The sequence below is a fragment of the Delphinus delphis genome, chromosome 8 (assembly GCF_949987515.2).
Source record: "Delphinus delphis chromosome 8, mDelDel1.2, whole genome shotgun sequence".
In the NCBI taxonomy this organism is placed as follows: domain Eukaryota; kingdom Metazoa; phylum Chordata; class Mammalia; order Artiodactyla; family Delphinidae; genus Delphinus; species Delphinus delphis.
In genome coordinates, this window is record NC_082690.1 from 107,904,730 (window position 1) to 108,038,685 (window position 133,956).

At 53.9% G+C, this 133,956-nt stretch overlaps 3 protein-coding genes and 1 long non-coding RNA gene across 6 annotated transcripts; 3 read left to right on the plus strand and 1 right to left on the minus strand.

Annotated features, from left to right (window-relative positions):
* Positions 1 to 37,983: 37,983 nt before the first annotated feature.
* Positions 37,984 to 56,426, minus strand: DHCR7 (7-dehydrocholesterol reductase). Of its 3 annotated transcripts, none has more exons than XM_060019475.1 (9): positions 56,357 to 56,426; positions 51,298 to 51,413; positions 48,824 to 48,921; positions 48,026 to 48,248; positions 46,483 to 46,573; positions 45,513 to 45,726; positions 43,544 to 43,748; positions 43,245 to 43,376; positions 37,984 to 40,291 (listed from the first exon to the last, which is right to left on the minus strand). In XM_060019475.1, the coding sequence occupies exons 3-9, from the start codon at positions 48,913 to 48,915 to the stop codon at positions 39,827 to 39,829; spliced, it is 1,422 nt and encodes a 473-aa protein (XP_059875458.1). In that variant the 5' UTR covers positions 48,916 to 48,921; positions 51,298 to 51,413; positions 56,357 to 56,426; the 3' UTR covers positions 37,984 to 39,826. The 3 variants fall into 3 exon arrangements, with proteins under 3 accessions (XP_059875458.1, XP_059875456.1, XP_059875457.1); XM_060019473.1 differs by having other exon boundaries at positions 37,985 to 40,291; positions 51,284 to 51,413; XM_060019474.1 differs by lacking the exon at positions 56,357 to 56,426 and adding an exon at positions 56,070 to 56,204 and having other exon boundaries at positions 37,985 to 40,291; positions 51,284 to 51,413.
* Positions 56,427 to 60,373: 3,947 nt separating this feature from the next.
* NADSYN1 (NAD synthetase 1) lies at positions 60,374 to 95,648 on the plus strand. The gene is made up of 21 exons (XM_060019476.1): positions 60,374 to 60,619; positions 61,702 to 61,762; positions 63,740 to 63,856; positions 69,124 to 69,177; positions 69,598 to 69,687; positions 78,777 to 78,828; positions 81,653 to 81,741; positions 81,911 to 82,028; positions 82,787 to 82,918; positions 85,890 to 85,964; positions 86,818 to 86,942; positions 87,370 to 87,418; positions 87,884 to 87,986; positions 88,410 to 88,578; positions 89,453 to 89,588; positions 90,271 to 90,377; positions 91,942 to 92,073; positions 92,452 to 92,521; positions 92,828 to 92,956; positions 93,567 to 93,743; positions 94,906 to 95,648. Exons 1-21 carry the CDS (start codon positions 60,535 to 60,537, stop codon positions 94,987 to 94,989), a joined length of 2,154 nt encoding a protein of 717 aa, XP_059875459.1. The 5' UTR covers positions 60,374 to 60,534; the 3' UTR covers positions 94,990 to 95,648.
* A 7,185-nt stretch (positions 95,649 to 102,833) lies between these two features.
* LOC132429313 (uncharacterized) lies at positions 102,834 to 104,407 on the plus strand. The gene is made up of 3 exons (XR_009520327.1): positions 102,834 to 102,932; positions 103,779 to 103,838; positions 104,331 to 104,407. It is a non-coding gene; the product is annotated as an uncharacterized lncRNA (long non-coding RNA).
* Positions 104,408 to 107,878: 3,471 nt separating this feature from the next.
* LOC132430348 (mas-related G-protein coupled receptor member G) lies at positions 107,879 to 109,024 on the plus strand. Its single transcript, XM_060019733.1, has one exon. The coding sequence runs from the start codon at positions 107,879 to 107,881 to the stop codon at positions 109,022 to 109,024; it is 1,146 nt and encodes a 381-aa protein (XP_059875716.1).
* Positions 109,025 to 133,956: the final 24,932 nt, after the last annotated feature.

The window sequence follows — 133,956 nt, forward strand, 5'->3', positions numbered from 1 at the left end:
ATGAATAGGTAGGTGGAGGGAGGGGTGGGTGGAGGGATGGACAGATGAATGTAATATTTGATTCAAAGTCTTTCTCCCTCTATGTCCCCCTCTGGCTGCCTCAGCCCTAACTTCTGCCAGGGGAGCAGCTGAGTGAGGAGAGTTAAAGAGTCAGTTTCTCTCGTGCTCCACCCTCTTTGCTGCGCTGGGTGCTCAGTGTGGGTGGGGAGGAGGGAGGCAGAAGAGACGGCTCCTCACCTGACTGTCCAGGGTGAGGGAGCCGTCTCTTCCCTGGTCTGGGTGGCTGCTGTGGCTGGCCTGGCTGTGGGCAAGTGTGAATTCCATGGATTCTTCCCCCACCCCCACCCCCACCTCCAGGCTCCCATCCAGGCATCTCCCCTGGGAAAGGAGGCCCTAGGGAGACTCCACATTCCATCACCCCTCGTTCCCAGGCCAGGGGAATCCTTCCTCTGGGCCCCCTCGGGCCCCCGGGTTCAGGCGTGCTGCCCCATCTGCCCACGTGGGGTACCGAGGCAGGCTGTACCCGACAGCCCCGAGCACAGCATCAGGCGGGGGCAGAGCAATACCCAAGTGGAGGATGAACTGCCCCTCTGCCCTTTCGGAGCACGTGGGAGTTTGGGGTGCCGGGGTCCCTGGCCTCGGGGAGGGGAGGTGCCCCCTGTCCATGGTGCTGAGAGGGGCCGTGGCTTCTCCGGATGCACACGGAGCTCCTGGACGGACAAGCCCACCTGCTTCCCAGCTGCGCATGCTTGGCGGTGGGCGGGGTGGGGGGGGGAGGGTGGTATCAGTCTGTCCCTGAGCACCCCCTCCCTACGGTGGCCCAGCAGCCTGGGGTCCTCTGAGCTCGGAGAACACAGCTCTTTCCTTCTCAGTCACCCCCAGTTCAGGCCCGAGGCCCCCAACGCCATCCTGTTACATTCAGAGGAGCCATTGTCTGGACACTCCTCTGGGGTAGAATCTCCCACTGCCCTGCTGACCGCCTAGAAGGTTCCGGGAGCGCCACCCGGAGTTACGCTGGGAAGAGCTCTTCAGAGCACCGGGGTGGGAAGGACTCCACAGCCTCTCTGGGGCAGGTGGAGCTGGGGATTCCCAGGGGAGGGCTTCCGGGGCTGCCCCGGGCTCTTCAGAGCTCTGTCCACACCTGCCTTTACTCCTGTGTGTACTTCCTGTCCTGGCATGGCCACTCAGAAAGCAGCCTCCGTTCAGGCTTGGTGAGGGGCTTTGAGGTTGTAACAGGAAGGGAAGAATGTCTGGGGACCTCGACCACACTAAGACTCCTGACCGGCGAAGGGCAGGGTCAGAGACGGACGGTCGTGTCGGGGGGAGGGGCGGGGTGGCCTGCACTGGACAGAGACAAGCCCGTGTCCGCAGCCCCGGGCGTCGGCCCCTCCTGCCACCTGGCTGTGTGGACACCTGCCCCGGGGAAGGCTGACCACTGGCTGACGAGGCACCTGACAGATGCCCCCTTTCTGAACAGCAAGTCTTAGTCGGGGGAGACCAGAGAGAAGGCTCAGGAGACCCTCTGCCAGCCCGGCTCCTGAATGTGTGTGGACCTCGCCCCTCTTGATGCCCGGTGATCCTGCTTCTCCTGGAATTCCAGAAGGATCTATTTCTATTTTAAATTTGCCTGGGCCCCCACTCCACTGAATGGGTTTTTCACCCCTCCAGTGAGACACGCCCTCTGTATGCATCTGCAGCGTGGATTTCTCTTCTGCCACGTGGAACACAAGGTGGGAATCTTCTCTCTGAGCCTCTCACCAGCATCCCTTCCACTGGAAGCCTCTCTTAGATATTTGGGGAGTTTGGGGAGCAGGGTCAATGCTTTTCGTCTCTATCCTGAGCGTTCAGCACGGCACCCACTACAAGCTGCTTGCTGGATGACGGGGTGAACAGAGGCAAGAAAGAGACCCAGGGAAGGGAGGCCGCTCCTTTAGTCACAGCCTGTGGCTTGTTCTGGTGGCTGAGACGTGGGGACTGGATAGAGAGCCGCTGGAGGCCTTCTGCTGCCGGGTGGCTTCATCGCCGGAGAGCCAGCCTGGGTTCACGGTGCTGGCAGCGATGATGTCAAGACAGCAAGGGCTACCAGCTCCGGGCAGATGCACGGGGCTCTTCCTTAGGAAAATAGAGCCTCACAAAACCTGCCAGCTGCATGGCAGGGGACCTTCTGACTTCAGCCCCTGGTAGAAAGGGGCTTTTTGGTGACTGAGAAAATGAGGGAGTGGCTAATACATCCCCGGGAGGAGACCTGTTCTGAAGCCGGGTATTTGGAAAAGATTATCCAAGTCTAAACCCCAATGCAAAATTCTGTCCCAAATACACTGACAAGAAAAAGGTTTTTATTTATTTTTATCTATTTATCCAGAAGCCCTGAGATTGGGTCCCAGACCTCCTCTGCTTTAAAGAATCATCTTTAAGTACAAACTAGATTAAAGAAAAGTGGAATTTACTGGCTTCGCAAACGATGAGTCCGTGATCGAATTCAGGCTTGGTTGGTTAAAGCCGTGCTGTGAGGAATCAGAATCTCTTTCTCCTTTTCCCTTTCTTTTTCTTTCTCTGTCTCTCTCCCTCCCTCTCTTCCTCCCCTCCCCACTCCTGGGGGTTCTCCTGCAATGGCTTAGTTCTCATGCAGGTTCCCCATTGTGGAAGCTTGAGAGTTGCCAGCAGCTTCAGACTTCTGTCTAAGAGGGTAGCTCCCTCACAGGAGCTGCTACCCAACAGCCAGCATCCTGGAGTTGAGCCTCACTGGCCTGGCTTGGGTAACATCCCACTGGGACGGGTCAGCCAGACTTTGGGCACATGCCCGCACCTGCATGAGAGGGTGGTTATAAACCTCATCCAAACCAACACCAAAGGGAGATCCAGAAGGGAGAAAGAGCGCTGAACCATAAAGGTATCACTCCTGACATGCTGTGCCCCGGATCCTGGCGCCCTCGACCTGCCAGGGCCACGTCCTAGGGCGCTGGGAAGTGGCTCTCTGAGGGACACCTGAGACTCAGGTGCAGCTGGGCCCCGCGGCCTGGGTGTGCTGCTGGCTGCTGTGAAAGGGGGCTGCTCTGGACACCCCAAGGGCTTGTTGGGGCTGTTCTTGGTATTTTGTGTATATTCTCTTCCAAATGAACCTTGAATCGTCTCGTCAAATTCCACTCAGGTCTCATTGGGTTGTGGTTAGGGTTGCACTGAATTTCTAGGTGAACGGGGGAGAGCTGACGTTCTATATATTGTCTCTCATCCTTGAGCATGTTATTTTCTCCCTTTATCTGAGTCTTCTTTAGCAAGTCAATAGAGGTTTATGGTTTTCTTAATGTTAAGTCTTGTACATTTCTTGTTAGTCTACTTTTCTTCTCTAGGTATTTTATAGCATTTGTTGCCTTTTCCCAATTTTATTTTCTAATTGGTTATTGTAGATTGCATCACGTATAGGTATTTTGGCTCCCAAGTGATAAAGAAAAACTCAATTCAAACATTTATAACAAAAAAGGAGTGTGTGATTTATTATCTTATTAAAATGAAAAATCGAGGTCTGGCTGGCTTCAGGTCTCAAAGGATGAAAGCCCAGTTTATTCCTTCTCCCCCAACTTGCACGCCTCACGTATACATCAGTTAAAACACCAGCGGCTTTAACAGAAAACCCTCAGTCTCAGCAGCTTAACCCAACACAAGTCTGTTTATTGAGCATCTAACAGCCTCAGTGCCTCTTCTCTGAGGAGGGGATTCCAGGACCCAGGCTCCATCTGCAACCCAGAGCTCCCAAGGTCAGCTGAAGGTCGACTCCAATCTAGGCAGCAGGGAGGGAGGGGGTGTGTGGGGGTGGTGCTTATGGGTCTACCCGGAAGTGGTGAGCATCAAAGATGAGTGAATAAACAAAAGGTGGTCCAGCCGTACAATGGGATATCATTCAGCAATAAAAAGGCATGAATTACTGACGCACGCTCCAACACAGATGTACCTTGAAAACACACAAAAGACCATGTATTGTGTGTTTCCATTTTTATGAAACGTCCTGAATAAGGAAATCCACAGGGACAGAAGGTAGATGAGCGGCTGCCAGGGGCTGGGGGAGGGGAGGAAGGGGAAGGACTGCTAAGGGATACAGGGTTTCCTTTAGGGTTGATGAAAATGCTCTAAACTTACATTGCAGTGGTGGTTGCACGATTCTGTAAATTTACTAAAAACACTGAATTACCTTCTGTAAGTGGATGAATTTTTATGCCATGTGGATTATACGTCAAAGATTTTTTCAAAGTGTGAGCAAAACGTAGACATTCTCAGATAGGCATGAGTTTGCCACCAGCATACCCTCGCTAAGAGGACTTCTAAAGGAACAAACAACCCAAGACAGAAATAAAATAGAGGAGGAGAGACTGGAACACAGGTGTTCTGCAATCTCTCCATAGGTAGAGGTAGGAACGAATTCATCCCCAACTTTACGTTTAGCAAGCCTGTAAAGATTTTATGGTAACCACAAAAGAAAAGAGATAACATACATAACTCCCAAATCAGTTGGGGAATGAAGAAAATTAAGTCAGTTCAGTAGAAGAACTGTAAATGTAAAAAATGTAAAAAGAAAAGCATTCAAAAGAGCAGTATAAAAATAAATAAATGTATCCAGCATCATAAGTAACGTAAATGGATTGATTTACATCGTCAAGGGCAGCTGTCGCTCTACAAAGGCAAAGTTGAGTCGTTGCGACAGACACTGTGTAGTGAAAATATTTACTATCTGGCCCTTTGCAGGAAGTTTCCTAGAATAGTTTGACTCTTTAAACTATGTGCATATATAACTTTATACAAATAGAAAGTAGATCTCTTGAGCTGTAGATTTCCATTTTTGCTTTAAAAAATTCAACAGAGATTTTTAAGATAGAGCATCTTAAAATCTCCTATGTATAATTCATTGCTTTTAACCATCACATAGAAATAGAGGATTTGTATGGACCAAGCGTTATATATTGATTCCCCCGGTCTGTCCCCATGTCCACCTGCAGTGCTCAAGGCTCCGTTGGCACGTGCAACACTGCAGGGAGTCTGGCAGGAATGTCCCCTCACAGGTGGGGTGGGGGTGAAGATTATGGCTGTGCCTGGGCTCCAGGGCGCCTCTCCCCACGAGCTTCCTCTGTACGTGGTACCTGGCTACTTAACAGGTGTCAAGCAGTATCTCACTCCCATCATTGTTTTTCTTAGCTTGTAGAATTTCTTTTTTTTTTTTTTTTTTTTTTTGCGGTACGCGGGCCTCTCACTGTTGTGGCCTCTCCCGTCGCGGAGCACAGGCTCCGGACACGCAGGCTCAGCGGCCATGGCTCACGGGCCCAGCCGCTCTGCGGCATGTGGGATCTTCCCGGACCGGGGCACGAACCCGCGTCCCCTGCATCGGCAGGCGGACTCTCAACCACTGCGCCACCAGGGAAGCCCTGTAGAATTTCTAATTCCACCAAATCCAAAGAAATCCATCAGTGCGTTGGAGCATTGATTCATAATTTTATCATCTACTTGTTCTCTGCTGGGCATCGCCAATCCCTGTAGTTTGCCCACTTTCTATAAGTTTTCTTTATCTTTTGTCCATTTCTTTCATTCACTCACTCATTTGTTCAACAGATACGTGTTGAACAACCATGGTGGACCGACATGCCGGGATTCAGCTGTGAGCAAACACACACAGTCCCTGCTTTCGAGGGCCTGGCATCCCAGCTGGAGGGCAGACGACACACAGAAGCAAAGGAAAACTCTGCAGAGAGATCAGAGCCGTGAAAAGCACACAGAGCAGGACACAGACAGAGTGGTGTGGGCGGGACAAGGCTCTCTGCTAAAGAGAGTTTCCCCAAAGACCTGAACACAGTGAGGGAGTGAGTCATGCCAGGAGCTCTCTGGGGCCACTGTGTCGGGGCAGCAGAGGCCCTGTGGTGGGAGTGGGTCTGAGCAGAGCAGCTCACAGGCAGGTGTGACCAGAGTGGGTGAGTGACGGGAAGCATGGGGGGGGGTGACGTCACAGAGTTGGCAGCAGGGCGGGTCACACAGGCAGAGACTCAAGTAAAGCCTGTACATTTCCTTCTGGGATGAGAGCCCATTGGGAGTTTTCAAAATTTTTACTATGGTAAAATAGACATAAAGTAAAATCGACCATTTTAACCATTTTTAAGTGGAGAGCTCAGTGGCATCAGGGACATTCACAGTGTCGTACAACCATCTCCACCGTCCATCTCCAGAGCTTTTCTTCTCATCTTGCAAAACTGAAATTCAGTTCCCCATTAAACCAATCTCCCCATCCCCTCCCCCAGCCCCTGGCCCCCACCACCCTGCTGTCTGTCTCTGTGAATATGACTCCTCTAGGGACCTCCTACGAGTGGAATCAGACAGCATCCGTCCTTTTTGTGACTTTTTTTCACTCAGCCTCACGTCCTCAGGGTTTATCCATGTGGCAGCATTTGTCAGGATTTCCTTCCTTTTTATGGCTGAATAAAACCCATTTATGGATGGACCACATTTTGTGTAAGTACGCGTTTATCGATGCACACGGGGAGTGTTTCCACCTTTTGGCTGTTGGGAATAATGTTGCTATGAATATCGCTGTACACATACGGTTTAGGTCCCTACTTTCAATTCTTTGGGGTATATATTCAGAAGTGGAATTGCTGGATCACACGGTAATTCTACGTTAAGATTTTGGAGGAACCTCTAAACTGTGTTCCATCGTAGCTGTACCCCTTTACGTTCCCACCAGCAATGCACAAGGTTCCAATTTTCCACATCCTCGACAACATTTGCTGTCTGTTTTCTTGATTATAACCACCCAGCTGGGCGCGAAGCGCTGGCTCATCGGGCTTGCACGGAGGGCTCTATGCAGAAGGATGCTGTGACCTCATCTGTGTGTTTCAAAGGTCACTCTGGCTGTTGGGCAGAAGCAGGAACTTCAGGCAGGAGGCTGCTGGAAATTCCAGGCGAGAGGGGACAGTGACAAAGCCTCAGGGAGAGGAGGAGCACAGTGAGAAATGATTGGATTCTGCATAGCGTTTGGAGGTAGAATCATTAAGATTTGCTATACTTTATGTGGGCCATGAAAGAGAAAAGACAAGAATTACTTTAAAGATTCTGAGTGGCGCTATTCCTTACTTGGACAGAACTGAGGGGTTTGACTGGGGCACGCTAATTCTGACGGAGTTCTCAGCACTTTCTAGGCACTATACCCTTTGCCTGATGTACTTGGAAGCTAAATGCACCTAAAAAGGTGAGAAGATTCATGACTTATATTTTCACTTTCCTTTGTAATTTCATGTTACACGAGTCCCATTCATTGCTACTTTCCCCCGGGTTTCCCTTAAGCTAGTCAAAACAGTTGTTGAAAGTTGAACGCAGATAGTACAAAATTCAGAATATTATAAATGGGAATTCGTTTAGATTCCATTGTCCACTTACAAGTCATTAAAAGCGTTACTTGAAGGTTTACTACCATAAAGGTATCCTGATCTATTCGTTCAACTACCATCATTCTGGTAGTTGTGACCTTGCCTGGACTACGTGCCTGCTTGTGAGCTGCCGCCAGCAAGTCTGGCGGCACTTAAGATAAAGAAGGGAGAGGCTTCCCTGGTGGCGCAGTGGTAAGAATCCACCTGCCAAGGCAGGGGACACGGGTTTGAACCCTGGTCCGGGAAGATCCCACATGCCACGGAGCTACTAAGCCCGTGTGCCACAACTACTGAGTCTGCGCTCTAGAGCCCGCGAGCCACAACTACTGAGCGCATGTGCTGCAACTACTGAAGCCCACACGCCTAGAGCCTGTGCTCTGCAACAAGAGAAGCCACCGCAATGAGAAGCCCGCGCACCGCAACGAAGAGCAGCCCCTGCTCGCCGCAACTAGAGAAAGCCCGTGTGCAGCAACAAAGACCCAACACAGCCGAAAATAAATAAATAAAATTAACTTTTAAAACTTTAAAAAAAAAGAAAAAGAAGGGAGTGGATCGTGGAATTTCTTGAGCCTCGTGGACCTGGTCATTTCCTGGGGGTCTAGAAATTCGCACGATACACAAAATGAGATAAACAGCACTGCTGAGGAAACCGAGAGCTGTGTATTTGCACGCAATGGATGATATCAGTTAGCGGCCTGGTATTATAAGCGGCAGTCCCCTAAACTGCAGTTTGAAGTCTCACCCACGGGGTGGACGCACTGCCTGGGACCTTTCCCAGCTGGGACTCCAGATCGCTGTTTTCAGGACTCCCCAGCGCCGAGTCTGGGTGTAGGTGTCGCCCAATCTGGTGATGTACGTGCTTTTACTTTTCTATCCCTTCTCATTTCTATTTCTTCCTTTCTAATGATTTTCTATTAAAGTTAAATTGAAATTGTCTATTTGTGTGACGAGTGGTGTCTTTTTGCTAACAAACCCTTCGAACCTAAAACAAAAGTAAAACTTTTGGCAAAACAGCACGTCAGAACATAAAATCGACCACTGTAAGCTTGTTTTAAGTGTACAGTTCAGTGGCATTAAGTATATTCACATTGTTGTTCAACCGTCACCACCATCCATCTCCAGAGACTTCCCATCTCCCCAGACTGACACTCCGTCCCCATTAAACACTCATTCTCCAACCCCTCCCAGCCCCTGGCCCCCACTAGCCTACTTTCTGTTTCTAAGAACTTGATGACCCTAGGTCCTCATGGAAGTGAAATGATACATTGTTTGTCCCTTTGTGACTGCCCTGTTTCACTTAGCATTATGTCCTCAGGGTTCATCCACATTGTAGCCTATGTCAGAATCTCCTTCCCTTTTAAGCCAACGATATTCCATTTTAGGGACGGGCAACATTGCGCTCATCCAATCATCTGCTGAAGGACACTTGGGTCATTTTACCTTTTAGCTGTTGTGAATCACGTTGCTATGAGCATGCGTGTACAAATCTCTCTTCCTGTCCTTGCTTCCAGTTCTTTGGGGATTCACTCAGAAGGAGGATTGCTGGACCATACAGTGCTTCTAGCTTAATGTTTGAGGACCCACCATCCTGTTCTCCATAGAGGCTGCACCGTTTTACATTCCCGCCAGCAGTGTTTCAGAGTCTCAGTTTTCTAATCCCTCCTTCGCACCAACCTTTGTTATTTTCTTGGGGCGGGGCGTGGGCGTTGTTTGTTGGTTGGTTTTCTAAGGAACAGCCATCCTAATAGGTGTGGAGTGGATTCAGGATTTTTTATCCACCGTCCGCTTTAATCCTGACAACAGCACTGTGTGATAGGAAAAGTTATACCCCTTTCTTACAGATTAGGAAACTGAGGACCAGGGAGCCAAGTTGCTGGTCCAAAATGACGCAGATCAGCAATGGTGGAGGCAGAATTCAGGCCCAGGTCTCTGACTCTAGCATCGATGAGGTTAGTACCGTTGTGTAGTGTCTCCAGGGACCCAGAGCCAGGAAGCGCCGGGAGAGCCCCAGATGCTGGTGGTTCATCCCTTCCTAGGTGCCAGGCAGCGGGGCTGCCATTCGGCATCGATGGAGGCCCTGGGAGCGGGTCCCACCCGACAGCAGCTGCAGCCTACCTTTTCCATGTTGTGCCAGCTGGTGATGGGATATTTCAGGTTGAGTTTCCCTCGATTTTTCTGAACTTCATTTCCGATGAACCAGTCTTCTTCTTCCTTTCCCACCAACAGCTTCTGAAAGACATAGGCCAGGCCAGATCTGCCCTCAGGAGCAACTCGCCTCACTGGGTTCTCGTGTGTCAGTGCACAGTGAATGGCGGGGAACCCCGACGTGCCACTGGGGATGGCTCTGGGTCACAGCACCGCCATCGATGGCCTTCTCAGACCCGTGCACTGTGTCAAAATGCCACTAAGGGGTTTCAGCAAATGACCTGCAGGGAAGAAGTGTACCCGAGGAACCCCTGCTGGGACACGCTGTTGCCCACTTTGTAGGTGAGGACACTAAGGCCACAAAGAGGGAGGCGGGGGAGGAAAGAACCATGGGGTGAGGGACACACTGGCTTCTACATTTGCTTTGGAAAGTGAGTGGGGGAAAGCGTGCGATTTAAGTTAATTTCTGTTATTTTTTAGGAAGATAAATCTATCTACTTTCATGCGGATTAAACCGTTCGTTCTATCATTCGGAAACGATCTGAGAGTCGGCTGTGTGTTAATCTGGGTCCACCAAGAACCAGACACCAAGAGATGAAAGGTATGAGGATTTTATTAGGGAGCACGCCAGACAAGGCGAGGAGAGACACTGGGCCGTTGTGCAGGTTTGAGGCTCGGTGCAGGACGGAGGGCTGGGTGGGTGCTCTGGGGCACCGCGCCTGCGGCGGTGAAGAAGAAGCAGGGTCATCCTGGTTCGACATGGACGGTGCTCAGGTCTGCCGACCGCTCTGGTTACAGTGGGCGGGGTGACTCCGAGCTGAGCCTCGTCCTGCCTCTCTGTAGCTGCAGGTCCCCCACGAGGGGTCTCACTGCCAACCTGCTGCTACACCGAAGTGCCCAGGAGGAGTCATGGCGCTTGGATGGAAATGAGTCCACGCAGAGCATCCTGTTACATGCCGACCCCTCTTGGAGACAGACACTTCCTTCCTGCCACCCAGGGGCTTGCCCGAAGCCTGGGAGGATGCAGGCGAGGTGTCTCACGGAAAACAAAGACAGACGGCCCGGTCGGCTGCGGTCCTGATAGATGGTTTGCTGCCTGATCATTCGTCTCGGTCACACGTTGCTACTTCGGTGAGGAATTTGGGGTTTTTTTGCTGTGATCTTATGCTTCCCCAGGTATGTAACCTACTTTATATACACTCCGTTTCCTATTGTGCCTCTTTGTAGAGATAACAAGTATTTTTTCCTCCCCTGTGGCTGTGGAATATTTTCCATGGGGCAACGTTAAGTTGTTATTTGGAATTTTTTGGTTTTTTTTTTTTTTACTTTTTGTAGTATTTAGTTTGTTTTTTTTTACATTATTTTTCAATATTCTAAACCATAATGGAAAAGAATGCAACTTTAAGTTTTGACCTTGCAGGACAAATTATTATACGTGTCGGGGCAAGAGATGTGCCACACCAGGGATTTCAAACAGAGGGATTGAATACAAGGAGGTGGTCACACAGCATCAGGGGTTCGAAAGCACAAACGGGGCAGAGAGTAGAACCACCCGACACTGCTTGGCTGCAGGGAGAACCGGGCAGTGGGTTTGCAAAACAAGGGCTCAGAGGAGGCCCCACAGGGCTGGGAGGGGCTCTGCCCTGCCATTCTTTCATGGCCACTGGGCGCTGTGTGGATGGAGCCGGAGGATGCAGGAAATCGCTGTTGCTGGCGGGAGGCTGAACGGGGCAGGAGAACGGGAAGACTGTCCCCTCCCGCCGCCTTCTATTTGCAGAACCTCTCAGGGAGCAGTAGCTAGAGGAGCCCCAGTCCCGGCATGGGCACCGCAGAGCAGAGCAGAGGCAGAAACCAGCTGCAGCGTGTTGACTGGTGGCCCCCAAGGTAGGTCCACGGGCCGCCCCCAGAACCTGTGTTGGTGTGACCTTATTTGGAAATAGGGTCTTTGCAGATGGGATTCATTTAGGGATCTGGAGATGAGATCATGCTGGATTTAGGGTGGGCCTGAGATCCAATGACAAGTGTCCTTATGAGAGAGAAGGGAGGGGAGATTTGGGACAGAGAAGGGAATAGGGGAGAGAGAAGCCCCGTGATGATGGAGACAGACCAGGCCCACGAATGCCTGCACCCACCAGAAGCTGGTAGAGGCCGGGGAAGATCCTCCCCTGGACCCTCAGAGCGTGTGGCCCTGAAACACCGCAGATGAAGAAGGTCGCCTGTCATATCAGTAAACAAAGGGTGTCGCGGCCATCAAGCCGTCAGTCACTGCAGCCGCCCGACTGTGCACCCCGAGGGTGGAGAAAAGCGGAATACTGGCCCGAGATAGCTGAGGTGCACATCAAAGGAACGATTCCAGTGAGCCTAGACGCTTGCATCTTCCCATACATAGAAAAGCGCTAAATTCGTTCATTTGAGATATGTGTTTTTCCTTAATTAGCAATAATCTTTTGACATACCGACGACCTGGTGTTTGTTGCGAAACCCCTATATATCCTGGCTTCTCCCCTGCCTCTTCAGAGCAGTTCTTCAGAGCTGTCTGAGAGCCTGTCTTCCGGGCTCGAGTCCTCAGCAAGTCTGCCAAGTAAAACATATTTCTCAGCTTTTAGCCTGTGCGGGGTTTTTTTGTTTGTTTGTTTGTTTATTTTTTTCAGTTGACGACACCTTGATTCTGGACTTGGGGCTCCAGAACCGGGAGAGTCTAAATGTCTGTTGTTTCACCACCAGGACAGCAGCCCTTGGTCACGGCCGCCCCAGGGCACTAACCCAGCAGCAGTTACAACAGGGGAAGTATAAGCCCCCCACTGCCTGCCCCCTGCCCCCCAATTTATTCTCACTCCCCCTCTCCAAACTACTGAGTAGTTAAACCCCTAAAAGTGGGGTGGGAGAGGTGGGAAGTAAATGCATTCTGTCCTGTTAGTGGGGAATTATTCAGAGAGAATTCGGTTTCTGAGAGAGCAGATAGCAGACGAGGCTCAGAGACCGCGAAGCTTTGGGAGGAAGGATCGAGGGGCGGCCAGATGCAGCGGGGCATGCGCAGGGGCTTTCAGAACGTCCCGCTCCCCCTGCTGCAGTGGCTGGCAGCTGTCCCGGTGGATACAGCTCAGTCTATAGCTGTGCGTCGGCAGGGGCTTGGAGGGGTGTCGAGGCCCCTCTCTCACTCAGCTCAGCCATGGTCAGCAGATGAAGGAAGGTTCTCCAGGCCTTTTCTTATCTCCAGCATTCATGCTGCTGCAGACTCCAGAGCCTACGGGACTGGAAGCCAGCGGCCACCGCTAGCAACAAGAGCTTCATCTGGGGAGTTTGGGCGGCCCTTCTCGGAAGTCTAACGGCTCAGTCTCCAAGGAAATTAACACACCCAACTGTTCTCCTGGGTGTGCAAACACTGGTCTAAGTGTTGCTGAGAAGGTGAGATTAACATTGACATCAGTCAACTTTGAGTAAAGGGGATCGCCCTCCACCATGTGGGTGGGCCTCAGCCAATCAATTGAAGGCTTTCAGAGAAAGGACGGAGGTCCCCCAAGAGGAAGGAATTCTGCTCCCGGTCAGTCGTGGGACTCAAGACAGCAGCACCACCTCCTCCCGAGGTCCCCAGCCTGCCAGCCCACACTGAGGATTTTGCGGTATGCAGGACTTTCATTGTTGTGGTCTCTCCCGTTGCGGAGCACAGGCTCCAGACGCGCAGGCTCAGCGGCCATGGCTCACGGGCCCAGCCGCTCCGCGGCATGTGGGATTTTCCCGGACCGGGGCACGAACCCGTGTCCCCTGCATCGGCAGGCGGACTCTCAACCACTGCGCCACCAGGGAAGCCCTTGCGTTTCTTGATTACAGGAAATAGGCTTCATTCGGCCTCCATGACCTTCCCTGAGTTCCAACAAGCAGGTTCAACCAGTTGTTAATTAGGGAAGGGAGTGGATGCAGAGACAAGGGAGAAGCAGTTAGGAGAAACAATAGCGCAGCCTCGGGTCAGGGTCCTGGTTCCCCATCAAGGGATACAAACAACAATATCTTTGAGCTGTTCTGCAGATACTGAAGCCCCCTCCAGGTGGGAGAAGTTAACTGCCTGCTGCCCACCAGCACACAGACCCCAGACCAGTTGGAACCAGAAGGTTGATGATGCCTTCCCGACTACCTCACCACCAACCAATCAGAAGAATGTCCGTGAGCTGACCACGCCCTCTTTGAACCATCGCTATAAAACTCCTCACTACCCCCTCCAGGGTGGGACACACAGCCTTGAGGGCATTAGCCCGCTGTGGTCTCCTTTGCCTGGCAAAGCAATGAAGTGAATCTTTTCTACTTTACCGCAAACTCTGTCTCTGAGAATCAATTCAGTGTCGGGGTACAGAGGCTGCATTAGGCTTCAATTTCTCGAGGTCGCTGTAGTCGGCTGAGTGGTGTCCCCAGAAGATGTGTCCACTCGGAACCCGTGAGTGTGACCTTATTTGGAAAAAGGCTGTTTTCAGATGTAATTAAGGTAAGGATCTCAAGATGAGATCACCCCGATTTCCCAGGAGGTAATGGTTAGAAACTTCCTACTGGCCAGAAACTGTGTTAATCATACATTCACCATCTTGTTTAACCTTCAGGCCAAATGTATGTGTGTATATACTTTTGTTAACCCTGTTACGTGACAGAGAAATCTGTCACCACACGTGCCGTGTGGTCCCACTTAGGTGAGGTCCTTAGAGGAGTTCAATCCATAGAGACAGAAAGTAGGCGGTGGGACCAGGGCTGGGGAAGGGAGATGGGGAGTGAGTGTTTCATGGGGACAGAGTGTCCATTTGGGAAGATGAAAATTTTCTGGAGGTGGATGGGGGTGACGGTTGCACAATGACTTAATGCCATTGAATTGCATGCTTAAAAAAAGTTCAAATGGTAACTTTCATGTTATATATATTTTTTATCACAATAAAAAACCCTGAATTTCTAAATTCTCTTGAAGAGCAGGAAAATCTGGCAATACTGGGCCTGCTTTCTTGCATGTCAACAGGCAGCAAAGATGCCCTTTCAGGCAGAGCCTTGGCCTCAGTCCCCACCCATCCCTATTGTCCTCCTGTCATGGAGGCTGAGTGTCAGTTGTCACCTAGTACTAGTGGACTGACGTTTTTCCTAAAGGTGGAGAACTCCTTCCCCTCTCAGAAGTGGGAAAATCAAACAGTAAATAGATGGGCATGATTATTTTTGACAACTGTCTGCTCTTCTATCATATGTAATCGGCCTGTTCTTTCTAAGTCTGTGGTTCTCAAAGTGTGGCCCCGGGCCAGCAGCCTCTGCATCCCCTGAGAAGTGGCGGGAAGTACAAACCCTGAGCCTCTCCCCTAGACCCGCTGAAGCAGAAGCTCTGGGCGGGCCTGGCCCCCTGCCTTTTGCCAAGCCAAGCGCCCCGTGAGTCTGATGCACGTTCGCCACAGCCACCCTGCTCTACGGACCTGACGTGGCCGGCCTGTGTGGGGGAGGAGCTGCGGCCCCCAGGGAGGACACCCGGCACTCCCATCCTGACAAAGTTTCCCGAGGACGGTTGGGAACACAGCCAGGGGCGCTTCGGTCCCCGCGAAGCCCACCTTGCTGACGCCCAAGCCGCAGTCGCAGATGAGGGGCACATTCATTGTGCTGCACGTGACCTAGATGTGGCTGCAGGGAGAGACAGAAGATGCGGTTATTTGTGCCATTCGCAAGGCTCTCACCTGCGGGGTAGGTGAGGTGCCAGGTACGATCTTGGCTCCGCGCACCCAGAGCTGGGCACGCCTGGGGGGCGAGCCACCATCTGGCTGCTCTGGGCAGTTTGCTGGCGCGGCCAGGCTCTCAGATGACCACCTACATGTGGCTGCACTGGGCTAAGGCTTTTTCTCCTACCTGGTGTGGCCCGTGACTTGCTTCACTGGGGTCCCCTGAAGCAGCCCCTTCACCATTCACCCAGCCGGGGACTTTGGGCAGGGGGACCCTGGTAGGCACCGTGGTCTTGGTGGTCTGCCTGCTGGTGTCCTGGCCAGGCCCCCAAGTTCAGCACCCATACTGCCTCTCCCGGGAGACCTCTCCCACCTCCCGGCCCAGGGTCGAGATGAATCCCCCCCTCCACTTGGCTTCTAGACAACTTCTTCCACGTTTTTACAAGTTTGGAAAACATGAGAAAGTATAAAGAAGGAAATCCCTATCTCCCAGAGTCCTACCACCCACCACTGCCCTGTTCTATTTTGATATTTGTTTCAACTTTGCTTGTATACATGATTAAAAAAAATTAATTACCCTCAAAATAAATGAATCCATTTTCCCTTTTGAATATTGCATTTTAACTAAACCTTTACTGTAACAAATGTTTTTTTCATTTTGAAAGTGATTTTAATTCTTTTCCAGTTAAAGACAACATGTTCACTAGAGAAAAGTATGGGGGGACATAAAAGTCTCCCCAAATCCTACTAGTCATAGACAGCCTTTGTTAACAGTGGGCATCTACCCTTTCGACTCCTACATATAGCATAGAGGTCACTGGGGTCATTTTCTGTCTGGTGCCTTGTGAACAGCCATGTGCGGTACGATTCCCGGGGGCAGTGGTATGTGGTGTAGCTATGTGTTTATCGTGTGCATGCATTGCGTAGGAAATATCATATATATTTATGCACCCAAATGTTCTGCAGCGCTATTTACAATAGCCAAGACATGGAAGCAACTTAAATGTCCATCAACAGATGAATGGATAAAGAAGATGTGAGATATATATATATATAATGAAATATTACTCAGCCATAAAAAAGAATGAAATAATGCCATTTGCAGCAACATGGATGGATCTGGAGAGTATCATACTAAGTGAGGTCAGACAGAAAGACAAATAACGTATGATAACTCATATATGGAATCTAAAAAAAGATACAAATGAACTTATTTACAAAACAGAAACAGACCCACAGACTTAGAAAACAAACTTATGGTTACCAAAGGAGAAGTGGGGGGAGGGATAAAAAGGGAGTTTGGAACTGACATATACACACTAGTATATTTAAGATAGATAACCAACAAGGACCTACTGTATAGCACAGGGAACTCTGCTCAATATTCTGTAATAACCTAAATGGGAAATAAATTTTAAAAAGAATAGATACATGTATATGTATAGCTGAATCACTTTGCTGTACACCTGAAACTAACACAACATTGTTAATCAACTCTACTCCAATATAAAATAAAAATTAAAAAATAAAATATTACGTATATGTAAAATATTGTCTATATCTATAGCTATTACCTGCTCATCCCTTTAACTGACCGCTATCGTGGAAGGTTTAGACCCAATCTTTCTGGTTTTTATAAATAACCTTGTGATGAGCCTCCTTATTCCTCTTGCTTTGTCCTGAACCCTGGACCAACTCTTGATCCTGTACGTCCTTAGAATGACCGGTGGGAAGACCAAGAATTTTGAAAGGCTCCATAAACATGTTGGCAAATTGCCGTCCAGAAACATCGGCTGATTTGCTGCTGCCACGTCGAGGCCCGTTCCACCCCGTCCACCACCTCCACCTGCCCCGGTCTCCCTGACGGGTCACGAGCTCCTCCGGGCAGAGCTCACGTCTGCGCCCAAGCACCTGTCGCTCCACCGGATGCCCAGCTACTGTTTGTTGATTTGCTTTGGAATTCTGGTCTGTCCTTTACGGAGGACTTTGGGCATTTTCGTGGGTGTCCTGTATGTCTGGTTGCTGGCTGCGTATCTTCATGTAGCTTCTTTTTTCTTTAATAAATTTATTTATTTGGCTGCGTTGGGTCTTCGTTGCTGCACGAAGGCTTTCTGTAGTTGCGGCGAGCGCGGGCTACTCTTTGTTGTGGAGCGCGGGCTTCTCACTGCGATGGCTTCTCTTGTTTGCGGAGCGCGGGCTCTAGGCACGCGGGCATCAGTAGCTGTGGCGCACGGGCTTCGTTGCTCTGCGGCATGTGGGATCTTCCCAGACCAGGGCTCGAACCCGTGGTCCCCTGCATTGGCAGGCGGATTCTTAACCACTGTGCCACCAGGGAAGCCCCTTTCCTTGGTTTTCTAAAAATCATCTGATGCTGCCTTCCATGTCCATTTACTCAGCAAAAGGAGGAAAATTAGGCCACGAGTGATTGCGCAGCTCTTTCCAAGCCTGAACGTTTTCATCTAGGTGTCTTGAGTGGAATATAACTGGTTCAGAGCAGGGAGGGGATTTGCCTCCAACGGGCTGACTCCCAGAGCTTGCCGGTCACTGGAAAGGAGGGCAGGGCCGCTGGGCCCAGAATGCAACATTCCACGAAGGGGTGTTTTCCTGCTCTGCTCCAAATCCTTATGGAGCTGGGACTCCCTTGTAAGTCCAAATAGTCATATCAACACACAGAAACAGAAGTCTAAGGGAGGGTGTGATGGAAATGGGAAGGGAAACGTTCAGCTTACCCACAGGATGGACATGCAAAAGGAAGGGGAAGACTGAATTGCTCCCAAACTTCAGGAAATATACTAAAAGCACACGGCTAGCACCAGTGAGAACTGGAGACAAGAAGGTCCAGAGATGTAAAGGGGGAGCCCACCTGTAGCCCAGGTGGCGTCCCTCTGTGGCGTTGCTTCTCATGAAGCCACTGGTATGTGATTGGCAGAGACGGCATCTTCTTGACTCAGTTAGTCTTCTCCAAGTTCTCTAAGAGCCTTTGCTTCTCTCTTGCCATCAAATCCCCCTTCTTGCGGTTTGGATGACTCTGGTCCCAGAGGTGATCACGCCACTTGTCAACAGCGCTGCTATGAACACTCATGTACAGGTTTTTATGTGGACATATATTTTAATGTCTCTCGGGTAGTTGCGGGGTCATATGGTAGCTCTATGATTAAAATTCTTAAGGGACTGCCAGACTGCACCATCGTCATTTCTATTAGCACCGTTTGAGGGCTCCGGTTTCTGCCCATCCCTAACCACACACCTGTCATTGTCTTTTTTTACAGTCATCCTAGTGGGTGTGAAGTGACATTTTGTGGTGGTTTTAATTTGTATTTCCCTGATGGTTAAGTATGTTGATCATCTTTTCACGTGCATATTTGTATATCTCCCATTCACATACCTTCTTTGGATAAATCTCTCCTCACATAGTCTGCCCAAACAAATTGCTCTGTTTGCCTTTATTTTTAAATTAATTTTATTGAAATACTGTTGATTTACAATGTTGTGTTAATTTCTGCTGTACAGCAAAGTGACTCAGTTATATATATATATATATATATAGAGAGAGAGAGAGAGAGAGAGAGAGAGAGAGAGAGAGAGAGAGAGAGAGATACATACTTTTTCATATTCCTTTCCATTCGGGTTTATCACAGGATATTAGACATGGTTCCTTGTGCTATGCAGTAGGACCTTGTTGTTTATCCATTCTAAATGAAATACCTTGCATCTGCTAGTCCCAAACTCCCAGTCCTTCCCTCCCCTACCCCTCCTCCCCCTTGGCAACCACAAGTCTGTTCTCTATGTCTGTGAGTCTGCTTCTGTTTCCTAGATAGGTTCATTTGTGTCCTATTTTAGATTCCACATATAAGTGATATCATATGATATTTATCTTTCTCTTTCTGACTTACTTCACTTAGTATGATAATCTCCAGTTGCTGCAAAGGGCATTATTTCACTCTTTTTTATGGCTGAGTAATATTCTATTGTGTATGTATTCCATTCCATCGTCTTTATTCATTCATCTGTCAGTGGACACCTAGGCTGCTCCCATGTCTTCTTTGCCTTTATTTTTGAGTTATGAGAGATCTTCATACATTCCAGACACTAGACCCTTGTCAGAGGTAGGATTTGCCACCATTTTTTTTACATCGTTCAAAGCTTTTGATGATGTACAATTCTCAGGGATGGCCTGTCAATCTTGCCGAAAGTATTCACGTCCCCTGAGTACACAGATCACATCCCTACCTTTGGTCCTCTATTCCTCTCCTGTGAGATTCCCTTCCTGCATCTCCTCCCCATCTTGAGCTCCTTGAATCCAGAGCCCTGTAGGTCTGCATCAGAACTGAAGTGGGCTGCCTGGGACCACCTGCCCTGCCTGAACATTGAGCTGCGACTGTAGTGTGCAAACATCACAGGATAACTTCGTCACGCAGAGGGAGCGTGCTGCATACTCTTCTCCAAAGCAAGTTAGGTGGGCCCGTCAGCTCTGAACGGGTGAGTGTGTAGAACGAGGGTTCCCAGCTCTGGCATGATTGGCATTTTGGTCTGGATAATTCTTTGCTACGAGGGCCATTCTGGGCATCGTAAAGTGTTGAGCATCATCCTGGCTTCTACCCACTAGAGGCCAGTAGCACCTCCCACTTGTGATACCCAAAAATGTCTCCAGACACCACCAGATGTTCCTGGGGAGAGGGAGGTGGACAGAATAGCTGTGGCTGAAAAACCCTGGTGGAGGGGAGGACCTTCATGACGGAGACCTATGAAAGCATGTGGGAAGACAATTCCAAGCTCTGAAGCAGTTAGAACCAGGTGTCCCAGGTCCCGGATCACCCAGATCACAAAAGATTCGAGTGATCGTTTTACTCCCTTTTACGCAAAACAATTTCCTCCAAACCAGCTCCATCACGAGGAGGAATGCAAAAATCAGAATGACCGAGTTGTGTAGGTTATTCCCAGGACATTTTCTTGTTCTTTTCACTGTCAGGTGCATCAATGCCCACCCCCGTCTACCAAGGATGGAAGAGAGGAGGTTCTTCCCACCTGTGATCTTGGTGTGCCTGACGGGTCCTGTGTCTGTGTGAGTGGTGGAGCTACGGAGGAGAGCATTAGTGTAAAGCCTCGTGTTTATAAACCATAAATGCTGTGACACCTAAGGAGCGGATGATTTAAAAACAAGGGTTTATCCTTATGATAGTTTGAGAAATTTGAATTTCCCAAATGGGAGAGGTTGGGATGAGTGAGAGAGTGTGTGTGTGTGTATGTGTGTGTGTGTGTGCGTGTGTGTGTGTGTTTGTGAAGGGGATGTTGGAGTTGCATAGAATTGGAAGATAAGTCTGTGGGCTAAAGTATTTGTAAAGAGTTTGTTGAGCCCCGGGATGAATGGATGGATGGATTAGATAGATGATAGATAGACATATATATAATCATTTCTAGCCTTTCATCTCTTATACCTCTCAAAGTTCAGACAACCATATCTCCACCTAGTCCATTTGTTAAAAAGAAATCCATCTCCAAAAGGGAATCCTCTTCCACTGTTGGTGGGAACGGAAATTGGTGCAGCCACTATGAAAAACAGTATGGAGGTTCCTTAAAAAACTAAAAATGGAGTTGCCATGTGAGCCAGCAATCCCACTCCTGGGCATACATCTGGAAAACTCAAATTTGCAAAGGTATGTGCAACTCCATGCTCATAGCACATTTACAATAGCAAAGACATGGAAGCAACCCAAGTGCCCATCGACAGATGAATGGATAAAGAAGATGTGGTACATACATACAATGGAATATTACTCAGCCATGAAAAAGAAGGAAGTATGGCCATTTGCAGCAACATGGATGGACCTAGAGATTATCATGCTAAGTGAAGTAAGACAGAGAAAGACAAATATTATATGCTATCACTTATATGTGGAATTTTAAAATAATACAAATGAAGCAATATACAAAATAGAAACAGACTCACAGACATAGGAAACAAACTTATGGGAAAGGGACGGGGGTAGGGATAAATTAGCAGTATGGGATTAACACATACAAGCTACTAAAATAGATAAGCAACAAGCATTTACTGTATAGCAGAGGGAACTGTATTCAACATCTTGTAATAACCTATAATGGAAAATTATATATATATATATATATCTGAATTGCTTTGCTGTAGACCTGAAACTGACACAATATTGTATATCAACTATACTTCAATTAAGAATAAATAAAACAAAGTAAAGAAATCCATCTCAAAATGGTCCTTGCCGGAGGAGAAATGATGTATCTTTCTGCTGCCTCTGCAAAATTCCTACAGTCTTGGTTCTCTTCTATAATAAAACCATTTAATCCCACAAACATGTGCGGAATACTGACTCGTGTGTTGCTTTAGCAAGCTCCTGGGTCTAAGTGGAGAAAGAGACTCCTTCCTCCCAGCCGCCCCCGCCCCCCACATTGAGCTGGACCATCCCTGATGCCTCAGAACGGGATTTGTTCTTCTCACAGGAAACACAGAGGATCCACGGAATGTGGCTACTGTTTGTTTTTCTTAAGAAAATTACCCAAACTCCATGCGGTGGTGTCCCCGTAAAGAGACCGCATTCAGCTGAAGGGGAGCAGGACAGGCAGGGTTTACACACTTCCTGTTACAGGTCCTTCCTTTAGTGGGAAAAGACCCTGGCTGGCTTTCAATGTTTTTAATAGGCAATGGGGAGAAACATACCCCACATGATTTAAAGGGGTTGTGATTGGATGATCTCAAAGACACTACTGCAGGCTCTGAGTAAGACACTGGTTCTGCACTCAGGGAGTTCCCAGCTTACAGGAGAAACACACTTGTTTTCTAAAGTCACTGTAATCCAGTGTGATAAGGGCTGTAAACAGGAGGCAATGTTATGAATTGGCCTTGGAAAACTTGCACAGATTCCAGACAGGGGAGCAGAGAAGCAAAAGCCTGGCGTCCAGGGTGGGTGGGGCAGTCCTTGAAAGATGAAAGGACACTCCATATGGCCTTGGGTCTTCCGTTCCTTGTGTCCCCACTGCTGTCACAAGTGTGGGGCTTCACGTAGACATGAATGACAGCCACCATGTGGAGAGGACTTTCTCGTGCGAGACACGGTTCTAAGTTAACTCATTTAAGCCTCCCAGCAATGGTGTGGGCCTGGGGAGCACCAGCCTCAATGTCCTGAGGAGGAGACAGGCACAGGGGAATAAAGTAAGAGCTCCAGCTGGTGAGAGGTGGAAAGGAAACTCAGTCTCAGGGAGCTTGACTCCCTACGCAGCTCTCAGTCTGAGCTGTCAGGGGAAGCAGCTTCCCCTATTACTAAGGGAGGGGGCCTATTGTCCCACTGTCAAATCTGGGAGGGACTTGTGACTCTTTGACCAGTGACATTGATGGAGATGACATCATGTTAGTAGTCATCCATCCAGAGGAACTGTGACCCCCTCTCTTGCTCCGATAAGACTACTGGGTAAAAGAGCCTGAGCTAGCCTCTTGGAGGAGGAGAGGCCACTGGGAAGAGAACCCCAGGTGCCCAACCAATAGCCAACCACCTGCTAGACATGTGAAGGAGGCCATCCTCAATCATCCAGCACCAGAGGGTCTGCTAGGTGGCCCCAGATACATGAGAGAGCCCATCAGAGACCAAACCAGCTCGGACCAGAATAATCACGCAGCTGACCCATAGACTGATGACTAAAAATAAGATGGTGGTTGTCACAAGCCACTAAGTCTTAGCATGGTTGTTACGCAGCAAAGGCTGACTGATACACTCTGCTACTCTGCCTTTGTATTTTTAATAAATGGCCCTTCCCGCGACCCTCGCGGCCTGCTGTCAATGGGGTCAAAGTCATCTGCTCACCAATACACAGGGATAGAGAACACAGAGAAGCTCAATATTTTATCAAAAGTCACAAACCAGGGGTTGGCAAACTACAGCCCATGAGCTGAAACTGGCCCACTGACTGCTTTTGTAAATAAAGTTTTATTGGGACACAGACACGTCCATTTATCTTTTACATATTGCCTTTGGCTGCTTGGGGAGGGGGGGCTACCATGGCAGAGCTGAGTAGTTGAGACCAGGTGGCCACAAAGCCTGAATGAATTATTTACTATGTGACCCTTTATAGAAAACGTTTGACACCCCCTAGTCCATACTTAATGCCCTTAACACTACGACAATAGTTCTCAAAATGTGGCCCCCAGGCCAGCAGAGTTAACTTCACTAGTTAGAAATGCAGTCCTATGTCCTTACCCCAGATTGACACCATCAGACATGCTCTTGTTTAAGAAGCCCTCCCAGTGATTCTGATCTCCATGGTTTCAAGATCAGACAACACAACCATCTTTGACGACAGAAATCTGGTATAATGCTTGCTTCCCCAGTTTAAAAAGCATTTTCTTTCCCACTCCCAGCTTTTGGAAGAGGAATAATTGCCCTGAATCCTTATTTGACTAGTTGAATCTGCCCCCAGCACCAGCTCACAGTCACCCACCAAAACACTTGCCGTCCCCCCCAGTGCCATGACTGAGCCGAAGGTGTAGAAGGAGTTGTTTGGGGGCAGTGGAGGATAAAGTCAAACCTTCCTTCCTGCCCCCCTCCAAAATAAATCTGGCGTTTACGAAAGGCATGCAGGAGGTCTGGAGTGCTTTCACGGCATGAAATCAATTGGAACAAAACCAAGCCTTACTGATCCGTGTGGGGTGACACCTCACTGTAGTTTTGATTTGCATTTCTCTAATGATTAGTGATGTTGAGCATCCTTTCATGTGTTCGTTGGCCATCTGTGTATCTTCTTTGGAGAAACGTCTATTTAGGTCTTCTGCCCAGTTTTGGATGGGGTTGTTTGTTTTTTTGATATTGAGTTGCATGAGGTGCTTGTATATTTTGGAGATTAATCCTTTGTCAGTTGCTTCGTTTGCAAATATTTTCTCCCATTCTGAGGGTGTCTTTTCATCTTGTTTATGGTTTCCTTTGCTGTGCAAAAGCTTTGAAGTTTCATCCAGGGGGGTGGGATAGGGAGGGTGGGAGGGAGACGCAAGAGGGAAGGGATATGGGGAGATATGTATACGTACAGCTGATTCACTTTGTTATACAGCAGAAACTAACACAACATTGTAAAGCAATTATACTCCAATAAAGATGAAAAAAAAAACCAAGCCTTATATCTAAGTTACAAAGTCCGGGCGGAATCACCAGCTCGTCTTGGTTTGTCCAGATTTTCCCAGCTTTAACGTTGAAAGAACCATGTCCCTGGAAACACCCCAGTCCTGGGAAGACTGGGACAACTGGTCCCTCCAGTTGGGATTTAAAAGATAATGGGATTTAAAAGACAATGTTTCCTGCAGCCTAGAAAAGCCCAGCATGTGCAGGCTGATGACATTTACTGATGCTAAGTGCCTGTGCTGGGGGAGGAGTTGACAGGTGGGGCCCTGGGGCTTGGGAGCTGAGGGAGTGCTCAGAGGCAGCCAAAGGCAGTTACCCCCACTGTGCAGAAACTCTAGTTTCCACTGGACTGGGGACCTGGGAGCCGTGGGGACCCACAGGGGCATCCGGGCCAGCCACTGTGCTCCTGGACCCAGCATCCCTGGCATTGAGGCTGTCACCTGTCACATCTCCCATTCGACCACGAAGCCGGGTCTTCACACGAGGTGCAGGTCTTCTTCAGGCTGAGACGAGAATTAGCAGTGCATCCCCTACAGCTTCTAGGAAAGCACACTGCAACCCCTAATGGTCAGAAATTGAGGGGTCCCAGCTCTACACTATTCCCTTCCCCCAGGGAGCTGTGCCCTGAGATACAAACAGGGAAGGGGTGAGTATTCTTCTTTTTTGTACTAGTTTATGATGATGCGTTATACAAATCCATGTAACGTATATGCACGTTTTAGCAACGACTACTTATTTTAATAAATAAGTTAATAGCTCACCACCTAGCGCGAGGCATCTATATCATCCAAACCTCTGCGTAGCCCTCCACTCCGGCCTCCCTCCTAGAGGCAACCATCACCCTGAAGTTTGTGTTAATAATTCTCTTGCTTCCTGTCTCAGTCTTGCCACACCTGGATCTGTCCCTGAAGAAGGTATTCTTTGGTTTTGCCTGCTTTTGAACTTATGCAGGGAATGATCACCCTGGATGTTTCAGGGCCTTGCTTGTTTTGTTCAGTCTTTGGAGATCTCCCCACATTGGTGATATGACTGTGGTTCATTTTTCACCACTGTAGAGTATTCCCTATTCCACTGTGTGGATACATGCTCATCTGAGCCAAGGGGTGTGTTTGAATGCCAGCAGGTGGCTGACAACCTGTGGCACGAGGAAGAGCATGCCCCCTTTCTCTGGAGGACGTGAGGAGGTGCAGGTCGGAGACAGAGCTGAATCTGGGGGAGATCCAGGTGAGGCTTAGCCCCGCCATGTACCCCTCATAGCACTTGACCTCTCCCCTAAACAAATGTTCAGGTCAGTTATTTAAATAATGTGGCCGGAAGGGGTCTCGGCTTGCTCTCCTAGGATGTCACGCTTCTTGGTCTAGTCCAGAGGACATCACACGTTCATATTTACAATCAAGTATTTATTTGCACGAGTAATACACGTCAGCAAACCTTCCACAGAGTGTGGCAATGGAAGAACGCTTCTGGCTCAGAGTTTCCCATCCCAGATTCCAAGCCCTGCGCCTCAAGAGCGCACACAACGCGACCTGGGACGGTACACCCCTTCCAGACTCGATTCCGCTTTCTGTTTCTTCCTGCAAAGCAGCTCAGTTTCCTGTGTGCCCGGGGTGTCCCCTGGTGGCCACTCACTAGACCACAATGCTCATGGACCCGGCTCTCAAATCCACGTCCAGGAAGGAAACATGGAGCAAAGAAAGGTTTTCAGCCTTTCAACTTACCCCTAACGCAATACACAGTAATTTGACAACATGAAAAAGAAATTTTATGTACAATAGTGAAAGGAAGAGGCAGAGGCAGGTTTTTTTTTCTTTTTCTCCTTTTTTAAAATTGATATGTAGTTAATTTACAGTGTTGTGTTAACTTCTGCTGTACAGCAAAGTGATTCAGTTATACTTATAGATACATTCTTTTTCATATGCTTTTCCATTATGGTTCATTCCAGGATATTGAACATAGTTCCCTATACAGTAGGATCTCATGATTTATCCATTCTATATATACTAGTTTGCATCTGCTAATCCCAAACTCCCAATCCATCCCTCCTGCACCCTCCTTCCCCCCTTGGCAACCACAAGTCTGTTCTCTATGTCTGTGAGTCTGTTTCTGGTTTGTAAATAAGTTCATTTGTGTCATATTTTAGATTCCACATATAAATGCTATCATATAGTATGTGTCTTTCTCTGTCTGACTGACTTCACTTAGTACGATAATCTCTAGTTCCATCCATGTAGCTGCAAATGGCATTATTTCATTCTTTTTTATTGGCAGAGGAATATTCTATGGTATATATGTACAACATCCTTTTTATCCACTCATCTGCTGATAGACATTTAGGTTGTGTCCATACCTTGGCTATTGTGAATAGTGCTGCTATGAACACTGGGGTGCGTGTATCTTTTTGAATTATGGTTTTCTCCAGATGTACGCCCAGGAGTCGGACTGCTGGATCATATGGTAGCTCTATTTTTAGTTTTTTGAGGAACCTCCATCCTGTTTTCCATAGTGGCTGCACCAGGTTACATTCCCACCAACAGTGTAGGAGGGTTCTCTTTGGGAGAGGTAGTTTTAATACATTGTATTTAACTAAAATATCCAGTTCTGGGTCCTGAGAGGATACAAAGGTGCCATCTCTGTCCTGTAGAACCGATGAGTCCATCTAGTGCAGGGGACTGCACACATGACCCATGGGCCACATCCGGCCCCCTGTGTGTTTTTGTAAATAAAGTTTTATTGGAACACAGCCAAGCCCATTTGTCTACATATTGTCTGTGTGCTTTCTCACTACAGCAGCAGAGTTGAATCGTTGTGGCAGAGGCTGTCTGGCCCACAAAGCCTAAAGTATTTCCTCCTTGGCATTTTCTGGAAAACGTTTGCCCACTCCTGGGTGAGTGGGTTCACGGAGGCACCTATAAAATGGGCTATTGTTAGCCTGGAAAGAAGCTTCCTCTGTGGATTTGATTTTTCACCAATTCATTCCAAAAATTGTTGCAGACCTACTGTGTGCCAGACATTATTTCTGGCCAGAAAAGATTCTTGATGTTTTCAAACTTGGAGAGCTCCAGTATTTTTCAGTTTGGACAATAGTCATACCAGTTACCAGCATTTTCCACCCAAAACATCTCACTTTTTTTGGCTTCTACCACCGAACCCACCATCTAGACCAAAGTTTCACCCTTTCAGCACGGACACCTCCTCTTTGCTGGACTGAAATTTATATAGGCGCCATCTCCACATTCACCTGTTTCTCCTGATAATGCTGGAAGCCAAATTTTGTCTTCTGTGGAGCATATAAAAAATGATGTGTCGGGCTTCCCTGGTGGCGCAGTTGTAGACAGGGGACATGGGTTCGTGCCCCGGTCCGGGAGGATCCCACATGCCGCGGAGCGGCTGGGCCCATGAGCCATGACCGCTGAGCCTGCACGTCCGGAGCCTGTGCTCCACAACGGGAGAGGCCACAACAGTGAGAGGCCCGCATACCGCAAAAAAATTAAATAAATAAAAAAAAATTTTTTAAATGATGTGTCGATTCCAGCCTGGCCAGGGTCCACAGGAGGGGAGAAGAAAGGGCATTTTGGCAAAACCTGGGTCTGGCTACATGCCTGTTGTTAAATCAAGGCTCTGCTCCCTCAAGGCTTTAGAGATCTTTTAGGGATTTCCTCACTTGTATTACCCTGGCTTGTGTCACTGGTGAGAAATGCAAATGCTTGTGAATTTCTAATACATATTTGGAAGAAAACTCCAACATATTTCATTTACTCGTGGCCATAAGCAGCCCAAGGTGGACCCTTCTCCTTAATAGAATCTTAATTTAAATGTGGATGTTCCGGGCTGTGATTAGACATATGAACAGAAACCCAGGCTACTTTGCTATGTATTCTGCCAGGAGCCCCTGACTCTGGGGCCCACAAGCCTGCCCATGTGTCCAGACCCACAGAAATTAGGGAATTCCCGACACCTTTAGAATTGAATTCCAGACACTTTTAGAAGTAAGTTGGTTCAATCCCTACCTAAAAAGTCTTTATTAATAGCTGGAGGAAGAAGATAAAAGAAGCACCTAGGGCTGCCCTGGTGGCGCAGTGGTTGAGGGTCCGCCTGCCGATGCAGGGGACACGGGTTCGTGCCCCGGTCCGGGAAGATCCCACATGCCGCGGAGCGGCTGGGCCCGTGAGTCATGGCCGCTGAGCCTGCGCGTCCGGAGCCTGTGCTCCGCAACGGGAGAGGCCACAATGGTGAGAGGCCCGCGTACCGCAAAAAAAAAAAAAAAGCATCAAGAGAAAACATGAAACCATTCATTTTTACACGTAAGAAATTTGAAATTCCCGAAGCACACTTTCCTACCTGGAAAGCAACTGCCCCGCTCTCACCTGTAAGTTCCCCGAGGAAGAGATGTGGCACCTGCAGGCCTGATTCTCAAGGGGGTTTGCGTTTATTCAGCAACCGTGGGTCTTGCTCAGCGACATCCCTCTTCCTATTAAAAGAAGATTTCAGGGATTTCCCTGGTGGTCCAGTGGTTAGGGCTCTGTACTTCCACTGCAGGGGGCACGGGGTCCATCCCTGGTTGTAGAACTAAGATCCTGCATGTGGCGCGGCGTGGCCAAAAAAAGATTTCGAAAGCCTCTAATTAAACAGTGAAAGTGGGACTTCCCTGGTGGCGCAGCGCTTAAGAATCCGCCTGCCAATGCAGGGGACACGGGTTTAGATCCCTGGTCCGGGAAGATCCCACATGCCAGAAAGCAACTAAGCCCGTGAGCCACAACTACTGAGCCTGCAATCTAGAGCCCGCGAGCCACAACTACTGAACCCCGCGCGCCTAGAGCCCGTGTTCCGCAACAAGAGAAGCCACTGCAATGAGAAGCCCGCGCACCGCAACGAAGAGTAGCCCCCGCTCACCGCAACTAAAGAAAGCCCGCGTGCAGCAAAGAAGACCCAACGCAGCCAAAAATAAATTAAAAATAAACCAAATATATAAATCAAAAAAAAAATAACAGCGAAAGCATCTAGGCCAAACCAGAGCTACTGAAACAAAGAGCTGAATGCACATGACGGACAAGACAACCCACTAACAACTTCCCCAACCCCGTCCACCGGGGAAAGGCAGTTCTGTACAACTGAGCTACCCGGACCACTGAAACCTCAGGAACGCGACGTTTTTAAACACGCGAGACTCTCAAGGAAATGACAAACCTCTCTGCCTGCTTTACCAAGAGTGCTGGGTGTGGGATGACCTTGTCTTGGTGGCCTGCGGCCATCATGATGTAGAACAAGTGCGCTGTGCTGTGACACAGCTGTGACCTCAGGGCTCTGCCCCTGATATCAGAGTCAGCCTGCCAGGGCCCGGCATGTCCTCTAGTCTTTATTACCTCCTTTCTACTTTTGCTATATCCACTCTGACACTTGTTTTGGCGCATGGGGTCCTCCAGGAATCAGTCCTGCTGCTGAGACCCAGGCCCCAGCCAGAACACTGAGGCCTTCCCCTTGGATGGGAAGCCTCGGGCACCGGAGGAGACTTGACCATTGGGCAGAGCTGCCCTCAGCCCTGGGCAGGGAAGGTCCAGGCTGGAGGAGAGCCCACATGTCCTGGCCTGGACAAGGCAGGGACAGAAGCGATGGAGTTCTCCTCTGTGGGCAGAACATGTAGCACCTTCATTGAAACGATGGGGAAAAAAAAAAAAAGGGACTTCCCTTGTGGTCCAGTGGTTAAGATTCTGCGCTCCCAATGCAGGGGGCGTGGGTTCGATCCCTGGTCGGAGAACTGAGATCCCACATGCCAGGCTAACAAGAGGTGACGGGGACTCCTGGATCCCACCCACTCGGAGCACCATGGCATTGCCTCTGCCAGTCATGATGCCAACCTGGGGACCCCGATGGGGTAGTTAAACTGTAACAGACTTGCTTCCCTGGGTCCAGAACCAAGATTCTAACGCCATCTCCATGAACGCCTCCGAACGGCCGCCTGGACGCACAGGTCCATCTGGTAGGGTCGGGTGAGGGGGGAGCGAGTGGCTGCAGGGGATGGACTTGACGTGTATGTGCGTGGTGAATGCTTTCACAATTTAGCCCCTGGGCTTTGTGACTTTGTACAGATAATGAAGTTCGTGCCCTTACGGGCACACCGGGAGGACTTTGACATTCGCTGCCCTTGTGTAACGGGATGGAGCTGCAGGTGTTTCTGGTTCCTGGGACAGCTGCCCTGCCCCCGCCACATCGGTCACCCACTCCTAGAGGTAACCGTCCTCTGTCTCCTGGTGCCATCGTGCAGCTGGCCTGACCTTGGAATTCCGAGAGTGTTTGCTCCTGGGTCCGGCTTCCTCCGCTCACCAGCGTGCACGGGACTCTCCCGTGCGCTGTAGCCCCCGCGGCGGGGGGTTTGCCGTGTGCTGTACCTTGGTCACCCACTCTACTGCGGACTGACTTTCGGGTTCTTTCACTGTTTATGAGCAATGCCGCTGTGAACACTCTTGTGAGTACAGACGCTTTGTCCCTGGCAGTCCAACCCGGCCAAGGGGAGCTGCGTCCAGGGGATGCAGACGCTCGGCTTTAAGAGATGCTACCAGACTCTTTCCCCCAAGGGGCCGTTCTAACCTGCACCCCCATCCCAGGGGCGGAAGTGCCAGGGGCTGCACACTCACCACCAGGTGGGCTTCTGAGCCCGTTTACCTTTGCCATCCAGGGGGAAGTGGTTTCATCTGCATTTTCCTGACCACTAAGGATGCTGAGCACATTTTCATATGGTTATTGGTCGTTTTGTTCAAGTCTCTTCCTCCTTGATACAAATCAGCTTGCCAATCACCATCTTAGTGATTTGTAGGAGTCCCTTATATATTCTGTCCATGAGTCCTCCAGTGGGAGCAGCATCGTTGCAAATACCTTTTCCCTCCTTGTGAATTGCCTTTTCACTCTCTGAATGCTCCCTTTTGATGAAAAGAAGCTCTTTTTCTTTTTTTTAGCATCTTTATTGGAGTATAGTTGCTTTACAATGGTGTGTTAGTTTCTGCTGTATCACAAAGTGAATCAGTTACACATATACATATGTTCCCATATCTCTTCCCTCTTGCGTCTCCCTCCCTCCCACCCTGCCCATCCCACCCCTCTAGGCGGTCACAAAGCACCGAGCTGATCTCCCTGTGCTATGCGGCTGCTTCCCACTATCTACCTTACGTTTGGTAGTGTATATATGTCCATGCCGCTCTCTCGCTTTGTCACAGCTTACCCTTCCCCCTCCCCGTGTCCTCAAGTCCGTTCTCTAGTAGGTCTGTGTCTTTATTCCTGTCTTGCCCCTAGGTTCTTCATGACCTTTTTTTTTTTTAGATTCCATATATATGTGTTAGCATACGGTATTTGTTTTTCTCTTTCTGACTTACTTCACTCTGTATGACAGACTCTAGGTCCATCCACCTCGCTACAAATAACACAATTTCGTTTCTTTTTATGGCTGAGTAATATTAAAAGAAGCTCTTAATTTCACTGAAATCCAGTTTCTTTTCTTTTTTTGTGGTTAGTGCTTCACTGTCCTTTTTTTTTCCTATTTCTATATTTTTTAAAAATTTATTTTATTGAAGTATAGTTGATTTACAGTGTTGTATAATTTCTGCTGTACAGCAAAGTGGTTCAGTTATACATATATATGCATTCCTTTTTATATTCTTTTCCATTATGGTTTATCACAGGATATTGAATATAGTTCCTTATGCTATACAGTAGGACCTTATTGTTTCACTGTCCTTTTTAAGAAATCTTTGCCTAACCAAGATGATTCTCTTTTATTTTTAAAGAAGATTTTATTGGTTTACCTTTTACATCTCAGTTTTGTTTTGTTTTGTATGATGTGAGCTGGAGTCAAGATTCATTTTTCTCCATTTGGGTATTCATCTGACCCAAAAGTCTGCATTTATTAATTCTTAATTTAAAAAATTTTTATTGATAATGGCCTGTTTGTGCCTTCAAACGGTGGAGGAGTAAGACGTGGAGCTCACCTTCCTCCCCACAAATACATCAAAACTACATCTACATGTGGAACAGCTCCTACAGAACACCTACTGAACGCTGGCAGAAGACCTCAGGCTTCCCAAAAGACGCCCTCAGGTGATCTACATGCAGAGGCGGGGCCGATACAAAGCTGAACCCCGGGAGCTGTGCGAACAGAGAAGAGAAAGGGAAATCTCTCCCGGCAGCCTCAGAAGCAGCGGATTAAATCTCCACAATCAACTTGATGTACCTGCATCTGTGGAATACCTGAACAGACAACAAATCATCCCAAAATTGAGGGGGTGGACTTTGGGAGCAACCGTACACTTGGGGTTTGCTTTCTGCATCTAATTTGTTTCTGGTTTTATGTTTATCTTAGTTTAGTATTTAGAGCTTATTATCATTGGTAGATTTATTGATTTGGTCACTCTCTTCCTTTTTTTATTTTATAAATATTTTTTTCTTTTTTTTCCTTTTTCTCCTCCTGTGAGTGTGTATGTGTGTGTGCTTCTTTGTGTGATTTTGCCTGTAGAGCTTTGCTTTTGCCATTTGTCCTAGGGTTCTGACTGTCCATCTTTTGGTTTTTGTTTTTTGGGTTTTTTTAGTATAGTTTTTAGCGCCTGTTAGCATTGGAGGATTTGTGTTTTGGTTTGTTTGCTCTCTTCTTTCTTTCTCTCTTTCTTTTTTTTTTATTACTTTTTTATTTTTAATAATTTTTTTCTATTTTAATAACTTTATTTTATTCATTTATTTATTTTTCTTTCTTTTTCTCCCTTTTCTTCTGAGCCGTGTGGCTGACAGTGTCTTGGTGCTCCAGCCGGGTGTCAGGCCTGAGCCTCTGAGGTGGGAGAGCCAAGTTCAGGACATTGGTCCACCAGAGACCTCCAGGCTCCATGTAATATCAAACAGTGAAAGCTCTCCCAGAGAACTCCATCTCAACGCTAAAACCCAGCTCCACTCAAGGACCAGCAAGCTACAGTGCTGGACACCCTATGCCAAACAACTAGCAAGACAGGAACGCAACCCCACCCATTAGCAGAGAGGCTGCCTAAAATCATACTAAGTTCAGATACACCCCAAAACACGCCACCAGATGTGGACCTGCCCACGAGAAAGACAAGATCCAGCCTCATCCACCAGAACACAGGCACCAGTCCCCTCCACCAGGAATCCTACACAACCCACTGAACCAACCTTACCCACTGGGAGCAGACACCAAAAACAACGGGAGCTATGAACCCGCAGCCTGTGAAATGGAGACCCCAAACACAGTAAGTTAAGCAAAATGAGAAGACAGAGAAATACACAGCAGATGAAGGAGCAAAGTAAAAACCCACCAGACCAAACAAATGAAAAGGAAATAGGCAGTCTACCTGAAAAGGAATTCAGAGTAATGATAGTAAAGATGATCCAAAATCTTGGAAATAGAATGGGGAAAATACAGAGACATTTAACAAGGAACTAGAAGAACTAAAGAGCAAACAAACAATGATGAACAATGCAATAAATGAAATTAAAAATTCTCTAGAAGAAATCAATAGCAGAATAACTGAGGCAGAAAAAATGAATAAGTGACCTGGAAGATAAAATAGTGGCAATAACTACTGCAGAGCAGAATAAAGAAAAAAGAATGAAAAGAATGGAGGACAATCTCAGCGGTTGTGGTGCGCGGGTTCCAGAGCACGTAGGCTCTGTGGTTTGCGGCACACGGGCTCTAGTTGAGGCGCGTAAGCTCAGTAGGTGTGGCACACAGGCTTAGTCGCCCCGTGGCCTGTGGGATCATAGTTCCCTGACCAGGAATGGAACCTGTGTCCCCTGCATTGCAAGGCAGATTCTTCACCACTAGACCACCAGCGAAGTCCCCGGCCTCCCATGTTCTTAGCTGAACCTGCCATATTCTCATCCTCGTCTTTGCATCAAGTTCATCAAGCAATGGGTGTTGAGAACAACCTAGGTGCTGGGCCAGAAAGCAGAGCCAGGCGGGAGCTACACACCACGAGGAGCCCTGGACCTCAGTGGGAAGGTGCAGCCTGGGGAAGCTGACGAGGTCCACGCTCTTGCCTGAGTGGAACTCTGCCACCCATCAGACATGCCACCGTCAGTGAGGCACCCCTCTCCAGGGACTTTTGCAGGTTCCTTTATTGTCAAGTCACCTATGGCAGGCAGCCTCTGAGATGCACCCCTGGCTGTTGGTAGCCCCTGTGTAGCCCCCTCCCGTGTTGAAAGGTGCTGACTTGTGTAACCAATGGAATAGCTCAGAAGTGGGGGAGCAGGACTTGCGAGGTTCGGCATAAAGGACATTGTGTGTCTGGGATCAGACCGTGGGGGCCGCCGTGTTGTGTGGATATTCAAGCAGCCTGTGGAGAGGCCCACGTGGTGAGGAGCTGAGGCCTCCAGCCAACAGCCGGCACCAGTTGCCAAATACACGAGGAGCTGCCTTGGGAGAAAGTCCTCCAGCCTCAGTCGAGCCTTCGGGTGATGCAGCCTTAGCCAACGCCCTGCCTGCAACACCATGAGAGACGCTGAGCCAGGACCCCCTGCTAAGCCGCCTCTGGATTCCTAAGCCTCACAAACTGCATGAGATGATGTTTATTGTTGGTTTAAGCCACTCAATTTAGGGGTCACTCATAACATGGAGACAGATAATACATAACCCTGGGGATGACCTGATGACCCATGAGTGGGTCGCAACCCAAAGTCCTTGAAAGCACTGGCGGAAAGCTTGCCTCTGGCCCAGCCCTGCTTCAAGACACAGGCTTTCTAGTTATTTAACAAGTAGGGCAAGAGGAGATGAAGCTCTAGGGGAGGTGGTAATGAGCACAGACTCTGGCGCCAGAGGGAGTTTGAGGTCCAGCTCTGCAACGTATCAGCATGGAACCCTGGGCAGGTCCCACGGTCCATCTGTGCCTCGGTTTCACCACCTATAAAATGGGGGTGATGACGATAGTATTTAGTAGCTGGGTTATTGTGAGGGTCAGAGAGTATCTGTAAGGTTCTCACAGCGGTGGTGGGTGTACCGTAGAAGCTGGAAGAGTCAGCTGCTGACACAGGGCAGACGGCGTTCTGGGGCTGCGGATACATCTGGGAACAAAATAATCAGAAATTTACCCTCAGTGATCTTGTGTTCTTGTGGGGGAGACAGATGAGCAAGATAAATTGGTAACTTATAATCTGTAACTGGAGAGTAGGGTCTATGAAGAAAAGCCAAGCAGAGTCCTGGGACGCGTGTGTGAGGAAGGCTTCCCTGTGAAGGTGATATTTAAGACACGTCTAGGAGGTTGTTGAGGGACCAGACGGATGCCAGGGGAAGAGTGTTCCAGGCAAAGGAAACAGCCTGTGCAAAAGCCCTGCGGTGGAAGAGTCCTGGGGCCTTGGAGGGCCAGCGAGGCGGCCGGCATGGCTGTCGCTGGGCAAATGTGGGAGAAGGAGCGAGGCAAACCTTAGGTTCTGGAAATGACGTTGGTGTTTATTGTGAGTGACAGGAGGCCTTGAGGAGTTCCGAGCAGAGCGGTGACATGCTCTGACTCTCACACCTTAACAGGACAAGTCTGACTGTTGTGCTGTGCTAAGAACAGGCTGGGGCCGAGAGGCCAGAGGCCACGAAACCAGTGCTGGGGCTCCTCTTGCTGTCGAGAGAGGGCGGGGCTGGGACAGGCTCAGCACAGAGACGGTAGGGAGTGGTCGGATGCCGGATGCCTTCTGCAGGAGAGCCTGTACTCTCCTGCAGAAGGCTCTCCTGCAGAAGAGGAGTACAGGCCGGTTGGGTGAGAGAGGGATAATTCCACGAGCGGGTCTGGACTTGCCATCACCTGAGAGCAACTTCTGGGGGAGACGTGGGAGTTGCTGATCCGTGAAGTTTTGAGAAGGCTTTAAGACCCTAACCATAACCCTAACCCACCTAACCATAGCCCTAACTCTAACCCGCCAAACTATAACCGTAACCTTAACCCTAAACCCACGTAATCCTAACCCTAACCCTAACCCTAACCCACACAAGTGAGACAGGGAGGAGGCATCTGGACACATGGATGGGACTCAGGCCAGAGAGGCATCGGAGGGGGACCTCTGTAGTCGCCGGTGCTTATGGAGGTATTTAAGGTCCCAAGGCAGGTGAGCTTCCCTGGTTACCTGCCTCTCACCGAGAGCTCTCTTCACATCCCTGTTTGTCCAGGTGAGTGAGCTTCCCTGGTTACCTGCCTCTTACCGAGAGCTCTCTTCACATCCCTGTTTGTCCAGGTGAGTGAGCTGGCCCTACACCAATCTCCAAGGCCTGCCTGTATTCCCAGGACAAGGAACTGGCGGCCTGAGCAGGTCTGTGTGTGGGTCACTGGTGGACAGCCACACGTGGGGCACTGAATTTCTGGCGCCCACTGAAGCCATCCCGTCCCTGCCTCCTAATCACGTCTGCCCACGTGACACTCCAGGGCATGCTTTCGACATCTTTCCCAATAGATGTGGAGATCTGAGTCTGGTGAGGGGCAGAGTGTGGTTGTGCAGTGTGAGAACGACCTGCCCTTTCTAGAAAAGAAGCGTGCGGTGTGGACTTACATCTTGATCTTGCATATTCTATTCAACTCAGCCTCTCACCCAGAGAACCTGGCTGGGTCACTGCCTGGCCTGCCTTCTCATGATCGAAACAACACCCACATCCAGGTAGGAGAGCGCCAAGAACTGGAGGAACACCCCCAGGCCTCTGTCCCTCCTGGGATAGCTCTCCCTGAAGACAGCAGTGAAGCCAAGCCCATCGCCGTGGGCAGCACGTCTCCGGTGTGGACCATCCTTTCCCCCCACCACCTACGCCAAACTCACCATGCACAAAGGTGGAGCTCCGGGCTCCCCAGTGCTTGCCCGGAGAGGGGGCACCGGGCTTCATCCACATGCAGAGGAGGTGAGGGAGGGCAGATAAACCTACCCTATGGCACGGGGCGCCCTGCCTCACTGTGTTAGCTGAGCACGCGGAACAAAACAGGTCAAAGCGCAGCCCAGCTCCAAGACGCTAACACGCGAACGAAACTTGGCAAACTGAGGGGCAGATCCAAGGTTCAAACCCAGAGCTGTCCCAGGAAATCTGGCTGAGGAACCTCACACAAGGCAAGAAGACAATCATCGCCCTTAGTTTTCAAACAAGGACAACAAAGCACAGAGAGGGAAATTGCCTGGCCGTGGTCACACAGCTGTTGAATAGGGAAGCCAGGGTCTGAGCTCACAGCCACCACCATCCAGCCTCCTTAAAATGAATTCACACAGTGACTGGGAGGAAACGGCGGGGCCCACCGTACTCAGCGCCATCCCGTGGGAGTTCACTGCTCTGGCCCTGGTACTCAAACCACTTGTGTGGCTGGTGACAATACAAACACCTGGGACCCCCTTTGACCCATGAGCTCCACGGGCAGGGGTGGGGCACCAGCATTGGAAAATCACGGCTCTTAAGTCGGCCCAGGTGGGCCCCAAGCTCCGGTCCCCTCCTGGCTGCGCAGGAGGCCGCCTGTCTTTGCTCAACCAGTTGTAGACTGAGCAGGGGAGGCATTGCCCTGCACCTGCCCTCCCTGCCCAGGGAGCGGGGCCCCCAGCACACTCCAGTCCTCGGTTCCTCCAGGTGTGAAGCAAGCCTAGCACCGCCATCTTTGTGGCTTCTCCGCTCTCTTGTGGGGGGCAGGCGGCCAGACTGGAATTTCTTCCTTTGGCAAACGGAATGGATTCTCACACCCAGCACAAGAGTGGCCCCAACAGAGGGCCAACGGTGGGGAAAGTGTGGAGCCCTCCCCTGAATCCCGTGATCGGTACCCAAAGCTCTGAGGCAGGACCCAAGCATCTGACCCGAAGTTCCCCGGGCATCGCCTCTACACACCAGAAATCGAGCCCTTGTCTATGTCCAGGCCCCACTGGGAGACAAACCACAAAGAAGTCTGAACAGGGAAAGGTTAAAACAGGCACATCTACTTCGTCGTGCTTCGCAGATAATCACGCTTTTTACAGACTGAAGGTTTCTGGTGACCCTGCATCCAGCAAGTCTACCGGTGCCACTTTTCCAATAGCATTTGCTCACTTTGCGTCTCTGTGTCACATCCTGGCATTTCTGGCAGTACTTCAAACTTTTCTTTCTGTTTGTTAACGGTGATCTGTGATCAGTGACCTGTGATGTTACCATGGTCACCGCTTTGGCATTTTTTAGCAATAAAGCTTTTTAAAATCAAGGTGTATACACTGTCTTTTAAGACAATGCTATTTCATACTTAAAAGAGTACAGAATCATGTAAACCTAACTTTTCTCCGCACTGGGAAGCCAAAACACTTGTGTGATTCGCTTTATTGTGATAATCGCTTTATTGGGGAGGTCTGGAACCAAACCTGCAATACGTCCCAGATACACCTGAATAAAGAATTATTAACTCGACTAGGGCATAACGTCTAAAGAGAGCTGTCAAGAATACCTGTGGGGACTTCCCTGGTGGCGCAGTCGTTAAGAATCCACCTGCCAATGCAGGGGACATGGGTTTGAGCCCTGGTCCGGTAAGATCCCACGTGTCATGGAGCAACTAAGCCCGTGCGCCACAACTACCGAGCCTGCACTCTAGAGCCCACAAGCCACCACTACTGAAGCCCGCGTGCCACAACTACTGAAGCCTGTGCGCCTAGAACCCGTGCTCCGCAACAAGAGAAGCCACTGCGGTGAGAAGCCCGTGCTCTGCAATGAAGAGTAGCCCCCACTCGCCGCAACTAGAGAAAGCCCGCGTGCAGCAATGAAGACCCAACACAGCCAAAGATAAATAAGTAAATTGAAAAAAAAAAAAAAACAGAATACCTACGGGTCAAGGAGTGTGCCCAAGGTAAGAAAACACGTGAAGGGTGTCCCGTCCCCGAGGCTGGGGTTCAGGTCTCTTTGGGGAAGGCTTGGGTGAGGCCCCCGGATGGTGTGGCCAAGTTCTCTGGGTTGCCTGGGCCAAGTCTGTACAAGAACCAGAACCGGAAGATGCCCCTACTCGTGCAGCATCCCTTAGCGCCCTCTACAGACAAATGTAACGAGGTGCACGTGCGAAGGAGAGAAGTCTGAAGGGCACAGCTCGCTACCGCAGAGCAGGTGATGCCGGGCTGCACCTGGGGCCGAGAGGCCGTCAATTGATAACTGCCACAGCTTACGTGTCCACTTCTACTTTATTTAGCAAGAGTAAGGGCAGGACTGACCACGGGGGCTGGAAGACATCCCGTTCAGTGTCGGACTCCTGCTGTCTGGGCGGCGGGCAGCTCAGACCCCAGGGAAGAAACAGCGTCATCTGCGAGCCAGCCAGGTCATCCTCCCACCCTGGGGACACTGCACGGAGAAAGCTGGTCACTTCTGCTGGCGAGAAGGCAGTCGGTGTAAGCCCCCGGAATTCCACTCAGGACAAGTGCCGGGCTGTTTGCATCTTACAGGTGAGGACGCAGAGGCTCCTGGAGTGCGGCGCAGAGACCCTGCTGCCCCAGCGGACCTGACTCCAGCTCTCCTCCCTGCCCTGCTGGGGGCTCCTCCTGGGGCGGCCCTTTAGAAGATTCCGGGCAGCAGGCGGTAAGGCACGGCGGCCGTGTAGCGCTCCCAGTCGCGGCCGTACTTGTTAGCGCAGCGGTGCTCATCCCGCAGGCAGCGGTGGGTAAGCAGGATGGCCATGTAGATGATGTAGAAGTAGGGCAGGAGGTGGCCGCCGCCGCAGGCCAGGCAGTACGCCAGGCTGCCCATCAGGTCGCCGGTGTAGTTGAAGTGGCGGGCCACACCCCAGAAGCCGGACACCAGCAGCTTGCTGTGGTGCTTCTGCTCATCGGCCGACGTGAAGGAGCACTCGATGACCCTGGGCTTCCTGCCCCAGATCAGGCAGCGCCCGTCCGTGCGGCGGAAAAGGTCCTTCTGATGGTTGGCCATCCGGAAGATGTAGTAGCCCAGCAGGCCCAGCAGCAGGACGCCCAGGGAGTAGCGGGTGGGCAGCTGCACGGGGTGGTACACCAGGTACAGACCCTGCAGGGCGAGCGGGAGAGGTCAGCAGGCTGAGCGGGACAGCGGGCTCGGGAGCACGGCCTGGGTTCAAAGCCCTGCTGCGCACCTGACCGGCTGCCCCCGTGCCCTGCCTCGGTTTCCTCTCCTGTAAATAGAAGCGCCCGCCCCGGAGGGTTGCCGTGGGATCAGACAGGTAACTATGCAAATCTGCACGTCCACCTACCTACCCACCTAGCTGCCTTCCTATCTGTCTGTCTATCTACACGTACATACATACACATGTGTATCATATATAGTATACATATTATATAACAATATTACAAGCATTATTTGAATATAGTATCGTGATGGTTAATTTAATGTGTCACATTGGCTAGGCCACGGGACCCAGACACTTGGTCAAACGTTAGTTGTTACGAAGGTTTTTTTTTTTTTTTTTGCGGTACGCGGGCCTCTCACCGCTGTGGCCTCTCCCGTTGCGGAGCACAGGCTCTGGACGCACAGGCTCAGCGGCCACGGCTCACGGGCCCAGCCGCTCCGCGGCATGTGGGATCCTCCCGGACCGGGGCACGAACCCGCATCCCCTGCATCAGCAGGCGGACTCCCAACCACTGCGCCACCAGGCAAGCCCCACGAGGGTATGTTTTAGATGGGATTAATGTTTCCAATTAGACTGAATGAAGCGGACCACCCTCCGCAATGCAGGTGGGCCTCGTCTAATCGGCGGAAGGCCCTAAGAATGAAAGAATCCCTGGAATAAGAGCGAATTCCACCAGCGGACGGCCTGCAGACCCAGCTGCAGTACCAACTCTTCCCTGGACCTCCAGCCTGCTGGCTGCCCTGAAGATTCTGGACTTGAACGCACCAGAGTCACATAATCAAATAAACACACATACACGTGTGTGTGTGTGTGTGTGTGTGTGTGTGTGTGCTACTGCTAATGCTTTGCGTGCTTGGAAAATGGTGTTCACAAAATCAGGGAACCAGTGAGCCTGCAACCAGCCAAGCAGAGGAATGAGTCCAGAGGGTCCGTCCAGAGGATCCAGCGTGGGGACCAGAGTCCAGAACTTGTGGCCCCCAGCCCAGGGCTCTCTCCCCTCAGGCCTGCTCACTCTGCTGTGATTTTCCTCCTCTCCCAGTGATCCTGTTTCACGCTGCTGCACAGGGTAGTCAGCCAGGTACCACGGCCCCCGTTATCACCGCCTGCAGGACTGGCTGCAACCACTCACCACCTGCCCACGCACATCCGGGCCAGCCGACAAGGTCTGTTAGCATTGGTCCTCTCCACTCCTGCACGTCCTGTTTAAGGCAGGCCACCGCTAACCACTCAAGTGCCCTAGAACCTGCTCTTTCCCCACCGCCACACCTCTTCATACCTGCTCACAGAACGGGCAGGTGGGCATCTGGCCAGGCCTCTGAAGCAGCCACCCTACACAGGAGCCCGCGTGCCATGCAGAGGAAAGCAGGGCTGTCCTCTGTGAGCTGGGAGGGGTGCGGGGGGGTTCACGATGAGGCCTCGCCCCTATTCCCCAACAGCCTCAGAACACGGCGGGCGCAGGAACGAGGATGCCCAGCCCTAACAGAGGTGATGTCCGCCCTGCTTTTTCAGAGATGCTCAGGGACGAGTTCAAGGCCCCCTCCCCCGGCTGGCAGCCCTACAGAGGTGCAAACCCAGGTCCCTCAGGCTCCCCGGTCAAGGTTTCTACCCTCGACTCTGCAGCGTGTGCTGAGGCTCTCCTGGGGACCCGGCCTGATTCATTACTCGTGGGAACTTTTCCCAGAGCCTGTGCCCCCCAACCCCCAGCATCCTCTTCTCACCTGAAACACTCCCCTCTTGTAGGCCTCCCACCCGGTGCTGGCCTCTGATCCTCCAGCCTCCAATTGGGCAAGGCTTCCTGCCACCCCCATGTCCTGTGTCCCAGCCACGCTGAACTGTCTCGTGCCTTAAATTTCCCCCTCTGCCCTCCCCCCCACCCTGATGTATTCCCCACTCCGCCTTTCTGGAATGTTCTTACCCTCAGACTCATCATTCTGCTCTCAGCCTGGCTGTGACCCCCACCTGCTGGCTGGGGGCTCCTCCTTGGCCCTCTCTCAGGGGTCAGCACCCCACTTCCTGTCCAGCTCCCCCTCCCCGCACTGCACTGCCTGTGTCAGGGACTTTCCCTCCCAGCTGTGAGCTCCGAGAGCGCAGGGCCCCCTACATCTCCTCCACTCTTGCGTGTACATACTCAAAGCTTAAATGCAAATGACGGAAGGAAAGAAGGCCTCTCATCCTTTCAGCCTTGAGATTTGAACACACGTGAATACAAATACCCACCTCCATCCACCCAGATCCCCCAAAGCATTACTTTTGACCCAAAGTTTACTCCGTATCATCATCTTCTCTCAGTCTATGGGCTGAGCTGTGTCCCCCAGTCCTGACACCCAGCATCCCAGAATGTGACCGTCTTTGGAGTTGCATGTCTTTCTTTCAAGAGTAAAATGCGGCCACTAGGGTGGGTCCTGATCCCACAGGACTGGTGTTCTTATAAGAGGAGGTCAGGACACAGACACACACAGAGGGACGACCCTGTGAGGACACAGGGAGGAGACGGCCGTCTACACGCCGAGGAGAGAGGCCTCAGGAGGACCAGCCCTGCCCACACCTGGTCTCGGATTCCAGCCTCCAGACGAGGAGACAATGAACCCTGTTGTTTAAGCCGCCTGGTCCGTGGCATTTGTTACAGTGGCCTGTGCTGACTCGTACACTAAGCCTTCTCTTCTTCCTAAGACAGGGGAGCAGCCTCCCTTCTCCAGGTTCTGGCGCCACCCCACACCCCCAAAAAAAACACACACTTGGGTGACGACAAGGCTCGGCATGTGCTCAGCTGTGCCTGCTCCGAGGGCAGCGCTGGGGGTGCCCGGGGACCTTATAGCTCAGTGTGCTGCTGTGCTGGGCATGCGTCACGGGGGGCTCCCTGCCCCTGCTTCTCACCTGCAACGTGTAGAGGTACGGCAGCCAGACGCAGTCCCCCCAGCCCAGGTACCACCCAAAGTGGTCGTGGCAGATGTCAATGGTTTTCAGGTACCAGGTTTCGTTCCAAAAGAAGTCCAGCACATAGATGGCCTGCAACACAGGAGCGGCCGTGTACTGACCAGAGACACATGGGAGGGGGGCCGACCCCCACGTAAAGGCGGCAGATTACGGTCTTTTGAAAACCATCTGGCTTTCAGGCTTCCCCAGCGCCCACCGGGTGTCAGAGCTCCCACCCCCCTGGGCCACAGAGAGGCTACCTGCAGGACGTTGACCAAGACCATGGAGTTGGTCACGTGGCCATAGAGCTCCTGCTGCTTGGCTGCGAAGGACAGGTTGATGAGGGTCCAGGCGACGATCCCGGGGCGTCCATTGAAGAAGAGCTTGAAGTCAAACCACTCCCCGATTCGGGGGTTAAACTCAACGCCCATCATGTAGTTGTAAAGGAAATTGCCTGTGAATTTGCTTTAAAATACAAAGAACAGATGCGTGTCGTCAACGAGCGCATCTCACAAGTGGCCTACGCGGCTGGCACGGACACAGGTGCCCAGCCCAGCCTGGGTACGGCAGGCCCAAGAGAGACGACCTGGGGGGAGACCTGCCGTGAACTGCGGGGATGCGGCAGGCAGAGGTCGCGTCAGCCTCCCTCCCTCCCCGCAGACTCAGAGCTTCACTCCACGTTCACCTCTGGCCCTTGAGTTGCTCGCTCTGCTCCAGGGAAGGTGGGGCGATTGTATCTGTGCACCTCCCTTGGGCCAGCACCCAGGGTCCTCCCTCCCCACTCCAGGCTCCCTGGAGGCACAGCACAGCTGAGCTGCCCAACTGGCTCGACCGGACAGAGATTTTATTCTGAAAGACTCACAGGGCATTCGGGTCTCCCGTGGGCCAGTGGAGTTATAAGTGATGCCGAGGTAGATGTGGAAGAAAGCGTGCTGCTCAGAGCCGGGCGCCTGGCTCCAGGGCCCACACCCATCCCTTGCTGGGCAAGTTGAATGTTTCGTTACCTTGGTTACCTGACCTATAGCCCTCTCCAGGAGCGATCAGAGAATCAGCCATAGTAACCCTTGTGGAGACCTTCATTGAGTATAACTTGCTGTACATACACAGGGATTTCTGTGCTAGTCAGAGAAACATATTTTCGTGTCCATTTCCCTCAGGTAGGGTAAGTAGAAAGAAGCCAAATATACAAAGTCTACAATAGGGGATGTGATTATAAAGCAGAGAAAATGATTTCCATGAGTCCTAGAAGACCAGCCTCACTATTTGATAAAAAAAATCACACAAGCTCAAAGTACCACCAACCAAACACATTTCCTAAGAGTTTAGGTGTAACAGTTAAAGGAAACATACTTTATTTTCATTTGGACCCCCAAACTAAAATGTAAGCACCCCGAGAATAAGAATCTTGTTTACACCTAAAGCCCCACTGCCTACACCTGTCTACAGGAGGAACCCAACAAACATCTCTTGATGAATGGACGGATGGAAGGAGGTGGGGAGGGAGGGATGGGGGGAAGAGTGGATGGATGGATAAATGGGCTGGATGAATGGGTGCATGGGTGAATGGATGGATACAGGGAGACAGGAAGGGAGGGGTGGAGGGAGGGGTGGAGGAAGGGATGGGGGATGGATGGATGAATGGATGGGTGGATGGGTGCATGGGTAGGTGGATGGATGGATGAGTTGGATGGGTGGATGGATGGACAGATGGGTGGATGGGTGGGTGGATGAATGGACGAAGAACTGGATAGATGGATAGATGAAGGAGAGATGGATGCATGGTTGATAACTATCCAACCCAGGGCCCCATGAGAATGGACACCCATCAGTAAGGCTCTCCCTGGGAAGTTCTTACATTAAAGCCACTGAGAAAACAGGACTCCTCACTAAGACTGTTTCAGGCCACACTGACGTTCCAGAAAAAGAGGTGATGGACTGTCTTTGCCACCCAACCAGAATATGCCTTTTCCACCCCCCTGCTCCCTGACAGCCCTACACGACACAGCTCGGCCACCAGAGATGGACTCGGCCGTCTTCAACTGCATCCTCCCTAAGGCAGGAGAAGCCACCCAGACATTTGGAAAGGATGCTTCCCAGAGTCCATCAGGTTCCCTTAAGCTCCTCCTTCAAGGATTCTCAGTCCTCAGGGCTCTGCAACCTCCCAGCCCAAGGTAACAGAAAAAGGCACCTGCTCTCCATCTTGGGCTCGACCGGCCGCTGAGGACATACCAGTCTCGGGCATCGGTGGGGAAGAAGTAGCCCTTGATCATGGCGAAGGTGGAGACGGCGTAGCCCAGAATGTTGGCACACCAGAGCAGCGGGATCCAGTTGTCAAAGATGATGGTGGGAGAGAAGCAGGCGAGGAGGTAGGAATTAAGAAACCAGAGGAGATGCGTGATGAGCCAGGCTTGCAGGCCGTTGATCTCATACTTGTTGACGATTCCTGCGGAGGGAAGAGGGAAGATCGGAGGCGTTCCCCCAGCTGCAACAGCTCCTGGCTCCGGCCCTGCCGCCTTTCTGGGCCTCAGCTGCCGGGGTCCCCAGACCCCAGGCTTGACAGCCAGTCAGCTGCTGCTGCCATTCGGGCCCCTAGGGTCAAAATGCCCGCGGCACACCTCACGCTGTGAGCTGGGGACTAACCACTCCTGCTTGCCGAGTTCCTGGAAGGGTGAGAGGGTGCGGAATGTCTGGAACCAGCCAGAGGCTGAGTCACCAGCCTGCAGTTTGCCGGAGGCTGGGGCTGAGCTACAGCAGAAGCGGACGAGCGTCCCCTAGGGTACCTGGCGGGGGACCCAGCAGCCTCCCTGAGAGACCAGGTGTTCTCTGTGTGCTGGGGTGGGGTCTCAGTGACTGCGGGGAATGAATGGGCCAGGCAGCCCCAAGGACCCCTTAAGAAAAGCCCCGTCCCACCAGGTGCCCCTGGGGGACTCGAAGCGTCGCCGCCGGGGAGAAGCTCCATGAGCCCGGCTACACAGCCAGTGTGGGGCAGGGCGCATTCCGTTCCGACTGAGAAGGTGACTTCCCACCTCGAATCTGGGGCGGTCCCGGGGTGTGGAAATTCCCAAGCAAAGTTTTTACTTTGTCCGGGGGCAGCCTTTGGGACGGAAGGTGCACGGGGGCGGGGGTGGGGGGAGGCCCCGTGAGATGAAGGGCGGGCAGAGCTGCCACAGGTGGGCAGCAGGGGCGGGGCCCAGCTCACCTGCAGGAGTCATGGCGCCCTCCTGAACGCCCCCCACGTAGCCCGGCAGAAACTTGTGGCAGAAGTCAGGAAGCAGCACGTACAGAAGCACCTGAGACACAGAGATTTTCCGCTGAATCCCCTGCGAGCTGGGGGCCTGCTGTGCTTCGACACAGCCTTGCTTTATTAACCGAGATGATAAACGGGGAGGCGCCGAAGGAACGGGAGAGAGCCTACTCATAGCCAGTTATTCCTTCCAGGAGAGTCTATAGCTCCGGGAGCGCTGGCTGCAGGCTGACTGCGGGCTTTGAAGGGGGCCCTGAACAGGAAACTCATCACTACTCAGAGCGCCCAAGCCGTCTGCCCACGGGACTCGGCCACTCCCCTCGGGAGAACCCACTAGTTCACATTCTGGACGACTCGCCCTTTGGAAGTGTTCGCCGGAAGTGTTCAGTGCGCTCCCAAGCTCGTGCAGCCCTCCCCAATGTCTAATTAGAGAACGGTTTCACCCCCTCCAAAGGGAACCCCACACCCACAAGCAGTCACTCCCCTCGGGCCCTGCCCACCAGCCCCTGACAACCACTAACCCACTCTCTGTCCCTATGGATTTGCCCATCCTGGACTTTTCACATAAACAGAATCAGACAGGATGTATCCCTTTGTTGCTAATTTCTTTCACCGAGCATCGTGTTCTGAAGGTCCGTCCACGCTGTGGCCTGGGTCAGACCTTCATTCCTTCTTATGGCAGAATACCATGCCACCACGTGGATGGATCACACTGTGTGTGTCCAGAACTGTCGATGGACACGTGGGCTGTTCCTGCCTTTAGGCTACTGTGCCTCTCGCTGCTCTGAATCACCTTTTACCCAAAGGGACCAAGAGACCTGAAATGAGAGGGAATCTGAAGCTCGAAAGCTGGGAATGTGGGGAGAAACAGCTAGTAGTGGTCAAAGTCTTCCTTTAGAACAGGAAACCCCAGGGCGGGGAGGGGGTGGCATCTCACAGCACCGTTTCCCTGGAAACCTCCTGGGTTCAGATAGTAAACACCACCTGCTCACCAAGTTCATGGTGCAGACAGCCTTCTGATGAACTCCTCCTGGTTGGGAGGCCAGTGGGGTCACAGCAGAGCCAAGGCTGTCCTTGGACAGGTCTGTGCAACCACCTGCTGGGGACACAGCCTTGGCTTTGCTGAGACCGAGAGCGGCCCTTTAGGATAAGCTCCCCATGGTGCATGGGGCTTCCCTGGTGGGCCACGCCCTCACGCTTTGCCACGGGGTCCTGCTTCCTGCTCGGCAGGTCCCCGCAGGGCTGGGCACAGCCCTGAACCTCGAGGAGGCTCAGCGGAAAGCGAGTCGGACACTGAAATGCCACCAGGTGCCCTTGATCTGAAGACAGAGCTAAGTCCCTCGGGCTGCAGGTGATTCCCTGCTGGGTCCCGGGAATGAGGGCGCCAGTGTGAGCCAGGACTCCACCCCTGACAAGGGGCCAGGACTGTCCCAGCAGGAGGGGACGCTCTGCAGAGGCGGAGCCCCGCCCATGGTGGCCGGTGGCCGGGAGTGCTGACCTGGAACGTGACCCATGCCACGTAGATCTGGGCCGCTTTCATCGTCACAGGTGGCGTCTTGGCCCAGATGTCTGAGAGTCGAGCCTGCCCAGTGGCGATGTCCACCAAGGGGGCCGTCAGGGAGCAGCTGTACTGGTCGCAGGCCATGATGAAATAGTACACGATGAAGGGTGCAAACAGCAGCAGGAAGGTGACGCTTGCCAGGGAAAACCAGTCCACCTCCCTGTGGGGCGGACAGACGGTAGGAGGTCACGTGGCGCCCTCCCGACCCTCCGACCCGACACACGGGATGCTCTGCTCCACGTGCAAACCCGCCAGCGCTTCCCAAGAGAAGGCTGTCAGCTCGCAGCGCAAAGGCCCCCACTGCCTGGGGAAGGCACCCCACCTGCATGCTCCACTGTAAGCAGTCTGAAGGCCGACAGACCCGTGGGCACCCCCAGAAAGCCCAGGGCCCAGGGCACGAAAGGCAGAAGGCCTTTCACAACCCAGGTGGCCAGAGGCTTCCCGTTCTGGGCCATGGGGGACATTCATGAAGTCCCCAGCACTCTATGGCTCGACAACCATGACCCCCATGCGCTGCACAGTGAGGGCGGTACAAGGGCGCCAGCTGTCCTTGGAATCAGTTTTTAGTTTCTTCTTCTTGTAATTCCTCACTCTCTAAAAGGGGAAACTGCTACTAATGATAGTCTTGCTGATAAAAAGAATTTTTTAAATAGGTTCATGAAATCCCAAAGGCTGGCAACCTCTCACTGAGATTCCACTTTACTTTCTAGCTGGGAAGATGGGTGAGAGCCTTACCAGGCACGGCCCCACTGCCCATGGGTCGCGGCCTTGCTGATGCTGCCAGGACTCTTGGTTTTGGGGTCGTTGGACTGTGACTTTGCAGCCATTGGGCCCTGAGGGAAGGAGACACTGCGTTCAGATCGTCCCGTGACAAACGGACACTGCACCTCCCTGCCACTGTTCACAGGCCCCACAGGGCTGGCCTCCTTCATTCACCTATTCTTTATCTTGTCCTAGATGGGAGATTCCAGGCAGGGAAGAGATCAGTGCATCTTAGACTCACTCCTGGAACCCGCAATAACCTCCCACATGGCCCTACTTCTGCTCTTGCCTGTCTCCATTCATTTTCCAACGACAGCAGAACATCCTTCTTACTACGTGAACCCAGACACCTGTGGCTCAGAACCCTCCCACAATGTGCTCCTTCCTCCCCTCGTCCCCACTCTCCCTTCATACCCTCTGCTCCAGGCACAAGGAGGTCTCTACCAATCCTTTTTTTAAAAATTTTATTTATTTATGTGTTATAAGCAGGTTCTTATTAGTTATCTACTTTATACATATTAGTGTATACATGTGAATCCCAATCTCCCACTTCATCACTCCACCACCACTACCCCCACCTCCCCGGCCACTTTCCCCCCTTGGTGTCCGTACGTTTGTTCTCTACATCTGTGTCTCTATTGCTGCCTTGCAAACCAGTTCATCTGTACCATTTTTCTAGATTTCCCTACCAATCCTTAAATGTGGTTTATCTTGTTCATGACACCCGCTACTTCTCAGCTTAGAAGGTCTCCTCATTCAGGTCTCCTATAAAATGTCCCCTCCTCAGTATATGACTTTTTATTTTTCCTGGAGTTAATGGTTGCCTCACTTTTTCCATTTTCTAAGGTTCCCATGCATCTATCACTAACTTTTTTTTCTGAATGCTCTAACAGAGCTATCATACATATTAATAATTTTTCTACATACTCCCAACACAATTTATCATTTCCATTCCTCTCTCCCACCCATAGCCACTCATCTTGTACCAACATACAAGCCAACCAGTGGTCATAATATGGGGGAAGCAGTGACGTCTCCACGTCTAGAACAAGTTCACAATTGTCAAGGTTCCAAATATCAGGCATTAAAAAAAAGATGATCTTAAAAGCTTTCAGAAAAAATCCAGGATTAAGAGTCACACCAGCAGCAGGCTGGATTCTAGAAAACAAGGGTGGAAAACTCAAAATTCTGACGGAAACTTATTTCAACCTACAGTTCTATTCCCAGGTTAACTATTATTCAGAGAAGACACAGGATCCAAGAAAGCTGCTAAAGAAATGCCCAGTGAAAGGACAGGAGGAAGTCCCAAGAGAACAGCTGTGCAGTGGACCAGACAGTAACCGGTCCACACCGGCACAAGACGAACGGCTACAGGGGTGAGGAGGAAAGGAAATGACACATTTTGTTGTGTTCGAGTGTGTAGAACAATCGTTGATATGTACGATGGCTCTGTTAAAACATGCAGAAAAAAAATTAGTGATAGATACACAGAAACCTGAGTGTATGGAAAAAGGGAGGCGACCATTGACTCCAGAAAGATTAAAAAGCCATACAAAGGGGGAAAAACACCCAAACCATATGATAGTACATTACTTAGCTTAACAGCAAATAATAATAACTTTGCCAGAACCATGTAAACTCTGATGACTGACTGACTACTAGATGTATAGAAGGAAACGTGTAAAGCTGGGAGCGCTGAAAGGAAATGGTTTAGAGAGAAGCAGGTGAAAACCACACAAAAGTAGCTAAGGGAATGAAAAGTATTCGCTTCTGGGAAGTGAGGCTATGAGATGAGTCACGGAACTGTTCACTTTATATATAAGCCTCTTAACACTGATTTTATTTCAAATGGGAACATGAATTACTTTAATACAACTGTGTATTCATTTACAGTTTTTCAGTAATGAAAACTGCAGCCACATCACTTAAGTTAATTTACACAGGTTAGTTTGTGGAGCATCTGCGATGTACAAGGCAGGCTGAAGAGTTCTTTATAGGCGGGGACCACCCATCTTTACAGCCCCAAAACACAGAACACCGAGCCTGGTACACAGCAGCTACTCTGATCTAACGTGCTGGAAAGTTGCAAAAGGGCCAGAAATGTACAGGCTGTGAACTAAATGTGGAAAGCCGAAAGGAAGAAGCGTCTCTTCTAGGGATTAAAACAAGCCCAGATAATTATTCTGAGCTTATAATAGCGTTCATTCACCCCTCTGTCATAAGCACTGAATTTTTAATAAAGGTGTAAGTAACATCCTTGGCAGGAGATGGCTGAAAATAGGGCACAGGGTGGCATTCTGGATGTAATTTATTGTTTTGCTAAGAGTCAGACGAGAATTGATACCAGGAGCTGAGGGACCAGCTGCCTTTACTTTTCCAAAGCTGAAAAGTCCCTGCCTTTGCCCAGGAGCAGCAGTGCTGAGATGGGCTTACCTCCAACCTCTTACCAAGCGGTTTCATGGCAGAACGCAGGTTTTCCTTCTCGAACTGCCCCCTTTCAAGTCGCTAGATTCCCACGCTCCACAAGGCCCGCTTGATCCTTTTCAACCCGCTGAACAAAGTCCTGCAGGGGACACGAAGAGACTCAGGGGAACAAAGGGAGACAAGGACCCAGATGGTATTTTCTCGAGGCCCGCCGCTGGGACCAAGTGAAAGGCGCAAGCTCAGCGCCTAGGGGTTCTAAAGCACAAGAGGCCCCCGCGGGTGGGGATCCCCCAGGAGAAGGCAATCTCATCACGCAGCTTCTCTGCCTGGCACCCACACCGCCTGCCGAAGAGTAAGCACTGATCAACAACGGGCAGAGCTGGATGGAGGGCTTCAGGGAGGAGTTGTCTTGCAGACGAGCCTTAACACGGCAGACACAGCTGGTGAACAGCAACGAGCCAAAGCTGGCTTCTTTGCAGAGTCACGCCAGGCAGCGCACGTGCCTCTGAACCGTTTCTACAAGCCATTTGTGCCACTGACCCGGATCACGCCCCGCTAGAGCCTGCACGTTCCCACCGCACGTTCTAGGAGCCAGTTTGCTCCCAAGAACACAGGGCACCGCTGACAGTAATCTGGGCTCGGAGGCTGGTTCTCAGCAGACGTACCGGACCTGGGACCTTCCTGAGTGTCTTGGGGCATCAAAGCCCCCCCCCCCACACACACACGAGGTTCTGCGCTTGTTGTTAAGGCTGGATAAAGGAGGTTTCGTGTCCACACCCGGGAAGGAGCCAGGGAAATGCCGGGGGGCACCCTGCTCAGCTCCCTGGGCCGGATTTTGAGTTCCACAGGCCAAAGATAAAGGGATGTTTCTCCTGAGGGTTTGGGATGATGTAGTGTGAGTGCCTGACAGTAAGCGTCCATTTCAAAAGCCCTCCACCTTGAATGAACACATAGCCACCAGCAGGACCGCCAGAGAAGGACCGAGGCGTCCCCCAACCCACGAAGGGCCCTCACTCAGGAAGTCCGGGGTGACCTAGCGACTGACAGCTTGAGTGACCGCGCTGCTCCCTTCCCACACCCTAATTCCTGTTCCTATGCTTTAAAGTCACCAATAAAGAGTGACCCCGTGAAGCCCTAGACACCCCGCCCTCAGGCCCTCATAAAGGCAGAGCCCAGCCCCACACCCGCACCCTCTTTCTACCCACAAGCTGGCTGCGTGTACCCACAGGACCCGTGAGCAATAAATCTCGTTCCTCAACGTTCCATGGTGGTTTTTGCTGAAGGCGTCCTGCAATCATGGTGAGAACCTCAAGGGCCAGTCTGGCCACTACATGGCCCCGGCGGGGGAGACGTCTGTGGGCTCCTCACAGCAAAGCAGTCCAGGCGAGTGCCTCCAATGTTCTATAGCTGAGAACATCACCATCGACAGCCCGGGGTGCACACAACAGAAGGCTTAAGCCCCGTGGCAGTTCTTTCGGCATCTCGAGGGTCTGGTATTTGGAGATGCATGGCAGGGATGGGATGGCATGGTGAACCCCCAGGAGGCCCAGATGTCACCCTCAAGGCTGCAAGTTCTCTGCTGGCTTGGTTTCCTCATCCGCAAAGTAACTTACTCTGTCGGGTAAATGAGGTCACGGGGCCAAGTGCTCAGAGCCCCACCCAAGCCCCATCAGAGTCCGCCCCAGAGAGTCGGCTACTGCTGACACCGCCACCAGCACCACCCAGGCCTCAGGAAGGCTCAGTGGGGCTCACACAGGGCATCGGGGTGACGTCTGGCCTGTCAGAGGTCTAAGGGGGATGCACCTGCAAGGCCCGACCCCAGAGGGTTCTGTTACCCACTGCACAGCTCATCACTCCTCAACGTAGTGGTTTAAAACAACAATCTACCAGGACTTCCCTGGCAGTCCAGCGGTTAGGACTCCATGCTTTCACTGCTAAGGGCACAGGTTCAATCCCCAGTCGGGGAACTAAGATCCCACAAGCTGAGGGGTACGGTCAAAACAAAACAAACAGTCTTTCATCCTTTGTTCCCGTGGGTTGGGAACCTGGGGAGGCTGGCTAAGTAGCTATGGCCTGGGGTATCCCGGAGCGGCGGCTCATCACGTGCTCGCTCGGTGTGGGCTAGCTTGGGCTTCCTCACAGCATGGCGGACTCAAGGCAGTGGGAGGAGGTGCCCGAGCTGCCTTTTCTGCCCCGCGTCAGCCCAGCACATTCATCTGGCTACACTGAGTCACAAGCCCACCAGCTTTCAAGGGGAGGGGAAGCAGGCTCTGACTCCTGATGGGGAAGCCACAGGGTATTAAAAGAACGTGAGATCCTGGATGATACAACCTATCATAGGTGACGACTATTTATTGAGCATCTACCAAGCTCCAAGCACCCATCAGCTCATAGAATTCCCACCCCAATCCTGGAGAGTTGCCATCATTAGGCCCACTTTACAGATGAGGGGGTTGAGGCGAGGAAAGCGGAACAAGTTGTTAGCACAGACCTACAGGGACAGAGCTGGGTCTGCGTGCACGCCACCCTCTGTGACACACTTGGGAGACTGTGGAGTAAAATTCAGAGTAGTGATGACAAGAGCCAACCTTTCTGAGTCCTGCATCAGGTACTATCCTAACATACATACAGAAACATTTAGTTGGAATGTTATCGGAACAGCAGGGGTTCTGTTTTGGAAATTTGTTAGTCCAAGGAGTGGTAGACACTGAAAATTACAGACATGCCCCAACTTGGACTTAAAGGAATGATACAATTCAGAACCGGTGAGGGTTGGGCAGCTGCTCTCCTGGTGGGAGAACAATTTCGGAGGCCAGGTAGACCTTCAGGTTGACCCAGCATTTACTTGTACGAATTTATCCTGGGACACACACAGATGGCTGTGTAAACCCACAGGTGAGAGAAACACTGACACACCGGTGCAGGGGAATACTCAGCAACTGTTAAAAAGAATGAGCTTAACGTGGCAGAAAGTTCCCTGGTATGTTACAGCACAAGGGCAAGCCGCAAGACGGTCTATCACTAAAAAGCTATTCAAAAAGCCGTATACCCAAACCCTCAGTAGTGTGGGACATCCACGTGGGCTTCCCCCCCCCCGCCCCGCCTTTTCCTAGTTTGTCTAGTGGACACTTGTATAATAAAAGAATTTAACAACGATGAAATGAGTTGTTGGTACAGCTCTTGGAGTTCTTAGAGCCACAATTCTGGGAACATCTGTGGCTCTCTCCGGGGTCAGGGAGGTCATCTGCTCTCAAGGCATAGGGGAGTGATTTCGGGGGTCATTCTTGGGTTTACCTGCAGCTTTTTTGCATCCCCCCCCCCCCAGCCCTCTGCCGATGGTGTGGTCAAATGCAGAGGCTGCTCTTGGCACTGGACAGCTCTGGCCTGGCTTCTCTGGGGAGGGTTGAGGTCCTGGCTGGGGCATGGCAACCCGCTCCTGGGGCGCTTCTGAGGCCTCCAGAAATACATGTGAGCCCTGGAAGGAAATTCCAGAAACGATGACCTCTGATTCGAAAGGGTAAACTGCAGCTTTGACTGCAGGTACAGGGTTTCTGTTTTTTGAAAGTTGCAAAATATACACTCACTGTAACACCATCGCTGCAACAGAAGTTTGAAAGTCAGACAACAAATCCCCTCAATCCAGCCCCTGGGGTCACTGAATTTTGCTGTGTATTCTCCGGATTGTCTCACGAGCTACTTGTCACACGATACACACCCACCCTCCCTCCTTTTTCTCCCCCAAAATTCGTTCACCTCTAAATTCTTTTGTAAGTTTGCTTCTTCACTTTCTCTGATCTTAGCAGCTTTCTACTAGGTAGATCTTCTACATGAATAGGTAGATCTGCTGCATAAATCTGCCACTTTTTTTTTTTAGCAGCAGTAGTTACATAAAAGGATTTTGTGGGAAGTTTTCCAAGAATTAATTGTGCATGGTTGTTTCTGCCTGGCAAACCGTCCTGGTTTTTGAGTGGCGAGTGTCCTGCAGGTGGGGTAACTCCATCCTCCTCAGGCCTGTTCCTGCCGCCTTCCTGGGGACCTTCAAGGTGCCTGGGGCTGCTCAACCACCACCTGGCCTCTGCAAACCCCAAGCTTCTCAGCTTCTCATCCCCACCCCCACCCCCCTACTAAATGCAGGCATTGCCGACGGGGCTCTTCCCCCCAAACCAAAGTCATGTAGCCGGTATCTCTGGGTTTGAACCCCGGCTCTGCCGCTAAGTACACGACTCTACACGTCACTTCACCTCTCGGGAGCCTCAGTCTCCTCATCTGTAAGATGAGGGCGATGCCAAGTACACAGGTTGTTCTGAGAATTAAGGTCAAAGCACCCAGCCCAGTGCCGGACACTCAGGAAACACCCAGTAAGTAACAGGTCTCACACACCACTTTTGATAAACACGATTCCTCATTTCCAACTTTCCTGTCTCCTTTCTTTACCTTTTGTCGGGAATCTCACCAGAGCAATCCCTACCCTTAAAACCCTTTTTCATAAAATTATAAAATGTCCAGGAAAGAGGCAATACATCATTATTTAAGTTAGTCGGGAAAGCTGGAAAAGAAAAGAGGGAGCGTTTGGTCTTTTGTGAGCACTCCCTGCCCTGCCCGCCGTGCATCGACCCCCCCTCACCCCCCCCCATTAATCTATTCCTAGTAAAGCAATTCAGAGTCTCCTGCTACCTGCTCCCACCTTCTCGGTGAGCAAAGACAGATTATCCGCGTTTCCTCAACAGAAAACTGCATCCGCTCACGCGGGGCACCCGAGGAAGGAACCGGCCCACCCGGCGCAGGAAGCACCCACCTGGCTCCGCCCCGGCTCCTCCGGGATCTCCCGACCACCGGGGGACGGAGCATCTCCGAAAGGCCGTCTTCGGGTGGCCAACCTGCGCCCCTAGATCTCCGGCCTCTGCTCACCTGCACGCACGCACCCCTGCCCACCTGAGCACGCATCTCCTCCTCGCCAGAGCACTAGCCCCCCTCCACGCTCCTGCGCGCACCCATCCCACCCCTGACCTGCGCACGCCCCCGGACCTGCTCGCCCCCCGCTCCCCTGCGCGCGTCTCACACTTGCGCAGCTGGCCCGCTTACCTGAGCGCCAGTCTCCGCGCCCGGCTCCCCACCCGCTCCTACTCGCGCGCTCCAGGCCGGTCGTCCCAAGATGTGGCGTAATGGCAGGTGACCAATCGGAGACGGGCCCTCTGAGGCCCGGCGCCGTCGCGCCCCGCGATTGGCCGCGGCGCCTCGCCCCACCCCCTGGGCTGACTCCGGGCCACCGCGCGCTCCATTCGGCAGCCGCTGGGCGCGAGATTGACAGCTGAGGACCAGTCCCGCGCACAGCCTCCCTAAGGGCCGGGGAGCCCTGCCCAGGCTGGGGGCTGGGGAGGGGGGGGTTCGTCCCCACCGGTGGTGGTGGGCAAGCGGCTTAGATCCCCAGCCTCAGTTTCCTCTTCTGCCAATGGGGCTTCAAAGGCGCGCAGCCCACGCTGAGCCTGTGGTGTACAGATTGCCGGGTCCACAACAACCCACAAAACAGACCAAAATCCCTGCTCTTGGGGCGCACGCGCGGTAGTGGTGGTGCGTAATCAATAAACAATCGGGCAGGCAAATAGGGTGTCAGATGGTGGAAAGTGGTGTGGAGAAGATCAAAACAGGGTGTGTGGGTAGCAGCTTTATTCAGGGGTGTCGGGGAGAGCCCGCCGCTAGGAGGCCACCCCAGGCCTTCCCCAGGAAGGGACCGGGAGGTGGAGTTTAGGGTGCGCTCACAGTGTGCAGGGCTGGGTGGAGAGAGAAGCTGAGTGGAGATGCGAGCAGCAGCTTAGGTCAACCACGTGGGGAAGCCCCCTAATAAGACAGCCCCTCAGAGTTGTCCCCTGGGCAGTGACAAGAGAAATGTTCACAGGTCAAGGTGTGAGGGGGTCATTCCGGCTCGTACGCGTTTCACCCTGAACTCCAGGCTCACCAAAACAGCCTGTTTGTGGCCTATTAAACGTGCGGTGTACATCTGCTTTAACCATTCAAGAAAAGAATGCGTTTAAAAATCAAAAGGGAGTGACTATGGTTCAGGCATTTGAAATGGATCTGGGTGGCCTTTGTGGACATGGTTTCAGGCAAGTTCCTACATCACTGAGAACTTGAATTTTCTGGACTGTGTCAGCCTCAAGGACACCACCAGCTGTTCTCAGAACAATAGCTGCTGGCTGCCCGCTGTAACCTTGAAAGGCTCGAGGTCTCCTCTTGTAACTATGCAACCATGTTGGACCCCAACCAATCCTTGCTTAACAAGCGCTCTTACTTCTTGCCAACTGCAATTTCAATTCTTAACAAACAACTTTTCTCATTTTGGGGGGTTTTGCCTTTAGAAGCTTCTCCCATTTTATAGTTTTAATCGCTTCTTTTTTTTTTTTTTGCGGTACGCGGGCCTCTCACTGTTGTGGCCTCCACCGTTGCGGAGCACAGGCTCCGGACGCGCAGGCTCAGCGGCCACGGCTGACGGGCCCAGCCGCTCCGCAGCATGTGGGATCTTCCCAGACCGGGGCACGAACCTGTGTCCCCTGCATCGGCAGGCGGACTCTCAACCACTGCGCCACCAGGGAAGCCCTTAATCGCTTCTTGAATCAGCGTCTCCTGGGCTCTAATCCTCAGTTTGCCTCAAATAAAACTCTTCTATTCCTCTTATAGGTTGGTTTATTGATTATTTCTGTGGACGGCAGGAATGGCCAAGCCTCCTTCATATACCCCTGCCCTAGCAAGGGCATGACCTTGGGTTGGACAGCTGTGCAACCCAGGCAGCCCCTGGAGGGGAGGGGAGCTGAAGGTGTCTGCTGCTGACCCCAACTTCCAACATCTGGGGCATCGGTTTACTGGCAGAGGGATCTGGATGGCCATCTCTGTGTCCCTCACAGAGACATGTTTTTCCCCTGTAGTCTTTTATTTTGAAAATGTCCAACATGCAAACCAGTTGAATAAATAGTAAAGTGAACACCCACATACTTAGATTCAGCAGCCGTCAACAGTTTGCCATATTTAATTTCTCTCTCTCTCTCTCTCTCTCTCTCTCTCTCTCTCTCGCTCGCTCTGTAGGTGTGTGTATCCCCTCCTTTCCCCCCCCCTCCCCGAACCACTAATTAGCTACAGATGATACCTCCCTCCTGAATATTTCAGTATCCATCTCCTAAAAACAAGGACATTCTTCTACTTTACCAAAATAGAATGAGCACACGCTGGAAATCTAACATCCATTCCATGCTATTGTCTAATATATTACCCATATTCAGCTTCCTGCAGTTGTCCCAGTCATGTTGTTTGTTGCTCATTAAAAAAAATCCAGGATCCGATCGGGGAACCACACTGTGCATTGAGCTCGTCAGCCTGCCTTCATCTACACCACTGCCCCAGCAGTACTTTCTAGTTCGTTTTATTGTTTCTTTTCCGTCCTTGACAATTTTGAAGAGTCAAGGCTGGCTTTTCACAGCAAGTCTCTTGATTGGGTTTGGCTGTTGTCCTTGCTTTTAGGTTATGCATTATGGGGCAGGATGATATGCTACCCAGATGTCGTATCTTCACGCATCCTAGCAGGAGGCAACATGATGTCACTTTGTCCCTTTGTTGATGGTAAGTTTGATCGTGTGGTTCAGGTGGTATCCGCCAAAAGTCTCCATTTTTCCTTTCACGATTAACGCGTAAGCTGTGGAGTGATACTTTGAGGCTGTAAATACACTGCTCACAAATAACCCTCGGTCCAATTATCTAGCATTTAATGATGACTCTTGCCTGAACCAAACTACTTGATGTAAAAAGGGTGATCTAACTTCCTCAACCTTTCAATATTTATTTGTTGGCATTTTTCTGTAAAGAATTTGCCTCTCTTAATTTTTTGTCAGAATGGACGAATAGATTTTTTGCTCATTGAGTTACGATCCTGTACTGTCATTTACTTTTTTTTAAAGTTCCCATATTGTCCCATACTTGGCCAGTGGGAACCCCTCCAAACTGATTCTTCCTTTTCAAATAACATGTTCCCATCATTTTTGGAGAACGTCCTTATTTTCTGCTCCAACCAGACATTGGAGGATTTGCTCCTTCCCTGCCCAAGGCCTAGAACCAGCCATGGTTGGCAGGAGATATTTGAGCATACTGGAAAGAACTGAGGTATTTCTAGCAATGAAAACTGCCCCAAAGGGTCGAAGTGAGGATTAAATGAATGAACATATAAACATTTTTGTGGTTTTCTGAAATTTCCAAATGGAAGCTCATGAACAAGCATTACTTTATAAACAGGATACACGTTTGTCTGAAATGTGAGAACGTGTACAGTACGTATGACAGAGGCAGCATTGCAAACCAGTGGAAAAGGATGGCCTGTTCCATCAACGATGGTCAGCCAGCTACTTATTCACAAGGGGAAAAAAATGAATTCCTACCCTAAGGGGACTAAAGGGTGAAATGTGAAAACAAAACCTGAAAAACTGCTGGTAGTGAATAGGTTCAAAGGCTTCAGAGAGGAAATTGGGTAACATTTAGTAAAGTTGCACGTATGCATATCCTACGCCTGGCGAGCGAGGCGCAGGTAAGTGCAGCTCCAGGGGAAACTGGCAACGGTAGGCGGCGTAGAGAAACTAGTTGCCCTCACACGGGATGCATTACAGGAATGAAAATAGCAGTGCGCCTGTGTGCTGGCACAGCGCTGCTAACTTAAATGAACGGATAAAGTGGGCTTTACTCCTACAGTGCAGTGACAAATGCAGAAATAACCAAAAGAACGTAATTAATATCACGGGGGAAAATAAAGTTGCACAAGCGTATTAAGATGCAGTTTGCGGGGAGGTATGGGGGCACGCGGGCGGGCCGGCCCCTCTCCACCTGCGCTCCAGGACTTGGCGACCGTCCCACCTGCCCGGTCAGAGTCGGGGCGGCGCGGGCGGGGGTAGCGCGCTGGCACCCTTGCCGAGCACTCGCGGCTCCGCGGGCCTCCCTCCTGCGCAGGCGCGGCGGAGAGCTCGGCGGGCTGGGCGGGGCGGGCTGGGCTGGGCGGGGCGGGGCGAGGGCTGGGCTGGGCGGGGCGAGGGCGGGGCGGGGCGGGGCGGGGCGGGGCGAGGGCGGGGAGATCGCGGCGGGGCCTGACGCTGGGGCTCTGCTGTCCTGTCCCTTCAGGGCCTGGCGGGACGGGACGGGGCAACCCGGAAGGACACAAGCCGCGGCCGCCTGTCTCCCTAGGACAGAAAGACCCACCGTCCGGCCGGCCTTTTGCCCAGGCGACTGCAGCCAGGATGGGCCGGAAGGTGACCGTGGCCACCTGCGCGCTCAACCAGTGGGCCCTGGACTTCGAGGGCAATTTGCAAAGGATTTTAAAGAGTGAGTCTAGGGGCGGCGTGGGGCAGAGGGGCGAAGGTCCATTCTGGCCGCCAGACTTGCTGTGACGCACACGCAGCCTTGCTCTGGAGAAACTCGTGGCCGTTGGCATGGGGACAGATAAGATAAGCTATCTTATGACCACGCCTTTGCCCGTAAGTGCCCAGGTCCTCCTCATGAATGGGAGTGCGGAGTGGGTTACAGTGCCTGGGGACACGTGGTCTGTACGCGTGGTAAGAAAAGTCTGGCCGTGGAGGTGGAGATGGGAGGGCTGGGGTGAACCTGTCCTCAAATATCTTTGGGGTCGCATGTGACATTTCTAGAGCTGAAACCGACCCAAAGAGGGAAGTGGAATAGGGGTGAGCTCCCCAGCTTAGAGACTAGGTGTGGTCGTTGTGTGTGTGTGACGGGGGTCCCCATACAGTTGTCATCTGCACCAGCTCACCTTTGAAAGCGCAAGTTTGCACTGTTGACATCTACACCTGAAGTGGGGCTGCCCTGGGCGACCCTACAGGCTCGGCCGCTTCAGACTGGCTGTCCTCAGCTGGTTACTGCAGCAGAGTTGCCAACCGCAGTAAAAACAGAATGATTCAGGTGAGGGCATCTTAGCAGCCATGTGCCTCGGACCTTCATCCTTTTTGTTTTTTTCGATCTTAACCTGCTTTCATCTCATCAGAGCTCAGAGCAAATCTAGTTGGAGTGAAGAGAGGCAGTCTCGGTGGCCAGGGCTGAGTCTCCACTTGGCCAGCCTTTCCTCCCGGCCTGCTGCTCAAACCCAGAGGCGGCTGGTACCTGCTGCTGGTGCCTTTGGGTCCCGTCTTCTCCCTACACAGGGTCTTCCGCATCTGCTGGTTAATAAACTACCAGTGTGTGACTCCCCGCTCGCCCCGCTCTGCTCCTTCTTGGTGCTGAGGGTCAGCCCTGCAGGCCCTGCCTGTGTCTCTCATTTCCTGCAGGTGTCAGCAGGGTCTGGGAGATGCCCTTTTGTTTTTTACGACACCTATGGCAGCGAGAGAGTTGGATCTGCCTTTGGACCAGTTGTGGGTGCTGAAATTGCCCCTCTTTCTCTCTCTCTGTACATGTAGGTATTGAAATTGCCAAGCACAAAGGAGCAAGATACAGGCTTGGACCAGAACTGGAAATATGGTGAGAGCAGAACACACAGACACCCCAGGGTGGGCAGGTAGAGGCGTCTATATCAGCTCCCCTCAGCCGAAAGTGCAAGGAAGGAGGTGGCGGGCATTGAGAACTGCGGACATGCAGGCCCATTTAGGAGACCATCAGAAGCCCGTGAATGTGCGTGCTTGGCACACTTGAACAAAGCAGGCCCGGCAAGGCTGGGTGATCCCAGACTCCTATGTCGGGTAACACAGGAGCTCGTAGAGAGGCAGACTCTTCCCAGTCCGGGGCTGATGTCAAAGCTGGCTGGACGTCTGGCATTGCATTGGTGTTTGATATCATATGTGGCCTGGGAGGTGCGGAAGTGACAGCCTCTGAGGCAGGAGTCTGTCCTTGGAGAGGAAAGGGCATCCCAGGTCTGGACCCCGTTTTCATCTAAGAATCAGGCTCTCCCCCTGATCAGAACCAGAGGCCGAGAGGAATGCTTTTCAAGGCATTAAGGGTGGCAAAGGCCAGTTGGGGGGTTTGTGTTCACGTGTGCAAAGTTTGCTCGGCGTTTGCAACATCACTTCCGGGCCATGCGTAGTGGGAAGGACCTTGTGAAGATTTAAAAGTGGTTTACAGAGAATTCCCTGGCAGTCCAGCGGTTAGTACTTCACGCTGTCATTGCCGGGGGTCGGGGTTCCATCCCTGGTTGGGGACCTAAAATCCCACAAGCCATGCGGTGTGGAAATAAGACAAAATGAAGTGAAATAAGGTAAAATAAAATAGTAAAATAAATAAAACAAAATAAAATAGTACTTTACAAATTCTGTACATTTCGTTACTGGGACTCCCAGACTGAGAAATTACTCTCAACCCACTTCCCCTGTTAGGACCTCATTGAGCATTGTATTAGTTTTTTCTGGAGCTGCTGTAACAAAGTTTCACAAACTGGATGGTTTAAAACGGCAGGAATTTATTCTCTCACAGTTCGGGAGGCCCGAAGTCCCGAATCAAGGTGTCAGAAAGGCCCTGCTTCCTCCAGGGTGCCAGGGGACGGTCCTGCCGCCCCTTCAAGCTTCTGGTTCCCAGTCCTTTGTCTTGTGGCCGCATCCCTCCAGCCCCAGCCCCGTCTCTTCTCCATGGCTTTTCCTCCTTCTGTTTCATGTAAGGACACTTGTCACTGGCTTTAGGGCCAGGGCCATCTCATCTCCAGATCCTTCACTTACATCTCCAAAGACACTTTTTCCAAATGACGTCACATCCACAGCTCCTGGAGGTTAAGGCATGGACACGTCTTTTTGGGGGACACTGTTCAGCCCCCTCCAAGCTTCCGTATCTCTAGCAGGAAACTCAGGGGCAGCTGTGTGAGTGGCATTTGAATGATTATTCATGGTCCCTTTGCCTGAGGAATGTTTTTCTCTGGGTCCAGCTTTGTTTCTTTCGCATCCCTTTCTTGTAGATTAGTGGGATTTGGGCTACGTGGAAGGTTAAAAAAAAAAAAATCCAAGAGCAGACACTTTTTGACATGAGAGAGAATTTCTCATTGTAACTGACAACTTTGAGAAGTGGATGGGGACCAGGCCATGAATTTCCAATAAAGAGCATCGTTTTGGGGTTTTTTTTTGTAGCAGTGATTCCAAGTCTGGCTGCACAATAGAATCTCCTGGGGGGCTTTATAAAGATACCAAGGGGCTTCCCTGGTGGCGCAGTGGTTGGGACTCCGCCTACCGATGCAGGGGACGCGGGTTCGTGCCCCGGTCCGGGAAGATCCCACATGCCGTGGAGCGGCTGGGCCCGTGAGCCATGGCCACTGAGCCTGCGCGTCCGGAGCCTGTGCTCCGCAACGGGAGAGGCCACAGCAGTGAGAGGCCCGCGTACCGCAAAAAAAAAAGATACCAAGGCCTGGGTTGCACCCCTGCATGTTCTGACTCCTAGGCCCCTAGGCCCCTGCCCCACCCCTGCCCCCGGGCCCACCCGGTGTGTCTCAGGGATTCACTGTCCTGCTCCCTCCCTCTGCAGTGGCTACGGTTGTTGGGATCATTATTACGAGTCGGACACCCTCCTGCATTCGCTCCAGGTCCTGGCTGCCCTTCTGGAATCTCCAGTCACTCAGGATATCATCTGTGATGTGGGAATGTAAGTGCCGGCGTGAGCATGGGGAAAGGCTGGCTTGGAAGGAGGCAAGTTCAAGGGCGTCGTATGTCTGGAGCCATCCTAACAGCAGGGAGGTGGAATCTGCACAGTTCAAAGACACAGAAGGCCTCTTGTGGAGGAGTGGGCTTTGTTCCCTCTCTAGCCCTGCAGGTACCTAACTCCCCCAGCGGAGGCCGCTCTTGGGAGATTTTTTTTTGTATGTTCTTCCAGATGCTACTGTGCATGTGGGAACACGCTTTGCACAGCTGGGAGCACAGGGTCTCCCTTTCACATGTATAGCTCTTTCTTTACTTAACGGTAAGTCTTGGGATGGTTCCACATCACTCCATATCGACCTGCTGACCATATGGTTCCAGGGGGTGTAGGTATATAAATGTAGCTTTCATAGCTGTAGATTCCACAGGTGTAGGTTCCTCCGTATGGTATAGGTCCATGTGGTATATAGGTCCATAGGTGTAGGTTCCATAGGTGTAGGTCCGTATGGTGTACGTTCCCTAGATGCAGGTTCCGTAAGTATAGATGTATATGACGTAGGTTCCATGGCTGTAGGCCCACGTGGTGTACAGGCAGACCTTGGAGACCTTGCAAGTTTGGTTCCCGACCACTGCAGTAAAGCCAAACATAGCAATAAAGCGAGTCACAAAGCTTTTGGGTTTCCCAGCGTATATGAAAGTTACATTTACATTATACTGTAGTCTATTAAGCGTGCAATGTTATGGCTAAAAATATACGTACTTACGTTACTTAAAAAATACTTTATTGATAAAAAATGCTAACCATCGTCTGAACCTTCAGGGAGTTGTAATCTTTTTCCTGGGGGAGTGTTTGAAATATTGCGAGAATTACCAAAATGTGACACAGACTGGAAGTGAGGAAAAGCTGTTGGAAAAATGGCGCCAGTACACTTGCTCAATGCAGGGTTGCCACAGACCTTCAATTAAAAAAAAAAAAAAAAGCAGTACCTGCAAACCACAGTAAAGCAAAGTGCAATAAGACGAGGTCTGCCTGTAGGTCCATAGCGGGTAGTTTCCACGGGTGCAGGTCACGTGGGTAGGGCTCTGGCCTAGGACTGTTGTTGAGCGTGTCTGTGATGTGCTTTGCGTAACCAGAGCCCACTGGCGGGCCTTTATGTTGTTTCTGTTTGCATCCTGCACTCTGTGTCACGTGGTGTGGATGTGGCCGAGTTTGCTTTCTTTTCCTCGGCCCTGCACGTGGGCTGCACTGCCTTTTCAACCTGCTGCGACGTCTGTGTGGTAGGTCTCTTTTGAGCAGTGAACAGATGAGATTTTTAACCCCGTTTGTTCGCTTTTACTATCATTCTCGACACACGGACCATGTTTGTGTCCTCTTTTGCTGCTGTGTGACAGAGTACCACAGATGCGACACACAGAGCCACACAGATCTGTTGCCTTGTGGGTGTGGAGCTCAGAAGTCTGAAACGGGTCAGCAGGGCTGGGCTTCTGGAGGCTGTTGGGGGAGCATCGGTTTCCTTGGAAGAGTCCAGCTCGGGAGGCCCGCCCGCATCCCTTGGCTCGTGGCCCCTCCCCCTCCCTCCATCTTCAAAGCCAGCCATCATATCACTGCAACCCCTGCTTCCACTGCCACGTGCCCTCCGACTGTCCCTTCTCCCTCACAGAAGGACCCTTGTGGTTATGATGAGGGCGCCAGAGAGTCCGGGAGAATCTCCCATCTCAGGGTCTGTAACTTTGTTATATCGGCGAGGTACCCTTTGCCGCACATGAGGTGACATGCTTGCACGTCCTGGGAATAGGGATGGGGACATCATTGGGGGCCTTTATGCAGCCCACCACATGGACTGATTCTGGCCACTTTATTTTATTTTTTTTTTTTTTACATCTTTATTGGAGTATAATTGCTTTACAGTGGTGTGTTAGTTTCTGCTTTATAACAAAGTGAATCAGTTATACATATACATATGTTCCCATATCTCCTCCCTCTTGCGTCTCCCTCCCTCCCACCCTCTCTATCCCGCCCCTCTAGGTGGTCACAAAGCACCGAGCTGATCTCCCTGTGCTATGAGGCTGCTTCCCACTAGCTATCTATTTTACGTTTGGTAGTGTCTATATGTCCATGCCTCTCTCTCGCTTTGTCACAGCTTAGCCTTCCCCCTCCCCATATCCTCAAGTCCATTCTCTAGTAGGTCTGTGTCTTTATTCCTGTCTTACCCCTAGGTTCTTCATGACTTTCTTTTTTTCTTAAATTCCATATATATGTGTTAGCATACAGTGTTTGTCTTTCTCTTTCTGACTTACTTCACTCTGTATGACAGACTCTAGGTCCATCCATCTCATTACAAATAGCTCAATTTCGTTTCTTTTTATGGCTGAGTAATATTCCATTGTATATATGTGCCACATCTTCTTTATCCATTCATCCGATGATGGACACTTAGGTTGTTTCCATCTCCGGGCTATTGTAAATAGAACTGCAATGAACATTTTGGTACATGACTCTTTTTGAATCATGGTTTTCTCAGGGTATATGCCCAGTAGTGGGATTGCTGGGTGGTATGGTAGTTCTATTTGTAGTTTTTTAAGGAACCTCCATACTGTTCTCCATAGTGGCTGTACCAATTCACATTCCCACCTCTGGCCACTTTATTAAATGTCCTAGTCATCATGGTTTTTTCTTTTTTGTTTTTCCTGTTGTCTTTTGTGTGTTTTCTTTGTTCCACTTTCCTCTGCTGGCCTTGAACTTATAATCCGATTATAATTTTTCTGCTTTTTGTCCTCAAAGTGCTAACAGTCATATTTAAAGACATTTTTCTTTGGAAATCCAGCATTTATCTGGATCTGTAAGCACCACTGAAGAAAACAACCGTCATACCATGATGTCATTGATATTCTCCGTCTGAAATTGTCTTTACAAATTATCCTCCAGGAAGAAGGTGCTGAGCCTCCTTCCTGCCTGTTTCTGAAGGCGTGTTATCCTTAGCGCTGATCACAAAGGGCTAGCTCAAAAGAAAGAAAACTTAAAAAACAAAATAGAATCTTAAAACGCACAATAATTTTTTTTTAAAAAAAAGATCTTATTTGTTTGTTTTCATGACTTAGGAAGGTGAACTCTCTTGTTTGTTTTTGGCCGTTTGCGACACTTGTTCTTTAGCCTACAGTTGAAGTGTCTAATTTATTTTAAGAGTTCTTTATATGTGAATAATATCAACCCATCCCCACATACGATAAAAATACTTTTACTTGTATGTTGTTTGCTGTTTAACTTTATGCGTTGAGCTTTCAATTTTCTGTTTGTTTTTGTTCAAGAGGCTTACTCCAATTGGAAATCGGATATTCACTGAGGGTCTCTGTTTTGTTTAAAATATAAGTTTACCTCCTGCCTTGAACACATTTTTTTTTTTTTTTTAGTTTATTTACTTATTTATTTATTTTTGGTTGCACTGGGTCTTCGTTGCTGCGCGCGGGCTTTCCCCAGTTGCAGCAAGCGGGGGCTACACTTCGTTGTGGAGCACGGGCTCCAGGTGCGTGGGCTTCAGTAGTTGTGGCTCACAGGCTCCAGAGCACAGCCTCAGTAGTTGTGGCGCACATGCTTAGTTGCTCCGTGGCATGTGGGATCCTCCCAGATCAGGCCCTGAACCTGCGTCCCCTGCATTGGCAGGCGGACTCCCAACCACTGCACCACCAGGGAAGCCCTTGAACACATTTTTGTATAAATGTGAACACAGGCAGGTTTTGGTTTGGCCTGGGGAGGATTAGAAACCACAGCGGTGGAAGTCCTTGCTGGTGGCATCCGTGTGTCGTGGCCACAACTGGGGGCACCCCCGCCTGCATCCTGTCCTTCAGTCCCTCTGGGAGGAGGAACCCAGGGTAGCGAGACTTATCCCAGTGCAAAGCGGGATTGGGACCTGGCCACCTGACTTGATAGCGCACACTATTAATGGCTGGTTTTATTTCCTCCTCCATCACTCATGTCCCAGGGCATTTATTTATTTGCCTTATTAATTTTATCTGACAACCCATCGTCTTAGGTACCCCTTAAGGCCATCCTCCCGTGGTGCCTGATGCCTTCTGCCCTGAGCGCTGCGCTCTCACCCTGAGCTGGGCTCCAGCACCTGGGCTTTGCCCAGCTCTGCCTTCTCTGCCATCTCTGCCCAGCTCTGCCCAGCTGTGCCCCATCTCTGCCCCATTTCTGCCCAGCTCCGCCTAGCTCTGCCCCAGCTCTGCCCCAGCTCTTCCCAGCTCTGCCCCATCTCTGCCCCATTTCTGCCCAGCTCCGCCTAGCTCTGCCCCACCTCTGCCCCGTCTCGACCCAGCTGTGCCCCATCTCTGCCCCATTTCTGCCCAGCTCCGCCTAGCTCTGCCCCAGCTCTGCCCAACTCTTCCCAGCTCTGCCCCATCTCTGCCCCATTTCTGCCCAGCTCCGCCTAGCTCTGCCCCAGCTCTGCCCCATCTCTTCCCAGCTCTGCCCCATCTCTGCCCCATTTCTGCCCAGCTCCGCCTAGCTCTGCCCCACCTCTGCCCCGTCTCGACCCAGCTGTGCCCCGGTTCTGCCCCAGCCACTGGCCCCAGAGCACCCCAGCCTCTGGAGCTTTGATCCCCTCCCCTGCAGAGGAGGAAGGTACCAGGTGGTCCGGGAGGAGATGTAAAGCACAATGTCTATCCTGAGAAGGGTCCAGACAGAGGGGTGAGTAGATCTGCTCAGGGCCCACCACTCCCCACCCCAGCCCCGGCCCCTCGGACCCGCTGCCCCTGCCCTGCAGCCTGCATTCTGGGGTGGGGGGTGTTCGGTTCAGGAGAGGTGCCGGGAGGGAGAATTGGGGAGGCACAGGGGCTAGTGCCTGAGGCCAGCAGGGGACGAAGAGGTGATGTGACAGCAGGGGTGTGAGAAGGGGAGGGAGGGAGCCACTGGAAGGTCCGAGAACCTTCCAGGAGGAGAGGAGGAGCCCTGAGCAGGGAGGGACCTGGTGCTCTGTTTAGGAGACTCTCCCATTTAGGGCCTACGCTGTGGCAGAAACACTTGGGCTTGTTGTTTGGTTTGAGAAAGCCACAGGGGAGCCTTCTGATTCTCACAAAGGACGGAGAAGCTTCACATCGAAGCAGACACATCGCTCTGCTCTTCGCCAACAAGCGTGCGCGTCCCCTCTCTCCGCAGGCCCAAGCAGACACACAGCTCTGCTCTTTGCCAACGAGCGCGTGGTCCCCTCTCTCCACAGGCCCAAGCAGACACATAGCTCTGCTCTTTGCCAACAAGCGCGTGGTCCCCTCTCTCCACAGGCCCGTGATGCACCGAAACGTCCGCTACAACTGCAGGGTGATCTTTCTCAACAGGTAGGTGACCGCCGGGAGCAGTGACCTGCCTGCCTCCGCTGAGCTCTAGGGGCCTGCGGGCACTCGTGCCAGTGCTCTGGGGCACGGTCCCTGGGGGCCCTGTGCAGGGAGGCTTCTTCCGGAACTACCTTAATGGGGGCTGGTGTACCAGGCAGGTGACTCGAGTGGCACTGCTCCTGGTCTCCACCACCACGGACACCTTCAGGTATTAGAAAGAGAGAGGCCACGGGGTTGGGTGTGGGGACACACGGCCCCACTGCTGGGAGGTCAGTCCAGGGAGAGAGGCCTTGTCATGTCCCCTCGCCCCCCTGCCGGGTCTTAGCTGCCCTGTGCCCATCGACTGTCGGGGTGGACGGACCGGCAGCTGCTTCTCGTCGGGTCGTGTTCATCTCAGGCGTGGCCTTGTCCCCCTGCCTGTAGGAAGATCCTGCTCATCAGACCCAAAATGGCCTTGGCCAACGAAGGCAACTACCGGGAGCTGCGCTGGTTCACCCCGTGGTCCCGGAGCCGGTGAGTCGCTGCCCGATGCCGGGAGCCAGGTCTGTGACTGCTCCTTGAGCGCTTGTGAAGCGTCTTCCTGCGCATAGCTTGTGCAGGTCGTGGGGGAGATAGACAAGGATTCCGGGCAGAGTCCCTGCCCCGCAGTACCTGTCGCTTAGCTATAGCTGGTTTGACCCTGCCGATTAATTTATAGCCCACTTATCAGAGACCACATGAAACTCTCAGTCATCAGTCACCCATCCTCCGTCATTGTACATCTGATCCTGTATATCACAGTTTCCCAGCTCCAGCCCCGTTGCTTTAGGCTGGACCATTCTTGTCGTGGGGGCCTGTCCTAGGCATGGAAAGGTGTATAGCGGCATCCCTGGCCTCCACTGATAGACACGTCCATTTGTGACAATTTAAAATATCTTCAGACATGGCCAAGTGTCCCCTGAGGACAGAATCATCCCCAGTTGAGAACCCCTGCCCTATATTCTTCTTAGAGTTATTCCTGTCTATTTATTGTTGCTGCTATATTACAAATGGAATTTTATGTAGGAAAACTTGAGATTTTGTGTGTTGCTTTTGTAATTGGCCACCTTACTACATTCTCTTATTGGGTCTAGTAGTTATTCTATTGATTTTCTTAGTTTGTTTTTTTTTCAGGTCGAAATTCTATAATAGAAAACTAATTTTACTTCTTTCTAATATTTACATCCCTCAGTTCATTTTCGAAACTACTTTTCTTGGCCAGCGTTTCCAGAACAATATTCTAGATCATTTCTAGAACAAACGTCTTTGATAACAGGCATTTTTGTCTTTTTCCCAACTTGACTTGGAAAGCTCTTCCTGTTTCTGATTTGGTTTCAGATTTATATCCATCCTTAGTTATTTTTACTTTGGAGATTTAAAATTAATTGAGAATGGTTGTTGAATTTATCAAATTTCTTCTTAGCATATGTTGAGATGAACATGGTAAGTCTTTGCATGTCTTTATAAGCTCCAAATGGATGTGGAATGTTAAACTTTGTTTCCGTTTGCTAGTATCTATTCAGGATTTCCCTCTCTTCCCTAAATTTTTTTTTTTTTTTTTGCGGTACGCGGGCCTCTCACTGCTGTGGCCTCTCCCGCTGCAGAGCACAGGCTCCGGACGCCCAGGCTCAGCGGCCATGGCTCACGGGCCCAGCCGCTCCGCGGCATGTGGGATCTTCCCAGACAGGGGCACGAACCCATGTCCCCTGCATCTGCAGGCGGACTCTCAACCACCGCGCCACCAGGGAAGCCCCTCTCTTCTCTAAATTTATATGCCAGTGTTATGTTAGTTAAAAACATTTTTTTCTGTGCTCTGAATGCTTTAAATATTATAAAAATCATGTAATATCAAGTAATAATATGACAGAACTTCTCTTTACAGTTGGGAATGTTGTATCAAATAATGTTTACTTTTACACTTTTTTAGTGAGGCATAAATAACATGCAATAAGATATGCAGATTTTAGGAGCTTTCTTTTTTGACAGTTGTGTGCATTCGTGCAATCACACCCTAAAGAAGATAGTGCCATGTCCACGGCACCCCTGCCCCTTTCCAGGTGATGCCCCCAAGGTTAGTCTTCTCCTTTCTTAGATTTCATACAAATGGAGTCACACCATGTACATTCCTTTGGAAACGGTTTCTTTAGCTTAACATGATGCTTTTGAGATTCGTCCAATGGTTTGTTCCTTTATACAGAGTACAAATAGTTTGCCCTTTTATATAATAATATGGTTTTGTAATTCATAAATAATTCTATAAGCTTGATAACAAAAAAGAAATACACAACCCGCGCCCCCAATCTGCCCTGTCTCCGAGCCCTGCTCCCCATAGCTGTCCATTTCCATTTTCCATTTTTCTCCTTTCTCCTGCAGCCTCTGGGTTCCGCCTTGGTATTTCTTTCTTTTTTTTCTTTTTTTTTTAATTAATTAATTTTTTTGGCTGTGTTGGGTCTTCGTTTCTGTGCGAGGGCTTTCTCTAGTTCTGGCAAGCGGGGGCCACTCTTCATCGCGGTGTGCGGGCCTCTCACTATCATGGCCTCTCTCGTCGTGGAGCACAGGCTCCAGACGCGCAGGCTCAGTAGTTGTGGCTCACGGGGCTAGTTGCTCCGCGGCATGTGGGATCCTCCCAGACCAGGGCTCGAACGCGTGTCCCCTGCATCGGCAGGCGGACTCTCAACCACTGCGCCACCAGGGAAGCCCCGCCTTGGTATTTCTAACTCGTGCAGACATTGGTATTTCGTGGCCTCCTGCTCTGGAAGGACAGGGTTTGGCACACGATGCAGCCTCACTGTTAGTTTCTCTGACCTCCTCTTCCTAACATGGGCACTTCACAGTTTTCTGGTTAAGTTTGTTTAAAAAAACAAATATTCATCTGAGTGAATGTGATGATCTAATTGGCTTTATTCAATGATTCAGGAACTGGGCAGCCTCCGACTAGTAAATAGAAGGGGCTGTACACAATGGAAGGTTTTTATAGGCAGAAGAAGGACAGGACAAGAAGGTATTAGCGAGAGAAAAGTTTCAGGCCAGGCCTTCCTCTGATACGGAGGACACAGCAAGCAGGGTCTTTTTTTTTTTTTTTAGTTGATGTATAGTTGATTTACAATGTTGTGTTAATATCTGCTGTACAGCAAAGTGATTCCGTTATATATATATATATATCTCTACATTTTTAAAATACTCTTTTCCATTATGGTTTATCACAGGATATCGAATATAGTTCCCTGTGCTATATAGTAGGACCTTGTTGTTTATCCATTCTGTATGTAATAGTCTAATTTGCTAATCCCAAATCCCAATCCTTCCCTCCCCCTTGGCAATCACAAGTCTGTTCTGTATGTCTGTGAGTCTGCTTCCCTTTCGTAGGTAAGTTCATCTGTGTCCTATTTTAGACTCCACATGTAAGTGATGTCACATGGTATTTGTCTCTCTCTGTCTGCCTTACTTCACTTAGTAGGATCACCTCTGGGTCCACCCATGTTGCTGCAAATGGCATCATTTCATTCTTTTTTAGGGCTGAGTAATACTCCATTGCATACACACACTACCTCTTCTTTATCCGTTCATCTGTCGATGGACATTTAGGTTGTTTCCATGTCTTGGCCCTTGTGAACAGTAACAGCAGGGTCTTCGTCGTGCAGAGCCTGCCTCCCCAGTGTGAGCAGGACGTCAGACTGACTGTTCTCAGAGGTTGAAACTGCAGTGAAGTCTTGGTTTCCTGTCTTGGGGCAGATGACTCCATTTTGGGCTTGCTGTTTCTCTCTAACCAGTCACAGCTCAGTGTTTCACGATCGGCCGATATCCGCGTTCACAGCTGAGCCGCAGATTGTGTTCTGAATCCGTGTTTCTTCGCCCATTTCTCCTGCCTGGAGTCGACCAGTGTCAAGTTCCTTTGCTTTCAATCTCTGTTCTCGCCCAACACCCCTCCCACAGACAGACAGGCACTTCCTGCCCCAGTCTGCTTATTGTCCCCCAGGCTGGCTGCACAGCCGGCACCCCCTCCCTGTCACAGTTCTCTGGGACTTCCCTTCCCTCCTGGGTTTGCTCAGCCTCCTAGATGACTGTCTTCCCCTGTCAGTCACTCATTTGCTGAAACTCAGCACCCAGTAGCTTTCTATGATTCTACCACCACCAGGCAATGAACTCAGTGCTGATACTGTCTACCTGGAGGTAGTGTCTGACCCCACAGGTTCAGGGCTCAGCCCCACTGAACTGCCAATCACAAGTCTGTTGCTGTGGACACACCCATTTGTCCAACGTGCAGCAAACCAAATGCCGAGATGCTCAGGTTTGCAACTGTGCATTCAGGCCACCCAAGGTGGCTGCCCTCTGGCTCTCTGTACATCCCCGCTGGACCAGTCCCCGCCTCACCTACACCCCGCTCACCTGACTCACCTTCCCTCTTAGTCATGGAGCCTAATCAGTAAATGCCTACATACTTGCCCCCTGGCCCCAGCTAGTGACGACTGTTCTAATCTTTAGATCAGAACTATCTATGACAGTTTATCAAAGGGGCGGTGAGGGACATGCCCCTTTGCTGGTTTCCCTGGTAACCGATGAGCCAACCTCCACGTTCTTGTAAAACAACTGGGCTACACGAAGCTGGGAACGTATTCAATTAAAGAGAGGAAAAAAAGAAAGAAAGAAAACAATAACTAAAGTGAGCTACCTCAGTAAAGGCGGTTTACAAGCAGAGGGGTTTTAACAAGCTGTTCCCCAGTCTGCTGCTCTGCGAGACAACCTCAAGAATTCCTTTTAGCCGTCAGCTTCTGTTAACTCTGTTAACTCTAGGGGGCATGGTTTCAGGCCCCCCAACCTTCTAAACATTCCTCAGTCTTGAGGGAAGGGGGCCATGACCACTCTGGCTGCTTCCTGCTGAAGAGGGATGTAGGCCTAACGAAGCTTTGACGAATGAAACTGTTTCAAATTTGATTTCAAATACTCACAAATCCCAAGAGGAGGTCAAGACTTTGGGCTTAAGGATACAAGACAAACAGCAAGTAGAGAGTTCTGACAAAAAGGGCTATAAATCCTAGCAAACACAAAATGACATTAACCAGTCCCTCAAACATAGACCTTATCCTTGCTGGGATCCATTAGAAGATATTTCTTAAGAGATCAAATCCAGGTTTTGGGGATGACATTTGTTGGAGCCAAGCTGCCTTTTGTCTGATTTTCTCTAAACAGGTTTTAACTTCTGATGTGATATTAGTACATACGTAGCAGGAACTCTTGGCCACTACATACACGCCCCCTTTTTCTGTTAAAATGTAACCTAAAGCAACTTTATTGTCCAGGAGCCTTCTGGCTAGAGGATCGAGAGCCTCTGCTGGGAAGCTATGGCTTCAGCTGTCTCGTTTGCTGCTGTTCCTAAGGTAAAAGATTTCGTAGTTACAAGAGGAGACCTTGAGGACGTAAGTTTGCGATTGGCAGCTAGCAGATACTGTTTTGAGAACAGCTGGTGGTGTCCTTGAGTCCGATACAGTTCAGAAAATTCAAGTTCTCAGTGATCCTGGGGCATGTCTGAAACCACACCCACCATGGCCATCCAGCTCTGTTTTGGATGCCTGAACCACAGTTACTCTATTTTGATTTTTGAATCCACTCTTTTCCTCAGTGGTTAAAGCAGACGTACAATGCATGTTTGATAGGCCACAAAACAGGTCGTTCTGGTTAGTATAAAGTTTAAGTTAAACCATGTGTAAGCCAGAATGACTTCCCCATACCTCAACATGTGAAGATGTCCTCCATCATCTTCCCCTTTTGACTGCAGATCTTTTGATAGAAAGCATTTATGATCAAAATATTTGTCCCTCGATGCCAGGGCGGTTGCTGCCTGCTACGGGTCCATCATATCACTCGGTGCTAGGCCAGCTTGATATAGATATAAACAGATATATGTGCCTAGTTATCCATGTTGGGGAAACTAATCAGACGCAGTGAACAAGCACAGAAGTATGCTAGCCAGGAAACCTTTTATAGGCTATACATTTTATCAATTATACTGAATTGTCAAGGAAACATTTTACATGTGCTTTTAGCAGTAGACTTAAAGCAAGCACTGGTACCTGTCACGAGTACGTATACTCTGTGACAACTTCACTAGAGAATTTTCTTTCCATCTGAACTTCGGGGGCAAAGGTATGGTTAGAAGTAAAACAATAACTTCAATGTTGATAGGGGAGACAGATATTTGGTAAACAGTAAATTGAATTAGTAGAATGGGTCTGGTCCAGATTCTTGGGCCAGCTGTCTACAACTGCTGTCTTCTTCTCATCCTGGGGTGGCTGTTGTTTGGCTCAGCAGTCCTTTCTGTAGACCAGTCTGATGCAGAGACCCCTCGTAAGTGGGAAATATGAACCCAAGAGTCAGTTCCCTTGTTTCACTATGCTTATGAGCTACTTATGAATACCTGGTAAGGGTCCTTTCATCTAAGTTGGAGACAGAGTCCTTTAAATGACGACTTTTTGTTGTTGTTGTTGTTGTTGTGATACGCGGGCCTCTCACTGTTGTGGCCTCTCCCGTTGCGGAGCACAGGCTCCGGACACGCAGACTCAGCGGCCATGGCTCACGGGCCCAGCCGCTCCGCGGCACGTGGGATCTTCCCAGACCGGGGCACGAACCCGTGTCTCCTGCATCGGCAGGCGGACTCTCAACCACTGCGCCACCAGGGAAGCCCGAAATGATGACTTGTTTAGTATGTATAATCCCTGGTTGCAGGTCATGGGGCCTCTGATTTTCATCCAAAGAGAGATTCCTGTGATCAGCTTCTGAAACAAGCTTCCCTCTTCCCACTGGTAACCACTAGTTTGTTCTCTATATCTGTGAGTCTGTTTCTTTTTTGTCATATTCAGTAGTTTTATTTTTTAGATTCCACATGTAAGTGATATCATACAGTGTTTATCTTTCTCTGTGTGACTTATTTTACGAAGCATAATGCCCTCCAAGTCCATACACAATGTCGCAAATGGCAACATTTCATTCTTTTTCATGGCTGAGTAGTATTCCATTGTGTCTATGTATCACATGTTCTTTATCCGTTCATCTGTTGTGGACACAGGTTGCTTCCATGTCTTGGCTACTGTAAATGTGCTGCTATGAACATTGGGGTGCATTTAACTTTTCAAATTACGTCTTTGTTTTCTTCTGATATATGCCCGGGATTGGGATTGCTGGATCATGTGGTAGCTCTATTTTTAGTTTTTTGAGGAACGTCCATACTGTTTTCCACAGTGGCTGCACCAATTTACATTCCCACCCACAGTACCCAAGGGTTCCCTCTCTGTTCTGTTCTTTGATGCACCTAATATGTTTTCATATCTTCAAATGTTTTAATTTTTCAAATTATTTTCTTAGTTTTGAGCTCACTTTTTATCTTCTATTGTCTGATTTTCTTTGCTATCTTGCATTGGCTTCTGTTGTCTCTAACTCTATGCCAGTGTAGATCTCTAGTTCACTTTTTTTTCCTCCATTTCTAATGTTGAAACGTTGAATCCTTTCAGACCATCATTCATTTAATGGTGCCTGTAGAAAGGGTGGCAGTGGATACTGAGCTGGAACCAGAAGCTTTCATTCTGGTACAGTTAAAAAACTAAAACAGAGTTTTTACCCTTCGGGAGTTGTGCCAAAATGGTGACAATAAAATGGTTCTCTCGCTGTGTCCCTGCTTTAGTAATGAGTCCGTCACAGCTTCAAGATGCTATTTCAGGCTTTTGTAGGAAAACAGAAAAAAGGCCCAGTTCTTGACCGCAGAGAACTTAAGAATCTAGGTTCACTTTCATTAGATTCTTAGGTGGATGCCCCAAATCTGAGCCCAGCAAGACGGGGGTGTTGGGGGGCGGGGGTGTCGAGGGGGCTCTTGTCGCTCCCAGAGGGCCAGAAAAGACTTGAAATTAGCATGGCCAGGAGTGGTTTCTCGGCAGAAATATGCTGCTAGGGTTTCTCCAGGGGATGTTCGCTGAGGAAGAAGAACAGCCCATCAGAGGAGCTGTGCAGAGCAGGAGTGGCTCCGGTATGGAGGCAGCTGGAAAGATGGGGCGGGCCAGCGTGAAGCCAGCTCGGAATGACTCACTGCCGATCCGGAGGGTTTACTGTCGGTACTCTGGTTCTTTAATGAACTGTGCGGACCTCATGAGCCATCCACTAGGTGTAGGCTGGCTTTGGAGCAGGGCGTGGGGAGGAGCAAAGGGGAACCTGCGTCGTTCCCTGGTGGGCTCGCCTGCATCTGGTTCTGAATGGATCTTCGTGCAAATTGAGGGGAGAGGCGAGGGTGAAGGGAGAAACCTTGGGGCGGCTCTTCCCTCTAAAACAAATTGTGACGCAGCGGCACCGCCATCACCGAGCCTACCGATGGCGAACTCATTATGGGATGCCAAGGCAGCTCGGGGGTCAGAGGACGTCTACAGTTTCTTTTCCCTTCATTAGCGAGGGAGAAACAGCATTGTCCTCTCAATTTCTCTGCTTTTAAAATTTACTTAAGTAAAAGCCACGAAAATCTCCCAGAAGGTTCTTGTGAATTCCAAGAAAGCAAAAAGAAATCTAGTTAATTAAATGTCTCAATGGTGCATCTGGTAACAGCCTATCTGAGGTCAGATTTGGAAACCATCTATTGTTCGAATTCTACCTTTTCGTGTAGACCGTGGGATGGCTTGTACTGAAGTTGTGTATTAAACTCTGTGTCCAGCTCGTACAATCTGGGACGTTATTTTATTACTTCAGTGATGATATCCGTTTGTCACCGTACGTTGGGTTCATGCGGTGTGATCATTTTGATTCAGGACCCTTGAACAGGAATTCCACCTGGATGTCTCCGTGGGGAAATACGACTTCTTTTCAGATAATCGCCGTGACATGCCTCTCCGATGCCGCGCGTGAAAGTGTTAACACAAGTGTGTGCCCGAGGCATAGCGAGGCCAAGCAAACTGAAATGTCAGAGTTCGGAGCAGAGAGAGGTTTTCTGCAGGGCCGCGCAAGGAGACGAGGTGGCCCAGGCCCCGAGAAGTCTCAAGCTCCCCGAAGGGTTCTGACAAAGCGTTTTTAAAGGCCAGGAGAGGAGGGTGTTGCAGGGTACGCGATCAGTTCGTGCACAGTTCTCTGATTGGCTGACGGTGAGGCAGCAGGGTGGTGTCACAGGGTTAATATGATCAGTCCTTAGGCTCCAGGAGACCTGGGGCCACGTGTTCACGGTCACTGAGTAGTTCTTCCATTTGGCGGTGGTGGTGGGGGGTGTTCACATCTGTAAAACAACTCAGGAAATGGGCATCAACTACTGTTATCTAGGTACTTCAGAGAGGAGCTAACGCAGAGGCTATGGGGGAAGGCCTGTCCCAGGAAGGCCCCCATGGTGTCCTGGTCAGTTACAAAAGGGTGGGGAAGCCAGGCCGATGGTAGGAGAGCGCCCAGCGTCTCGCTGTCACGTGGCCTGGGAGCCTCATCACGCAGGCTTATACTTGCCTTTTTGCCTTAAATTGATGGTTCCTTTGCCAGCTCATCCGTTCCAAGCTCTCGTTTTGCTCTGCGTCTGGGTGCCGTTCTGCGTATTTCCCGGATGGTCCTTCTCACATCTGTGGTGGTTTCCCTTCCAGGCAAACAGAGGAATATTTTCTCCCCCGGATGATACAGGACCTGACAAAGCAGGTGAGTCTTGGAGAAGAAAACCCGTTCTCGGTCAGACGTCGCTCTGGGGTGGGCCGTGGGGGCAAGACCCGTCGGGTCAAAGTAACGGGCATCACCATGGCCCGTGTAAGGAGCACAGACAAAGGGGTGATGTCTGTAACAAGTGGGGAGGGTCCCGGGAGCAGAGGTGGGGGGACGGTGGGCGTCTCCTTTCCCCTGTGTCATGCCTGTCCTGTCCCTGCCCTCTCCTCTCCTCTGGCTCACTCAACGGGGTAGAGGGCTCAGGGGAGCCTGGGGGAAGGGGTTCCTGCCCCACCTCGGCTGGCCGGCTGTTCCCTGCTGGGCTGGGGCTCGGGCTTAGGGACTGCTCAAGAAGCCGGGTTTGGAGGGTTTCTAGTTATAAAACTCATGAAGGACTTTCCTTGGCTGCCTGTTCATTCTGTGAAAACTCAGCATCGGAAATCTGTCTTGTCCTGTCTTATCTTTTGCACCTGGCTGGCCAGGCCTGAAGAGCTTTGACTTTGCAGCCTTATCTGGGGACCTCGACCATCCCCTTCGTCCTGGAAGCTGCTGCGGTGGGACAGCTGGGACCTGGTGCTGTCCACTTCCTGCAGGGCGTTGAGAGCCAGGGGCACAGAGCGGGTGTTTCGGGGGGGCCCTGATTTCTCTGGCTCCTGCTTGAGTTTCCATTCTGGTTGCCAAGTGTTTCAGTTTGTTTAGGCCACCATAACCAGGCACCACAGCCTGGGTGGCTTAAACAACAGACATTCACTGTCTCCAGTCCTGGAGGCTGGAATCTGAGATCCAGGTGTGGGCAGGGCTGGGTCCTCCTGAGGCCTCTCTCCCTGGCGTGTAGACGGCCGTCTCCTCCCTGTGTCCTCACGGGATCGTCCCTCTGTGTGTGTCTGTGTGCTTTTCTCCTCTTCTCATAAGGACACCAGTCACATTGGATTAGGGCCCCACCCTAGTGACTTCATTTTACCTTAATCAGCTCTTTAAAGATCCCCATCTCTAAACACAGCCACATCTGAGGTGCTGGGGCTTAGGGCTTCCGCACATGAATTTCAGGGACACGGTTTAGCCCATGACACCCAATTCTCTGCACCCCTCACTGTTGCGCTCAAGGTGGCTCATGGAGACACACTGAACCTCCGCAGTGGAGCAGGTCAGCAGGGACGCATCTGGACCTCGGGGATGGATCTGGGGGGTGGGACAGGAGTGCCCTTCTCCCCGATCCACCAGCCCCCAGACCCCTTTCCTCTTTATGCCAGGGGTCTCCGCCTGCCTCTCACTTCCCTGGCCCTTGGGCCAAGATCACCGCTGCTCGGGAGCCAGATTAAGTCACTGGCACCGGTTCTGATCCCTAAGAGAGGATGTCCGGGGGGCCAGCTTGGGTTGGTGCCCCCTGCGAGGCAGTCAGGGCTGGGCACAGCTGAGGCTGGGGACAGGGGCTCTCAGCCAGGTCTGGTCGCCTCCCATGTGACCTGGAAACTTTTCTGACCGTGAATTGCAGCAATGGGAACAATTTAAGTGCATCGTGATCCAGACACAGTGAGTGTGTGTGTGTGTGTGTGTGTGAAACAAGCATTTCAGCAGCAGTCCCCCTGCTGCGAGAAATCCTCCCTTTCATTCTTCTAGGACCCTTTGATATCCTAGAAAACATACCAGGTGACCCCCTAAACCAGCGTGGGGGCCGCCTGCAGGTGGAAGGACGCTGCTTGGTGTCCCTGGTTGAGAGCAAGTTGCAGAAATTGGCCCTGGGTGCAAGTGGATTAAAGTTCAGGGGAGTTTTCAAGAAACAGGGCAAACCAGCCCCGTAACTGCTGTAACCTGGATAATTCAGGTCAGGGGCCCGTCACTGAGAGCCCCCCTGCATGCCTTGCTTATCACCCTGTTGCCCCGAGCCCTGGTCTTGTCACAGGAAGATGGAGTCAGGATCCCAGCCCTAACCCTGTGATAAGGAATGCGAGGCACCCATTGCAGGGTGTGCAGGGGTCCCGGGACGGCCAGCTCGGGGTCCTGGCTGAGGGCTGTGTCCGTGGCAAGAAGCGTCAGAACAGAAAATGCCAGGCCTGCCCCTCGGTTCTTGCCCTTGGTGATAAAGGGAGTTGAACCCACTAACACACACGTCAGGGGACCCAACCAAGAGTGCTGGGATGCGGTCCAGGCCCGCCAGGGTGATTTTTTGGCTCAGTGAAATGGCAACGCAGCTGAAACTTGGTCCCCGAGAGAGGAGGCCAAGGTGGGCCCCACGCCCGGGTGATCCTGTCAGCACTTGCTCATCTCGGTGACTGCTCAGACCGGTGCGGCGGCCTCAGGGGCAGCTCCGTCCCTGCCCTGGAAGCTCCCACCCCTCGGGGGACACGAACGTAGCTCCTAGAGACACAGGGACCCTGCGTCCTGCCCCAGCCCTGCCGTTCAGGGGCTGGATGACCCGTCGGCTGGCGTGAACTTTGTAAGAGCTCAGTCCGTTCGTTTCTGACATGGGGATGGGACCCCCAGGAGCACAGATGATGTCAGAAGAGCACCCAGCCGATGCTGTTGCCGCTGGCCGTCTGGGCCCGTGGAAGCTTCAGGAACCGAGTCACAGTTAGCGGCAGCCACACTCAAGCTTGTGGCAGCTCAGCTTGGCTTCCAGGTGTGACTGAGGCCCTTGGGTCAGCGGAGGAGCTGCCTGCTGGCCCCTGGGCTGGGAACGCTCCGGGTCGAGGAAGGATTCATTAGTACTTGAAACAAAATCGTGGCCTTCATGCAAGTCTCATGCGTCACATCTGGCGTCCTGGTTCAGTACCTGGCCCAGACGGGATGGCCAAGGGGTCTCAAGCGCTCTGGTCTCCCAACCCAGGAAACTGTGCCCTTTGGGGATGCTGTCCTCTCCACCCGGGACACGTGCATCGGGAGTGAGGTCTGCGAGGAACTCTGGACACCCCACAGGTCAGCCTTGCCCTCTGTGCCATAGATCCCATCCTCGCTGGGCCCCGGAGGATTGGAGGTTTGCAGCCTTCCTGGTGTCATGGCCTGGGGCTGGGGAGATGCCCTGGGAGCTGCGGGGCTGGGAGGGTGGGTTGGGGACACCGGTCTCTTTGCCCTCCCCTGCCCACAGCCCACACGTGGACATGGGCCTGGACGGCGTGGAGATCTTCACCAATGCCTCAGGCAGCCACCACATGCTGCGCAAAGCCCACGCCCGGGTGGACCTGGTGACCATGGCCACCACCAAGGTAGGTGGCGGCGGGGATGCTGGAGCGTGTCTGCCTCACGCTTGTGACCCCAGCACCCAGCGCTGGGAGGGGCCTGAGCGTGGGGATGCTCGGTGCTTCTGGTTACAGCCGCAGCCGATCGGTGTGCGTGACGCCCCTTCCTGGGCCCCGCTTGCCTGACCTCATTTAACCCTCAAAACTGCCCTACGGGCCAGGTGCTGTTGACACCTCTGCTCTTTGGAGCAGGACACTCGGTACATGGCAGTCAAGTGGCCCCTGGGCTCACACCCCAGCCATCCGGTTCCTGGGCTCTTGACCATCATACTGGTCTCAGGACAAGTGACATGGTGACCGGGAACCAGGATGCCCGTTGGCACCACAGCAAGGCACGGGGAACGCCCACGAGTTTGCCCCTCTTGCTGGCAGCGTGACACCAGGGGCCGTGTTTGCTCTTTCCTGGGACAGAGTCTCGGCTTCGTGACCTGGGGGGGTTTGTCTTCTCTGAAGCTGCATCTCTCCTCCTGTCTGGTGGAGGTGACAGCGCCTGCCTTGAAGGGTAGTTGGGAGGCGAGAATGAATGATTCGTGTGATGCCTGGTACCTTGGAAGGCCGAGAGCACCATAGCTGCGGACGTTCCCTGGAGGCGCACATTTTCTTGCTGGGGTGGGGGGCTAACTATGACACAGTCGCAGGGGCGTCTGAAGCTTCGTGTGTTTGGGCCAGAGGAGGGTGAAGGTGACGGACCACAGTTGACCGTTGCCGTCCCCTGCATTTTCCAGAACGGCGGGATTTACTTGCTGGCCAATCAGAAGGGCTGTGACGGGGACCGGCTGTACTACGACGGCTGTGCCCTGATAGCCGTGAATGGCAGCATCTTTGCCCAGGGGTCCCAGTTCTCTCTGGACGACGTGGTACGAACCAGCCCGCGTGGGATGGCGGGAGGGTCTCTGGTTCAGGGGCCGTGTTCTCTGTTCTCCCCCATGACGGGGGGTCTGATGTGGCCCCATGGTGGGTCCTGCTGGTTTTGATTGCTTCCTCTTCACCTCCTTGGTTCGGGAGGGATTCTCACCGTGAGGTTACGGGGACCGCCCGCACAGCACACTGGACGGATGGGATCCCCGGCAGTTTATCAGCCCCACGTGCCCTGCAGGGTCCCCCCGAGGCTGCCCTTGGAGCTGAGGGAGAGGCCAGGAGCTGCAGGAGCGGGCTTTGTAGTGACAAGAGGGGTGACCCCCGGTTCCCGGGAGGATGTGATGGGCTTGTTTGAAGAATCCCACAGCCGGGGCTGGCGGGGAACTGGAGCCAGTCCTCAGGAATGAGCAGGCACTGCGCCTGGTCCCCGTGATGAGAGCGGAGCCCGTCCGTGGGGGCGGATCCAGGAGGGGGCTTGCAGGTGGGCCATTAGGGGGTTTTCCCCAGAAATCAAGACAGCACACGTTCCCTGTGGGCCCTGCCCCGCGGGTTCTGGAAGCAGCATTGGAGACCCCCACCCTCCTCATTCTGGGGGGCGCCCTGGTCTCACTGGACTGATGACCAGCTGGGGGCGCGGGGGGGCACGTCCCCCCAACGTTGTCGTAACCTCACTGGAGCCACAAATATGAAAACTGCACACCCTCTGCTTCTGAAAACACATTAACGTGAGTACAGAGCTTTCCCATGTGATTGGACATTAGTTTCCTTTACGGAGAGAATAAGACGAGATGAAAAGGTGCTTGTAGAGAATCGTGTGGCTCTCCCTGTTGGTTTTCTTTTTTTTTTTTTTTTAAGCACCCAAGAAGGAAAATGGCTTTTACTGCCCAAAAAATGGGAATAGATTCCAATTCCGCAAACGCAACACAGCGTAACTTTCAGTGCTGCCGGGAAGGGTCACTGTTACTGGGCTCAGACGGTCAGTACAGGTCTCACATGGCATCGCACATCTTGTCTTTGGATCCAACTTGGGTTTTTTTTGGAAACAAGTGTTGGAAACGCTCACTCACAGAGGCAGGTGGTAGCAAAAAAAAAAAAAAAAAAAGTCTCCAGGGATTGCTCTGCCGGAGCAAAAGGCAAGCGGTGTCACGGAATAAGAAAGTCTCCAGGACCCTCTGTTGTAACTTCTGTTGCTTCATCTCCTTGGCATCCACGCAGATGAGGTGATGTTTCATGCCTTCCGCAGTCTCCTTGGGGTTGTTGGCAAGGAAGTGGTTATGAAACCAAACTTCGGTTTCAAAATGAGCCAAGGAAAGGAACTTTGAAAAGAATCCCATGGTGTTTTCTTGCCCAGAGGGAAGCCCGAGGTTTGGCAGTCTGGGCCCCGGCCGCGGGAACACTCCGTCTCCCTGCAAAAGTCGTCCTGATCGTGGTCCCTCAGACCTTGCTTTCCAAGTGGCTGCGTCCCCAAAGCCGTCCTGTTGTTCAGTATTAACCATGTTAAAGACGGAAGGGCGTTGGAGGGGAAGATGAAGGCCATGCAGACGGCTAGGTGTTCATCTCCTCCAAACATGCTTCAGTGCACGTCGGTTCGGCCAAAGCACTAAGCCAAACGTCAGAGCCTCAGGCACCTGGTGGCAGGATTCACCGGCAGGGGGTTTGGGGGGGGGGGGTCACATGCTGCAGGATGAGCAGGCGTGCAGGTCGCTACAGGTTCTGGACCCCGTCCAGGCCCCCCAAGGAGCCCCCATTTCAGCAAGCACACAGGCGATTCTTCGCCAGACAGAAACCTGGGGACCGTTGGCTCCCGCCCCCTGGAGGGGGCTTTCGAGCCAGAATTCTCTGATTTTGCCTGAGTGTTGGGGACAGAGGTGGCATCACTGCCCTGCGGCCAGGGCAGTGCCCTTCTGTCCTGCCACCTCCTCCGTGGTCAGCTGACCTTCTCGAGGGCACATGCTTCTCACAGCCTCGATCGAGCCTTTGTGCAAGGCTAACCGAGTTCTGGGGAAAGTGGACTGGAGCCTTCTTCCCAGGAAGGGTTCACTCCGGCGTCTTCTCACTTTCTGTGGCTTTGTCAAGGCAGCCCGGCGGCTTCAGTGACCCGTCACTTGGGAAATGACAGGAGAACCAAAGGACGCGGCAGCTCTTTACTCTCTGTCTCTTCACGGGTGTTTCCAGCTTGGGTGAGGCCCACTGCTGACACAGGTAGCTGTCCACAGCCCAGCGGCAGGAGCGGGGGCCCAGCCACCCTGTGTCCCCCAGTGGTGCCCAGAAGCAGTTCTTGCTGTCCTGCACCTGTGTGTATGAGACAATGTCCTCACAATATAATTTGATTAGTGTGTTTTTCTTCATAAGGGAAGGAGTAACGTCTATGAGTTAAAACTTTTCCCTTTTCTGTAATTTGTTGCAAGTGGCAGAACCCCCGTCTCATCTGGGTTCGAAGGAATGAAGCGTCACCTCCTAGAGCACAGGCAGCACGTCCAGGCCAGGATCCCAACGCGATGACTGCCGGGGCTCTGGCTCCACCCCTCCATCACTCTCCATCTGGGCCTTCCTCTGTGTGGGCTTCATTTTCAGTTGCCTCTTGGTCACAGGATGGCTGCAGGAGCTCCAGCCATGCATCTTCATGCAGCCCCGTTCAAAGGCAGAAGAGGGGCCCTTGCTCCTCGTGTGTCTTTTTAAGAAGCTGTCTCAGAAGCCCCAGCAGACATTTATTGACAGGATTGTGTCCCGTGCCGTGATTAACGAATCACCGGCAATTCCGTGGACGTTCCCGTGGCAACGACAAGAGGAAAGGGCTTTGGGTCGGCAGCACCACTGGCTGTCCCCTCTCCCTGGACCCCCAGTCCCTGCCTTAGAAGGCATAACTCATCGGGTGCCATTTGGCACACCTACGAAAACAAATTAGACGTGTGAGTGAAAAACAAAACAGAACAGGAAATCACGATTTCTCTTTGAAACTCCCTTCTCCAGGAAGTCCTCACCGCCACGTTGGATTTGGAGGATGTCAGAAGCTACAGGGCAGAGATTTCATCTCGAAACCTGGCGGTAAGTGCTTATAGACACACACGTGGGATGCGCATCAAAGACCCAGAATTTTTTTTAATAACAGCTTTATTGAGATGTCATTCCCTTACCACACAATTCACTGATTTCGGCACACAGTTCGGTGGATTTTAGTGTATTCGTGGAGTCAAGCAGCATCACCACAATCAGCGTCAAAACATTCTCATCACCCAAAAGAAACCCGGACCCACGAGCTGTTACTCTCCGTCCACCTCCCCCAGGGCCCCCGGCAACCATCAGTCTGCATTGTCGCTATGGATTTCCCAATTCTGGACGTTTCATAGAAATGGAATCATATCATATGTGGCCTTTTGCGTCTGACTTTTTTCGCTGAGAATAATGTTTTGTGGTTCGTCCATGCTGTAGCGTGTGTTAGTGCTTTATTCCTTTTTACGGCAGAATAATATTCCACTGAATGGCTAGACCACGTGCTGTTTGTCCATTCGTCTGTCGGTGCACGTCTGGACCATTTCCACTCTGTCTGTGATGAATTGTGCTGCTGTGGACGTATGCCCGGGTGTCCGTGTGGACGTGTTTGCGTGTCCTTTGTTACATACCTGGGACTGGACTGCAGCGTCCTGTGGTGGTTCCCTGTTTGACTGTAGGAGGCCCTGCCAGGCTGTCCTCAGCCACTGCCCATCTCCCGTCCCCCCAGCGCTGTGCAAGGGCTCTGGGTTCCCCACATCCCAGCCAGCGCTTGCTACATCCGTCTCTGTTCTGGCCGTCCTGGCGGCCGTGAAGGGTCCCCAGTGGGGTTCTGAGCTGTGTTCCCCACTGGCTGCAGTCATCCCAGGGGCCTGTACGGGTACCAGCGCTGAGGGGTTGTCCTTCCCAGGCCAGCAGAGTGAGCCCCTACCCCCGCGTGAAGGTGGACTTCGCCCTGTCCTGCCACGAGGACCTGCTGGAGCCGCTCTCTGAGCCCATTGAGTGGAAATACCACAGTCCCGCCGAGGAGATCAGGTGGGGCCCTTGGGAAGCTGGGGGGGGGTGGTCCTGTTGTCCCCCGGGGAACCCCCCATCCCCTGCTGCACCGCCAGGTGGCGCTGCGGGGCCAGCGTGTCCTGGTCTCCAGAGCCTGCCCTTGACGCTGCAGCCGGAACCCCTGGCCCACACCCAGCCCTGCCACTCCTTGCCCTGGGCCCTTGGGCACAGAGACGCTGTTCTTGCCTTCCTGTGCCATTTCACAACCGGGCCAATGATAGCATCTGCCCCCTGGGGCTGTTTTGAGATTTCAAATGAAATCATTCACGCGAAGTGCTTAAAACAGAGACCTGGGCGTCGTGCTGGCGGCTCTCACGGGCACAGCGCCCACCTTGGCACCTGCCCCCAGGTGAGCTGTGGACCAGGTCAGCAGTTCCCCATCCTAATGCTTCCCATCGTTCCCCAGCCTCGGACCCGCATGCTGGCTCTGGGATTTTTTAAGACGTAGCCAACAGGTAAGGCATCAGTGTCTCACCACCTCCCTCTGCTTCTCCCAGTTGGTTTGCGTTTGATCCTGCGGCAGGCTGGTGACTTTGTTTTTAATGCAAGCATTTCATGGCTCTGCTTCCGTCGGGAGCCTCAGCTACACTAGACAGAGCCCAGAGGTCCCGCTGAGCTCTTGCTCCGTCTTTGGGGTCCTGTCTGATGACACTGAGTTACGAGGCTCCCCGCCTCCTGCCGCTTTCGTGATCGTGCGTGTCTGTTGTAATTCACCGTGGCGACCCAGCCTTAGACCCTCCACAGTGGAGGTCCCTTTGCCTTCTAGAAAGTCCATCCTGGAACGTGCAGGGCATCTTTTCCCCTCCCCCAGGGAGAGTATTTTGTGGGCGCTCATTTTTGCAGGGGGAGCCGGGCGCATCTGGGGGCGCATTGCTTCCCAGAGGCCCTGCTCACACCCCCGTCTGGTCGGCCCGTTCCAGGCGGGGTTCTTCCTGCCCCTGAGCGGCGGGGTGGACAGCGGGGCCACCGCCTGTGTCGTCTACTCCATGTGCCACCAGGTCTGCGAGGCTGTGAAGCGCGGAAGTAGGTGACGTCTGGGGCCCGAGCAGTTTCCAGGGGGTCAGCCTGTGGGAGGAGCAGAGGGGAAACCCAGGTCCTGGGCCTTGTGGTGGAGGTCGTATTCAGAGGTCACAGCGTCGCGCCCGAGTCCCAGGGCCTGGGGACAGCAAGGCCGTTCAAGTCCCTTCCAGGGCCCACGTGGCTGTGTCCATCAAGCCACAGGTGCCCGTCGCTGCCGTGTGTCGGCAGTGTGGCCCCAAGGAAAGAACAAACCCACGTTCACACCCTGTCGCTCTGTGCGGTGACATCGGCCATTCCCTCAGTGTCCGCGGCCGAGAAACGGGCATCGCGGGGCCGATCTGACGAGGTTCCCGGGCGGTGGAGAAGGGACTAAGTGGTGCAGGCACCTGGCACACGGCACGTGCGCTTCTGTCCGGTGGTTTTCAGGTCAGGAAGTGCTGGACGACGTCCGGACCATTGTGAACCAGACCAGCTACACCCCCCAGGACCCCCGGGAGCTCTGCGGCCGCATCCTGACCACCTGCTACATGGCCAGTGAGAACTCCTCCCGGGAGACGTGCAACAGAGCCAGAGATCTCGCCCAGCAGATCGGAAGGTAGCTGGTCAGTGGCGTCGGACACGGCCAGGTGGCGGTGACGGCGGGCAGCTCCCCGCAAGGCCACGTTTGTGGGTCAGTGAGCACCCCAGAGGCGAGCGGGTTCCCTCCTCACCCCCCTCCAGCCGGGAGCACAGGCAGGCCCTCGCCCCTCCCGGGAGCGTGAGCCTCCCTCTGCCCTCTTCCACCTGGAGGCCTCTGTGCCTGAGGAAGGTGGAGAGAAGGCATCTTGCCACACAGGGAGACTCGGCTCCATTCAGAACATCCCATTTATTCTGCCTCCAAGGGAAAAACAAGAGGCTGCCCATTCTGTACGCGGAGCTCAGCTAAAAGCTGTCCCCGCGCAGCACTTCTGCTCCCAGGAAGATGCCCAAAGGAAGTGAAAGCAGGGACGTGAACAAATATTTACACGTTTGGGTCCGTGACAGTGTATTCACAACGGGCAGAAGAGCTCAAACGTCCATCGACAGCTGAGTAGGTAACCAAGAGGTGGTTACGAGGGGGCGGTATTCAGCCTTAGAAAGGAGCGAAGCGCTGACACAGGCTACGACATGGATCAGCCTGGAGAGCACCATCCTGAGTGAGAGAAGGCAGTCAGCAAAGCACAGATACTGTGTGGTTCCATTTCTCTGAAATGTCCAGCCCATGCAGACCCACAGAGACAGACAGTGGGTCAGGCGTCCTCGGGGGCTGGAAGAGGAGGGTGTGGGGAGAGACCGCTCGTGGGCACAGGGTTTCCTTCTGGGCTGATGGAAAGTTCTGGAACTGGTGGTGGCGTCGTCAGTGTCCTCGATGCTGCTGAATGGGGCACTTGAAAATGGTAAGTTCTGTGTTTTTGTTTTGCCGTCTGCACGCCTTCCCTTTCTCTCCCCAGCCACCACATCGGTCTCAACATCGACCCAGCCGTGAAGGCCGTCATGGGCATCTTCAGCCTGGTGACGGGTAAAAGCCCTGCGTTTGCAGCTCACGGAGGAAGCAGCCGGGAGAACCTGGCCCTGCAGAACGTACAGGTGTGCCTCCCAGATGGGGCCGTTGTCCCCACTCGGGGGCCGCAGGGAACCCGGGGGACAGCCGGCACTGGGGTCAGCAGCCTGCCTTAGAGACCCTGAGTGTGCAGCCTTGCGACAAGGATGGGGGTCTGCGTGTGTGTGCGTGCGTGTGCGTGAGAGCGTGCGCTCGGCGTGAGGGTTTGGGAACGTGGCGTGTGTGCAAGTGCGTGCAGTTTCTGCATCTTTGGGGGGCGGCTCAGACGCAGCCCCACCTTCCAGGCGGCTGCAGGGGAGCTGGACCCTGTGTGGTCTGTGGAGGGAAAGAGGGGGCCTGGGCTACAGCTGCCTGGGTCTGTCCTGTCTCTCTGTCCCCTTTCTGCGGGTGCGGGTGACCTTGCCGAGCAGTGCAGGGAGTGACAGGAGGGACCACAGTCTCCCCGGCTGGCTTTGCAGCCCTGTCTCACCGCGGCCTCGGGCTTTGGTCCTTCCATCTCTGTGGCTGAGTGCGGGAGCCCACGGTGTGGGTGAGGGGACCACAGGCTCCCGGCCCCTCTGGACGCTGGAAGCTCCTGCGTCACTTAAACGTCCCTGTGCTCCTGAGGTTGCTGGGAGAGCCCCTGCCCCGAGCTGCAGGGAGGCGGTGTTAGCATGCGCGTGCCCCGCCCCCGCCCCGCGCGGATGACGTTCCCCTCCTGTGGTCCAGGCGCGGGTGAGGATGGTCATTGCCTACCTCTTCGCTCAGCTGAGCCTCTGGTCCCGGGGCGCCCCAGGCAGGCTTCTCGTGCTCGGATCTGCCAACGTGGATGAGAGGTGTGTATGCCTTGCTCTGCGTGAGTCCCCTGGTCGACCCACGGCCGCTCCGGCCGGGTCTGTGTTTCCCTTAGCTCCTGATGCCCCTTTGAGGGCAGCCGAGGGGGGAAGGGGCACAGGGGTCAGGTGAAAACGACGGTCTCTTCTGGCCTGGAAACCCTGGCCCTCGCCCACGGACCGGACCCTGTTCCTTCCGTCAACCATCCGTTTAACGGGACAGGGAGTGATGTTACACCCACCTCGGGGTTGCTCGAAGGAGCCCCGCTTAGGGCGGTGCAGGTTTTAATCCCCCCTGTCTGGGACCCAGGGGGTCTTACACCCCGGCTTTGCACCCTCATGGGAGCCTGGAGGGCTGAGTGTTTGGTCTTTCTCTTGAAAAGTGGGGAGAGGTCAGCCGTGTGAGTGCAGGTGGGACAAAGGCCAAACAGTACCCACGGCACAGGTCAGCAATGGCCTTGTGGTGGGGGAGCTTGGGATGCGGGTGGAGAGCTGCGGTCATCCAGTGGTCCAGCGAGAATATGGTAGCGGTGGTGGCGGGGTGGAGAGGGACGGACGCATCGAAGGGGTGAGTGTCGTGGGGTTGAGGTGACAAGTGGGCACAAAGTCGGTGGCTCCAAGGCGCCAATGAATTATCTTACAGTCCAGTAGGTGAGGGGTTCAGCACGGGCCTCACTGGGCCAGAGTCAAGGCGGCACAGGGCCGGTTCCTTCTGGGTTCGGTAGGATAGGGGTTCAGCACGGGCCTCACTGGCCCAGAGTCAAGGCGGCACGGGGCCGGTTCCTTCTGGAGGCTCCGGGAGAGAAGCTGTTACTCGCCTTTTCCAGCTGCTGGGGGCGCCTACATCCTTTGGCGTGTGGCCCCTTCCTCTGTCTGCAGAGCCCGTGGTGCAGAATCTGTGCGCCTCTCCTGTGGCCACAGCTCCCGCTGACTGACGCCCCCCGCCCGCCAGTTCTCTCTTCCACATTTAAGGACCCTTGTGCTTGCATTTAGGGCCCACCCCATAATCCAGGGTAATCACCCATCTCAGGGTCCTCAACCTCACCTCATCTGCGGAGTTGCTTTCACCCTGTATGTGTATGTATACGGGTTCCGGGTATTAGGATGTGGGCATTTGGGGGCCACTCTGCCCACCGCAGGAGGTGTCTGGCAGTGGGGAGGCGGCCCTGCTTCTGTGGGCTCAGCGTCCATGCCTGAGGTCCTGCCCCTCCCTCCCGAGGACCTCCATCCCTCAGCTCCGCACTCGGCTGGCCCCAGCCCTCCCTCCCAGACGGGCCGCTTGCAGGTGGCTGCTGGTCAGTCCCCAAGCTGCTTCCCGGCCCAAACGTCTCGTCCAGCTTGCTGGATCCTCCTCCTTGGCTGTCCGTAGCCTCTGCCCCTTCCCCAATCTGCCCCAGCACATCAGGCTTCTCCCAGACCCTTGAATCTGCCAGGGTCTGGCCCCAGGGCCCTGGAAGAAGCGAGTCTTTGGATGTCCAGGGACTGGATGGCCAGGCCCCCAGGTTCGTGGAATCTGCAGCCCCTCGGGTCTGCTGCATGGAAACCGCGCGTTTTTCTCCTGCTGCAGCCTCCTCGGCTACCTGACCAAGTACGACTGCTCCAGCGCAGACATCAACCCCATAGGCGGGATCAGCAAGACGGACCTGAGAGCCTTCGTCCAGCTCTGCATGGAGCGCTTCCAGCTTCCCGCCCTGCAGAGGTGCGTGTGCGCCCACGAGGCCTCAGCCGTGGCCCCTGAGCCACCGGGTATGCGTCTCGGCACAGCCCCGGGCCACCCTCGCCCCATCAGCCACCTTCCATAGCTCCCATCTCCTGATGGAAACAGTCCTGCCCTGCAGGCGCGCTTGGGGTCCCGAGACCAGGCACCCCCTTCCTTCCCATTGGTGCTGCCCTGGCTCTGGCCAGATCAGGCAGCCGCTGCTTCCCTCTTCCCCTCACCACCCTTCTCCCGCTGTCGTAAGGCCGAGAGGTCTTTGTATCCCTCCGTCTTCGGGCTGAGCACTGCCTGGTGCTTTCATGGTATCTGTTGAGTTAATACGCAGGTGTTGTGACTGACCTCTGTGTGTCTTGGCCGCAGCATCCTGGTAGCGCCGGCCACTGCCGAGCTGGAGCCCTTGACCCACGGACGGGTGTCCCAGACTGACGAGGTAACGGCGGTGGCTTTGTCACTGTGCTTCTTCCCCCACCTCCCTGCTGCTGGGTTCCTTCATGGCCTCCTTTCTGCCCCAACAAGCCATGCTCCCTCGCTGGGTCCTGGCCTGGGAGCCCAGGGCTCAGCGTCATCCATGGCTGGCCTTCAGTGTTCAATTCAGGTCTCTCGAGGTTGGAGCCGGGAGGGAGGTGATGAGGCGAGTGGTGGGGGTGGGGCTCGGTTCCATCTCCAGCAGAAGTTTTAACCTGTCCCCCAGCGCTGACTTGCTGTCACTCATGAGACGCTTCTCTTTTGTTCCCAGGAAGACATGGGAGTGACCTACGCGGAGCTGTCGGTCTACGGGAGGCTCCGGAAGATCGCCAAGATGGGGCCCTACAGCATGTTCTGCAAACTCCTCTACGTGTGGAAGGACGTCTGCACCCCCAGACAGGTAAGCCACGTGCAGTGTCCTCAGGGAGTCGGCAGGTAAGGTCACCATGTGACTCAGGAGCAGGTGGCCACGGTGTGACCTTAAGATGAGAACAGTGTCTCTCTCTAAGGAGCTACGGTCCAGTTTTAGGCTCCCAGCAGCCCAGGCCTTCCTTCTGCGCTGGCTCAGTTTGTCTGGGTGGGGCTGGACCCCATTGTAGCGAGCAAGCTCCTCCTTTTTGGGGGGCAGGGGGCGAACTCTGAGGTCGGAATAGCGCTGCTTTTCTGCGAGCTGTCAGGCTCCTCAGGGCCGAAGCCCACAGACAGAGCGGTCCCCGCAGAACCGCCTGGAAGCCTCGTGAGATACATCTTCCAGGGACCCCTGACCGGGTCTCCTGATGCAGCTTCCGGGGTGCTGGAGTCAGGAGACCGCGTCTTCAAAGTTCATCCCGCAGCCCCAGCCCGAGCAGTGGCACCGGTCCACTCCTGCCTTCGGGGGGTCCAGACGCAGCCGTGTTGCAGGGGGTGGGTGCTGTTAGCTCGCACAGCCCAGGGCAGTGCTGCCGGGAACACCAGCCTGGGGTCTTTCCGGCTTTGCCAGCATCAGGCCCTGTGCATCCCTCGCCTCCCAGGTGGCCGACAAAGTGAAGCGGTTTTTCTCGAAGTATTCCACGAACAGACACAAAATGACCACACTGACCCCCGCGTATCATGCCGAGAGCTACAGCCCAGACGACAACAGGTTCGACCTGCGGCCATTTCTGTACAACGCCCGCTGGCCTTGGCAGTTCCGCTGCATAGAAGCTCAGGTAAATCAGGCAGAGATGCTTTTTCTCCCTCTTAAAGGTCTGTGGAGGGAATATCCGCTCACTTCCCTTGAGGACCGAGAAGCTTTTTAATATATACGGAGGCATTTTTTAGCGTCCGTCTTTCTGCAGAGGATCCCGTACGTTTCACGTCAGTCAGAGCATGAGCTATTTTGGGCTGTGCTGAGGACGCTAAACTCAGGGCTACAACGCTGTGTCAGTGTGGTACCAACCACTGTCACTTCTAGACTACCAGGGTATCCAACTGGCCTCACATCTTCCTTTTTTCCCCTAATTACCTAATAATAGAGCCATCTTGCCTGAGAATTCAGGCTTCTTTTATCCTAACAGGGGAGGGACTAGAATCAAACATTTCCTGGCCCCAGAGGGGATGTGTTTTTTTCTTCCTCCCTGCAGCCATTCATAGGTGGGCCTGGTCAGGATGTTTCCCGTGAGCTAAACAAAGGTATTTTAGCTTCATGTTCGTGACCTGGGAGGCAGGGTTGGGCCAGAGGTGGGCCATTTTGTATAATTTAAGCTTATAGGCAGGATCCCTTTAGTGACGAACTAGCGGCTGGAGCTAGCCGGTGGGGAGCGGGGAGCAACCATGAGGAGATGACGTGCAAACCGAGATGGGACGCAAGCATCGCTGCACGTCCGTGGCCGTGGCCCTCATCCAGGGGTCGTCGGGCAATGTCTGGAGACATTTTTGGTTATCGTACCTGGGGAGGGGTCTGTGCTGCCGCATCTGGTGGGCGGAGTCCAGGGATGCCGCCGAGACACGCCGTGGTGCACAGCCCAGCCTTCTCCCCCCGCCAAGTATTAGTCAGCCGTGGGGCCTCGCTTCCACCAGTGCGCACTCAGGAGTGAGTTCCCTCACATCAGGCCTGGGGTTCAGAGGGTGTGCCAAGACCCTCAAATGGAGAAAAACACATGTGGGTAAAGACAGAACTCACCTGGAATCTTCTAGCCCAGCAGCGACCCCGTGCCCGGGCCAAGGCACATCCTTCCGGACTCTGGATCCACCCACGTCTCATCACTGAAGATGCTGTCGGAGGACCTGCGTTTTCAGTCCCGTGACCGCGACCCTCTTTCGGGTGAATCGGTGCATTGTGACGGCCTCGCCGTTCAGGTCCTCGTGGTGACGCTGCATCTTCTCTTCTAGGTTCTCCAGCTGGAGAGGAGACAGCACCAGGACCTGGACGGCGTGGAGAGCAGACAGCATCAGGACCTGGACGGCGTGGACTGAGCCCGGGTCCTGCGCAGAGCGCTCCCCTCCCGCCAGGATGCTCATGCTACGTCTGCCTTGCCGGTGACTGTGCAGGAGTGGCTGGCGTGTCGACAAGCCCCGTCTGACATATTTCAGGGAGAGGGATCTTTTCGGTCTAGTTTCTTTAAAAAAGGCTGAAATACAAGAGGATGCGATTTTAAACCCTCTTCTGTTTTTTTTTTAAATTCAGTTTTATTGGCGTATAGTTGATTTACAGTGTTCTGTTAGTTTCTGCTGTACGGCAAAGTGAATCAGCCATACGCATACATATATCCGCTCTCTTTTAGATTCTTTCCCCATAGAGGGCATTACAGAGTCTGAGTAGCGTTCCCTGTGCTGTACAGCAGGTACTGGGATGGACATGCCCAGACTACTACATATAAACCCTCTTCTTGAAGCGAGCGCTTTCCCCAGCCCCTCTGGCCCTTGCGCAGCATCTCCTCTGAGTGTCACCTGAGCTGAAGGAGGATTTTCCAGGTGGGGATGGAGGAGGCCCTGGGGGGTGGAGGGTGGTTCTAGAACAACGACCGTCCCCGCCCGTCACCCACCCTTGCAATCTCTGTAGTTTTGCAAAGCAGCCCTTTCTCCTTTTCTGCCTCTGTCCTTGTGTATGATTCTTCTCACTATAAACGGGCCCATTTCCCAGATTTCTCTTTCCTGGTCACCGTCATTGTCATTCCGAGGACCTAAACCTGCAGGGATGCAGATTCGCCTCCATCCTGTGCCACCAGGGAAGGCTTCACGTGCTCTCGGGGCAGTCTGCGCGGTCACCATCCCTGCCCCCCCCATGTGCTGCCCTAAGGAAAGACCCCCCTGGGGGGCCAGCTGCCTGCCCCCCCACGTGCTGCCCTAAGGAAAGACCCCCCTGGGGGGCCGGCTGCCTGCCATCCTTGCCAGCCTTCTCCTCCCATTTCGGTCTCACCATCCTGGGTCAGCACCCAGGTTAAGTGGGACGATGCCAGTGTGGGCGGGAGGAGAGGGCTGGGCTCTGGTTGCGGGCCTTGCGGAAGGTCCAGCCTTGGGCCCGAGCAAGACAGCTCAGCCCCCATTCTGCTGGAACACCAGGAATTCCTAAGAATCCCCAGGAGTATTTACAAACTGCATCAGCTTGGACTTCCTGCGCGTGTGTTACCAAAAGCCTTACCCAAGAAAAGAACCTGGGGGACAAGGAAAGGAATTTATTGACGGACGTGCTGAGCGGTCCGGGGGAGTGACGGCTTCAGGCCTGGCTGGACCCAGGGTTTGTGCCATGTCGTTGGAACTTGTTTCTCTCTTCCCCTGACCCTGTCTCTGTGCGCTGGCTTCCTCTCGTGACTGCAGTCTTGCCAACTCCCAAGTTCAGATCCAGCAGGAGATTAGCACATGTGCCTTCCCCGTTTCTTCAGTACAGGCCCTGGATTAGCTCAGTTGGGTCATATGCCCATTTCTGAACCAGTTAGCTACTGCCCTGAGGTCCTCCAAGGAGGACCACGGGGTGTTATCAGAATTAGGAAAACTAGATGGTGAGTTCTCCAAACAGGAACGGCCGCTGCACACACCCTCGGGCCCTGGCCCGGGCCCAGGCTCTGGACGATGGCTCCTTGGGTCTAAGCCCACGTTTCCTGGCAATGCTACTGCAGGCCCTGGGCCTGCAAAGCACGTGCACAGACCTTTCCTCAACTTCCCACAGTGACAGCAGCACCCAGGGACGTATTAATAAGACGCCAGGCTTGGGCCGAGGGAAGGGAACAAGGGCACACGCCCTCTTTCCCCGAAGGCTGCCGCCATCTTTGTATCTCCCACCCCCGGAATCCAGAAACTCTCCCGCAGGCTCGGGGACAGAATAACCCCCTCTCCCTCACCCCACCGAGGGCCACTTTTCTGTGACGTAAAGTCACTCGACATAAAGACGACCTTTTAACCACGATGCAAAGCCACAACCTGCTTGCCGTCCGGGGTCCTTCCAGAAGAGAGTCTTGGCCTTGTGGACCCAAATCCCAGTGCTATGGTCTGAATGTTTGCATCCCCCCAAAGTCCATATGGGAAATTCTAACCCCCCCATGTGATGGTGTCAGGGGGTGTGGCCTCTGGGAGGTCATGGGGGCCTGAGGGTGGAGCCCCATGAATGGGATCCCTGTCCTTATAATGGAGGCCCCAGGCAGCCCCTGGCCCCTGTGCCACGTGAGGACCCAGCAAGGAAGAGGCCCCTCCCCCGACCTGCCCGCACCTGGTCTTGACTTCCGGCCTCCAGAGCTGTGAGCAGTGCCCTTTTGCTTATGTGTCACCAGGCCTGTGGCATCAATATTTTGTTACAGCAGCCCGCACGTACGTACTAAGACCCCCGTGAAGGTGTTTCTCCTAAAACAAAGGAAGAGTTTACGCTTCAAGGAGAATTCAGTCCTTCACCTTCGGGAGAATCTGGAAAGAAAACAGAACAGCAGTAGAAGCTGTTCTTCGAGCCGATGTGGCCCAGGTATGCTGATGAGGACAGTTTTGAGGACGGCCGGCGAGTGGATGGGTGCATCCCGTGCGGGCAGCCCTCCCTGAACCTGTGGGTCTCATCCCAGCATTTGGCCCTCGTGGGTGGTGACACGGATGAGCTCAAGAGGACGTGGCTGTGGCTTCTGCAGCCTAGGGGTGACAGTGCTGTCACCTTCTGGGATGGCTGTCACCCAGGGTGATGGCCAGGCCCCTCGGTGCAGGTGTCGGCACCCCACGGGTGTCCCCCCGGGGGACGTGCACCTTGCTGACACCCTGGGGAGGAGACATCCTCCTGTCTGCCGCCCCCCTCCCCAGCCACACGCACCCTCCTGAGGCCGCGGCTCCTGCACCACGTGTGCTGGGAGTGGGGTGGAGGGCTTCTGCTCCAGGGAAGGGAGATGGAGGGAGCGTGGACACTCAGGACGGCCAGTCGTGGGGTCAGTGGCAGGGTCCTGAGCACTGTCCTGCGAGAGCCTCCTGCACTCAGGGACCCCAGGACCCTGGCCGCTGGTCATCCAGGTATAGGGTAGCGTCCCCCACTTATAAGGTAGTGTCCCCCAGCTATAGGAGGTGTCCCCCCTGCTATAGGGTAGTGTCCCCCCAGTTAAAAGGTAGTCACCAGAGCTTGGCTGGTGAGGGGCTGTGGGTTCCTGTCTGCAGCTCCAGCTCGTCGTGGGGGGTCCTGGCTCTTTTCTGAGACCCAAACATAGACAAGCCCGCCCACCCCAGCTCCTGGAGAGGGCAGTGAAGCCTCATGTCAAACCCAGAGCTAACTCGGAATCTCCTGGGGTCGCTCCTGAGAGCAAAGACTCCCCAGCACCTTCCTATCGGTTGGACGGTCGTACACGCTTCAGCTGAAACATTTCCCTCAACAGTCAAAGCAGCCTGGGGGCCACACGGAGACCTGAGCGTCACTGCAGCGTGAGCCGCTGACGTAGCCGAACTGCACCAGCTGGACGGTGCCCACCCGCCCGCCCCGGACAGCACTGGCCAACAAACCTTCATTTCACTGGAATTCTAAAGACAGAAGGAGAGAGTTTTGAGAGAGAGAGTACATTCCACGAGGTCAATCCATTAAAAGTCAAGGAAGAAAAAAATAAAACACTGTATTCAGACCCTAGAACATGCCGGAAAAATGGGCGAAGGACAAGGGTGCGTCATTTCCAAGGACCAGTCTACATCTGAAAGGAGTTTAGCGGCGTTTGTTATCCAAAACTGAAAATAAGCAGAATTTTAACAGTAAGTCAGAGGTTAAAGTCGACTTTCTGAGTTTGGTGAGTGTGAGTTCACAAACTTTCTGAAGGATAATTTAACAGGTTTCAAAAGGCTCAGATGTGTGCATTTGGTTTCATATACACACACACACACAAAAATTCTGCTTCTGGGGCTTCCCTGGTGGCTCAGTGGTTGAGAGGCCGCCTGCCAATGCAGGGGACGTGGGTTCGTGCCCTGGTCCGGGAAGATCCCACATGCCGCGGAGCGGCTGGGCCCGTGAGCCATGGCCGCTGAGCCTGCGCGTCCAGAGCCTGTGCTCCGCAACGGGAGAGGCCACAACAGTGAGAGGCCCGCGTACCGCAAAAAACAAACAAACAAAAAATTCTGCTTGTGGCTATTTGTCCTCGTTTTTCACAAAGAGGAGGCTGGGAAGGGAACTGTTTGGGGGTGCTGACTTGGGGAGCTCTGTGCCGCTGGCAGCGAGGCATAGGAGATGGTAGGGACTGTGCCCCAGGGACACGCATCCACTGGGAGCCCCCCATCCTTCAGAGGTCCACCCTCTCCACCTTGCCAGTCAGGGGCACCTTCCCACCCTCACCATCCTCTGTTTCCTCGCCCAGGGCTCTGTCTCTGAAGGCCCCCAGTGAAAAAGTAAAGAGCAGGGTTAGCCGTGCTGTTGATGCAGGATGGGAGGACGCAGGCGTCGCTGAGGGTGTGGTTTTGCACGTCAGCTACGAGGACCCTGATGATGCAGAGGCGCAGGCCGGAGAAAGAAGCCCGGGGCCGAGAACAGAAGGACCAGGTAGAGCTTTTGGGGCCAGTGCTGCTGGGAGCTCGCCTGGACTTGGGGAGCAACAGCTCACTGGACACGCCCAGGATGGAGAACAGCAGGAAGCCCCACATGGTGGTGGCGGTCATACGTGCAGGACAGAGCTTTGTCCTTGGGATGAATAACTGACCACAGGCACGACCTCTCAGTATATTAACCGGAAAGATCAGAGCCCCGAGCAGGGCGCTCACGTTGCCCGACAGGTGCTTGGGGCAACGCCACCGGTACCCAATAGGGAAGAAGGAGGACAGACAGCGCTGGAAGCTGATGGCAGTCATGATGCCCAGGCCAGTGAAATAGAAGAACCGCAGGACCATAAAGGTGTCATGCAGGTGAAAGGAATAGTGAAGGAAAAGCTTCCGGATTTGGAGGTCTCTAGTTGCCAATTTGTACCATTACACAATGTACACCCAGTTCCTCCAGCCCCTGGTAGACACCATTGTACTGTTTTCTGAGTTTAATCTGAGCCTTTATTGAGCCGTGGCTGCTGCAGCGGCCCATCCACCGTCTCCCAACCTTGCTCCCTCCAAGGCCCTGGCAACCAGCCACACTGTTTGCTCAAGAGCTCACGTACCTCCTTATTTCAGATCACTTCTCCCTCCGTGCTTGCAGTTCCGTCCTCCCCACTGTCCTTTAGGTGTACTCCTTAGTGGGACCACGGGGTGGCAGCAGCTCATTTGGGGCCTGGACCAGTATATCAACCTATCTGTGAACAAAACCCAAATCTCCTTCTCCTCCACCAGCTGGTCTAGGTGACCCCTTCAAGAGTGAGCTAAAGCAGGGGCTTTGGTGACATGAAATGGTTCACATGTACAGAAAAGCTTTTTTTTTTTAACGGACATCCACATACCCACCACCAGGCTGAGTCACATTTTAGCATTTTAAAAATACCTATTTCACATCTTTTTTTTAAAATTTTTGGCCACACCTCGCGGCCTGTGGGATCTTAGTTCCCTGACCAGGGATCGAACCCATGCCCTTGGCAGTGAGAGTGCAGAGTCCTAACCCCTGGACCACCAGGGAAGTCCCCCACATCTTTTTTTTTTTACCAGCGACCTTACAGGTACCCACGAAGCTTCCTGTGTCATCTCCCCAGGCCCGGGCACCTCCTTTGTTCTTCATATTTCATTGCGGGGTTGTTTCTTACAGTGAAACACAGTAAAGTGGAATATATAACAAAGATGGATAAATTACAGACGCGTCCATCCTACGGAATTCTACACCACTGTTAACATGAGGAGACATTTGGAATGGCAAATACCAAAGACGAAACACTGAAAACATCAAGTTCTGCACAATGATGTATAGACCACGGTAAGATTCACACCTTTTTTTTTTTTTTTTGACGGAGCCATGAGGGGTGTGGGATTTCAGATCCCTGACCAGGGCTCAAACCCACGTCCCCTGCATCGGCAGGCGGACCCTCAACCACTGCGCCACCAGGGAAGCCCCGGGTCTGTTGTTATAATCAATCCATTGTTCAAGGCCATGAGACTCGATTCACTGGCAGATCCCCACCGCCCGCCCTGCCCCGCTCAAGGGTCCCTCGGGGCCCCCACCCACCCATACTCTTCCCCAGGCCTGAGATGCAAGCTTCGCCCAGAGCTTCAGAAAAGCTAGTCGCCACTGGTATCCCTCCGTGTCAAGGGGGTAGGCAGAGAAACCACACTTCCTGGGCCCTTCAAAAACAACCTAAAGCAAAGAAGACGAGAAGGAGAAAATTCACGAGCTCATATGGTGGTAGATTAACTTCACGTGCATACGAACGTAATCTTTGTCACAACCCTGTGAAGTGGAATACTCCATCTTTTTTTTTTTTTCTTTTGCGGTACACGGGCCTCTCACTGTCGCGGCCTCTCCTGTTGCAGAGCACAGGCTCTGGACATGCAGGCTCAGCGGGGCATGGGCCCGCTGCTCTGCGGCATGTGGGATCTTCCCGGACCGGGGCACGAACCCGCGTCCCCTGCATCGGCAGGCGGCCTCTCAGCCACTGCGCCACCAGGGAAGCCCTGGAACACTCCATCTTGAACGTGAGCACACCGAGGCTCAGAGGGGTGAAGCGAGACGGAGCAGAAAGACAGGCAAGTATGACGCCCCCCCTCCCCAGACCACAGTCCCTCCACCAGCGGGACCACAGTCGGCTCAGGTGCCCCCAGCCCCACTCGGGCTGCCCCGACCCTCCCTCAGCCCCCAGACCCCTTTGCCGTGTCTGGGACAGACACAGCTCAGCAGCCCTCAGGAGCTCCCTCCCTCCCGGAGACCACACCCCATGTGCAGAGGTTCGGGGGGCTCTAGATTCCTCCTTCTCGGGCTCCATGGACAGGTGCGCCTTCCCCGAGGAGCCCCAGAAATGCCGCATCCTCTGGGGTCTCTATGGACCCCCGGCCTTGGGTGTGGAAGCAGGTCACACAGCGAGTGTGCGGTCCGCTGGCCGGCGCTGCTCTCCAGGCTGGACCTGCCTGCCTGGCCCCCGTCCGGTGGTCCGAGAGACCTTGAGGAGGTCTGTGGGCTCAGGGCCTGGCGGCCTCGCTTGGACACCCACCTACCAAGCCCCTGGAGAGCCCGGCGCTGTGATGGAGGCCCCGGTGCGTCCTCACCTGTCCTCACTAATGCTCCCGGGTCGCTGGGAGGGAGAAAGCTGCCTTGCCGAGTCTGCCAGGCTCCCAGGGGTCCAGCTGGAGCCCATGGCTGCCCGGCGCTGCTCAGGGGAGTCTGGCACCCCAAGTCCCACCTTCCAGGCACACGGCCCCGCCACCTGAAGAAATTTGAGGGGGCAGTGGGGCTTCCTTACAGCCTCCCAAGTGCTGGCGGCAGGCTGGGCGAGCAGGGGCTTGGGCACGGGGGTCTCAGCCCTGAGCCCTGGGGACTCCAGGGGCCTGTCCCAGTGTGTGGACTCGGGCACAACGCAGGGCCACCACCGGTGCCACTGGAGAAGCAGACACTGCTGGTCTGACCCAGGACTGGAGGCAGAGCAGGGGGTGATGGAGAAGAGCTCCCCCTCCTCAAAGGCCTTGACTCTCCCACCTCGGCCTCCAGGGCCTCAGCCTTGGCCCTTCCCCACCTGCTGCTTGAGCCGGGCCACCCTTTGCACTGAAGCGTCTGCAGGGCGCGGCTCCCCTCCGGGACAGCCCAGGGTCAGGGCTGGCTACAGTGCAGACGGGACAAGCTCCCACGCATCTTCAGCCAGGGGTGGACGCCACTCGTTCTCCCCCGCCCAGCCTGGGTCCACCCTCACTCACCTGCATCCCTCCTCAGGGTGCGGTTCAAGTTCCATCATTCTGGCTGAGTTCACACTGCCCCTGCCTTGGGGCACTGACCTTTGGGTCCTGGGGAGAGGTTGACACTGGACTTTAACTCCAGAGGACACTGGGGCCGGGGCGGCCATCCTCCCAGCTGGAGCCCCAGGCCGAGCGGGCAGGTGAGACTCCAGTCTCCCCCCAGGCAAGGACACGTTCATTTCTCACCTCCCTGCCCCGCCTGCACCCCTCTGCCCTCAAGCAAAGCCAGACCTCAGCCTGTCCTGAGTCAGGCTGGGAGGGGAGGCAGCTCCAGGTCCAAGGAGGCCGGACCCCCAGAGCCAGAGCCAATGCCCACCCTAGCCCCACCTCCAGGACCCCAGGACCCCCGGGGCTTATCTGGCCAGGACAGCGCTCCCGGCGACAGGCACGTCCCTGCTTGTCTTGAGCAGCCAGACGTTCCCGGGAAGGGTGTGGGACGCTGCCCCCTCCTCGGGGACCTGAGGGGAGGCTGCTCGGGCCGAGGCAACCTGTCAGCCCGGGGCCAAGGGAGAGGCCCCCTCACCAGGCCCCACCCCCGACTTGGATGAAAGTTTTCAAATATCGTTTGTTTTCGTTGTGTTGAGGCCACGCTCCCTCCTCAGCGACTTAATTACATCCGAAGTTGGGAAAACACCACAAAAATATTCAACCTAAAATAGGAAATCCACTCGAGTTTTATCTTTTTTTCATGAATGGCACCATTCTTCCGGAACCCCTGCGCCCCAGTCTGGCCGGGGGGAGGGAGGGACCAGCTGGAGGGGCTGTTCAGCTCTGGGGGCTTCCGCTCGTGTGATCGTGGGCTTGGTGATTTTATGAAGGAGTGTTTTGAGAGGAAAGGCCCAATTCTTTAAAACCCTTTTTACGGTCATTGGAGCGGTGCAAAAGGCAAGAAAGGCAACGCACGCTACGTCTGCGCTACGCGTTGTACATGTAACAACGGGGTCAAACACGTAACACGCGTGATGTCGTGCAAACTTCCCGACCAGATCCACACGGGAGGCAACAGAGCTGAGCGCCGACCGAGGGGGTCCGGTTTCCCGGGCACGGTGAGCTCCCAGTCCGGGATCTTCTGCCCCCTCTCCCCGGGGCAGCCCCTTGGGAGCCCCTCGCCATGCAAGGCCCCAGAGTAGGAACGAGAAGGGAGAAAGGAAGCAGAAAGTGCAGCCTCAGACCCGAGCCCACTCGCCCCCAGCAGTTCACAGCACCTACCTATACAAGCCCCTCTTTTATTTTCTGTGCTCCTGTGCTCTAACTTCTGGGGCCTCCTGACCCCCCAGGGGCTGCCCCTCCCACGGTTAGCCAATTCCTAGATAGCAAACCACTGCCCGCAGCCTGCTTTGCAGATGCAAACCCCTCAAAGCCCAGCCCACACCTCCCCACCTCCCCTATGGGGCTCTAGCACTCAGGGCCACTAGCTCCTGCCCCGATGAGCTAGGGACCACGCCTGTGCCACAGAGCCCCCGAGATGATTCGAAACAGCCAACCCTAAGCCTGCTCACCCTGACTCACCGTTCCTTCCCGCGGAAACCACCACAAAGGCTCCTGACCACACAGCCCCCTGCCGCTGCGCCCCGACCCGACAGCGCTTCCCTGAGCGGTGGTCCCCGGTGGCGCACCCCCTCCGCTGGAGAAGTGAGTAACACTCTATCCACTGAATGACAGCTGTCTCCTGAGGTGCTGGCCGGGCCATTCCTGCTAATGATAATGCCACCGTTAAGACACGCCTTCCGCAGACAGGCCCTCGGCCTGGGACTCCCCGCTGCTGGGGAGTGGGGAGACCCTCCTCTGGTCCCCACTCCCCATCTGCCCCCGGGGGGGGCTGGGCAACACTGGGTTCCTTCTCTGGGTCCCAGAGTCGGACGATTGTGTCCTGAGCCTCGGATGGCATGGTGGCCACGGGAACCACAGGAACAGGAACAGTTCATGATAGGACCTCCCGTATCCCCCCACCCCCGATCCCCGCCCCGCTCCCTTTTCGTCCCAATGTGTACTCCTCACCGAGTCCCCGTGACGCGCCCGAGATGTGACAAAACCAGGTTCCAGCCTGCAGACATGGGCACTGAGAGACAGAGGCACGCCGGCCTGCCCAGGGCCAAGGGCTGGGTTGAGGCTGCACTGCGTGAAGCTGCCCGCTTCGTGGGGCAGAAACGGCTGAGTAGCGGCCGCTTGGTGTAGTCAAGGCTCCCGCTAGCACGGTCAGGCTTGGACACAGGCCACCAGCTGGGAACAAGCTCAGGAAGGATTCGTCCAAACAAACGCACTCGGTGTTTCGGGTGGTGGCACAGACTTCAGACAACAGATATTTCCTTTCTCGCAGTCTGGAGGCCAGAGTCTGGAATCAAGGTGTCCCAGGGCTCCAGGGGAGGGTCCTTCCTTCCTCTTCCAGCTTCTAGGGGCTCCAGGCATCCCTGGGCTTGTGGCCACGTCCCTCCAGTCTCTGTCTTCATGGTCACGTGGCAGTCCCTCTGTGTGTCTCTCCTCTCCTGTCTCTTATAAGGACACTTGTAATTGTGTTTAGGGTCCACCTGGGTAATCCAGGATGGCCTCATCTCAAAACCGTCACTTCTTCTCAGTAAGGTTCCAGGGATTGGACGAGGACGTGTCTTTGGGGGCCCCATTCAGTCCAGGACACGCACCACCCTGGTGTTTGCTGCTGTCGTTGCCAACACACCGAGAGCAGACGCTCCTCTCGAAGCTGTGCTGAGAGCCTGGCGTGCGCGAGGCCCCACTGGCAGCAGTGGGCAGAGAACCCGGGGACTGGCATGGGACATGGCAGGGAGAAAACGAAAGGGGGCAGGAGGGCAGGGCAAGCTGGGGTGTGGTGTCAAGTATCCAGGCCAGGGACAGCTCACAGGGAAGGTGGCCTTTGAGGAAAGGGGGAGGGGCAGCGGGCGAGCGTCCCAAGACCCAGCAGGCAGAGCGGGCAGGGCGGCAACAGGGCCCTGCAGGTGGAAACCTTGTCCCTGGGCCTGGAGGCCAGGCAACTCTTCACTCCTTAAAGCCACGTGCAGAAGCACAGAGAAGCCGGGGGACCTCGGCCGGGAACCACAGGCTGCGCGGAACACTTATTCCACGGGCGGCACTTGTTACGCAAATGAATTCGAAGCTAAATCCACTTGAAAAATGTTAGAACAAACAGCATCTCTACACATAACTTCTGACTTGCACTCTGAGTCCCCAGGGCCACAGAGCAGCCCACAGAAGAGGCGAGTCCTCAGCAGGACCAGCTCAGAGCACGTAGCTCTGCGGAATAGAGTTTAGAAAAGTATTTTAACCCCTAAGAATCTGTCAGCAGCTGGGGCCCCAGGGTTTGAGGCCGGCAGGTGGTTGGTTGGGGTGGGTCCTTGGGAAAGGGACCAACATCTGCGGCCCCAGACATCCCACAGCGGCACCGTCCAGTGACCCACCGTGTGGGGTCCAGCGCCAGGCCGGGCACGAGCTGTCCAGGAATGGTGACGGCCCACTGGACACCGGCCCCCAGGCTGCTGCCCCCCCCCCACGTCCCTCGGGTGCTGAGGAAGAGAAAGGCTGGACCACATGGAGGATATTATCTCCACCTGAGCTCATCCCGTGACCAGGAGGGGCCCTCCCACTTCCAGCGACCTGGCCAAGCGCCCAGGTCCAGCCAGCCGGGTCCCGGGAACACGAGAGGTTTCAGGGCCCGGGGGGAGCCCTGGGCGGCAGTGTGCAGGCAAGAAGGCTTGGGGCCCCTGCACCAGACACCCCTGAGGACTTTCAGGCTCCCGTCGGACTGGGAGTTGGGGGCAAGGATGGGGAAGCAGGCTGGCGGGGTCAGTATTTAAAAGCCGGCGCTCTGGGTCCTCGTTTGAATGTACGGGCAGGTGTGCCTGTCCTGAGAGCTGTGAGGACAGCCTTCCTCCAGCCCTCCCTCCACCTCCACCTAACTCGGCCCCTCCACGTACCTCGGGGAGACTGAGGCTGGGGCACGGGGGGGCGGTCAATGCAGGGCCCCCGGGATGCCAGAGTCCAACTCGGCTCTCTGGGGCCCGAGACACCGTCACCGCGTGCCTGGCGAGGGGAAAGCCTGGAGGGGGTAAAGGCGAGAGACCTGCCCCCGCACCTCCCACCGGGGCACAAGGACAACCACAGAGAAGGGTGTCAGCAGGGGCGCGCAGGCACAAGGCAGGGAGGCCCCAGGGGTCTGTGGGAGGCTCCAGGGTCTTAAAGGAGGCAGGACCTGGGTGAGTGGGGAGGGGGCGAGGGCGGTCCCGGCAGGGGCACAGCCCAGCGAAGGGGTGACTACGGGAAAAACTCAAGGTGTGCAGGTGGGCTCCCCGCCTCCACCGTGTCTCTGTGTCTCTATCTCTGTCTCTGTCTCCCCTGACTCCTCACCCCAGAGACAGGGCCCTGATGGCCCCCCCACTGCATCTCTGAGGCTAAGGACAAAAGCCATGTGGACCCCGGGGAGAGGGGCCCAGGGGAGGGAGAGGCGGCTCTGAGACCCTCCACTGCCTCTGCTTCCCTGTGACGGCGTCTCTCCCCTCGGACCAGAGCAGGGCTTGGCTTCTTGCAGGCAGCAAACACCTGTGTCAGCTTCTCCCCCAGAGGACCGGGGCCCCACCACCAAGTCCACACACCTGCTGCGGCTTCAGAGCCGCACTTGGCACCACCCGCTGGCAGCGGGAGCCCCGGGTCGCATCCCTGCCCAGGCGGGAGAGCAGGGGAGGCTGGGCACGTCCCCCAGCCTTCCCTCATCCGCCCAACCGCCTACTGCCCCCACCAGGACATCTGCACCCACCCTTGTCCACGGCAAGTGCAGGACAGAGCGTGCTCAGCAGACCCTCTGGGGCGGGGACCCAGCAGGAGTGTGGTCCTGGCCCTCCAGGGTGGGAGGGCCCCCGCGGAGTCCCTGAGTCGTGTCCACATGAGAGCCCCCTTTGCCTGCAGAGACCTGCCCAGCCATCACTGACCTCTGCGACACGGCTACCGCGGTGTAGCCGTGTCAATCGATCTTGGCGCATTTAACTTAAACATCCAGCCGGGGGCAGGCCTGCCCACCTGGTCGGCCATCCTCATCTCCCTGTGTTGGGTGCATCCTACCTAATCCTCCTTTTACAAAGAGGTGATGAGGCCTGAAGGGTTGGGCACTGGCCGGGAAGGCGCCCCGGGCTGGCTGCATCTGTCCAGCTGCGCCAGGACGCCACCCGCCTTCCCGGGCGGTGATAACAACGGCAACATCTGTGGCCTCCCTCCAGGGTCCTTCCCACCGGCCGCGGAGCCGGCCAGCATGTTCGGGCTCTGGAGGACCTTCACCGGCGTGGTTTTCTACCTCACTCTGGCTGTGGGCCTCGGGGGGCTGGTGGGGAACGGGCTGGTCCTCTGGCACCTGGGCTTCCACATCAAGAAGGGCCCCTTCTCTGTCTACATCCTCCATGTGGCCACCACGGACTTCCTCTTCCTGGGCTGCCAGCTGGACTTCTCGGCCATCCAGGCGGCCCTGGGCTCCAAGGACAGCCTGTACTTCGCCGTCACCTTTGTTGCCTTCTCTGCGGGGCTCTGGCTGCTGGCCGCCTTCAGTGCCGAGCGCTGCCTCTCCGACATCTTCCCTGCCTGCTACCAGGGCTGCCGCCCCAGACACTCGTCGGGCACCGTCTGCGGCCTGATCTGGGCCCTGACCCTGCCGGCCGTGCTGCTGCCCGCCAACGCCTGTGGCCTGCTGCGCGAGGGCATGTGCCTGTCCACCTGCCCACGGTACCACGTGGCTAGCGTCACGTGGCTGCTGTCCGTGGCCTGCGTGGCCCGCGTGGCCGGGCTTGCGCTCTTCGTCTGGGTGACATGCTGCTCCCAGCGCCCGCGCCCTCGGTTCTATGGCATCTTCCTGGGCTCCGTATTCCTGCTCTTCTTCTGCGGCCTCCCCTACATCCTCTACTGGACCCCGCACCCCATCCTGAACCTCCTGCTGCCTGTGTTCCTCCCGCTGGCCACCCTCCTGGCCTGTGTCCCCTGCAGCGCCAGGCCGCTCATCTACTTCGCGACGGGCCGGCAGCCGGGCAAGCGGGAGCCACTCCGGGTGGTCCTCCAGAGGGTCCTGGGGGAGGGGGCCCAGCTGGGGGCCGGGAGGCTGTCCCTGCCCATGGGCCGCATGTCAGGGCCGGCCAGGGTCCCCCCAACCCTTCCAGACCCTCCAGGACCATGTGTTATCCCAGCCCCCCCCAGCTCACTGGCCCTGGGGACCCAAGGGCCGGGGGCATCAGGAGAGCCGTGGTCTTGACTCCCACATGCCCAGCCTGTGGAGTACAAGGAAGGCCTGAGGAGAAGGCCAGAGGCACAGTAGCTAAGCGGGGAGTCCCCAGGACTGGGGCGAGGATGGGCACCCCAGCTCCCGCCTCCTTCCCCCCCTGCCACCAGCTGAGGGCTGGGGTGGAGGGGAGGCCGCCCCCCAAGGCCCACGTGGGCAGCTGGGCGGGGCCTGTCCTCGCTGAGGCCGTGCTGTGATCCTTCCACTATAGAGTTCTCCGGCTGCCTCACCCACAGGCTCCCAGCGCCCAGGTGACCCCTGCCCAGCAGTCTCCCCACCAGCCACCAGATGGCGCTGCTTCCTCACCAAACGCACCCGTAAGTGTGCCCGCCAAAGTAGGGTCACTGCAGAGCCTGGCGCCAGCTGGGCCCTCGCCTGCCCCTTCCAGCCCTGTCGCCCGGAACGGGGGTCCTGGACACCTGCTGCCTAGAGGGTGCTCTTGCCCCCAACCCCCATCTCCAACTTCCCCTCCTCCCAGGAATCCTTTGCTCACTCATCACCCCCACCCATCCCTGCCCACTCCTTGCAGACTCTGCCCAGCCAGTGTTTGCACCACCCTCCTCCCACTCCCCTGGGCTTCCCTTGGGAAGGAAGGAAGGAAGGGAGGGAGGGAACTGCAGCCATTCCTTTTAGCTTTCAAAGAACAAATCATTGTATGTGTCTCTGATTTTTTAAAATAAATTTATTTATTTTTACTTTTCGCCGTGTTAGGTCTTCGTTGCCGCACACGGGTTTTCTCTCGCTGTGGCGAGTGGGGACTACTCTTCAACGGGGTGCGCGGGCTTCTCACTGCAGTGGCTTCTCTTGCTGCAGAGCATGGGCTCTAGGCGCACGGGCTTCAATAGATATGGCACGTGGGTTCAGTAGTTGTGGCACACGGGCTTAGTTGTTCCGCAGCATGTGGGATCTTCCAGGACCAGGGCTCAAACCCGTGTCCCCTGCATTGGCAGGCAGATTCTTAACCACTACGCCACCAGGGAAGCCCTCTGATGATTTTTTTTTAAATGACAGTTCATAGTCATTGTCAAGACTTTCAAGTCCTACAGAAAATATTGAAAAGGTAAATCACCAAAACTCTTTGGACCTAGAGGGAGACATTTTGGGCATAGAACCCTCCAGCTGTGCTTATTTTTCTAATAGAGACCCACAGAAATTTCAATTTTTACCAAAAAGAAAACATTCTATATATCCTATGTGAAACCTGTTACAATAAAGCATTTTATAACTCCAGGAGAATTGTTTTAAAAAGTCCTTTTTTCACTAGAAAATGTATGTGTTGCTCATTATGGGAACTTCAGAGAACATTAAGAAATGGAAAGAAGAAAGACTTACCTATAGCCCCCCAACCCGGAGACACCTTTGCAGGTTGTCCATCCTTCCCTGGGATGGGCAAGGTTCTGGCCAGTCCTGGTCGCCCTGCCTGGTCTCCCCAGACTGCCCTTAGGGAGCCCAGGGAGGCCAGGGCTCTGGCAGCCTAAAGACCATCCCACTCGGCAGGTTCAGGAAGGTGGGTGAGGACCCCAGCCTTGGCTTTGGGGGGTAGGGTGCCGAGGGGCCATCCATTCGTGGGACCACTTCCTGCTGGACCCCAAGGAGGGGTGTGGCCTCCTCCCTGGAACGCCTGGAAATGGGATGAGGGTGAGGGCAGCTTCAGAGGGGCCCCGGCATAAGCCCCGCCCTCCCAGCCCCAGGAAATAGCTGTGAGGCCCCCTGAGGGGCCATCATCTGTGTGCTGCCACTGGGGACAGACGATCAGCTGCCCCTGGGGCGCGTGACAAACAGCCCAGTCTAGACAGATGGGGAGTGCGGGACCTCTGGCCCTGGAACCCGCCGCTGGGGCGAGCGGCGGCAGCCTGGGCCCAAAAAGCCAGCGTGTTCCCAGTCCTGGAGGAGTGATGGCCACCTGGAGGGACGGGGCTGTCGCAGGGCTGGGCTCCCATCCCGCTGGCACCTCTCCAGCTTGGTGACCTCCAGCGAGTCACCGAATAGCGGGGAGCCGTGTCTGCAAAAGGAGAGGGAACAGCATCTCCTTCCCGGGACGCGGAGGTAGGAGGCAGGCAGCCAGGCTGGCAGAGGGCGGTCAGTGCTGGGGCCCGTCTCCACCTTCAAGGCCAACCGCGTTGCGTCCCCCGTCTCTGCCTCCGTCTCAGGGCAGTCCTCCGGATGGCCCCAGCCCAGCCTCATCTCGGCACACCGCCTACGCTGCCTGCTGGCGTCACTGCTCCTGGCACACACATCCTGCTCGGCCATCAGGACCCGTCCTTGGGCCGGTCTGTTCTGTGACACCGGGAGCTCCCTGGCAGCGGGCGCCCTGCCCTCAGCTCCTCTGGTGCTCACCTGCCCTGGCTGAGCACCCAAGGGGACCCCCTTGCCCAGAGCGGCCTCCCACCCACCACGCACTGCATTTCCTGCACTCATGTTTGCACCCCTGTTAGTGTCCGTGTGTCTCATGGGAAGGTGGGCTCCTGGGGGGAGCTGTCTCCCTGGGCCGAGAACCGGAGGCCCGGGTGGAGGGTCCTGACAAGTATTTGTGGAATGGATGGACCTGTGGTTGGGTGAATGGGTGATGGCGCGAAAGATGGGGTCAAGTGAATCAAGGGCATGGCCGAAGTGGAGCACCACCGAATGGACTCGGACCAGGTCTGTCCTGGGTCCTGGGACATTCCAGGCCAGCAGAGCCCTGACTACTGACCCGACACCTGAGAGGGGGGTGAAGAAGGGAGGGGATCTGCTCTCACGGCAGAGTCCAGCCACCACAGCCTGTCACCTACTCTCGGCCACACTCTCCCCTTTCAGCCAGCAAACCCCAACGGAGCCAACTCGGGGCCGGGCACTAGGCGGGAGCTCGAGGGAGGGTCGTGCCATGGTGTGGTCCCGGTCCCCAAGGAGCTCAGCATCTGGAGAAGGGACAGACACATTGACACAATCCAAGGTCGGCATGTGAAGAGGTTTAGGGAGGCACCTTCTGTCCTGACTCACCCTTGACAATCATTACCTGCCCCTTTTTACCCACACGTGTCCCAGTGTGGGTGACAAATCATCACGTCACCTTAGTGTTAGGGAAGCACAGAAGAGGGAGGGTCTCATGTCCCTCACTCAGAAAGCAGAGGAGGCTTCCTGGAGGAGGGGGTGTCTGCGCTGAGCCTTACAAAGTAATGTAAGGAAAGGACTGCCATCAGTTGGGGGCGGTCTGAAAGGCCCCAAACACGGGCACGTGCTGAGAAGAAAAGAAAGACGGGGGTCCCCAGAGGAGGCTGTGGCAGCTAGACCCCGGGATGGGAACAGGTGTGCGCCAACACGGGACAGAGGACACCCCAGGGGGCATGGGGCATGAGACACACATGTGACCTTCCTCCCGGGTCTGTATTTCCTGTGATTCATCACAAATAAAATGTAGACGGTGTGGACTTCCCTGGTGCCACAGTGGGTACGAATCCGCCTGCCAGTACAGGGGACACGGGTTCAAGCCCTGGTCCGGGAAGATCCCACATGCCTCGGAGGAGCTAAGCCCGTGCACCACAACTACTGAGCCCACATGCCACAACTACTGAAGCCCACGCACCTAGAGCCCATGCTCCGCAACAAGAGAAGCCACTGCGATGGAAGCCCATGCACCACAACTACTGAGCCCACACACCACATCTACAGAAGCCCAAGCGCTCTAGGGCCCATTGCCACAACTACTGAGCCCATGTGCTGCAACTAGTGAAGCCTGCACGCCTAGAGCCGGTGCTCCACAAGAGAAGCCACTGCAATGAGAAGCCCGCACGCCACAACGAAGAGTGGCCCCCGCTCACCGCAACTAGAGAAAGCTCGCATGCATCAACAAAGACTCAATGCAGCCAAATAAATAAATAAGTAAAATTATTATTTTTTTAAAATGTAGATGGTGTGAAACAGAGGTCAAGTTTCAGCTGGTTTTTGTTTTCTTTTATTTTTTTTTTTCCATGTGGTTAACCAGTCATTCTAGTAACATTTGTTGAAAAGACTTCCCTTTTCTCATGAATAACATGGACCCCTTTACTTTAAATCAGTTGATTGTATGTGGTGGATCTATTTCTGGACTCTGTTCTGTGTTGGTCTATTTGTCCGTCCTTATACCAGCATCACACTGTCTTAATTACCAGCATTAAAGTATATCATGAAGTCAGGTGGTCTAAGTCCTACAATTTTTTATTTCTTCTTCAAGATTTGCATTTCTATATAAATTTTAGAATCAGCTTGACAATTTTTTCAAAAATCTACTGAAAATCTGACTCGGATTGCATTGAATCTATTCAGTTATTCTATAAAAAATTCATGGGGAACTGACATCTTAACAGTATGGAGTTTTTCCGTTGATAAGCATGTTTAACCCCTATTTATTTCAGTCTCTGACTTCTGTCAGGTATTTTTTGTAGTTTTCAGCATAGGTATCTTGTTCATATTTCGGAAAGTTTACCCTGGGTATTTGAGGTGTCTTGATGCTATGCAAAATTATCTTTTAACTTCATTTTCCAGTTGTTTGATCTTGCCTTTTTATAGGATTGAATAACTCTCCTGCCAACTTACTAAATTCGTTCTAATAGTCTTTTTGAAGTCTACTTAGTTTGTGCACTATGTACACAAACATGGCATTTGTAAATAGAGATCATTTTACTACTTCCTTTTATTTCCTTTTCTTCCTTTATTGCACAGGCTAAGACCTCTCATACAATGTTGAATAGAAATGGTAAAAATGGGGACTTTCCTGATGGTCCAGTGGTTAAGACTTCACCTTCCAGTGCAGGGGATGCAGGTTCTATCCCTGGTCGGGAGCTAAGATCCCACATACCTTGGGGTCAAAAAACCAAAACATAAAACAGAAGCAATATTGTAACAAATTCAGTAAAGACTTTACAAATGGTCCACATAAAAAATAAATAAATAAATGGTAAAAATGGGCATCCCTGCCTTATTCCCAGTCTTACAGGGAAAAGTGTTCAATATTTCACCATTAAATATGATGTTATATGCAGGCTTTTTGTATATGCCCATTATCATATTGACATAATTTCCATCTATTCCTAGTTTTCTTAGAGTTGGTTTTTTTTTTACTCATGCATGGGTATTGAACATTATCAAATCTTTTTCTTCACTTATTAAGATGACATATGGTTTTTCTCCTTTGGTCTGTTACTTTGTTGAATTACATTGATTCATTTTCCAGTGCTGACTTTGTAGTCCTTGGATACACCTTGCTTGGCCATAGTAGATTAATTATCCTTTTTATAAATTGATGGGTTTGATTTGCTAATCTTTTGATAATGGCATTTGCAGTTATATTCATGGGAGATGCTGTTCTCTAGCTTATTTTCTCATAATGCCCTTGTCAGTTTGGAGTATCAGGTATCCCCTGTTACTCTGTAAGAATTTGGAAAAGACCAGTACTCTTTCACCAGAGAAACCATCTTTTGTGGGAGGAGTGTAAAATACAATTTCAGTTTCTTTAAAAAATACAGGGCTACCTAGACTCTCTTTTTCTTCTTGCATCAGTTTTAGAAAGTCTCATTTTTCAGGGAATTTTTCCACGTCACCATTTGAATTTAGCTTAAATGTGAATGAGCCATCTTGGAGGTAGACCCTCCAGCCCCGGTCAAGACATCAGATGACCACAGCTGTGATCAAAATCTTGATTTCAAGACCCTGAGCAAGAACTACCCCAGATAGGTCACTCCCCAATTCTTGACTTGCAGAAGCTATGAGATAATAAAAGATTATTGTTTTAAGTTGCTAAATTTTAGAGTAATGAGTTATGAAGTGATAGATTACTAATACAATCATGAAATGTTCCTCTTTGTCTCTGGTGATAGTTCATGCCTTGAGGTCTACTTTATCTGAAGGTAATAGTTAGCTGCACTGACTATCTTGCGATTATTGTTTACATGTCATATTTTTTCATTCTTTTCTTTCAGTCCATTTGCATCTTTAAAGTGTGTCTCTTGTAAACAGCATATTATTGGGTAGTATTTTTTTTTTAAGCCAATGGGAGCTCCCAAGGAATTGAGGGGTATTTGCACACAGAATTGGGGGGGCTCTCCTCTCTGTGTATCTCTCTGTTCTCGGAGTTTCTCCTTCAATTTCCAGTCCCTCTGGCAGCCCCAAATTCCAAACTCTGTCTTCCATCTCAGTAAGACTGACCACTTTCTGCTTGCCCCCAATCTTCAAAGCACCACCGGAGAAAAGCTGGATAGATGTGGAGCTCACCAATTTGTCTCCTTCCCCCCAGAATCATGTGGTAGGCTGAATAATGCCCCCAAAGGTGTCTACACCCTTTGTAATAATAACAGTCCATATGAAAGCGTAGGTTGCCAGACAGATTTTTTTTTTGAATGATACGACTATAAGCTGCCTATAAGAGACACACTTTAGATTCAAAGGCACAAATAGTCTAAATGTAAAACGATATAAAATGCAAACAATAACCAGAAGAGAGCAGGGGTGGCTACACTAATACCAGACAACACAGACTTTAAGTAAAAAATTGTTACTAGAGATAAACCAGGACATTTTTTTTGGATGATGAAAGGATCAGCCCATCAAAAAGACACAACACCTATAAACACCTGTGCTTGTGGTATGCTGAAAATGCCCCGTAAAAGATATCCATGCCCTAATCCATGCGACCTGTGAGTGTTCCCTTGTATGACAAAAGGGACTTTGCAGGTGTTATTAAATGAAACATCTTGAGGTGAGGAGATTGCCCTGGATTGTCCAGGTAGGCCCAATGGAATCAGAAGGGTCCTTATAAAAGGGAGACAGGAAGACCATAGAAGGTATAGCGAGCAGAAGGAAGACACAGGGAAGCAAAGTCAGAGAAACAGAAGATGCTACACCAGTGGCTGTGAGTATGGAGGAGCGGACCACAGGCCAAGGAACACAGGTGCCCGTAGAAGCTGGAAAAGGTAGGAACAGATTCCCCCTGGAGCCCACAGACGAGTACAGCCCAGCATTTTAGACTTCCACCCTCCAGAACTATAGGCTCTATAATTCATAATAAAGTTATTAATTAACTAATTCATTAATTGCCCCAAAATTGTAAGAAGTTCTGTTCCTTTAAGCCACCAAGGTCATGCTCATTTGTCAGAGCGGTGAAGAGAAACTAATCCCGATTGCGTCCCTCCAATTTCTGCCTGCATTTATCTACTCTCCTGTGTCTTCCTACAGTCGCTTTTTGGTTTTAAATTTATTTATTTAATTTATTTTTATTTTTGGCTGCGTTGGGTCTTCATTGCTGCACGTGGGCTTTTCCCTAATCATGGCGAGCGGGGTCTTCTCTTGTTGCAGAGTATGGGCTCTAGGCGCGCGGGCTCAGTAGTTGTGGTGCGTGGGCTCAGTAGTTGTGGTGCATGGCTTAGTTGCTCCGTGGCACGTGGGATCTTCCCAGCTCAAGGATCAAACCTGTATCCTCTGCATTGGCAGTTTCTGATTATTGAAAGCAGTAGGGTTCGTCTGATTTCAGCTACTCTTCCAGCTCTCTCATTGTACGCACTTTTTTTAATGAAAAGAATAAGGATAGTTCTGAATTCCAAAACATGTATGTCCCCAAGGGTTGGGGGCCCATACCCATCTCCTGGGGCTGCATGAGGATTAAATGAGGTGACTCACTGCACAGAGAGCATGTTACATGAGGTTTGGCATAAATCATGCCTCCAGCGATGTTAATGTCTTTGTAGGTTCAGACGGCCATAACAAGAACACCCCACACTGGGCGGCTCATATAACAGAAATGCATTTTTCACAGTCTGGAGATCAAGGTGCTGACATGGTAGGGCGAGGCTGAGAGCCCTCTTCCTGGTTTGCAGATGGTGCCTTCTCTCTGTCCTCACACAGCAGAGAGAGATGTCTCTCCCTGCCCCTTCTCATAAGGACACTAATCCCATCACGGGGCCCCACCCCCATGACCTAATCACCTCCCAAAGGCCTACCTCCCAATACCATCCCATTGGGGGTCAGAGCTTCAAAGTATGAATCCAGTTCAGAGGAGCTGGTTATGGTCAGAAGAATGAAAAAGGGCAGGACCCAGACCCATGACTTACGGGTGAATCAGCTGGACTTAGCAACAGACTGAACAGGGCTGCAGCGTCGGTTTCTTCCTCCCATGGGACGCTCGTGGGTGAGCATACAGTTCTCCCAGGGAAGGAGTCTCCCGGGGCTGTCATCACCTCCCAGCAGGGCTTTTGTCCCTTCAGGCATGGAGTCTGCCACCCTCAGCTCTGTGCCCCCTCAGCCTGCAGGCCGCAGGGGCTGAGAGTTTGCAGAGTGAGTGGATGCTTCCTGGACCTCCAGGAAAACTGCTCTGAAGTCCAGGGAGGCCCTCAGCCTGTCTGCCTTCCCTCTCTGCCCTCGTGCAGTGCCCTGACATCCCACTTGCAGGCTGACCTTTGCTAGCCAGAGCTTCCGGGGGCCCGTCTGTCCGCATGATCACCCTCCAGCAGCCCCCGGTGCCAAGGCGGGGGCTTTGAGGAGAGACCAAACTCACAGTGTGGAGCTGCTGACAAGGATGCTTCAGAGCCTCAGACGGCCCTGCGCCTCTAGCGGGCATCAGGGCCCTGCTTGGCCTGAGAGCTCATCAGACACCACACAGGGCAGGCCCTCAGCGGTCATCCCTGGGCCGGAGGTCAGCCACTGGGGACCCAAGAGCCTGAGGTCAGGTACCTTTGCTGGCGTTCACAAGGGTTAAGTCTGAATTAGTTTCCAGCACTTAACAACTGGGAAATTTCTCATCAAAATACAGATTTCTAGCCTCTCCTAAATGTCAGAGACTGGCAAACCTCACCCACATTGCCCCTGGCCCACAAGGGAGGGGTGGGGAGGGGCCAGCCTCCTGGAGTCCCCTTCTCCACTGTCACCCTGAGACCAGGCCACACCGCTACATCACACTGTTGTTTCCTAGGTTAAAGAGGAAAGTGAATGGGTCTTTTTGCTCCCGTTTTTAGTGAAATGTGGGGAAAGACAGACCCAGGGAGCCCCCCTTTTTGAGAAAAATGGGAGGGAGCTCGTTTCCTTGTGGACGCGACGAACAATCTTTTGTGTATAATGTGCAACAAAACGTGTGTGTCATTGAACCCCCTGCAAGGGTAAGATTCCCCCCTCCCCCGCCCAGATGGGACCCCGTCATTCTGCTGATGGAGAGAGGGAGGCCCAGGCAAAGGGGGGCTGTCCCCAGTCCCCCAACTGGGCCACGGCAGAGCCGGGCCTCCTCTGACAGGTGGGTGGGCACATCTGCGACGCTGGTGCCCAGGCCCTGGGAGCCGCGATGAGGACCCTCGTGTCTCAGCCCCGCAGGGCCTGCGGACGGGGCGGGCGCAGGCCTGTGAGAGATGATGTCCCAGGCCCCCAGCCCACCCTCCTGCAGACAGGCGTGCGCACCCTCCAGCAAGGGGGCGGCAGGTGGCCTGCGCCAGGCTAATGTCCTGGAAGGATGGGCTGCAGGCGGAGGGGAGGTGGCTGCAGAGACACTGATGAAGGACATTTGGTGGCTTCCCGGGGGGAGCCAGGCCCCGTCTGGACAGAGAGACCAGGGAGCCGGGAGCAGACAGACGGAGAGGTCCCCGTGCAGCCAGCAAGGCCGCGGGGCAGTCGTCCTCCTCATTAGCTTCTCAGTAGGAGATCTCTCAATACCTGCGCGCAGAGTGAAGGCCAACCCCTCACAGGGCAGTCTTTCTGGAGAGGATCTGAGGGGTTAACTCCCTGCTCCAAAATACTGCCTCCACCTTCCCCACAGGGCCTGAAATTCCACCCTTAGCATCACAATTTGGGGGTAAAGGGGGATAAACTGATTTGCCGAATTAGAGAGGGAAACAGCAGAGTGGAGATCGACTCCCAGGGCAGGGCAGGGACCACGGCTGGCCAGAAAACGTGGAGTGGAGAGAGCAGCTTTTCAAGGTTACATATGGCCCCCACTGTCAGGCTGAGAGGAAGTAGGAGACCCACTAGGCCTCCAGGAGAGCCCAGGGTCAGAGATGCCACCTCATGTCAGGTGCCTGGCACAGCACTTGTTTCTATTGTTTTATTATGTCATCCTCACCACCATCACCATCAACATCACCATCATCACCACCACCATCACCACCATCACCACCACCATCACCACCATCACCACCATTAGCATCGTCACCATCATCACTGCCATCACCACCACCACCATTATCTTCATCACCATCATCACCATCACCAGCATCATCATCACCACCATCACCACCATCACCATCATCACCACCATTATCATCATCACCATCATCACCACCAACATCACCATCATCACCACCATCACCACCACCACCATTATCATCATCATCATTGCCACCAACATCACCATCATCGCCATCATCACCACCATCACCACTACCACCATTATCATCATCACCATCATCGCCATCACTCCTCCTCCTCCTCCTCCTCCTCCTCAAGGCACCCCCAGCTCCCTACCAAGGACAGAGGAAGGCAGGAGGAAGAGAGCCAGCCCTCACCTCCTCCATGCTCCACATCTCAGTTCACAGCCTGCCCTACACCCACCTCCACACTCCTCGCTCCCTCCCCAGCCCCATGCACACTCAGCCTCCTCCATCGGACAGGTCCCCAGGTTCCCCTGATGTGACCTCATCAGTCTCTAAATTGTAGCCTGAAACCAGCCTCCTCTGCAGGTATATGCACCTGTTTGCAAGCTCGGGTGAGCATGGGCGTCAGGAGCTGTGTTTCTCACTCGGCACTGCCTGTATTGGGCCCGGGCCTGCTAGGTGCTTGGTAAACACTGAATAGAAGAGACTGGGGAGGGCATGTGAGAGGAGGGAGGGAGGGAGAGAGGAACTGATACTTGAAGAACAGATCAAATTTTCACCGGGTCGCAAAAAGATCTGGGTCCCAGGGAAAGCCTTGGATAATCTGCAAAATTCTGATGGTTCGTGTGAGCTTGGACACGGACGTGGCTGCTCTGCCTGTATTGGGCCCGGGCCTGCTAGGTGCTTGGTAAACACTGAATAGAAGAGACTGGGGAGGGCATGTGAGAGGAGGGAGGGAGGGAGAGAGGAACTGATACTTGAAGAACAGATCAAATTTTCACCGGGTCGCAAAAAGATCTGGGTCCCAGGGAAAGCCTTGGATAATCTGCAAAATTCTGATGGTTCGTGTGAGCTTGGACACGGACGTGGCTGCTCTGCTCTGGTCCAGCCCAGGAGCAGTGGTCCCATCCCAGCCCCTCAAACCTGCTCGGGCTGCACCCCCTCCCTTGGGAGGTTGATGTCGGTGATGGTCCCATACCCCACTTTGTGACTGTGACACCTGAAAATGGACAGGACGAGCATCTCTGAGGAGGGACAGTGCTGCCTCGTGTCTGTCTGGGAGTCGAGTTGTCACGGGGCTGGGTAGGGCATGGGCTGCCCACCCCTGCTCCTGTGATGCCAGGGATCCTGCAGACCAGCCTGGAGCAGCCCCCCTGCCCCCCGCTGCACCAGCATCCACCAGAGAATCTTCCCCTGGGGTCCCAGCATGCACCAGGGCCTGAAGGCTGCGGGCGGGGCAGCTCGCAGAGCCCTGCCTTGACCGGAAGCTGTCCTGGGTCCTGAGAGGCCACTTTGCAGCCAGAGAGGTTGAGGGACTCGCCTGGCAGGTGGCGGGTGTGCCAACAAAACCCAGGCCATGGACCTGCAGGGTATCCAGCCTCCACCTCCGCGTGATACGCTGGGGCACAGGAGGGGTCCGAGGGTCATGTTTATAAGACCGCGCAGGGCAGAGGCAGGAGGGGCCGCTCTAGCTGCCCAGGCCGCCCCTCTGAGCCCACGACCTGAATCCTGCAGCCCATGGGGCACTCGGGGCCAGCCGCAGAGCTGAGCATGTTAAGGAGAGGCTGGCATCTCGGTGGCAGGGACCAGCCGAGGGCCAGGGATGTCATTACCAACACATCCCAGTGTCTGTCCCACTGCCCTCCCCCCCAGCCCCCCAGCAGTCACCTGCATCCCACTGCCCTCCTCCCCAGCCCCCCAGGAGTCACCTGCATCCCACTGCCCTCCCCCCCAGCCCCCCAGCAGTCACCTGCATCCCACTGCCCTCCCCCCCCAGCCCCCCAGGAGTCACCTGCATCCCACTGCCCTCCCCCCCAGCCCCCCAGGAGTCACCTGCATCCCACTGCCCTCCTCCCAGCCCCTCCAGGAGTCACCTGCATCCCACTGCCCTCCTCCCCAGCCCCCCAGCAGTCACCTGCATCCCACTGCCCTCCCCCCCCAGCCCCCCAGGAGTCACCTGCATCCCACTGCCCTCCCCCCCAGCCCCCCAGGAGTCACCTGCATCCCACTGCCCTCCTCCCAGCCCCTCCAGGAGTCACCTGCATCCCACTGCCCTCACCCCCAGCCCCCCAGGAGTCACCTGCATCCCACTGCCCTCACCCCCAGCCCCCCAGGAGTCACCTGCATCCCACTGCCCTCCTCTCAGCCCCCCCAGGAGTCACCTGCATCCCACTGCCCTCCTCCCAGCCCCCCCAGGAGTCACCTGCATCCCACTGCCCTCCCCCCCAGCCACGCCCCCGCCCAGGAGTCACCTGTATGTTGGGGACCTGCAACTCTCCCAACCCAGCTTCCAAAAAAAGGCTTGTCAGCTGTTGCTCCTGCAGTGCTGCAGGCATTCTGTTCTGTTGGGCAGAGCCAGGCAGGGGAGGGGTGAGCAAACCTGTGCTGGGTTGGGGAGGGGCCGGGGGGTGCAAAGCAGGGATGGGCATGGCTGGGCTGGGCTGGGCTGGGTGCTGGGAGGGAGCTGGGCACCCAAGGGGACGGAGGATGACACTAGAATACAGGAAGACGGGGCTGAATTCCTGGTGCCCCTAACTTGCTGTGTGACCCCAGGCTGTCGTTCACCCTCTCTGTGCCTCAGGCGCTGCCCCACCTCTCCCCGGAGGAACAGAGCACATGAGGTCAGGGCAGTGTCGGGAGGATTTTCTGGTGTTTAATGATGAACCGTCTGTTTCCCACTGTAATCCCTAAACAAACCTGCCAAGGAGGAGGCGTGGCTGCCTCGGGATGTTAGGTAACACCCCAGCCTGCACCTCAGACCACAGCAGAGGCTGGAACCAGACCTCCCTGGCGCCCGGATGCAGCTGCCGCAGCTAGTCCTGCTAGTGGCGGCTCGGGACTGGAGGGGACAGCTGCAGTCTCCAGAGGAGCGCGCTGGGGGCAGCTGGGATACCGGTCCCCTGCACACCTCCTGGGAGTCGCCGGTCCCCACAGTGACCCCCTGGCCCTCGCTGCACAGCCTGCCACACCTGTCCGTGGCCCAATCTCGGCCACCACTCAGACACTCCCCTCACGACTCTGCCAGCTCCGGTGCTCCAGGGTGCCCACCAAGAAGAGCCTGGGCTGGGGGCGGCCAGCGTCCGTGGCATCGGCTGAGCCGTCTGCTGGGCGAGCATAGCACCCCACCCCGTCCCCACCCCCCCCGCGGGGGCAGCAGAGCGCAGTGGAGACTCCGGAGGACCAGCCTGGAGGAGGCAGCGAGCCCACGCCCTCATGCCCTGCTGCAGGGTGAGTGCTGCCCGCCTGGGGAGGGACTGGGCCCCAGAGGAAGGGCTGCCTTGGATGCTGAAGGAGGCGTCTGGAGCCGCGAGGGGAGGGGCCGGAGAGCGGCAGGTGGCCGAGTGCAGCGGTTCTCTGCTGACTTCCTCCAAGTTCCCCGGGAACTGACACACAGGCCGGGTGGGGGCCGGCTCTGGCCCCCCTCCCGGCCCCCAGCTGTGCCCCCCAGTGGGAGCGCTGGTGGGTCCCAGGGCACAGCGGGCAGTGCTGCATTGCACCCACGTCTGGGCTCCCGCGTCCCTCCCCGGGCAGCTCCGGCCAGCACCTCCTGGAGGGGAAGTCCGGCAGGGCAGGAGCGTTGGGACGGCCGCGTGTGAAGAAGCCTCTGTCCCGTCAGGGCCTTGGACATCTGGCCTCTTTGCCCACAGCAATTTCTTCTTTATAAACCAGACTTGAAAAGGGGTATGTCTGAATTTCTGACCTAACGTTGCGTTGGCAGAATGGAGGACAAAGCTGAGAGGTCCTCTGGGTAGTGATGGAGGACTTGACCAGAACTTTGGGTGCAGATAGGGGTCCTGGGAGCAGAAGGTGAGGTCCGCAGGGCTCGGCTTCCCCAGTCCCTGCCTGTGCGCACCAGGTGCCTGGGACGGTCGGCGCCTTCGCTCCCATGGGGATCGGAGGCCAGGAGGGGCGTGGCCACCGCTGCATTCTGTCTTCCAGCATTTGCATAACGAGGCTGCAGCCCTGGGCCTGTTGTTTCAGAACGTGTTTGAGGAAGGCTCCGTCAGTGCAGCGGGGGCAGTAGCGGCGGCTCAGGGCCTTGGGGAGAGCCCCAGAGCTGGATGAAGGCAGCCTTAGACCGGGCTAGCTGACCGGGGAGGCCTGTGCGGAGGCACGGTGGGCCGAAGGTGATGTTCACGGTGCCTGGTTCGAGTCCCTGGTTCTCCCCAGCTGCATGTCCCTAGGCCTGTGTCTTTCCTCTGCCTCGCCTTCCCCGTCTGTGGTATTGATAAGGCCCGCCTCGCCGCCGCGTTTATGAGAATCAGATGAGCTCCCAGGCGTGGGGCGGCTGGCGCAGCATAACGTGATGCTGCAGGTGTGTTGGTCGCTACCAGAAATTAATGGAACACTCATTAATTTTGATGTTACATTTTTCTACTCATCTCTGAGAGCCAACAGATGTACTTGAAGTCTCAGATAAGTAGGTGCCTCTTGAAAGGCTGTGCCCACAGGCCAGGCAGCAAAAAGCCCCCTGGCTCGGGGCATAAGGGGGCCCCCGGCAGAGCTCAGTAAGCACAGAGCTGCGCTGGCGTCTGTCCCGCTGGGCTCTGCCACAGGGTGCGAACCACCAGGGTTTGCAGCAGCCCGCCCTGGATCTGAGGCTCCCACCCGGGCAGGTAGGACACCAGCCCCCCAGGCCAGCAGGGGAGGCACCCAGACCTCCTACGGACCAGCCCCCCACCCCCTGCAGCCAGGGGACCACAGCTCTGCTCTGCCCCCCTGCCCCCCAAGGAGCCCTGGGCTGGACAGCGCCCTCCCAAGAGATGCTGTCTGCTGGTCCCGGAGGCTGGATGCCGCCCGCTGCCCCTCGGGGGCCTGGGCAACCAGGTCCTGGACATTCCCACTGCCTCTGGCTGACTCCTAGTGGGCGGCAGAGGAAGTAAGGAGAGGAATACTAATTGGGCCGAGGGAAATAGTGAAACATTCATGACTCAAGCTCTCCTCCCGAAGCCAAGGGAGGGGGGGCGATGCTGAGCACACACTCCGGGGGCCCCAAGGCAGGGGCTGCGGGTCGTGGGTCCCTCCAGGCCTCCCCGGGGCCCCCCACATGCTGGGCCTCTCGCTGCAAGGAGGGATCACAGAACCACAAGAGATGCCCTTCCAGAGCTTTGGCTGAAGTCACTGGCTGGTGATTTTTGGTGAAAGACCCTCTTTTCCTAAAGGGAAACCCGAGGTGATAAGCAGGGGTGGGGGGCCTGGGAGCTGACAGGAGCTGGGAGAGGGTGGTGACCACGTACCAGATACTTTGGGGGTACAGATGGGCTGGTGGGGGGAAGGAGCAGGGCTACTGGGGGATGGGACAGTGAAGGGGGCTGGGCAGCCCCAAACCAAGCCCCCCTGGCTAAGCTCCTGCCTTCCTTCCGAAGGAGCGCCCATGGGGCCCCCAAGTCCCACACGGGTCCCTGGGCCCGGACAGTCTGAGTGCAACGTCCCGAATCACTTGACCTCACCAGCCCCGGGGGTTCCCTCCCCTCCCCCAGACCAGACCCTCCCCGCCTCCTGCTCTCCAGCCCTGCGACACACCAAGGGTCAGGCAGGGCTCGCCCCTCCTCACACCGCCCTGGGGGAGGCCGGGCCAGGGACAAGGATGCGCCAGACCCTGCCAGCCAGTGCCCAGGGCCGGGGTGACCCAGGTGTGTCCTGGAGCCCTTCTGGGCTTTCATTTCCAGCTGGCAACATTCGCATCTCAGCTGTCTGGCTGAGTCAGGAGCCAGCGTTCCCTGGCTGGCAGCCCTCGGCTGGCCCGTAATTTGTCCTTGTCACAGACTCGTCGTCCTCCAGACCCCTGTCCAGCCCGGGAGCCCACGGACCTGGAGGGGCCCCGAGGACCAGCTCAGCGGGAGGGCAGCTTGCGTGCCAGGGAAGGAGGCCCCACCTCAGTAAGAGAACCGTCGCAGGTCTGCACTGTCTGCCTCAGGCTGGGGCCGGGCATTAATGCCCGGGGTGCACCAGACCCCACGAGGGACCCAAACCCCTGCTCTGACCAAAGCTCACTTGTCCAGCCATGAGTATTTTCACCAAACATTTACAGGCTTCCCTCTGTGTTAAACCTCCTTGGGGGCCCAGGAGATACAGGAAGAGCTGGACACCCCCAGCCGTAGGCCTGGAGGAGGAAAGACTCAAAGCCAGTCATTAACGGAGGCATGAAGTGAGCAGGTTCAACGGCTGCAGCCGTCGTGAGCTGCGCGCGAGGTGCTGTGATCATCAGAGTAGACCCCCCGACCTCCACCTCCTGAGTGCAGCTGTCCTAGGGACTTCGTGTCCTCACCCTCTTAATCCCTACACCCCCCTGTAAAGACCGTGACGACCCTGTCATAGCCGGGGAAACTGAGGCATGGGAGGTTATGCAGCTACTGCCACCTAGCAGCTTAAAGTGCCCCCTGCCACCGCTGTTATGTCCTGGAGCCAGCGGCCCACGCTCAGCTGGGGCCTCTGTTCAGGGCCTCACAGACAGAAATCAGGGCACCTGCCAGCTGGTGCCTTCTGCAGCCCTGGGGAAAAGCTTGCGCCCACGCTCGTTCAGGCCGTTGACCGAACCTGGTTCCTTGCAGCTGTAGGACTAAGGTCCCTGTTTCCTAGCTGGCCAGCAGCAGGGCCACCCAAGTTTCCTACCACGTGGCCTCCTCCATCTCCGATCCGGCCATGGAAGCCTGCCTCCTGCCCCAGCCTCCCCAGTCCCTGACCTCTGCACCCAATAGGCAGGCCTACCACACTCATCATTTGACTGACCGAAGTCGACGGACCGGGGGCCTCAGGGACGTCCACAAAGATCCCCGTTGCCGGGTCACGTGACGTCATCACGGTACAATCTCGCTCGCTTGTAATCACAGGTGCCACCCACACTCAAGGGCAGGTTATTATGGGAGGGAGCGTTGGGTCGACCTGCAATTCTGCCCATCCCAGGGGTTCAGTAACGTTCAAGGTCAAACAGCCAGTAAGTGGCGGAGCTGAGGTCGCCCCCAGGGGGTCCGGCTCCAGGAATCATGCCATCAGGGACGGGAGGGCTTCTTCCCAGGTAAGAGGGCACCTGAACTAAGGCTGATGACACGTGTGTGACAGAACCCCGGGGGCCAGCATCGGAGCAGGAGAGGGCGCCAGGCCCTGCCACAGGACGGGGGCATCCAGGGCCTTCCCCTCTCCCCCATCTCAGACCCAACAGGAGGCTGCACAGTGAGGGGCCGGCCAGACACCCCCGGGGGCTGAGCAGGGGAGAGGCCCCCGTCCTGGGCCGAATCCCCGGGGGTCTACAGTGGTCACAAAGAGCACAGCTGCAGCTGCTGCTGCCCCTGAAGTTTGGGAGCAAGCAGGATTCCCAAGGTCCACCGGGCAGCCTGGTAATGCCACTGCCCTGCAATGCCACAGCCTGGTGGACTGACCGACTGCCAGGCCACCACCCCGCAGCCCACCTGCAGAGCGGGCGGGGCTCCCAGGGGCCCCTCCAAGGCAAAGGAAAGTCAGCAGCCTGGCCGTTCCCCACGGGTCTGACGGCCCGCACACCCTGGGACAGCAGAGGCCACCGTCACAGGGCTCAGCGCCTCCTGCCCGGGCCTGGGGGCTGTCCCCACCGCTGGCGCCGGCGCCCTGCAGCCCTCTGCAGCCGCAGGCCTGCTCTGAGCCGTCCTTGTGGGTGTGTGAAGGGGAAAGGAGGTCGGGCGGCCTCCTGGCACAGATGCGGCCTGTCAGCTGCCTTAAATTACAGCTCACCCCGCCCAGCCGGCGAGACCTGGCCCCTCCTCCTCTTCCTGCAGGGACTCTCGCTCATTCCTCTCTGCCCTGACGGGGTTCCCTGCGATGTCCCGAGGGCACGGGGCACAAGGTGTGGACCATTCCCCACTCCTTGGAAGCCAGCCCCCTCCCCTTCTCGAGCAGGGGTGCGTGCGGGGAACACCCACCAGGTGGAGGTCAGCGCATCAACGTGGAAGTCATGAGTGTCCCAGGCCCCCGGCCCAGGGCTTCCCACACGCACCGCGCCGAACGTGTGGTTGACCGGCCCTTGCAGCCTCATTACAAGGCAGTGGGAGGAGGACTGCAGAACCGCAAGGGCACCACGCCAGCCTGGAGCGCCCCCCCCCCCCCAGTCAAGACAGAAAACCAGCAAAACCACCACAGAGGGCTGGGGGGGTTGGAAGGCAGGCCAAACAGGAGGCTGCCAGGAGGCCTCCCTGGAGGAGGCGGGCGGCCCAAGGCCAGCAGATCCCAATAAGCCCCCACCCCTTTTCTCCTGCACCTGAGACGATTCCGCTTTCCTCCAAGACGGAAAAGGGGCCAATCACAGGCCACGGGGTCAAAGGCCAGAGTCACTCCTGTGCCACCAGCATCAGTGCCCTTGGGACACCTGCTTGCCACCTGAGACCCCTGTCAGAGCCCTGGGATGCCTCGATCTCCCCACCTGCACGATGGGTATGTATCAGTTTCCAGGGGCTACCGTAGCCAAGCACCACAGATGGGAGCTTAAACAATAGATATCTATCCTCTTGCTGTCTGGGGGCTGGAAGTCCAAGACCAAGGCATCTGCAGGGTTGGGTCCTCTGGTCCAGGCCCCTCCCCCAGCTCCCGGCGGTCTGCTGGCGATCTCTGCGGTTTGGTGGTTTGTAGAGGGATCACCTGATCTCCACCTGGTGTCCCAGGCTGGCTGCTTCCTGCGGGTGAGCTGAGCCGGCAGGTGTTGGTTGCCTCCTGGTCTTTCAGTGGGGCTCCCCTCTACCAGACCCAGACCCATACACCCACAGGGAGACTTCCGGCCAGTTGTAACAAAACCGAAAGACTCGAGCCCTTTGAGAAGTCTCTGAGTGGTCCAGGCTCGGGCCACCGTAGCCCTGGACACCCAGGCAGGACCAGCCTTCCTTGTTCTTGGCCCAGGGGATGTGCCAGGAGTTTTCCCCGGTTCCCCATCTCTCCCCGGAGCATCTCCCTTTCTTCCCAGCAGGGGTCACCGTGGAGCGAGGGTTTTGTCGCATCTCCACGTTTTTGGCGCCAGCACAGGGAGAGGTGGACAGACGGAAGGATGCGAGGACAGGTGTGGGGAGAGCTGAGACCCGAGCTGTCCCCGCTGGAGCCAGAGGCTACCATGTCCACGATGTGACCGCCCGTGGACGTGGAGCTGGTGATCATACATTGCTTTTGGATCAAAATGATTCAGCTTTTGTTCCCCAGTAAGAATGCAAAGCTTCTTAATGAAAGATTTGAGATACGCCACTAGCAATCACTCACACCCCAGGATGAATTAGGAGGACGTGCTGTTAGGACCGGTTTGCAGCAGAATAGGAATCAGAGCAGTGGCTATCCAGAGGCCCTTCAGCATAAACAGGGAACCCCATCCTGGATTTCAGAGGGGGCTCTCTAGGTAAAGGGTACCCCCTGCAAGACAGCCCCAGGAAGCAGCAAAAGCCCAGCCGGCTGGCCCAGCAGAAAGAGGAATGTCCACCCGCAACCCTGCCCACCATGAGACGAGTACCTGGCATGGCCGCCGAGCTGGACCCCTGGTGCTGCCCTAAGCATTCCCTACACCCCTGTCTCCAAGGGGCCTGGGCCACCCTGGTCCTCACAGACACACATGCCCTCCAAGGAGGCCGTCTCCATCCCCCAAGGCCCTGCACCTGGGGCTGGGGTGCAGGTGACCTACGGGAGGGCCCCCTTCCTGCCGCCCCTCTCGCTCACCAGAAATGCAGAGGCCTAACCTCCGGTGGGGGGCGGGCAGGGCTAACAGTTCCAAGAAGACCTCTGCCCACCTTTCCTTCAGCCTCCTGTTTGTCAGAAAGGATCTCACCGAGGGTCCGCACAGACCTACCCTAGTCAGAAAGTGCTGGAGAGACCGCATGGGCGGGTGGGAAAGGGTGGAGCTGGCCGCAGGCCTGGGGGCCTCCCTCCCAGCTGCCTGGTCGGGGGCCCCGGCCGTGCCCCCTTGTCCACACGGCACCGGGGCCGTGTGGCCCCCGGAGATTCCAGGGCAGTGACTTTCTGGGACAACAGACCCCCGATGGGTCTCTTGACTCCTCCAGGAATCCCTCCCCGCCTCGGGTCTGGAGCCGAAATCCCAGTGGCCCCAGGGGTGGCAGAGATCACTACTCAAGTGTTTCGCTCCACGTGACCTATTTATCTGGTAGAGAGGCAGGCGTTGGTGCATGTGTTAGGGACAGGGGCCGCGTGCCTTCACCCACGGGACTTCCTGCTTCTGTGAAAGGAGAGCCACCGGGCCACCCCCCTCCCCTGCTCCTTCCATTCTGAGACCCGACCCTCTAGGGGTCGGGGAGACTTCTCAGCCCAGAACCTGAGTGTCCAGCGCTCGGTTCCCTGGGCTGCGGCCCCGGCTCAGCAGAGGAGCCCACCACATGAGCTGAGTCACTGGGGTCCTGCCTGCCACGTCTGGGGGTTAGGAGCTGCCCCAAGGGACCCAATTCATCTTCGCAAGTTCTCCACCCCACTGTGCAGTGGCCTCACCTGGGGCGCTTGTAAAACTCCTGAGGCCTGGACCCTGCCTGCCCCATGGCCAATGAAACAGGAATCCCCAGGGACGGGAGGGAGGCCCTCTCCCTCTGCAGCCCCAGGAGGGGCGGGGGGGCGGGGGGCGGGGGGGGTGGGGGGGTGGGGTGGGGTCTGGGCCCCGCCTGTAGAAGGGGCTGAGCCTGTTGAGGGGAGGGGCTTTATGGAAGGAGGCAGGGGCTCCCAGAGCACAGGAGGACGATGACCCGACTTGGAAAACAGGCCGAAAATAAGGAGGAGGGGGCAGAAGCAACCATGGGGGTTGAGGGGGCTCTAGGGAACAGCCGGTCTTCCCCACACAGGCCACCACCCTGCCACATCCCACCTCCTCTCGAGACCCCGGGGGGAGGCAGGTGCTGGGGGGATGCTGCACAGCTAAGATGTGCAGAGGTCCCCCTCCCCGCCCCACGTGATCCCCGTGCACGTGGGTGCTGGTGCCTGCCCACCCATGGAGGGCAGATTCATATTTACACAACAGGCGTGGACAAATGGAACAAAACCTCCCCAACCAGAGCAGGAGGGTAAAAACTCCCAAGGACACTGGGGTCCCCTCTGCTCTTCCCCATGCCTGCTGGACGCAGAGCCGTTCGGACCCTGACAGACAGACCCAGACAGACAGGCAGCTGCCTCCCTGGGGCTCACAGCCACATCCGCTCAGCTCCAGGCTTGGGGGAGGTGACTGAGCTGCGGGATGTCCAGGAGGGCTTCCAGGAGGAGGCGAGGCTGGAGCAGAGTGGGCTGAAGGAGGAGTGGGCTTACTAGTAGAAGCGGTGCAGGCTGGGAATTGTGTGGCCCCGTGGAGGGGGGCACCAGGTGCCAGCAGGGCTGAGGGGCGCGCCCTTCCAGTTGTATAATTCATTTTCCCTGTGTGTTCTTGGCTCACGGGCAAACCAGCCCTGGCGTTTAAGCTCCACACTCACACCTCTTGGCTTCATTCTAGGAGCGGCAGGTTCCCAAACAGCTCTGCCCATTCCCTTCCTCTCCCAGAGCCCCGCACGGTGCTTCCTTCCAGAACCTTCCCTTTCTGGTCAGCTGCCCTCTGGAGCCCTGGATCTTAGGTTGACTAAGCATAGGCTACGGACACCCTGGTCCCCTCCAGAAACCAGTGGGTCTCCCCAGGGGCCCTGGAATCTGCATTCTGTGGCTCTGTGTTGGTGGGCCCCCAGATCCTTATAACCGAGGCCGCATCTCTGCAGCCCCACATGGGAGCGTGTCTGGTTACCAATGGGCATCAGCCCTTCTGAGGAAGCCAGACTGGTGGATGGACACAGCTGCCCCACCAGGCCTCTGCCCATGTGCAAATATTTACCAAGGTGGATATGCAAAGACCCCCAATACTGCCCCCGCCGCTGATCACAGATGCTTGTAATAGAGCCTAGGGCCTCAACACACCTCCCCAAGGTACGGAAAATTTCCGCTACTTACAGTGAATAAAACTGGAGTTCTTATGGTTAAAGCAAGGGAGCAGACCCTAAACTGGCCCACCTGGCCCGGCCCAGCCCTCTTTATTCTGGGGGACATCCACAGTCTTCAAACACTAACGTAGCAGATGAGCTAATTTTTCTGTATGATTTGCCCATTACGTTATAAAATTGCATTTCACCGCACAGGATGCTGCCTGTAAGTGGCCTGTCCTTCCTGCCTCCCAGGCAGTGCCACTCCCGTAGACTTGACCACTCATCACCTCTCGGCAGCAGCGTTGCCAGGGACGACCCAGCAGCCCAAGGCAGCTGTCACCCACTCCTCTGTGGGGAAGGGGGTTCAAGAGAGAGACCCCGGGCAGCTAGGCACAGATGCTGGGGTCACGGTGTCTCCAGCAGCTGATCTAACTGGGGATTTCAGCTGTGCCGTCACGTTCGCCTGGGCCAGAGGTAGCTGGCGCTTTAGCTGAATTCTGAAGCCCACTGCACCGCCACCAAGATGCGTGGCACTGCCTGGGCCAGCAGTCCTTGCCCAGTGACAGGGCAGAACCGCTTCCCCCCGGAGCTAAAAGCGATTGACCAGGCAGGACGACAGCAAAGGAGGCCACAGCAGACGCACAGGGTGTCATCATCAGACAGCTGCAGGGAGGCGGCGACGGGGCCCAACCAGGTTCCCAGTCTCCTCCGTGTGCCCTCAAAGGACCTTGCCGAGGACCACCCTGCTGGACCCGCCACCCCTACCCAGACCTGAGATCCACACGCAGAGGCACACGGCTCCGGGTGACCTCCTCCCAGGGAGCTTTTCCCCCTCACCCCGCAGGAAGGCCCTGATGGGCCCCCTCCAGGCTCACCCGCACGCTCACTGTGTTGCGGGTTCTCCAGAGAAACAGAAGCAGTGGGATGTGCGTAGGTCCACGTAAGAGGACACGGAGTGTAGGAATCTGCTCGCGTGGTTAGGGAAGCCAAGTCTTGCACCATCCATTGCAGTGATGTAATTCAGCCCGAGCCTGAAAGCCCGCAAACCAGGAGGTCCAGTGTCCGAGGGCAGAAGATGGACATCCCAGCTCTAGAAGAGGGCGGCTCCACCCGTCCTCCGCCTTTTTGTTTCATTCGCCCCGATGGATTGAATGACGCCCGCCTACATCGGTCAGGGTGATCTTCCCTCAGCGTACAGAATCAAATGCTAATCTCTTCCAGAAACACCTCCCAGACACACTAGAAGTCATGTCTTACATCACATATGTACACACATTCATCCAGCCAGGGGTCCCCAGCCCCGCGGTAGCAGCCCGTGGCCTGCTAGGAACTGGGCCACACAGCAGGAGGTGAGCGAGCAAAGCTTCACTTGCGTCTCCCCACCGCTCGCATCACCGCCTGAACCGTCCCTCCCCCGCCCCCCCACCCCCCGCCGTGGAAAAACTGTCTTCCACAAAACCGGTCCCTGGTGACAAAATGGTTGGGGACCGCTGCATCGAGCTATCTGAGCAGCCCTTAGCCCAGCCAAGCTGACACAGAAAATCAGTCATCAGGGTGGGCATTCGTGACAGCTTTCCTTCCCCACCTCCCCCAGCCTAAGAGCACCTTGAGGACGCAGCTGCGTCTCGCTCCTAAGTGCGTATAGAACAAAGAGCTCATGAACAAAGGAACGAACGAACACGTGAGTGTGTGAAGATGCGGTCACAATGTTAAACCCATCACGCGTTCCACGGCGTCGTGTATGGCCTCGATTTGCATTTCCCTGATCACTAGTGGTGTTGAGCATCTTTTCACGTACTCATTCGCCATTTGTATATCTTTTTTGGAGCGATATCTATTCAAATCCTTGGCCCGCTTTTTAAAAATAAATTTATTTATTTTATTTATTTACTATTTGGCTGCATTGGGTCTTCGTGGCTGTGCACAGGCTTTCTCTAGCTGCAGCGAGCGGAGGCTACTCTTCGTTGAGGTGCGCGGGCTTCTCATTGCAGCGGCTTCTCTTGTTGCAGAGCATGAGCTCTAGGCGCGTGGGCTTCAGTAGTTGTGGCACGAGGGCTCAGTAGTTGTGGCTCGCAGGCTCAGTAGATGTGGTGCACGGGCTTAGTTGCTCCGCGGCATGTGGGATCTTCCCAGACCAGGGATCGAACCTGTGCCCCCTGCATTGGCAGGCGGATTCTTAACCACTGAGCCACCAGGGAAGTCCCCTTTGCCCATTTTTGAATCAGGTTTTTCCTGCAGAGTTGTAAGAGGATTTTTTTTGTTTCTTTAATCTATTCTGAATATTAATTCCTTCTCTAATTTGCAAATATTTTCTCCCGTTCCATGGATTGCCTTTTCACTCTGTTGGCAGTGTCCTTTGATGCACAAAAGTTTTTAATTTGATGAAGTCCAGTTTATTTTTTTCCTTTCATGCCTGTGCCTTTGGTGTCACATCCAAGAAATCATTGCCAAATCCAGCGTCATGAAGTTTTCCCCGTTTTCTTCCAAGACTATTACAGCTGTAGCGTTTACACTTAAGTCTTTAATCCATTTTGTGTTAATTTTGTATATGGTGTGAGGTAAGGGTCCAGCTTCGCTCTTTCACATGTGGAGATCCAGTTTGCCAGCACCCTTTGTTGAAAAGACTGCCCTTTTGCCTTTCATTTATTTCTTTTAAAAATTTTTATCGAAGTCTAGTTGACTTACGATGTTGTATTAGCTTTAGGTGTACAGCAAAGTGATTCAGTTATAC

What these genes read in the sequence shown, in the direction of transcription:
- LOC132430348 (XM_060019733.1), top strand. Translation starts at nt 107,879, where the DNA reads ATGAGGCCTGAAGGGTTGGGCACTGGCCGGGAAGGCGCCCCGGGCTGG.
- NADSYN1 (XM_060019476.1), top strand. Translation starts at nt 60,535, where the DNA reads ATGGGCCGGAAGGTGACCGTGGCCACCTGCGCGCTCAACCAGTGGGCC. An exon ending in TCTGCCAACGTGGATGAGAG is followed by an intron (nt 90,378 to 91,941) that starts GTGTGTATGCCT and finishes CTCCTGCTGCAG; the next exon opens with CCTCCTCGGCTACCTGACCA. An exon ending in TCCGCTGCATAGAAGCTCAG is followed by an intron (nt 93,744 to 94,905) that starts GTAAATCAGGCA and finishes CTTCTCTTCTAG; the next exon opens with GTTCTCCAGCTGGAGAGGAG.
- DHCR7 (XM_060019473.1), bottom strand. Translation starts at nt 51,310, where the DNA reads ATGAAACCGCTTGGTAAGAGGTTGGAG. An exon ending in GGGCAGTGGGGCCGTGCCTG is followed by an intron (nt 48,249 to 48,823) that starts GTAAGGCTCTCA and finishes TCCGCCCCACAG; the next exon opens with GGAGGTGGACTGGTTTTCCC. An exon ending in GGGCGCCATGACTCCTGCAG is followed by an intron (nt 45,727 to 46,482) that starts GTGAGCTGGGCC and finishes TTCCCTCCGCAG; the next exon opens with GAATCGTCAACAAGTATGAG.